This window comes from Mauremys mutica, chromosome 9 (assembly GCF_020497125.1).
Source record: "Mauremys mutica isolate MM-2020 ecotype Southern chromosome 9, ASM2049712v1, whole genome shotgun sequence".
NCBI classification, from domain to species: Eukaryota; Metazoa; Chordata; order Testudines; family Geoemydidae; genus Mauremys; species Mauremys mutica.
Genome location: NC_059080.1, coordinates 40,810,306 through 40,953,478, shown reverse-complemented (window position 1 = coordinate 40,953,478; position 143,173 = coordinate 40,810,306). Strand labels below are relative to the sequence as shown.

General features: G+C 52.9%; 1 protein-coding gene across 3 annotated transcripts; it reads right to left on the bottom strand.

The window, feature by feature from the left end:
* Positions 1-49,952: 49,952 nt before the first annotated feature.
* On the bottom strand, positions 49,953-138,125 carry KLF8 (Kruppel like factor 8). 3 transcript variants are annotated; one of them, XM_045029605.1, is made up of 5 exons: positions 137,287-138,125; positions 61,618-62,170; positions 58,531-58,633; positions 57,887-58,029; positions 49,953-50,965 (listed from the first exon to the last, which is right to left on the bottom strand). In XM_045029605.1, the coding sequence occupies exons 1-5, from the start codon at positions 137,311-137,313 to the stop codon at positions 50,784-50,786; spliced, it is 1,008 nt and encodes a 335-aa protein (XP_044885540.1). In that variant the 5' UTR covers positions 137,314-138,125; the 3' UTR covers positions 49,953-50,783. The 3 variants fall into 3 exon arrangements, with proteins under 3 accessions (XP_044885540.1, XP_044885539.1, XP_044885538.1); XM_045029604.1 differs by lacking the exon at positions 137,287-138,125 and adding an exon at positions 127,980-128,030; XM_045029603.1 differs by lacking the exon at positions 137,287-138,125 and adding an exon at positions 78,045-78,586.
* Between the last annotated feature and the right edge of the window lie 5,048 nt (positions 138,126-143,173).

Here is a 143,173-nt window from a genome sequence, read left to right as displayed (position 1 = left end):
TGGCTGCTAGCAGCAAATATCTACAGTAGACGGACACTTATTTGGGACTAAGAGTGCCCTTTTATCATGTAATTTAAGTTGTTCAGCAAAACAGTACATTTTTAGTCCAAAATAAGTGTATCCACACAGAGACCTGTACCAGACTAGCTAATGGTGTGACCTGCAAGTGATAGATCTTTTGGTTCCTGACAGCGTGTAGACCAGCCCTTGGTAGAGACCTCAAGTGCAGGGACTGAATTACTCTGACCTAAGGGTGGGGGCGACATTGGCAGGGAACATGCTGCTGCCCCACTTCTGTAGAGAAGCAGCGACCTTCAGACTCCAGCACTGTGAATCTGGAGCCTTGAGTGCCCATAACACTTCACTTTACAAAGAATCCCTGGGCTAGGTACAGAGGAGGGCGGGATGCTGCATTAGCCAGCTAATTACATCATTTTTCATACTATAGACCAGCAGTTCTCAAACTGTGGGTCGGGACCCCAAAGTGGGTCACACTAAACCCGACAGCTGAAATGAGACCAAAGTGTTCCAGCCCTCAGGAAGCTAGCCTGTTACATGCCACAGGCAGAGCAAAGGAGGGACCGAGGGGATCCATGCCTGAGGCCCCCCACAAGGGCAGGGAAATGATGAAGTGCAATATACCAGATAATCCCAGCAAGTGACCCGCACCCACACACTGCAGAGGAAGGCGAAAGACCCCCAAGGTCACTGCCAATCTGACCTGGGGATAAATTCCTTCCCAACCCCTCCTAAGGTGATCAGCTAACCAAGCCCCTGAGGGGGAGCATGCTCAGTGCCCACTCAGAGCCCTGGACCTCCCCACCCACTGTCCCATCTCCAGCCATGACCACCCCTCACTTCAGAGGAAAGGCATTAAAAAGCCTTCCCAGAATTCTTTGGAGCAGAGGAGGGAAATCCCTTCCTGACCCCTGCAGTTGGCCGACTGAAACCCTTATGCATGAGCTTTAGGAACGTAACCCATTGCTAGCAGAGCCCCAGGGAGCTGGCAGCTGTGATGCACTGAGCAGAAGGGACTGCCACTCCTGTGCTCCTCTAGCCCTGGTGTGTGAATGGGGTTTCCAATTCACAGCCTGCTGCCTGTGCCCATACCGGAGGCGCCATGTGACTTGCCTGAGAAGCTGTCAAACCTCTCCACTGGACGGGGTGAAAGGCCTGATCCTGAGAGGTGCTGAACACCCTCGACTCCTGCAACATTCAGGGGGAACAGTGGGTGCTCAGTACACAGCAGGATTGAACCTTAAGAACTCCAGCCTGCTCCCGCTGAAGTCGGGGGTGGGGGGAGGGGTGCCATTGATTTCTACAGCAGCAGGGCACACTTGGTGGCTATGGCACAAGAAGTGGGTTTTACTAATGCAACATGGCAACAAAAGCAAGGAAATCAGAATTTGGTATCACCTGGAAATTCCCCGGGGCTGTGGGATACCCCTCCTGGGGGCCAGGGGACACAGAGTACATCCAGAAAGAAGAGTGCTTCAGCCACCCACTCACCTTTCCTGCCCCTGGTCCCCACCGCCCTGGCACAAGTCCCACACCAGAGGCAGCGTACAGCTGATCCTGGAAGCATTTTCTGGGGGTTGGTTCCACGCGCGTTAGTGAAATCAAGGGACTTAGAAGACAGATAACCCAGCCTCTATGTTATAAATGCTTGGATTGCTATGAAATTTAAGTCCTATCCATCCTGCTGTATAAACATACACACCTTTGCACTTAACTGCCCAAATATACCATAATATTGCATTGGACTTATAGGAAAGGCTCCCATGTCTTTGCAGCAACTGAAAATCCAGGAAAATCTTGATTTTATGAAAGCCCAGAGAGCCAGCTAAATTTGTCCTAAAGTCAGGGTTGTGGCCTATCGGGGAAAATATAATAAGACTGAGGCAGGCCAGCATTACAGACAGAAGGGAAGTTCCATTACATCAGTGTCTGTAGAACTGGGGTTGCCCTGGACACGGAGAGTTAGATCCATGGGACTTTGTAATCGCTTTACTTCACACCACACAAAGCTCGCAGGGAGTAAATCAGCAGCTGACAGGGAACTGGCCAGTTCAAAGCAACCTGGTTTAACTCCTGCATCACCAGAGACAGCACCATGCTCCTTTGCCAGGGGAATGCTGTTCTAAAGTGTCATCTGAGCTCCATGGATTTAAAGATCAGCTCCTCGGCTGCTGTAGATCAGTGTTGAAGTCCATGGAGCTATGCTGAGAATCCAGCCCCTTCCTAGCACACTCCCTAGCTCAAGTCAAAACAGGGATCCAGGACACCCAATGGGGATCCCTTCTCAGTGACCAGGACGCAGGTGTTGTCTAGCATCTGGAGCAGGAGCCAATAGACATAAATAGGAGCCCAGGGTCAGGAGCAGGTGCCAGAGCCCAAGTCAGGAATTGGAGCTGAGGGTCAGAGCCTGGTTACCTGGAGCAGAGCGAAGCAAGGCTGGGTATAGGGCAGGGGCAATCATAGCCGTGGGCAAGTAGTTTGAAAGGCTGCCAAACTGCTGCTTCTCCTGGGCTTAAGAGTTGATCTGCAGACCCTTCCCGACAATCCGGCAGCGTACTGCAAGCCAACTGAGCGCCTTGGGTCACCCAGACTGGATCTGCTGAAACCCCTGATTCCTGACACCATCCATCAACATGGCCCCAATCTGCAGCCCATCAAACCTTTCCTTTGGGTGGGTGAAGACTTAATCCCACCAACAGCTGATTCCCCTCAGCCCATCCAGTTCTACATCTCAAAAACACCTGCTACCATCACATTGGCAAGGCAGTTCTTTCATATGTTCACCCTCAGCCCTCCTCCGTACAACCTTGCCCTTCTCCACTCCTCCCATCTACCCAACCCCTCCAATGTCTTAGTTCATTGACAGAGGCATTATTATTTACTTATTGTCATTGATATTTTTACTATGTATTAACTGATTATATTACCCAGTGCCCTGGCAGGCAATTGACATGATCAATCACTATGATCATCCTCATATAACTTATAAATAAATAAATAAAATGTTCTTTAATAAATAAATAAACCCTGTGCCTTTAATAAATGTTTCACCCAGAACTCTGGGTCCTCCCTTGACATGCTGAGCTGAAGGGCTGATGGCTATGCAGGACACTTGGCATACCAGGCATTTGAAGCAAAGGGGTGAAAAGGTGTTGTTGCCATTAGATTCATAAGAGATATGTGACCAGGTGTAACAGGGTCAAACTCACCCCTGTGGCGCCTCCTGCTGGTGACTCTGGGAATTAGCTCTGTTCCAGCCCGGAGCGCCTCTGCAGGCCGGTGATCCACCTGTTTACTATTGGCCCCGTGTCCCTCCCAGGACCCCGGTGCCCCTTTGACTGGGTCTCCCCCTCCCAGGGAAACCCCCACCCCACTATCCCCACTTTGCCTCAGTAGTGGCTACTGCCCAGTCATTATCTAGCCCCACACTCTGGGGCAGACTGCAGTATCAGCCTACTCATCACAGGCAAAGGGGTTTGGACCTGCTGCCTTAGCCTACCCCTGGGTTGCCCCTTGCAACCCCCAGTACCTGTTGGCCTGTGCCAGGCCGCAGCCTGGAGCTTTCCAGGCCAGAGCTCCCCAGCTCCTTAGCCTGTCCCCAGCCCTGCTTCCCTCAGGTACTCGGTCTAGCTCCCTGCAGCCAGGCCCATCTCTCTCTATAGCCAGAGAGAGACTGTCTGGCTTCCCTGGCCTTCTTATAAGGCTCTGCAGCTCTGTTTGGGGCATGGCCCCAGCTGCAGCCACTTCCCCAATCAGCCCAGCCAAAAGCCCCTTCCCAGGGCTGTTTTAAAGCCCCAAAGGGCAGGAGCGGGTAGCCACCCCGCTACACCAGGGTTAAAGGGATCTTGCATAGAAATGGTTCTCTGTCCCCACCAGGGGACCCCAGTTTTGGAAAGGACCTCGGGATTCACGGCTGCAAGGAATTTCCAAAGTGGGTTATGATGGGGGCGGTGAGCCTTCCAGGCTAGACATGCTGCCCTTGCAAAGAATTATATGCTCAGTGCAGCCTATGCCAGGGAAGAGTCCCATTGGCAGGGGAGCAGCTGTTTGCAGGGGCGGCTTTAGACATTTCGCCGCCCCAAGCACAGCGGCATGCCGCGGGGGGCGCTCTGCCGGTCGCTGGTCCCGCAGCTTCAGTGGACCTCCCGCAGGCATGCCTGCAGAGGGTCCGCTGGTCCCGCGGCTTCGGTGGACCTCCCACAGGCGTGCCTGCAGAGGGTCCACCGGAGCCGTGGGTCTGGCGGACCCTCCGCAGACATGCCACCGAAGGCTGCCTGCCTGCCGCCCTCCCGGCGACCAGCAGAGCGCCCCCCGCGGCATGCCGCCCCAAGTACGCGCTTGGCGTGCTGGGGCCTGGAGCCGCCCCTGGCTGTTTGTGAACCAACAGTGCCCCAGCTTCTGCACCAATTGCACGAAAGTGAAAGTCACCCGATTTTCCACTTCAACCCTCTAAAGGGGACTCTGCACCAGGGTGAAATCTGCTGGGTTGTATTTGAAGTGCAGTAAAGTCTAAGAGCCCTTCTTATCGCCTGGGACTCCCTGGCGCTAGGCGCTGTACAATCACAGAACAGAGACAGTCCCCGCCCCAAGAGCTCACGCTCAAAATATAAGACAAGAGACAATGGATGGATACAGACAGCTGGGAGAGTACAAGGAATCAATGTCTCTATCGTCTCCCCAGACAACACATTTCCACAGCTACCTGGAACCCTCTGTGCTCCACTCCAGCCGCCAATCCTGCTCTGAGACTTCAAATGGGCTCCTGCCCCTCCAACATGATTAGTAAACAAGTTTGTGGTGGCTAGTGTTATTGTGATTAGAGCAAAGGGTGCAAGAAAAATTAGCCTGTTATCTGAGAGGCTTCTGGTTAGCGTTGGACTGTGCAATGAGTGGACACTGCTACCGAATGAATGGCAAATGGATGAAGTAATGATGTGGCTTGGGTGAGATCTTATGCCAAGGAATAACAAACACCCTTTCCCTGCTTTTCATAGATAATTCTATTGTCTAGTTATTCCTGGTGAATCTGCCAGCACATGCCATTCAAATACAGCAAAGAGCTCTACAGACATTACCTAATTAAACCTCCCCAGATCCCAGTGAAGAAGGTAAGTATTATTTATACCCAGTTTACATAGGAGAAAACTGAGGCTTCAACTATCAAGTGACCTTCCCCAAGAACACACCAGGAAACAATTGGCAAACCTAGGAACAGAACCCAGGAGCCCTGGAGATGGTACCCCGTAGTGGTACAGCACGGAAATCACAGCTCAAGGGCAAGCATAGGATATGGTGACTTTAAGCCAGGCATTGTGCTTTCCCAAGCCTGAGCTGCTCTGTGATCGCTGGTGTAATTTACAGACCTGGGGGGCTGTCTTAGTTACCAGACCCACTGGGCTGCCCAATTGGCTGCAGGACTTCCCAGAATGTTTCCACCCTCTTCTAGGACCAACCTCACGCTGGCCAGCACAACCCCTCCATCTGGGCTCCATCCTCCCCCAGCTGGGTAAGGCCCCTTTGCATCACTCAAGCCCTTTTACCCAGCATAAAGGGGCCAGTGCAAGGGGAGGAGCTCACTCTTGATTCCCTGTTTGCTGCTCTAACCATTAGAGCATTTCCTCATACGGATAAATAAAGCCTGAAGGGTCAGACCATGGCCACAGAGCCAATGAGTCTGGGGGCCTGAGGGAAGGGGTCAGCTTTACAGTTTACATGGTAGCTGCAACCTCACAGGTGGAGTTGATAGGCCCTGATTCAGCAGGGTGCTTAAGCATATGCCTAGGTTTAAGCACCTATTGAGTTCTGGGAGGTGGGCGGTCACAAGTCCACCCACACCTTAAGGCCCCTCCCCCAGCCTAAGGGGAGGAGCTACTGAATCCAGGGCTTTAGCAATTATGGGGGACAACTAATCAGAAGACAGGGACAGGAGTGAGGGTCACAGGTTCAACACCAGGGAGCCGGAGGAGCCAGAGAACCCCAGGCGGTGCCCACTGCGTCTCAAAGGCGTCTAGGGAGCCTCTGACCCAGAGGAACTCTGCCCAGATGCGTGAACCAAGGGAGGAGCAGAGATAGGTCCTACAGTCGCAGAGGGTGTCCCCATCCAGCATCCTCCTCCTGGTGGAATGGATAGTCACGCTCTTGCTTCCACGTGAGCCACCACAATGACATGATGGGTACCAGAGCAATTCAATGAAGAGGCATCTTCATACCCTCCTCTGCCAATGGAAACTCCCAAATTCACAGAGAGAGAGAAGAATTAACCAACCACAGAGCAATGGTACTATTACAGATGTCAGCTATGGGGGTGATCAGTAGACAGAGAGAGCTGGCATCCTCTCTCAGATGATGCCCCGCATCAAGGGAGTCATCAGAAACATAAAACTACTAACGCGTATTCAGTTGTGTCATTGATAAGCCCTGTGTTTGAGAGGGTTTTGAGGGAAGTGCCTGAGGGGACTCGTTTATTGGCTGGCAGAGTTCATTCAGTACTTCTGCATGACTATGTTTTTCTATGGGGTGGTCATTGTTTTGTTTGCAAATTATTAATTGCTAGGGCACCTACAGGTGTTGATATGTGCATCTTTTATTGTTATTTAATTCTGGAGAAAAAAATAAGGCACTAGACCTGGCTGAAATTTTTCCACATTTTTTTTTTGACAAAATGGAAATTTTTGTGAGGAAAAAAAAATCTGTTGTTTTTTTAAACTTCATTTTACTTTTTTTTTTAAACAAAAACCCAGGAAATTTTAGGTTATAACTGCCAAAAACTGAACATTTTCAAAGACAAAAAAAATGGACAGAAACAAACCATTTTCATTTTCCTCTAAACGTTTCTGGGGGGAGGGGGGAGGAGGTCTTTCCTGACCGACTCTATAAATAACCTGTTTAAGTCCTGCCCTTGTTAGATAACTGCAGCTGCTATTCTTAGCCAGCACTGTCACTGTGTCACTGAAGCGATGATGTTATCGAACATAAACACCTTCAGGAACAAGCAGCAGGTGCCAGAGGCTTGGGCGTGAGAGTGCCTGCATCAGCCTGTTTAACTTCCCTGCTGGTCAAGAAGCAGAGATGATTTGGGAATTCGTGCACCCAGATCCTCAAAGGTATTAAGGTGTCTAACTCCTGTAGGCTCCTAAATACCTTTGAGGCTCTGGGCCTAACATACCCAACAGCCCGCCCTTCCAATGACCTTCAAAGAGGGGAAGATATGAGTTTATGCCTCTGTATTCTTTGTTTCTCTATGACGGAGAAAGGAGGAGCGTAGTTTTCCTTTTGTTCATGCAGTAGAGAAATGCTGGGTCTTGCCCATGCCGTTTGAGTTGGAGGCCTTTGTGTGATCGGGTTAGGACACCACAGTACCAAGGCATTGAAAGCTGAGCCAGGAAGTGATTTTTGGCATCAATTTAAAATTCTCTTTCTTTGTTAACACCAATGCCTGACAAACACGTGGGAGAAAATATTTCTCTGTGAAAGATTCAAACACACGCACACCGACCCATCCCTTCAACAGAGGGTTAGAAAAACTCCCACGCCAGAGGGAAGAGGAGACTGGATGTTCCCTAGCTTGCTAAGCAGCTAAAAATACACACAGAAAACAAAACATTGTCAGGCCTTCTTTACGCAGCATAAAGAAGCAACATCCACCGCCCTCCTCCTGTTTTTTGTCTTAGCATGGCACCTTTAAAGTGGTTGCTCTGAATTTTCCTTTAAGAGCCTTTCAGTTGTTAACCAAACCCAGCAGCTGCACACACTAGCTTAGCATTTTAGTAGAAACCATATAGCTGCAACCTCACTCATGGAGCAGTATCAGTGATTTTCAGGGAGCTTAGCACCCAGGGTTCTCACTGCTACTTCATCACCACTGAGCGCTTGCATGCTTTAAGGATCAGGCCATCAGATTGCCAGTTACACACCACATCAGCCCGGGCCACCCTGGTGTACACAACAGAGAGAGCTGATATTTGAAGGTTGTTTATTTTTTGCTTAATCATTGCTTGATCTCCTTGAGCAGTGGGAACTCTTCTTCTCTGGAGGACAATGGAGATCGATAGAAGCATCTCCTTGCTCACATTCTTATGATCTAAGTGATAGCCACATGTGGGATCGGGAAGCAATTCTCTCCCCCCCACCAGGGAAGATTGGCAGCAACCCTCGGAGTTTTCACCTTCCCTTGCAGTGGGGCGTGCAGGCCATCTGCCAGGATTATCTGGTATATCTCACTGCCTTGCAGGTGCCTGGGGCACCACTGCCCCTCGGTCCCTCCCAGTCTCAGCCAGTGGCAGGTAGTAGTCAAGTCTCCCTGTGGGCTGGAACACTTTGGTCTAATTTCAGCTGCGGAGCTTAGTGTGCGAGTGCTGGGATCTGTGAAATAGCGCAAGTCAGGCCTTAAACTCTCTGATGACTCAGCAGGCGTAATCAGTGCAGCAATGACTCTATGCTGAATCACACCAGTCCAGGATCAGGCCCTAGATCAGGCCCATGGAATGGATTTACCCCAAGCATGAGCTTGGCTCCCAGTGTAGTTTTCCTGGTAGAGGTGGTGTGTACATGTAGATTTCACCTCTCTGCCATAGCAATCTGAGAACACTATTGCTAGGGTGAAGCACAGCAGTCGACAACAACAGTCTGGGTTCTCAGAAACTCACGAGCGCCTGTTGTACATGCTGTTCCCCCGAGTCATGTGATGGGGAATTCAGAGTATGAAGCAAGCAGCATCCCACCCCAACCGGCCCTGGTGGCGGCACAGCCTCAGGGCTCCGTCGCTGTTCAGTCAGGTTGAGTGCAGGGCGGTGCACGTCATCTGTATGGGCTGATGGCATTGCACATTATAACCACCATTCCGCAGTTCAGTTCCCCATGAAGAACTAGATGAGGGCTATAAAGCCACCGCCCGACGGTAGAGGAGGCAGAGATGCACCATCCCAGCAGGAGCCACCAAAGGGCTTTGGCTCAGAGGGTGGACTGAGAACCTTGAAGCCAAGCCCCCTGAACATTTGGATCTTGATTCAGATCCAAATGCTGCTGTTCAGGCCCATCCCTGGTTTCCTCATTGCTTCTTCTCTTTGTTTTTCGTAAGTCCTGACCTGAGTTTTTGTGTCAGGCTGATTTTCACTCTGCACTGCATAGGACATGCCATGCATGCAAACCCGATCAGAGTGGCAGCCAAGGGTTGCAAAACATCATTATTTCCTTGTTCTCGGTAGCTCCTTGGCTGTGCTCCAGGTCTATTTTTGAACTGAAATATTGAAGTGATACAGATGTGGACGTGTGTGAATGAATGTGTGCGCATTTGCATGTATATGTGAGTACATGCATGTGTGTGCCTTTGCATGTGCACATAAATGTGAGTGTGTGTGTGCATTTCTGTTGATGTGGACAAGTGCAGTTGGGAGTATGTGTGTGGGCGTATGTGCATGCATGCATCTGGATGTATTTGTGAGATGTCTGCACAGGTGCGTGCGTGCGTGTGTGAGTGTGTGTGTGTGTTCAGGAGTGCATTTGTGGGTGTGAGTGCATTTGTGTGTGTGTGTAGATGTTTGAGTGAATTTGTGGGTATGTGAGTGCTTTTGTGGCTGCATGACTCTGCACGCACCAAGTCATTTTCCCAACACCCATTTATTTACTACCAGGTTTAATCTTTGCAAACAGTTTGCATCACTTTTGTTTCAGGAATTGTGCTTTCCCACAGCTCAATCAGTGGGCGCCGTGCACCTCACTAAGGCAAAGGGCTGGCAATATCATGCACAGAAACAACTTGGTTCATCAACATAGATTCCTGAAAGCTTTCTGGGTGGGCATCTTCCCCTCCCCCACTGCTCCACTATCGTAGGCTAATTCACTCCTGACCTACTTCCCCACACTCCTCCCAGCTTTGTGTAAATCTGTGAGTTGTGCATCCCTGGGAGTGTGGGATGGCACAGGCATGTTGAGTGAGCTTACTTGGGGATAGGCCATTAGCCCCTGAGCTTTGGGAACAGCAAGGATTTCAGCACTCTGGGCTGTCCAGCTGGCAGCAGGCACCAGCCCTCAAATGGAAGAAGAAATATTTTTATTTCTAATTAATGAATAGATAAATTAGTTACTTAATGTTACTTGGCCCTTCTCCAGACCCCACAGATCTCAGAGGACTTTGCAACCACTAACAGTAGCCTTGAGAGGCAGATCAAGTATCCTTAACCCCTTTACTGCCCCTTTCTTCAGATTCCCTTCTCAGTTCCATGTGGGAGGCGGTGGACTAACTGGGCCTCTCCCTTTTGCCTGGTTGTGCACTCACCTGTAAAAGTGAGTGAATGTTTATAAAGTGTGAATAACCTACTACGAGGGATGGCGAGGGGAAAAGGTGCAAAAATAAGACCGAAAGACTGGATTAGTCCAAACAAAGAGGCCTCCTGAGCAAAGATCGTGCCTGGGAATCAAGAAAAGTGTGGGACTGGAAATCAGCGAACCAAAATCAGTATGTTGGAAATGAGGCCTAATTAAGGGCTCATTCCCTTTTGGGGTCCTCACAAAGAGACTGGGGGTGGGGGCTGCCTCTTGTGACGCTGGCTCACTAAAAGACAAGAAAAGGAGAAGGAATGAGGTTCACCATCCTGGCTGCTACCCCCACCGTCTCTTGGGAGCCCAGACCATCTTCATCCTACTCCTGAAAAATGTCCTGACCAGGCCAGGCCAAAGAAAGGGATCCAAGCGACATCATCCTTTGGTAAATCCTGACCAGCAACAGGAGTATGAGACCGCCTCCCACTCCAGTGTGTCCTTTTCCTTCCACACTTTATTTCCTCTCTTTCCTATCCCTCACCTTTTGCTTTCTGTTTAATAAGAGTCTGGCTCAGCTGGCCAAGTCTGTATATTTTGCAACACTGCTGTAAACCTGTGACCAGAAAGAGGCAGCTCAGTGCAATAAGCTAAACAGCCCGATGCTGGTACAAGTTTGCCAGGTCTCAGAGCGGCTGATCAGAGTGTGGGCTGGGCCTGTGTTTTTCCAGTAGTGAGCTGGAAAGTGAGAGGCAATGTCAGAGACAGAAGCTGCACTTTCCATTCCCCTTTTCATCCTAGAGGGAACAAGGTTGGACTTCAACCAGGCCAGCTCTACCCCATCTCCACTAACTTTTTCTCTTTTCCCCAAAAAGGTCAGTTATTACCCCCTTTAATACCATCTAAAAAACTGTCAACCGGGGAGGTTTTTCCTTCTAAAAAACTCTCTCCAACTAAAAGGGAAAGGAAACAAGGAATGTTGTTAAAATTAAGGCCTTAACACTCCATATTGCATTTGCTTCACTTGTTTTTCAGTATCCTTAACAAAAGGTTAAAAGGGTGCTTAAGGTGTGTTTGCCATGGTAATAAGCAGGCTGAGGTTTCTGTATACCAAACCCCAAGTCTTGTTTAACAGTATTTAATGTTGACACTGATTCTTGGGCCCTTTATTCCACCTAAATTAATACAAACACACTGTTGCCACTGCGATTGAGTTGGGCTGTATTTTGCAATCACAGTCTTAGTCTGCCTTTCTCAGAATATCTCCGCCTCCCAGCCCCACCTTAAAAACAAACCAGCATTCTTGTATTTACCTGCTGCAAATATAGCTGTTGCGAAATCTATGCTGTAGTGTAATGGACTTCTCCAGACTGTAGTTTGATCCAGGGTCTCTGCAGACCTTCTACACCACAAAGTTAAAACATTCAGAAAGCAACTGGAGCTGCTTGTAGCTTCCCAACAGAGGGCATTCTGGCATGACCATGTATCATAGAATCATAGAATCTCAGGGTTGGAAGGGACCTCAGGAGGTCATCTAGTCCAACCCCCTGCTCAAAGCAGGACCAAACCCAACTAAATCATCCCAGCCAGGGCTTTGTCAAGCCTGACCTTAAAAACCTCTAAGGAAGGAGATTCCACCATCTCCCTAGGTAACCCATTCCAGTTCTTCACCACCCTACTAGTGAAAAAGTTTTTCCTAATATCCAGCCTAAACCTCCCCCTCTGCAACTTGAGACCATTACTCCTTGCTCTGTCATCTTCTACCACTGAGAACAGTCTAGATCCATCCTCTTTGGAACCCCCTTTCAGGTAGTTGAAAGCAGCTATCAAATCCCCCCTCATTCTTCTCTTCTGCAGACTAAACAATCCCAGTTCCCTCAGCCTCTCCTCATAAGTCATGTGCTCCAGCCCCCTAATCATTTTTGTTGCCCTCCGCTGGACTCTCTCCAATTTGTCCACATCCTTCTTGTAGTGTGGGGCCCAAAACTGGACACAGTACTCCAAATGAGGCCTCACCAGTGCTGAGTAGAGGGGAATGATCACATCCCTCGATCTGCTGGAAATGCCCCTACTTATACAACCCAAAATGCCATTAGCCTTCTTGGCAACAAGGGCACACTGTTGACTCATATTCAGCTTTTCGTCCACCGTAACCCCTAGGTCCTTTTCTGCAGAACTGCTGCCCAGCCATTCGGTCCCTAGTCTGTAGCAGTGCATGGGATTCTTCCGTCCTAAGTGCAGAACTCTGCACTTGTCCTTGTTGAACCTCATCGTATTTCTTTTGGCCCAAACCTCTAATTTGTCTAGGTCCCTCTGTATCCTAGCCCTACCCTCCAGCGTATCAACCACTCCTCCCAGTTTAGTGTCATCTGCAAACTTGCTAAGGGTGCAGTCCACACCATCCTCCAGATCGTTAATGAAGATATTTAATAAAACCGGCCCCAGCACCGACCCTTGGGGCACTCCACTTGATACCGGCTGCCAACTAGACATGGAACCATTGATCACTACCCGTTGAGCCCGACCATCTAGCCAGTTTTCTATCCACCTTACTGTCCATTCATCCAAGATCATGTCTAGGAACTCAGAACTGGACTTTCACAGGCAGTGCTTACTGCGAGAGGACTATATATGTAGAGGAAAGAAGAAAGCCCCTGAATGTTGCACTGTCTTGGCTTGCTCTCTTTTTATGCTTAAACACTGAATATGGTGTCAGAAGTGTGCGCACAAGCACCTTCATATGTGTGATGGCTGCATCACGTTTCAGTAACCATGTCCATACTGGAGCTGGGCGATTATTTTTCCCCCTGCATTTTTCAGGGCACCAAAACTACTAGCATATTTTCAAATTCTGGTCGAGTTTGGGAAATAGCTTTGCCTAGAAAAAAAGAGATGAACAAACAATGCAGATGTTTCTAAACATTTTGTTTTGACATTTTCTAAACAAACACTTTAGACATTTTGTTTTGAAAATGTCAATTTGAACTGACATTCAAAGTGTTTTGCTTGACCTAAATTAATTTTTTTTCCAGATTTTTGTTTTGGTGAGAAAACCCCAAAATTAGTTAGTTTCAGTTCTAAACTGATTTTTTCATTGAAGCAAAGAATTCAATTATTTGATCCACTCAAATCCACTTCATCCAGTAATCGCTTCAGGGGTTCTGAAACACTGCTGGACATGTTTCAAAGTTTGCAAAATTGTAATCAGAATTTCATTCTGACAATAACAAAAGCCACAGGGAAAAAAAATGTTTGCAGAAAATTTGTTTTCCCCTCCATTTTCAACCAGCTCTAGGAGGCAGAGCCTTGATTTTAGATGATAGACAGACAGGTAATTATAATAGAGTAATATAACAAAAATATTTTATATAAGTCACATAGTACATATATATTTCAGATACAAAATAATTTGCATGATATTGGAGTATTTTTTTTTCTCTTTCCAAACCTCACAGCTTCTTCTGTATCTTAAATCCCACCTCAGTCTGGTCACCTCATCTTAAAAAATAAAGAGGGGGGAAAAAAGAAATGACCAAGGAAGAAAGCTAATGATAATTGTTGCAGGCCTTGGCATTTCCCTTTCCCCCCAGGACTAGTGGTGTGTTAATGGGCCACTTCACCTTGAAATGTGTGTCAACTACTTATGCTAAACAATCTGTTTCACCTTGTATTTAGCTGTGACACCCTGCGTATCTTTCCAAGACCTAAAGAAGAGCTCTGTGTGGTTCAAAAGCTGGTCTTTCTCACCAACAGATGTTGGTCCAATAGAAGACATTACCTCACCCACCTTGTCTCTCTCATATCCTGTGGCCAACATGACTACAACAACACTGCAAACATGCTCCTAAGGCAGATCCATACAAAGACATCTGCTGGAAGGGACTTTTGTATGTTGAGGGATTTTAAAAGCTAGAATGCTTTAATATGGACAGGAAAAGTTCAAGACGAAATATACTAGAGGGGTCAGATCTTCAGCTACAGTAAATTGCCATCACTCCAGTGTGGACTAATGACAATTTACACCAGTTGAGGATCTTTCTCAAGGTATATAAAACAATGAATGTCACAGGAAAGGCCAACAAGGGTTTTACAATGCAATAATTGTAAATAAATATTTCTGTATGTAATGTATAAGTATCATATGGAACCCACTGCTGGAGGATATGGTTGAGACAAATAGTACGATTTTTTTAAAATCAAGGTTAAGCACTCAGAAATAAATATAGCAGCTGCAGTTATAGCCAGCGGAATAACAATTAGACAGACTTTTTTCAATCCTCATGCTTCAGGGTATAAATTGTTCACTAGCTGGGATCAGGAAGGATTTTGAATCTTGGGTGCTGGTTCACACCCATCTTTAATTTCTACCTTTATAAGCATGTCCCTAGTTTTCTCTCCAAATGTCTCTCTTTAAAATGCTGGCAGGTTTGACTAGTGAAAATTTTCCCTCCAAACTGTTTTGATGGAAAATTGGTTTACTGTCTACTTTCTTCAAAAAAATAGAATTTAAAAAAAAACAACCCAAAATGTTCATCTGAAAAAACCAAACATTTCTGGAGTTTTGGCTGGAAATTTTTTGGGTTTTGGACAATAGAATTATATCCCCCTCCTCCCCCAATAAATAAATAGATTTTCCAAAAAGTGTTTGTTTGGTTTTTAAAAGAATTTTGAGGCTTTTAATCTTTTAACAAAAAGTCAAAGTTTTCTGCAGAACCTCTCCCTCCCCCACCCCTCATTTTCCAACCAGTCTTCTGATAGGTCTACAGCAACTTTTCTGCTTGCAAGGTTTAACACTGCCTTTCTGATTAGGTTTGTGGTAACTCAGTATGGTTTTTTTAGGCACTTGGACCCATTTAAATTGCCCCTTGCAATTTAAATATAGCTTATACAGGAATTATAGCAAAGATTTTCAGATATAGAAATAAAATGTGCATGTGTAAGGAACTATTATACTTTAACTATAGATTAGATACTAGCAGAATCTGCTTGTGCCTATACTGAATACCTAGGCCCAAATCCTCAGAGCTATTGAGGCTAGGGTTTCCAATTTTCTAATTGCACAAAACTGAACACCCTAGCCCCGCCCCCTGCCCTGCCCCTTTCCAAGGCCCTGCCCCTACCCCACCCCTTTTCTGAGGCCATGCCCACAACTCACTCCTGCCCCCTTCCCTCCATTGCTCACTCTCCCCCACCCTCATTCACTTTCACTGGGCTAGAGCAGGGGGTTGGGGTGCTGGAGGGGGTGCGGGATCTGGGAGGGAGTTAGGGTGTGGGAGGGGGTTTCAAACTGGAGCAGAAGGGTCGGGGTGTGGGTGGGAGTGTGGGGTCTGGGAGGGACTTAGGGTTTGGGAGGGGGTTCCAACCTGGGGCAGGAGGGTCACGGTGCGGGCTCTAGCCAGGCAGTGCTTAACTCAGGTGGCTCCCTGCCTGCCCTGGCTCCACGCTGCTCATGGAAGCGGCCAGCATGTCCAGCCCCTAGGCGGTTCCCGGTCAATGGGAGCTGCAGAGCTGGCACTCGAGGCAGGGGGCAGTAGGAGGAGCTTCCTTGGCCGCCCCTGTGCCTAGGGGTCACAGGACCATGCTGGCCACCCCCGGGAGCCGCGTGGAACCAGGGCAGGCAGGGCACCTGCCTTGGCCACGCTGATCGGCCTTTTAACGGCCCAGTAAGCGGTGCTGACCGGAGCTCCTAGGGTCACTTTTCGACCAGGTGTTCCGGTCAAAGACCGGATGCCTAGCAACCCTAATTTAGGCTCCTAGCTAATAAAACACAAAAAGGTCCCACTCCTGCAAATTCTGCTGCACCTGTGAAGAGCACCACTGAAATCAACAGAGCTCTGCATGGGCAGAGTGTAATTAGGGTTTATGTTCAAAGCAGGAGACCCAGCTGCCATGCTGTGTGTTGCGATTATTTTATTTCTGTTGGACCACACAAGCAGCACGCTGTCGTCTCAAACTCTCTGCTGTCTTTCAAATCCCTCTGCTCCATCAGAGCCCTCAACCACAGATGTCTGGAGCAGGGGAGACTATCTTTTGGATCTCGGCAGCACCAGCTTACCCTCCCTGCGCCGTTAACCCCATCCCACCCTGACACCTGTTTGCATAGGACATGCATCCAAATGCTTAGAGAAATAAAAAACCAGGCTCAACTCAAACACCCTCTGGGTCCCTTTGCCAGCATTGGCTGGTTGCCAGGCCTTCCCACGTCAGCAGCGTTGATTAATGGGCAATTAAATACCTAGCTTTGTATTTTCTTCTTTTTTTAAAGCAACAAAAATGCCTCCTCGGAGCAGAAGAAACAGGTTTGGATGGTGTCTGGGGCCTGATCAGACTTGCAGACGTTGAGCGCTCTCCAGCCTGATGTGGCTTTGTTTCTCCTGGTTCCCGCCAATACATGTTGGCTGTATCTCCTGGGGGTTCTGCTGGGGACACGGCTACACCACCGTCAGCAGGTGTGATTACAGCTCATACAGACAGACCTGAGCTAGCTTTAATCCAGCTCGCTCAGGTACCGGAGCAGCGAAGCTGCAGTAGTATGGGCTTCAGAGCAGGCTGGCGATGCTGGTAATTCCCCAGAGTTCCAAGTGGGCTTGTACCTGCCCATTCCCCTACACACCTCCCTGGACCCAGTTTGGCGACAGAGATTAAAGCTAGCTCAGGTCTGTCTGTACAAGCTGCAACCAACCCCATGACTGCAGTGCAGACAAACCCTTCAAGACCCTGCTTCAGCAAACCAACCCAGCTGGGCTCAGACAGGGAGGGGAGATGCAGCCAGGGTGGGCAAGAATGGTGTCCCTGGCCTCTGTTTGCCAGAAGCTGGGAGTGGGTGACAGGGAATGGATCACTTGATGATAACCTGTCTGTTCATTCCCTCTGGGGCACCTGGCACTGGCCACTGCCGGAAGACAGGATACTGGGCTTGATGGACCTTTGGTCTGACCCAGTGTGGCCGCTCTTATGTTCTTATGTTCATCACAATCATCCATAGCTTTTAAGGCCAGATGGGACCATTATCATCATCTAGTCTCACCTCCTGCATTCCATGGGCCATAGAATGTCACTGACTGCTTTAACTCCATAACGCCTGGCTGAGCTCGGGCGTATCTAGAGTAGGTGGAGTCCTTACCATTTCTATATTATACCCACAGATTGGTAACAGCCTCCTACAACCTCCATATCTTTATTCCTGCAATTACTTGGTCCTTTTCCACTTGCCAACCTTTGATCTCATTCCCCTATTGCTAATCCTGGTTAGTTAAATGGAAGGTAACCCACTGACTGCCACCAGCAGAACAGAGTTTCATTCCCCAACTGCCCATTGGTTTTGCACTAGAGGCAGTGATGGAAGCCTCTTTGTTTAGGACTTTTAGCAGACCAAATGACATATAGTAAAATGGACAGGAGGTAACAATCCAGCACTAACAGAAAGCAAAGCCCTGTCCTGTCCTAACAACAGCTCCTATTGGAGATGCAGTGAGGGCCAGTGGCTGTGGTTTTGCTCCCGGCTCTGGCACTAAGCTGCTGTGTTCTCTGACCAGTGACGGCAAGTCACTTCCTGCTGTTTTTTTCCCTCCCACCCTGTGGCTGTCTTGTCTATTTAGACTCTAAGCTCTTTATCTCTTACTGGGTGTTTGTACAGCACCTAGCGTAACAGGGATCTCACAAAGGGCTTCTTGGGGCTGCAAGAACACACATTCCATCTGTTTGAAACAGTCCCTCAGCTTAACACAGCCTTCCTTTTTTACTTACTACTTTCTTGTTCTGGATCAGCATAATCACTCATGTCAGCGCAGCCCTAGGAACCATCTTTTACTGCAAAATAAAGACCAAGTGGAGACAGCAATATTTTTGTGTAGGACCTACACAAAACACTGATCACAGAACAAGAACAGTGGGTTTTTTCTTTTAATTAAAATAGTTCTACTACAGAGGACACAGCCCAACAAACTCTCAGCGTGTTATAGGAACTTTCATTCCGTATTGAGTCAAGGCACTTCCAGTTTTGTTTTGAGTACTGGCAATACAAAAATATGCCCATAAAATCTGCATCCCTTGCTCAAAAATAAACGTGCTTAAGTATTTTGTCATGGTCCCAATCAAATGTGCTATTGGGCACACGTAACTACAGTAGCTGAAGAACTGGCCCACCTTGTTTTCAATCCTTTATTGCTTCTAATCACCACATGTGGCTCAATACAATATTAGTCCTCTCTTTATATCTTGCCCTTTGCCAAATATGTTTCAGGTCATAAATAAGGCCTATTAGAATTTATGAACCAAAGAACAAGACAGATTCAGCTCATAACTAGATTGGGGAAAATATGATCTCTTCAAAATATGTTTTCTTAATCAGATTTGGTGTAGATAGCTGCAGTGGTTTCTTGGCACTGGTTCTTAAACCTGCAGTAGCCCATCTCGTCTATTTTGGGGGCCTTTATTGTGTTTAGGGCACAGCCTGCTTGTTAAAATGAGCCCTCCTAGGAAAGATCAAGCGATAATTTAATTGGGTGAAATTCTCTCTGGGTGGTGGGCCAAGCTGAGGCTTGTTCCTCTGGAAATAATGAACGTGGGAGGCGGACAGAGTTGAAGGCAATAGATTTTGACTGAGCAAGGTGAGAGGCCAGGAGTAAATGCTGAGGCTCTGTTTGACCGATAGCAGCAGAGCCCAGCTTCCACTCTTGAGCCTTTGGTGCCACACCACCGTAGGTCCCTCTGGAAAGCTGCCCTTCTTTCCCCAGTTCCACCCCCCATATTGCCGCCACAGATGAAAGCTTTGTGCTGTCTCTCTGCCCAGAGGTGAATTTCATGCTGTGCGATCAAGGCAATCCAGGACCATAGGCGGACCACAACATGAGGTCCCCGCCTTTGAAGTGGCCCATGATAGGCACAGGACATTTCCCACCTCTGAGAGTGGTCGTTGCAGGATGGCTGAAGACTCAGTCTCTGCACCAATTACACTTGGTTTTCCCTGTGCAGAATAACAACTTATTTTTACATGGGAGCTGAGGTCTCAAAATAACCAGCTGCCTGGGAGCCACCAGAAGTTCTTGTGTCCAATATTCCCCCAATTGGGGCCGGTTTATTGTGCCGCACAGTGCAAGACAGCCCTTCAAAGCCCACTGTCTATTTATCCCATAGTGGCATAGTGCCCATAGTTCATAACCGTTCCTAACACAGGCCAACGAGACAGCAAATTACCCCTGTGCTGGTCTCCTCCCCTCAGTCCTTGCCAGCCATCCAGCCCTGGCTCACCAGCCGATCCTGCTCAGGAAGGTCAACAGACGAGGACTCTTCCCCCAGGCTGGTCTCCTATCCTCAGCCCTCCCAGGGAGCTCCCTCCAGACAATTCCTCTCTGCACAACTCCCCACAGGTCCCCCTCCACCTGAGCCGGGCTCTTCCTTTTAAGCCCCTCCATGGCAACCTGCCTCATACTCCCCGTGTTTCAGTTTAGGCTAAGTCGCTCGTTTCCCCCCTTCCTAGTTCCCATGCCTGAGAATCTCCTGACCCCACCAGGTGCTACCCAGTCCCGCACCAGGCCTGTTCAGTCACAGGCAAACTGGGCCCTCTTTCTTAAAGGGGCTCAGTCACCCTTTGGCACGCTGGCGGGGCAGAAGGGCATGTCCCCACATCACAGAGTGGGGTCAGAAGCCATGCTGAATACCTGGCCCTAGATTCCTGTAGGCTGGGATGGAGGGGACACCATGTCCCATAGGGAACGGGGAAGGATTAGCAGCCCTTCACCCCCCAAGTCTGCGAGTGAGGCAGGATTTACAGGTCATGGTGGGTCACAAAATACAAGGAAGGTGAGTAGATTCTTCTGTGGTGGGCCAGCTCGGTGACAGGTGTTCAAATACAAGGGAGTGCCAGGTTTTAATGGAACAAAAATTGACATGACACAGATGAGCCCTGCAGCTGTTCTTGTTCCCGTTTGTGTGTGTGTGTGAGACACGCTGAACTTGCCTTCTCGTGGAGCGTGCTTGGCCGCCTCCCTGCATTGCCTCATCCCTGGCCTTGTATGCACATGCACTCCTCTACCATGCCAAGCTGCAGCCGGCTGTGCACAGAGCAGAGGGCGGCAGGCAAGTGGGGAGCTCTGGCAGGGTTTGGCTGTTGCCTGGCTAATTGGATTAGCATTCCTTCCCATTCGCCGCCGTTAACTGGCTGAGCAAGCGGTGCCAAAGACAGTCCGGGGAGGGCAGCACGAGGGCACAGGTGCCACCCGACTAATGAGCGCCCTGCGCCGCCCAGCTTCTGATGCACACCCCACTTAGTCATGTCAGCCATCTCCAGCCTGCTCTTAGTGCAGCAGGAATAAATTAACCCTTTGTTGCCCTAGGCCGAGACTAAAATCCTTGCTGTCGCCCCACCCACTCCATTTCAAATCAAGAGAGAAACCCTCCCTATCCCCTCCCTCATAATCTCCATCTCAGCTTCACTCCACAGCTCTTCCTCTTGCCATCTTACCTCCTGCTCCCTTGCCCCCTTTCTTTCTCAGGTAGCTGATCCCCTTCTAACTAACCCCCGCCTCAAAAAACAAACAAACAAACAAACAAAAAACAAACCACTCATCAGGGCACTAATATACCATTTGCAGTCATAACATTGGTGACTTTACTGCTGTGTTCTACCCCTTTCCCCTACCCCGTGTCTGTCTGGTTGTCACAGGGTTCATTCACGGCAGGTGGCGCCTCCTCCTTACTATCCTGGGAATTAGCTCTGGCTAGGTGTGGCCTCCGCTGGCAGCGTCCCTCCCATTGTCATCTCGCCCTGAGGCCCCTCTCGCTCCAAAAACCGCATCCTCCTCTTCATGACTCGGCCCCTCCAGCCAGGTCATTACATGGTTTCCCCTTCTGGGAGTTACCCAAAATCCTTCTGTTATATCCTTGGGGCAGCCGGTGTAGGAAGCAATCACTTGAGGCCAGAGAGCAGGCAGCTAACCAAAACCTCCATTTTATTTACAGATATACAGAGAGCTCACTCAGCCGGTTGAAACCGGTTGAGCTAACCCATAATAATCTAACTCAGTTGCCATAGCAACAAAAACCATGACAACCAAATACACAACATATTCCTCCCCCCTAATAAGAACATCCCCTAAATAAAACACACACTAGACTAGAGAAGGAGGGTAGACTGCCTCCATTCCCGGCTAAACCCTGGGGATTATTTTGCCCCATAACCGTGGGTTCGCCCTAGCTAAAGATCCAGCCGATGAGGAGGCCTTCTGTCTCTAGGTGGATTACGGCGAACTACTGGTGTTATTGCACCCGAAAGCACTAGGGGCTCAGGGTCCGCAGCACGAACAGGTGAGGAGGTGGTATCAGCTCGTGCTGGGCAAAGGGGTATCTCAGCCGCTGGCAGTAATGGAGGAGAACAGTCAGAAACAGGTGACTCGTGATTCGATCCCTCACCAGAAGAGGTGAAGTCAGACCCCTCAACTGCAGATGGGCCCTGAGGACTGGCATGACCTGGCAACAGCTGATCTACATGTCGCCGCCAGGTAAGATTCTCTGCAGTCCGGACTGTGTAGGAAACAGGTCCTGTTTGAGTGATGACTGTGGCCGGAACCCATTTAGCTCTGGAAGTATAATTCCGAGCCAAAACTGGCTGTCCCGGGCTAAAGGTTCGGTCTTTTGCTCTGGGTGCCCGTCTGATGACTTGATATTGCTGCTGATGTTGCACAATTTGTCGGGTTCAGAAGGTTTCAGCAGATCAAAGCAAGTGCGCAGCTGTCGTCCCATCATTAGAAAGGCCGGAGATGCGTGGGTCGTAGCATGAGGTGTGTTTCTGTAGGAAAGTAAAAAGGTATCCAGACGCTTTTGAATGGAGTGTTGTCCCCTTGCTGATTTCAAAGCGTTTTTCATTGTCTGCACAAATCTTTCAGCTAATCCGTTGGTGGACGGATGATATGGTGCTGACGTGATGTGGTGTATCCCATTTGCCTTCATAAAATTTTGAAACTCCTGAGAAACGAACTGCGGTCCGTTGTCGCTCACAAGTTGTTCTGGCAGACCAAAACGACTAAAGAGTCCTCGTAATTTTTGGATAGTACTCTCTGCAGAAGTGGACTGCATTATAGAGACTTCTGGCCATTTAGAATGGGCATCTATTGCCACCAAGAACATGCTTCCTTCAAGGGGGCCAGCAAAGTCAACGTGAATACGTTGCCACGGGTTTTCAGGCCAGTCCCATGGGTGTAGGGGTGCCCACTGGGGTGCATTCCTCACACCCTGACATGACATACAAGCTTTTGCCTTCTCTTCAATAGCGCTGTCCAGTCCAGGCCACCAAAAATAGCTTCGTGCAATTTCCTTCATGCGCACTATTCCACAGTGACCGGAATGTAGCTGTTCTAACATCTGTGATCTCAGTGGTGGTGGAATAATGACACGTCTCCCCCACAACAAACAACCAGATTGGACCGATAACTCCGTCCGCTTGGACATGTAGGGAACAAGGTCGGATGAGACCGGAGAGGTTTGTCGAGATGTTCCATGCATCACCAGGTCCATAACGTGGGACAATACTGGGTCAACGCGAGTTGCCTTCTTTATCTGAGTAGCAGTGATGGGTGTATTCTCTACCTGTTCAAAGTAGAAGATTTCCTTTTGGGCACTATCTTGGTGTTTGACCGGCAAAGGCAACCTTGAGAGGCCATCTGCATTGCCGTGCAGAGTGGATTTCCGATATTTGATTTCATATGTGTGTGCTGAAAGTAACAATGCCCAACGTTGCATACGACTAGCAGCTAATGGGGGAATGCCTGTGTAGGGTCCAAAAATTGATGTCAGAGGTCGATGGTCTGTGAGAAGAGTAAATTTTCGCCCAAACAGGTACTGATGAAACTTCCGAATTCCAAAAACAATTCCTAATGCCTCACGTTCGATTTGGGCGTAGTTAGTTTCTGCTTTGCTTAGAGTGCGTGAAGCAAAAGCAATAGGTCTCTCTTCTCCTGAAGGCATAATATGTGACACGACTGCTCCCACTCCATAAGGGGAGGCATCGCAGGCCAATTGCAGTGGTAAGGATGGATCAAAGTGCGTTAGAACTTCAGAATTTAGCAATGCATCCTTAGCTTTGTTAAACGCAACATCACAGGCTTCAGTCCACTTCCAGGCCTTGTTCTGCCCAAGGAGCTCATGAAGTGGTTTTAGCAGTGTGGCTAACTGTGAGATGAACTTTCCATAATAGTTCAGGAGTCCTAGAAACGAGCGCAGCTGGCTTACATTTCGAGGTGGGGGAGCCTCCACAATAGCTTTAACTTTTGCAGGGGCCTTATGAAGACCTGCAGAATCAATGATGTGTCCCAACTATTCAACAGAGGGCTTGAAGAATTCACACTTGTCTTTGCGAACTCGTAGGCCATACTCTTCCAGTCTTTGTAGGGTAGCCTCTAAATTCTTTAAGTGATCCTCTTCATTTCTTCCAGTGACCAGGATATCATCCAGATAGCACTGAACTCCTGACAAGCCACACAAGATCTGGTCCATAGCCCTCTGGAACAGGGCGGGAGCAGATGTTATTCCGAAGGGTAGGCGACAGTATCGATAAAGCCCCTTATGAGTCACAATAGTCAACAGATCTTGGGACTTTTCATCGACGTGCATCTGTAAATATGCTTGACTCAGATCAATCTTACTGAACTTTTGTCCCCCAGCCAGGCCTGCGAAGAGGTCATCGATGCGGGGAAGCGGGTATTGCTCTGCACACAACACTGGGTTGACAGTGACTTTAAAATCACCGCAAATCCGGAGAGAGCCATCTTTCTTCACGATTGGAACGATAGGAGTGGCCCATGAGCTATGGGTAACTGGTATTAGGACTCCATTGGTGACCAGGCGCTCCAGGTCTGCTTCAACTTTTGGCCTGATGGCATATGGCACAGTTCGGGCTTTCAGATATTTTGGTGGACTGTCAGGTTTAATGTTCAATGTCACAGTGATTCCCTTCATACTTCCCAAATCATCTCCAAAAACAGCAGCATGTTTCCTTAGAATAGGGGTTAGACTGGTTTCTTCTTTAGTCATCCGGTGCACTTCTGCCCAGTTCAGTTGAATCTTCCCAAGCCAAGACCTACCCATTAAGGCTGGGTAGTCACCTCTCACCACAAACAGTGGCAATTTAGCTGCCTGTCCATTGAGCTCCACCTTAACATCAATAGTGCCCAACATGGGCACAGCTTCACCTGTATACGTCTTCAGAACAGTTTTTGTTGCCTTAAGCGGAAGATGCTGTAGCTTTTCCTTATACACAGTCTCAGGAACCAGCGAGACAGCTGCACCGGTGTCTAGTTCCATGCGTATAGGTTTGCCCTCCAATAAAGGGGTTACCCAGTATTCATGTGAGCCCGCTGCCAAAGACAAAACATGCAGTGGCACTTCCTCTTGTGAGGAGGTGTCACCTTGATCATCCTGGGTCTGCTCTAGGGTATGCAAGGTTCCTCTTTTTGTCGGCCAGACCACAGGCCTCTTTTTCTTTTGTTTACAGGCATACTCAATGTGTCCCTTTTTGCCACAGTGTTGACACACCAGGTCCTTACACCAGCATTCTGATGCCTGGTGACCCAGCTTACCACAGCGGTAACATTCTTGACTCTGCACCGTTTTGTGGGTCAGTTCTTGTGACACTTTTTGCACCCTAGGGGATGCACCGATGTATTGTGCCTCCCTTGTAGCCAGTTCCATGGAGACAGCAATATCAACAGCCTTCTGTAATGTAAGCTGAGCCTCTGTCAGTAGGCGCTTCCGTATAGCTTCACTGCAGAGGCCACACACTAACCTGTCACGCAGGGCATCATTTAACATCTCTTTAAATTCACAGTGTTCTGCTAGCTTTTTTAAAATGGCTACAAATTGTACAACTGTTTCATCTTCCTTTTGGTCTCTTTTGTGGAACCTATATCTTTCAGCAATTACCAGTGGTTTTGGGGAGAAATGAGACCCCAGGATTTCCACAATGTCACTATAAGATTTAGTCTCAGGCTTAACAGGGTGCAGTAAGCTGTGTAGCAGAGAGTAGGTTTTAGCCCCTACAACAGTTAAGAATATTGGCACCTTCTTCGCTTCTGTAATGTCATTTGCAATACCAAAAAGCTCAAAACGCTCAGTATACACATGCCACTGCTCTGTATTCTCATCAAAAGGCTCCAGGGGCCTGGTCAGAGTAGCCATGATTTTTAGTTTCACTTTCACAGTCAGTGCAAACAAGCAGCTTTTTTTGTTTGTTTGTTCTTTACCTTGACTTCTACTTCCTTCTGTTACTGAAGCAGCACCAGGATCCCATCCTCGTCACCAGTGTTATATCCTTGGGGCAGCCGGTGTAGGAAGCAATCACTTGAGGCCAGAGAGCAGGCAGCTAACCAAAACCTCCATTTTATTTACAGATATACAGAGAGCTCACTCAGCCGGTTGAAACCGGTTGAGCTAACCCATAATAATCTAACTCAGTTGCCATAGCAACAAAAACCATGACAACCAAATACACAACACCTTCTGCACAAACCAGCTCAGGCCGTCTTCTCCAGCACTCCCCTGATGGTGCCACTTCCCCAGTGGCCAGTAGGGGAACCCGGACCTGCCCATGATGCCAGGTTCCAGTCCAGGGACCCTCAACTTAGCCATTCTGGGCTTTCCTCTCCCAGCCCTGAATGGTCCTTCCCAGAACAGCTTCCAACAACTCCTGGTTCCCCTCCTGGCTCTGGGAATACCAGCTCCAAGCCCTTCCCGGGGTGACTGCTGCCCCCTCTCTGGTGCCAGCTTCCTGGCTTATATAGACCCCACCTCTTCGTCCTCAGCAGTTAAGTTACAGCCCTCCTTGGCTTCTCCTTCAGGTGCAACCTGAGCTATTAATAGGCCTACCTGGGCACCTCCCCTTCCAGGCCTGTGTAGGATGGACACCCCATCACACTGGTCCATTTAAATTGTAAACCCTTTGTACAGCACCAAGCACAATAGGGCCCCCATTCTTGGTTGGCCCTTAAGTACAATCGTAATAAAGATGATTAATTATAATAAAAGATTCTTGCCTTTGCCCCATGGGAAGATGTGATGTTAGCAAATTATGCAAACCGACTAAGTCTCATGTAAGGATGTACTGCCCCAGTGTCCAAGAGATTAGGGTGGAACCACAGGGAAATATGCACCAGAGCTTAAAAAAGAAAAGGCAAATGTTATGAACAAATCTGATGTCACCCTTTGCTATCCAGCCAGCTGCCCATTAAGAGAGAAATCTTTGTTTATTGTTGCCTTGGGGCAGCCAGTTCTTAGGGTGACATATCCCTGTTACAGCTGGATGCAGGCTGCATTGAATCTTCTCTGAATATTCCCCTATCAAATCTCATCTATTCCCGGCATTGTAGAATCTTGAGCACTTCCCAAGCATTTAAAAATAACCATAATCATCTTTCTCTGTGTCTTTCTTCCTTCCCACCTTGTGGGAGAAATCACTTGATAGGATTCTTTTTTGCTAGCATGTATGGATTGCATATGTGTATGTGACTGGGGTGGTTATGTTACTTACCTGGGTGTGAGTGGGTGGGTGCACTGCATATCTCTGTGTGTTTGTGCATGTGAATGGGTGTGTTTATGTCTGGGAGCATGTGTGAGAAGAAATTGAGGGAAAGCTAAGTCAGAGACATGTGGTCTGTATTTAGTTCTTAACAGGAAGAGGTCCATGATCATTCTTCATCCTTGTGGTAGTGAGTTCCATAGTCTAAATCCAGCTCCCATTAAACTTCTGTCTCCTGCATTCATGAGCATCCCCTACTAGCCCAGGGTTTATTTGCTCTGGTGGAATATAGCTGTTATGAGAAGGGGCAGTCATGGAGCTGGGGAGACAGGGGTTTCTATCTCAAGTTACCAGAATTAAGAACCATCACCCCTATTCATTGCAGACAAGTCCTGTCTCTTCTCTCCAGGAGCATTACAACATCAGCAGCCAAAGAAATGTCATCATCCCTCAGGCCTTCAATGGCCAGGGACCATCCCTCCGTACAGGACTCCAGTGCTAATGAGTAAGTGGACAACCCTGCTCCCTTCACCTCTAGTGCTCACTGCCTGAAACCACTCTGCTGCTAGGGACTGTGTGAGAGGCACCATCTTGGCTGACACAGCAGGGACTGAAGCAGGAACTTCCAAAGTTGAGACCATGAGTCTCCATTGCTTGAGCTAAAGAGACTCAGTATCTTAGGTATTTACACGCCCTCACTCCCCCCGGTAACATCCAATCCCCTCACAGTCTTTACTGCATTTAGCCTCAACGCCCCCTGTGAAGTACGGCAGTGCTATTCCCAACTGAGGCACAGAGAAGCTCAGTGACTTGCCCACGGTCACACAGGAAGTCTGTGCAGAGCAAGGACTTAAACCAGGGGTGAGCTGCAGCGGGTTCGCACGGGTTCGCGAGAACCCGTTGTTAAATTTTAGCAGCCATTTTAGAACCGGTTGTTAAGGGCTGCTAAATTTAACAAAAGTTCCCGCCCACTCCTCTCCTGCTCCGCCCCCTTCTCCTCCCCCTCCCCTGCTTCCCGCGAATCAGATGTTCGCGGGAAGCCTGAACAAGCAGCATGGAGGCAGCCAGCAGGTAAGCTGGGGCGTGGAGGGGGAGGGGAGGTGCGGCTGGCTCAGCAGCTCCCGGTCCCAGACCGCGGCTCCCTCCAGCCCAGCGCCGGCCCGGGGAGTCGGGCCCCGCGGCTGCCGCCGAGCGGCCGGGCCCCGGTGCCGGCCCGGCCCGGGGAGTCTGGCCGAGCGGCCGGGCCCCGGTGCCGGCCCGGCCCGGGGCACCGGCCCGGCCCGGGGCGCCGGCCGTGGTCCTGGCAGAGTGGACCCGGTCCCCAGGCAGTGTGGTAAGGGGGCAGGGAGGGGGTGGGTTGTGGGGGGGTGGATAGGGGTCAGGGCAGTCAGAGGGCAGGGAACAGGGGGATTGAATGGGGGCAAGGGTCCCGGGGAGCAGTCAGGAAAGAGCAGGGTTGGATGAGGTGGTGGGGGCACTCAGGGACAGAGAGAAGGGGTAGTTGTATGGGGTAGGAGTTCTGGGGGGCCATTGAGAATGAGAGGAGGGGTTGGGTGGGGCGGCAAGGGGCAGTCAGGGGACAGGGAAGGGGGGGATGGGTCACGGGTCTTGGAGTGTGTGTGTTAAGGAACATGAGGGGTTGGATGGGGCACGACCCCCCCCCCCACGGAGGGGGGGGGAAGGAGGGAACCCGTTGTTAAAATTTTGGAGGGAGGAGGGAACCCGTTGTTAAAAATTTGGCAGCTCATCACTGACTTAAACCCAGGTCTCCCAACTGCTAAGCTACTGCCCTAACCATTGGCCCTTCCTTCCTCTCACCCTGAGAGTTGTCACAGGCCTGTATCCTCTATGGAGCAGGTACTGAGGGGAACATGCAATGTGCACTGACCAAGAGAGTAGCTACTTCATTCCAGCTCTGGGCCTGGGAGGCGGCCTGTCTCTGAATGACAAAGCAGAGCATGAGGTGGCTGCCTATGCTACACAACGGGTTGTGTTTTCTCTTTTCAGAGCAGCTGCCACAGTCCCAGGTGCGAAGCAGGTCTGGAATACATCGGTGAACTGAGGGGCTGAAGTGCTGGCTGAGCCAGCATACCAAGGAAAGCGGATGGAGAGCTCTCAGCAGCCAGCTGGAAGAAGCTTAGTGGGGTCTGGAAAGGGTCATGTATCTCGCCTTCCCAGCAGAAATCCCTGTTCTAAATCCTCCAGAACGATCACGTCACCCTTAGCCTTCTGATCTTCACTATTCCTCAGTTTATCATAGCAAGTCAATTAATCACAGTTAATTGGCATGATTAACTCAAAAAAATTAATGGAGATTAATCGCAGCTTTAATCGCACTGTTGAACAATAGAATACCAATTGAAATTTATTAAATAGTTTTGGATGTTTTTCTACATTTTCAAATATATTGATTTCAATTACAACACAGAATACAGTGTACAGTGCTCACTATATTATTTTTATTAGAAATGTTTGCACTGCAGAAATGATAAAAGAGAGTGTTTTTCAGTGCATTCTCTTATCATGGCTTTCTGACGGGGAAGCAAAGGGAAGCCACAAGACAAGAGCAGTCATGCGACCCTCCCCAGCAGTATGTTCCGGGTGCCCAGGGGGGCAGCCGGCAGAGAAGTAAATCACTGTAGGGCAGGGGGTGGGACTGGGGAAGACCCGACTCCCTACCCTGCACCGGACTCAGCTGCTAGTCCTGGCTGGGCAGGACGGGACATCCTCTTCCCTGCCCAGCATCAGGGGCTGGGTCAGACCCACCCCCTGCCCCGATTTCTCCCCCAGCTGCAGGAAGCTCTGCAAACTCCCCCCCAACCCCACTTATGCTTCCTGCACCCATCGCTCCTCAGCTGCAGGGGGAGGGATCCTTGTACAGGATCCTCATCGACCCAACCCCCATGCATCCAGACCCCCTCATACCCAGACCCACCCACCGATCCTCACCATCCTGCACCTGGACCACCCCGATGAGCCCCACTCCCTGTGTGCCTAGACCACCCCGATGAGCTACCCACACCCAGATCCCCAACGAGCCCCAATCAGCTCCACCTTGAGCCCCACCCCTCTGAACCCTACTCCCCCAGCATCTAGACCCCCTACCTGGACCCCCCTGCCAAGCTCTATCCCCCCACATCCAGACATCCCCCCCGGCTGAGCCCCATTACCATTGCACCCATAACCTCCCAACAAGCCCCTGAGCATCCAGATCCCACTCATTCCCAGATCCCCCCTGAGCTGCCCACACCCAGAGTGCCCCACACAGAACCCTCTCAGCCCACCCCTGGATCCCACCCTCCTACTAAGCCCCTCCACACTCAGATCCTGCCTTGCTGAGCCTGCCTGTCCAGACCTAGTGCACCTGGCATGGAGGGGCAGAGCCCTGGGTGTTTCTGGGGCAGGCCCAGTCCTTGCGCTGTGTCAGGGTTGGGTGCAGCCTCACCACTGAGTCTGTGTCCCGGAGGGGGAGCTGCACAGTGATCTCCCACCTCTGTGCTGCCATTGGCCTGTGCTCCCCAATGCCATGCTGGAGCCGCCACATTTATCTGACAAATAAAACGTGCAGAATTTTAAAATACTGTGCACAGAATTTTTAATTTTTGGTGCAGAATCCCCTCAGGAGTAAATTCCTGTCTGAAGAGCAGATCTGGACTTTTAAATTTTCAGTGCTGGAGAATCCACCACAACCCTTTGTGAATTTTCCTATGATCAGTTCCTCTTGCTGTTAAAAGTGTACACCTTATTCCAATCTCAATGTGTCTAGCTTCAACTTCCAACCATTGGATCTTATTATACCTTTGTCTGCTAGACTGAAGAGCCCATTATCCAATATTGGTTCCCATGGAGAACACAAGCGTCTAGTCAGAGCCATGTCTCCTCCCAGTCCATCCAGCAAGCTGTTTACCAGTTGTCCTGACAACCATGTATATAGTGTTAAGTTTCATCAGGGTAGGCAAGCAAAAGAGACTGGAAATGCTATTGAAGGGTGGGGACAGGGAAGGGGCTAGTGCAGCTGACAAAGGAAATGCTGCTCTGGAAGCAAAAACCCTATGACCTTGGGGAGAAAATTGCCCTGGGGGCCCCCCACTGCTGAAGCCAGTTCTCTTGCAGGCCAGGAGATGCCTCCTCTAGGGGCAGTTCTGACATGTCCTGAGCTGCTGCCATCTGACCAGCTTCCAGCACACAAAGCTCCCAGCCTTACCTTGTTTGACCCAAGCAGCTAGCTGATTTTCAGAGTCCTGTGGTTGGGAGGAGAAGCTGGTGACAGAACCAGGTATTTCTTTGACACCACCCTGTTTATTTACAAACAACATATAAAGGGCGGTGTTCAAGGAAACAGAACGAATTGACACATGACTCACAGCTCCAAGCCTATTTCCAGCCAACACTCTGCCCAAAAGTTCTCTTTAGTGGGACCCTGAGACAGTGCTACCAGTGTTTCTGTGGCTGTGTCCTTGGCTTTCTTCTGCTTTCCACATGATGCCCCAGCCTCCATGTCAGTCCCCAGGAAAACCCCTTGGGCTACTTAGTTTAGTTTCTACTCAAGCCTTGCGATCTACCTGTGCTTGGTGATGCTCCTATTGTTTCAGCTCTGTGGTTCTGTAAAGAAGATCAGCTGCATTTTATGCTTACCTTGGATGAATGGGTCTTCTACACACACCAGCTTGGGGCTCCTCTCCACTATAGGACCCTCCCCACCCCACAGGAACTAACCCTGCCACCGTCATTCCCAATTCCTGAACCTTTCTTCAGGCCCTTCCCAGGAAGAGGAAACTCCTCCAAACTCCTCTCTGCTAAGTCTGTCCCCTCAGCTGTGCTCCTTATACTGCTTAGTTCTGCCTCCTCTGGCTAGGCGGCCATTGCAGAAGGTTTTGCTTCACACAGAGCTGTGACCAGAGCCCTGTGCTTTTCGGAATGGCACCTCCACCGGTGGCCGAACTGAGATCCCACGGTGATACGTGAAGTATATAATGGGGTGGGACTTATGTATAAAAGAAATGTTTCCTCTGAACTTTTTTTTTTTTGACAGCGAATACTTTTTTGGACCAAAATATTTTCATAAAAAATTTCCTTCATTTTGGTAAAAATAATATATCTATATATATGGATTATCTAAAGGAAGAATTTTCAGGGAAAAAATTATTTTGTTTTGGTGGAAGGGAAAAAACAGCATCAATTTTTCAATAATTTTAATAAACATGCCTCTTTATCCCAGTGCAGGGGGGGGAAAGTTAACAGGCACAAGAAAGTTGGGGACCATTCATTTCAAACATTTCACCTCAAAAACAAAAAAAAATTTCAAATGAAACAGAAAAAAATATTGTAATTTTTGTCACAAGATATATTTCCCCTTTTACCAACCAGCTCTAGCCCAGACTGAGCTGCGATTGGGTGTGTGTTCTGATTTAATAGCTCTATCACATTGCCCCATGAGTGAGCATTGTGCTCAGTACGGCACAGCCAGAACAAAAGGACGATCCCTAACCCAAAGAGCTCAGGTCAGGGGTGGCCAGCCTGTGGCTCTAGAGCCACATGCAACTCTTCAGAAGTTAATATGCGGCTCCTTGTATAGGCACCGACTCTGGGGCTGGAGCTACAAGCGCCAACTTTCCAATGTGCCGGAGGGGTGCTCACTGCTCACCCCCTGCTCTGCCCAGGCCCTGCCCCCATTCCACCCCTTCCCGCCCCCTCCCCTGAGTCTGCTGTGCCCTCGCTCCTCCCCCTCTGCCCCCCCAGAGCCCCCTGCATGCCACAGCTGATCGGGAGATGAGGCACTGATTGAAGGGGCTGCCAGTGAGTGGGAGGCTCTGGGAGCAGGGTTGGGGGGAGCTGCTGGGAGGGGGGGGGCTGCTGACTATCACTGTGGCTCTTTGGCAATGTACATTAGTAAATTCTGGCTCCTTCTCAGGCTCAGGTTGGCTACCCCGGCTTAGTTAATGTAAAGAGCGCCATCTGCTGGTGCAGAGTGTTCAACATTATTCATAAATTTGTTGGCCCAATAAAGTTCTCTTAGTTTTGGAGCACTGCAAATGGTGTCCTGATCGCACTGCACTGAACAGATGGTAAAGTGCTTTGAGATACATGATGGGAACATTGGTCCAGGAGACACACGAAGGAACTAGTCATGGCCAGGGATGTGTCAGGAGATTCAGCATTTGTTAGGCCTGGGCTGCTAACAGTCAGTGATTCCTGCAGCGGTCCTGACTTCCTGGGATGAGAGCAGTTCTTGTGTCCCAGGTACAGCCAGGGCCAGTGCAAGGATGTTTCGCGCCCTAGGCGAAACTTCCACCTTGCGCCCTCCCCCCCGCGCCCCCGCCCTGAGGGGCCCCCTCCCCCATGGCAGCTCCCCACCCCCCACCCTCCACCCTGAGGCACCCCCCCGCCCCAGCTCACTCCTGCTCCATGCACAAGCACAAGCACCCTGAGCACGCCGTCGCCGCTTCACTTCTCCCGCCTCCCTGGCTTGCGGCACCTAAGTTGATTGGCGCCACAAGCCTGGGAGGCGGGAGAAGTGAAGCAGCCACGGCGTGCTCGGGGAGGAGGCGGAGCAGGGGTGAGCTGGGGCGGGGAGTTCCCCTGCGTGCCGCCCCCCCCCCTTACTTGCTGCAGGCGGCCCTCCCCGCACTCCCCTGCCCAGCTCCCTCCGCCTAAATGCCGGCGGCGACCAAGGCAGCCAAAGATCCGGCCTCCGCAGTCGCTGCCGAAGAAAATGGCGCCCCCCAAATCCTAGCACCCTAGGCAACCGCCTAGGTTGCCTAAATGGTTGCATCAGCCCTGGGTACAGCGATTCTGTTCCTTAACGTCAACAGGGAGCAATGCTGGACATGAAAAACCTGTTTCCAGAGGAAATGACCTAAAAAGGAGGTCATGGACTCTACCCACTGGGAGAGAAGTCGACACAGCCTATCTACTGGATCAACCCAATTGGGTCCCCTGCCAGTGTCTCTGAGGAAAGGGTCGCCATTGTCTTTGCCAACTGAAACTGGCCGCTCCAGCAGCTCAGCGACTGCCCCAAACTGCATTCCACTGCCTAACATCACGCTGGAGTGATTGTCCTGCCAGCATGCACGGACACACATGCACACACACCCCTCTAGTTCTGGGGCCAGAGCAGCTGAGCTGAAGAAAGAGGCTGGAGGAGTTACATTATGGCCTTAGAACAAACCAGGGGTCACCAAAGTGAAACAAATTGATTGTTACTCAAGGGAAGGGTGATGAGTTCAGAGTCTTCTTTGGAAATAATAATTTAGATGAGATATTTGCACCTTATCCCAGCATGCAGTCCGCAGACAGAGCCATATAGACTATAGAGAAACTGACCTTGTAGTTAGCAAAGTTACTGTTGCAGGCAGCTTCGTGCAGAGTGAAAAATGATGTAGGACATTTTTAGGACAATCGTTGTCCCTGTGTTTGGTTTGATCATTTACCCTTTGCAACTACCCATTTTGCGCACACTCTTGTGGTAATTGTGCATTTTGGATGCACTGATGCTCACCTAAAGTGTTTGAAAACCTGGTGCTCAAAGTGTCACTGTTAAGCTTAAGAATTAGCACCCTAATCAAGCTGGAAGAGGAAAGTGTGTATTTCTCTGAGCTCTTGTTTCAGGCTGTCGGCCCACATCACTGTATCGGTTACACTTGGCTTCCGTTTGCATTGAAATGTAGCTGGGGGGGGGTTAAGCGAAAGTGTGCATTCTGCAGAAGCTGGTTGCGTCTTGGGGCTAGATCAAGACCTTAAGCCAACCAGACCCAGTCCATGGGGAGGGGCCTCAACACCATGCCTCAAGCAAATGTGGTTCCTGGCTAGAGAGCTCGTGGAAACAGCTCATTTTGAAAAAACAACAACAAGGAGTCCTTGTGGCACCTTAGAGACTAACAAATTTATTTGGGCATAAGCTTTTGTGGGCTAGAACCCACTTCATCAGATGCACGGAGTAGAAAATACAGGAGCAGGTATAAATACATGAAAGGATGGGAGTTGCCTTACCAAGTGCGAGCTCAGTCTAATGAGATAATTCAATTAACAGCAGGATACAAAGGGAGTTAAAATAACTTCTGTACTGGTAATGAGAATGGCCCATTTCAAACAGTTGACAAGAAGGTGTGAGTAACAGTAGGGGGAAATTACTATTGGGGAAATTAGGTTTAGGGTTTGTAATGACCCAACCACTCCCAATCTTTATTCAGGCCTAATCTGATTGTGTCCAGTTTGCAAATTAATTCCAGGTCTGCAGTTTCACGTTGGAGTCTGTTTTTGAAGGTTTTTGTTGAAGAACTGCCACTTTTAGGTCTATTATTGAGTGACCAGGGAGGTTGAAGTGTTCTACTGGTTTTTGAATGTTATGATTCCTGATGTCAGATTTGTGTCCATTTATTCTTTTGCATAGAGACGGTCCGCTTTGGCCAATGAACATGGCAGAAGGGCCTGGCTGGTCCTGGGTTGCTGTATCAGCCTTTTGCAGCCACTGGTAGCTGGAGCACGGATCTGACACAGCCAGCCAGCCAGCTCAACAGCAAGGCCTCTTCTGCCACTTTGCATCCCCCTGCCAAGCTGTGCTAGGTCTCTTCTGGCTGCAGCCACAGCAATAGCCATGTGTGTCTGTGCTGCACTTGGCTGGCCGCTGGAACCACCCTTTTCTCCTATCTGTAAGGGCTTTCAAGGACTTCTTTGGAATCCTGAATATTTGGTTTGTTTCTGAGCCCCTCTCCTCGCCAGGCTGAAGCGGTTTCAAGGAGGGCCCATGGCAGTGTCCCCAGAGGGCACTGGACCCCTTGCTATGAAATACACACAAAATACCTCTTCTGTATAAACAAGCACAGACATTCCTAACCGAGCAGCATAGCACAAACACCCCCATCCTCCGGGGTGGAGGAACTTACTCCCCCGCTGCTACCACCATCAGTCACACCTTAGAGCCAGCACAGTTACCTGTGGCCAGAGGTTTGGGAGCAATGCTACAAGCCACCTTGAGCCGGATTTTAAAAAGCATGGAGAAATCCTGGATCCAGTTGTAGTAACTGAGCACGGGGATTGCATGGTACTTCTGAAAGTCGCACCCCCCCCCCAGAACTGATGCACCCACAAATCACTGGGCATGATTGAGACTGTGTGTGTAAACCTTTTGCCGCTGGAGCTAGGCCTGGCCTGCCCCCACTAGCCTCATTTCAGTTGGGTCTCAGGCTGGACAGTTTGCCTAGTGGTAAGAGCTCTGCCTTCAGTACCCCCACCTGGCCAAGGCAGCCGGCTCTGCCCTTGCAGCGATGGGGTCTTTCAAGTCTCTCTAGCATCAGCCACCAGCAGCTTCAGCCTCATAAGCACTCGACTGGCAGGTTCCTGGGGGAATCGCCCCCCAGCCCACCTCTGGGGTTGTTACGTGGCACTGAGGGGGGCTGGGAGGGGGATGCTGAAGCCAACCCAACACCTGCGTGGCCAGAGTGATGCACAGAAATGTTGTCTAGTGGGCTAGGGATAACAATGCATCCCAGGTAGCCAGTGCTGCATGTGAGGTTAAAGATCTGCCATAGTCCCCCATAGTGGACTACTGAATGTTGCAAGTTATTGTTTAATCTGTGATGTACTTTGAGATCCACTGATGAAAAGCCCTTAGAGAGGGGCAAAGAATGATCATTAATTAGCCCAGTGTTGGGCACAGGGATCAAAAGCATTTAAAAAAAGCTGCCCAATTCATAGGATATTTATGGCAAAAACTTCTGCAACATTCAGATTGTTTGGTCCCTTCTGTGCTGAGACAGAGCTGTGGGAGCAGGACTGGGGTTGTATTTCCCCTCCCATAGCCAGAGCACATGGGACTGAATTGTTTAGACTCTCAGACTGTCAGACGAGAACATCGTGATCATCTAATCTGACCTCTTGCACATTGCAGGCCACAGAACCTCCCACTCCTGAAATAGATCCCTAACCTCTGGCTGAGTTACCAAAGTCCTCAAATCACGGTTTAAAGACTTCAAGCTACAGAGAATCCACCATTCACTCTAGTTTAAACCTGCAAGTGACCCCTGCCCCATGCTGCAGAGGAAGGCGAACCCCTGCCCCCATTCCAGGTCTCTGCCAAGCTGACCTGAGGGACAATTCCAACTATGACGATCAGTTAGACCCTGAGCATGTGGGCAAGGCCCACCAGGCAGCCACCTGATAAAGAATTCTCTATAGTAACTCAGAGCCTTCCCCATAAAGTGTCCCATTCCCAGCTGTTGGAGATCTTTGCTGCTGGCAGTCACAGATGGGCTACATGCCATTGTAAGTAGTCTAGTCCTACCATCCCCTCCATAAACTTACCACACTCAGTCCTGAAGCAGTTAGGTTCCCGCCCCCCAGCTCCTTGGAAGGCTGTTCCAGACCTTCACGCCTCTGATGCTTTGTCTAGCCTGTGCTCGACAGGCACAGGCCAAAGCCTGGTTTGATGGGGCTTGGCCTAACCCACATCTAAATACGGGGGGGCTCTTGAATTCAAAGTTCACCACATTCAGATCCAGGCTTTGAGGGTTCAGGCCTATCTCAGCTTTTAAGCTAATTCTGCCAAACTGGGTTTCATCCCCAGGGCATATGGGATGGGACGTGCCTAGTGAAAACAGGTGCCCTGGACTCAGGGCTCAGCCGTAAGGAAGGGAGGGAGAAATGGATCTACAGAGAGTGGGACTAGACGTATTGATGATTTTTAGGCTGCATATTTCTCTCCATCTGGCTTGGTTCACGGGAGAGGAGATTGGAAAACAACTGGCTCCATCTCTGTTACAATCAGTGATATCCCCTGCCCCCTTTCATAGCATAGAGGGGATATTAATCATGTCCCCACACGATGGCCTGTCTGAAGTTCAAAGACACTTTGGCCTTGCCTACTTGTAGATTCCCCCCCACTCTCCAAGTTTACCAGTGTGGCTCCTGGCAGCTCAGCACCAGCCATAGCTGGAAGGGTGAAAAGTCCCTGCGCCTCCCAGGTACCACTGTACCATCAAAGCCTGCTCTGCATAGGATCAGACAGCCTGGTGTGCAAACAGCCCCAAGCTCCCTACACCACTCTCACTGGCAAGAGCGCTGGTGAAGCTGCCTCAGCAGTAGCAGCAGGGGGACCATTTTTCAAAATCTTGATGTAGGCCCAGCCTGTACACTCCAGCCTTGCTGGACGACGGGGCAGTGTTGGGATGGGGACAGCAGATAACTGTGCTGCGAGCCGGTCTCCAGCCCTGGCTGTAGCTGTGGTGCCGACAGACCCTCAGAGCAGAGGCTAGTGGTGTCCTGGAGTCCCCAACAGCTGCAAAGAGCCGGAAGGTGCTGTAAATGCTACTTTGTCTTGACTTCCTGCAGGAATGAAGACACTGCCAGAGTCAGTGCCCAGCCTGCCTGTGGAACAGCAAGCCCTGTGTTAGGCTGGATTGCCCTGCCATGGCGCAGCCTGCCTTACAGGGCCGGAGGAGACAGGGAAAGGCAGCGGGAGCACATGGGGCTCCTGACACTACAAGACAGGGAGGCCCAGTCTTCACCCCAGTACCACTAGAATGCCCCAGAGGGAGCAGGTGGGGGTCAGACAGCAGGTAGGTCTCAGTAAAGGGATGGAGGTTGGGCTTGGCCTAGATTGTCCCCAAAGGGGAAGCAGCCAAATCCCTGTGTCTCTGCTCAGGCTGCACTCTCATGGACATCCAGGGGAGTTGCAGGTGCTCAGTCCTGGGGGCTCCTCTGAATGAGCTGATATCCTAGTGTCGGTGTTGTGTATTTGGTTGTCATGGTTTTGTTGCTATGGCAACTGAGTTAGATTATTATGGGTTAGCTCAACCGGTTTCAACCGGCTGAGGAGCTCTCTGTATATATGTAAATAAAATGGAGGTTTTGGTTAGCTGCCTGCTCTCTGGCCTCAAGTGATTGCTTCTTACACTGGCTGCCCCAAGGATATAACACTGGCGACGAGGATGGGATTCCGGTGCTGCTCCAGTAACAGAAGGAAGTAGAAGTTAAGGTAAAGAACAAACAAACAAAAAAGCTGCTTGTCTGCACTGACTGTGAAAGTGAAACTAAAAATCATGGCTACTCTGACCAGGCCCCTGGAGCCTTTTGATGAGAATACAGAGCAGTGGCATGTGTATACTGAGCGTTTTGAGCTTTTTGGTATTGCAAATGACATTACAGAAGCGAAGAAGGTGCCAATATTCTTAACTGTTGTAGGGGCTAAAACCTACTCTCTGCTACGCAGCTTACTACACCCTGTTAAGCCTGAGACTAAATCTTATAGTGACATTGTGGAAATCCTGGGGTCTCATTTCTCCCCAAAACCACTGGTAATTGCTGAAAGATATAGGTTCCACAAAAGAGACCAAAAGGAAGATGAAACAGTTGTACAATTTGTAGCCATTTTAAAAAAGCTAGCAGAACACTGTGAATTTAAAGAAATGTTACATGATGCCCTGCGTGACAGGTTAGTGTGTGGCCTGTACAGTGAAGCTATACGGAAGCGCCTACTGACAGAGGCTCAGCTTACCTTACAGAAGGCTGTTGATATTGCTGTCTCCATGGAACTGGCTACAAGGGAGGCACAATACATCGGTGCACCCCCTAGGGTGCAAAAAGTGTCACAAGAACCGACCCACAAAACTGTGCAGAGTCAAGAATGTTACCGCTGTGGTAAGCCGGGTCACCAGGCATCAGAATGCTGGTGTAAGGACCTGGTGTGTCGACACTGTGGCAAAAAGGGACACATTGTGTGTGCCTGTAAACAAAAGAAAAAGAGGCCTGTGGTCTGGCCGACAAAAAGAGGAACCCTGCATACCCTAGAGCAGACCCAGGATGATCAAGGTGACACCTCATCGCAAGAGGAAGTGCCACTGCATGTTTTGTCTTTGGCAATGGGCTCACATGAATACTGGGTAACCCCGTTATTGGATGGCAAACGTATACGCATGGAACTGGACACCGGTGCAGCCGTCTCACTGATCTCCGAGACTGTGTATAAAGAAAAGCTACAGCATCTTCCGCTTAAGGCAACAAAAACTGTTCTGAAGACGTATACGGGAGAAGCTGTGCCTATGCTGGGCACTATTGATGTTAAGGTGGAGCTCAATGGACAGGTGGCTAAATTGCCACTGTTTGTGGTGAGAGGTAACTACCCAGCCTTAATGGGTAGGTCTTGGCTTGGGAAGATTCAACTGAACTGGGCAGAAGTGCACCGGATGACTAAAGAAGAAACCAGTCTAACCCCTATACTAAGGAAACATGCTGCTGTTTTTGGAGATGATTTGGGAAGTATGAAGGGAATCACTGTGACATTGAACATTAAACCTGGCAGTCCACCAAAATATCTGAAAGCCCGAACTGTGCCATATGCCATCAGGCCAAAAGTTGAAGCAGACCTGGAGCGCCTGGTCACCAATGGAGTCCTAATACCAGTTACCCATAGCTCATGGGCCACTCCTATCGTTCCAATCGTGAAGAAAGATGGCTCTCTCCGGATTTGCGGTGATTTTAAAGTCACTGTCAACCCAGTGTTGTGTGCAGAGCAATACCCGCTTCCCCGCATCGATGACCTCTTCGCAGGCCTGGCTGGGGGACAAAAGTTCAGTAAGATTGATCTGAGTCAAGCATATTTACAGATGCACGTCGATGAAAAGTCCCAAGAGCTGTTGACTATTGTGACTCATAAGGGGCTTTATCGATACTGTCGTCTACCCTTCGGAATAACATCTGCTCCCGCCCTGTTCCAGAGGGCTATGGACCAGTTCTTGTGTGGCTTGTCAGGAGTTCAGTGCTATCTGGATGATATCCTGGTCACTGGAAGAAATGAAGAGGATCACTTAAAGAATTTAGAGGCTACCCTACAAAGACTGGAAGAGTATGGCCTACGAGTTCGCAAAGACAAGTGTGAATTCTTCAAGCCCTCTGTTGAATAGTTGGGACACATCATTGATTCTGCAGGTCTTCATAAGGCCCCTGCAAAAGTTAAAGCTATTGTGGAGGCTCCCCCACCTCGAAATGTAAGCCAGCTGCGCTCGTTTCTAGGACTCCTGAACTATTATGGAAAGTTCATCTCACAGTTAGCCACACTGCTAAAACCACTTCATGAGCTCCTTGGGCAGAACAAGGCCTGGAAGTGGACTGAAGCCTGTGATGTTGCGTTTAACAAAGCTAAGGATGCATTGCTAAATTCTGAAGTTCTAACGCACTTTGATCCATCCTTACCACTGCAATTGGCCTGCGATGCCTCCCCTTATGGAGTGGGAGCAGTCGTGTCACATATTATGCCTTCAGGAAAAGAGAGACCTATTGCTTTTGCTTCACGCACTCTAAGCAAAGCAGAAACTAACTACGCCCAAATCGAACGTGAGGCATTAGGAATTGTTTTTGCAATTCGGAAGTTTCATCAGTACCTGTTTGGGCGAAAATTTACTCTTCTCACAGACCATCGACCTCTGACATCAATTTTTGGACCTTACACAGGCATTCCCCCATTAGCTGCTAGTCGTATGCAACGTTGGGCATTGTTACTTTCAGCACACACATATGAAATCAAATATCGGAAATCCACTCTACACGGCAATGCAGATGGCCTCTCAAGGTTGCCTTTGCCGGTCAAACACCAAGATAGTGCCCACAAGGAAATCTTCTACTTTGAACAGGTAGAGAATACACCCATCACTGCTACTCAGATAAAGAAGGCAACTCGCGTTGACCCAGTATTGTCCCACGTTATGGACCTGGTGATGCATGGAACATCTCGACAAACCTCTCCGGTCTCATCCGACCTTGTTCCCTACATGTCCAAGCGGACGGAGTTATCGGTCCAATCTGGTTGTTTGTTGTGGGGGAGACGTGTCATTATTCCACCACCACTGAGATCACAGATGTTAGAACAGCTGCATTCCGGTCACTGTGGAATAATGCGCATGAAGGAAATTGCACGAAGCTATTTTTGGTGGCCTGGACTGGACAGCGCTATTGAAGAGAAGGCAAAAGCTTGTATGTCATGTCAGGGTGTGAAGAATGCACCCCAGTGGGCACCCCTACACCCATGGGACTGGCCTGAAAACCCGTGGCAACGTATTCACGTTGACTTTGCTGGCCCCCTTGAAGGAAGCATGTTCTTGGTGGCAATAGATGCCCATTCTAAATGGCCAGAAGTCTCTATAATGCAGTCCACTTCTGCAGAGAGTACTATCCAAAAACTACGAGGACTCTTTAGTCGTTTTGGTCTGCCAGAACAACTTGTGAGCGACAACGGACCGCAGTTCGTTTCTCAGGAGTTTCAAAATTTTATGAAAGCAAATGGGATACACCACATCACGTCAGCACCATATCATCCGTCCACCAACGGATTAGCTGAAAGATTTGTGCAGACAATGAAAAACGCTTTGAAATCAGCAAGAGGACAACACTCCATTCAAAAGCGTCTGGATACCTTTTTACTTTCCTACAGAAACACACCTCATGCTACGACCCACGCATCTCCGGCCTTTCTAATGATGGGACGACAGCTGCGCACTTGCTTTGATCTGCTGAAACCTTCTGAACCCCGACAAATTGTGCAACATCAGCAGCAATATCAAGTCACCAGACGGGCACCCAGAGCAAAAGACCGAACCTTTAGCCCGGGACAGCCAGTTTTGGCTCGGAATTATACTTCCAGAGCTAAATGGGTTCCGGCCACAGTCATCACTCAAACAGGACCTGTTTCCTACACAGTCCGGACTGCAGAGAATCTTACCTGGCGGCGACATGTAGATCAGCTGTTGCCAGGTCATGCCAGTCCTCAGGACCCATCTGCAGTTGAGGGGTCTGACTTCACCTCTTCTGGTGAGGGATCGAATCACGAGTCACCTGTTTCTGACTGTTCTCCTCCATTACTGCCGGCGGCTGAGATACCCCTTTGCCCAGCACGAGCTGATACCACCTCCTCACCTGTTCGTGCTGCGGACCCTGAGCCCCTAGTGCTTTCGGGTGCAATAACACCAGTAGTTCGCCGTAATCCACCTAGAGACAGAAGGCCTCCTCATCGGCTGGATCTTTAGCTAGGGCGAACCCACGGTTATGGGGCAAAATAATCCCCAGGGTTTAGCCGGGAATGGAGGCAGTCTACCCTCCTTCTCTAGTCTAGTGTGTGTTTTATTTAGGGGATGTTCTTATTAGGGGGGGAGGAATATGTTGTGTATTTGGTTGTCATGGTTTTGTTGCTATGGCAACTGAGTTAGATTATTATGGGTTAGCTCAACCGGTTTCAACCGGCTGAGGAGCTCTCTGTATATATGTAAATAAAATGGAGGTTTTGGTTAGCTGCCTGCTCTCTGGCCTCAAGTGATTGCTTCCTACACCGGCTGCCCCAAGGATATAACAGTCGGCAACAGCGGGCCCAAGCCCTACCCGGCGTGGAGTGCCCTCAGCTTCCACTGACGTTACTGGGAGAAGCAGCATGAGCCACTTGGTAGAGTCCTGGCCTGGGACTCAGGAGAGCTCTGCCGCTGACCTACTGTGTGACCTTCCATGCTCTGTGCCTCAGTTTCCCTTCTTAGCCTCCACCTGTCTTGCCTAGTTAGCCTGTAAGCCCTTTGGAGCAGGGACTTGCTCACCATGTGTATGTTTAGCACCTACCACGACGGTCCTGAGGGGAGCTTCTAGAAAACTACTGTACAATAACTAACAGATGTTCAGTACGTCTCAGGATCAAGGCCTGAAGCCAGAAAGGCATTTGGAAATGAAATTCCTGCCCTCTGTGGAAAATGAAGCCATCGGCAGCCTGACTGGGGTGGGGCTATTCCCACATCCTTTGAAACTATCAAAGGGGCAGCCAGTTCCCAGGGCCTCTTTCCCAGGGTTTGGGCTGTGCCCAGGGCATGCTAGGACAGGACTTTGGGAGCTTAGTCCATGCTGGGAGGATACTCAGGCAGCGCAGGTGTGATCGATGTGCCCCTAACCTTGGAGTCCCAGTACTTCTATAGCTAAGATCCCATTGGAAGGAAAAATAAAACGATTTTCCCAAGTTTAAAATACCATTTTATTAATAAAAAAAAAACAGTACAACAATCAAACTGGATAAGATCACTCAATACATAGGGTCACAACAACCGTCCCATCCAAACCACTTCATCTTCTCTGGGCTGTAGGAGTGCAAGGCCCCAAAAGAGGGTTGGCAGCAGGGGAAAGAGCGATTGCTTGGTCATGCGAACCTACTGCAGGCTTTTGCTTTTCCAATCAGTCTTTCTGTAGGGCTAGGATCTGGCTCGGAGCCACTACTGAACTTACCGTTTGCAGGGTGGGGTTGCGTCCGTATGACACATCACTAAAATAATGGACCCAGGGAAAGATAAGGAGCAGCAGCAGAAAGGACGCAGAGCTAGAGATCAGCTAAAACAAATCCACAGTGAGCAGGGAAAGAACTAGCCATGAACAGAAAACTCAACTGGAGTCGTGACAACACAGAGCCAGCCAAATCTCCATTCCCAGCATGTTCCACTGGTGCCATTAACCCTCTGACCATCAGTTAGTAACACCACACCAGTAGGGCCAAGAGGATCTCCCAGGCAGGGCTGGGAACACAACCCAATTGGAGGTGGGGGAAGAGCAGTTTCGGTTTGATCCAAAAATAAGAGCAAAACCCGAGAATTTGGGGAGCTGATTTACATACCCCCCTCCCCAGATGCCAACAACTAGGGCAAAAGGGTCCTGGACAGAGAACAGCGAGGGGCCAGATTTACAGTAAGCACCCCCCAGCTGAAGGCAAGCTCAATGAGGTGCTTCTCTCAGGGCGGATGATGCCAGAAGCAGCTAGTGGGGCAGGGCTGGGGAAGCAGGTCTGAGCTGCTGAGGGTGGCAGTCCCATCACAGCGTCTCAGCTGTCTGGGAAGCACCAGACCCAGGAAGCCGGTATGATGCACAGCTGGAAAGGTGAGGGTTTCAAATGGCATCACACACCACTTGCACTAAGCGTCTGTCATTGCAGCCTTCACATCGCCTGCAGCCCACACAAGCCCACGGCACGCGCGCACTTCGCTATAAGTTATTTAATATTTTAAAATAAAATAATAATAATACTTTGCACTTCATAGCACCTTTCATCCAAGGATTTCAAAGCACTTTGCAAACATCGAAGGAAGCCTCACAACACCCCTGTGAGGTAGGTTAAGTATTATTATCCCCATTTGACAGATGGGGGAAACTGAGGCACAGAGAAAAAATGACTTGCCCAAGGTCACACCGCACATCTGTGGCAGAGCTGGGAATAGAACCCAGGACACCTGAGCCCTGCGTTTCTGCTCTAACCACTAGAGAGCACTGTCTTATCAAGTGAAAGATGGAGAAAGGCCCAGATCCTGACAGGTGTTTAGGCGCCTCCCATTGATCCTAAATGCCTGGGAGGATGTGGGCCCAAGGAGATCTGCCCCTGTTCAAGCCATTGTCCCATCACATGCAACTCACATTTGGACCATGACATGTGAAGAGTGTGATCCCCGAAAACTCCAGCCCTCACCCAGTTTTTGTGGTGGGACGGGGTAGGATGGGAGTAGTGAGGGTTGCTCAGCCTGCACCCACAACCCCATTGTGGCTGGATGTTCCTGCAGCTCAGGTAACCAGCACTGACATTGTTCACAGATGCTGACACTGAATGAGTCATCACTTCAGAGTTAACGACCCATGGATGGGCGAGGCAGTTCACACTTCTGTGAGCTCTAGTTTCCTGGTTGTGTATCCAATGAGTCAGAGACAATATTGGATCAGAAGATGCAGGAGACCTGCTCAACCCCAGCTCACTCAGCCACTGAGCAAGCGCCAGGTTTGCGTCATCCCTCTACATAGCATTTTCCCTTCTGAGCCATGTGCAAGCGGAAGCAGAAGTTAAGTACCCCAGTTGGGCTTCAAATTGAGAGAAAGCATGGTCTGATTGTTCAGGCGTGCCAACAGACAATGCCCTAAACTGCACCCATCTACACTGCCTTGGAGCAGACAGGCTCCTGAATATGCCCTATCTACAAACATAACCAAGTTTCAAAACACTGCTGGGAAGCCTGGTTTGGGCCAGTGTGTGTTGGAAACAGGGTGATTTGGGTGGGGCTCCAACTTGAGACAGCTTAAAGGGGTTTGGAAGTGCTCAAAACCTGCCCTCCAGAAACCAGGCCCCTTTAAAAGGAGTCTGAAGGTGGTCACCTAAAAATTGAGGCACCCAAAGTGACTGTTGAAAATCTTGACCCAGGTATTTTTGTCCCCACATGGCACAGAAAAAAACCCCAGTTATAATCAGGGCAAGGATCTCAATTCTAACCGTGGTAAATATCTATAGACAAGAACCTGGGGCCTTAACTTTTCCTCCCTCACCCAGGGGTAAAGAGGCAAAAAACCAATCTGCACTGAAACAAACCATATTTCGCAACAGTTTAAACACACCCCATCTCTCTACACTGCAGTAAAAGGCCCATGGCACGGCTGCAGCTGGCCTGGGTCAGCTGACTCGGGCTCAGGGAGTTCGGGCTGTGGAGCTATACAATTACAGTGTAGACATTAGGGCTGGAGCCTGGGCTCTGAGACCCCACGAGGGGGGTGGGCTCTGAGACTCGGTGCCGCAGGTTTTTAATCACAGTGTAGACATACCCAAAGGGTCAAATCCTCTGCCGGTGTAAAACTGTCAGCGGTCTATTGACTTCCATGGAACTACGACCATTGACACCAGCTGAGGATCTGGGCTCAGATTGTCCAGGGTATTTAGGGGCCTAACGCCCATTGATTTCAATAAGAGTAAAGCACCTAAAGACTTTGCAGGATCTGGGCCCTGGCCTGTAGGGCCCAATTGTCTGAGATTCTGAGCACCCACAACTCAACTGAAATCCATGGGAGCGGTGGGTGGGCTTGGGGACTACTTTGAAAAATCAGGCTTCTGGTTATTTTATTTTTCATAGTGTAGACAAGGCAGTGAAGTCTCCAGCAGTTTGTCTTTGCATGCTCCTAGCTACTGAATCCAGCAGGCAGCTGGTTAGTAGTGTAAGGAGAAGAGGGTGGAATAGAGCAACTGAGCAAGGCTAAGATCAATAACACTATCTTTGTGTATTTGAGCTGGTTGCAAGTTTTTTGCATCCCAAAAATTTGTGCATGTCCAAAAATTGTTCTGGAAACTTTTCATGAATGTTTTATTTGAAATGTATCGTTTTTCTACTTTTACTTTTCTCCTTCTTTTCTTCTGTCCCCCTTCTTTTCCTCACCCCCTGCCATTTTCAATAGGAATGGAAAGAAATGAGTTTGTTGAAAAAAGGCAAATTAAGGGGTGGGGGAGAGGAATAGTGAAAATAAATGGGTTCATTTTGAGCCTTGCAAAAAGGAAAACAATTTCAAAACTTCTTCACAAAACCAGCTCTATTAATAATATAGCCTTGGCCACTAACACCATCTCAGATCATGGTATCCAAACGCAATTTGAAGCATCCCATTCTTTCCCATATTGTTTGAGTCTGTAGGCAGTCTAGAGTTCTCTCTGTCTCAACATTGCCCCAGGAAGTCAGTTTCACTTCTGCTTGCAGCCTGTTTCACTTCTGGGTTCCCAGCCCTGCAATGTTTGGGCTGCAAACACTTCAAGGGAGGGTCTTATTTGTTTAAAGAAATTTTCAAATGGCTACTTCCAAATTCCAAATGTAAATGCTATTTTCTTTAGAATTATATTGTTAAAACTCCACAGAAATAGGTCTATTGCTCTTACGTTTTGTAAAAGCCTTTTTTTTTTAATTTGTTTGGGGGCGGGGGGGGGCTGAAATCTAAATTTTGGAACCTAAAACTGTGGTTGACAACTTCTTCCTTTTCATAGATTATTAGGGTTGGAAGGGACCTCAGAAGATCATCTAGTCCAACCCCCTACGCAAAGCAGGACCAATCCCCAATTAAATCCCTAAATGGCCCCCTCAAGGATTGAACTCACAACCCTGGGTTTACCAAGCCAATGCTCAAACCACTGAGCTATCCCTTGCCCCCCAACCATAGAGATCATACTGAGAACCAGGAAAGGGAGATTTGTTTTTATGTAGAATTGAAACTACAGCCTTTTCCCTCCCACCAACCAAAAGATAAAAAAACCCTCTTTTTAAAAGCAAGACACACACCAATAAAATGCATCTACTTTCCATATTATTCCCATGTAGAAAAACGTCAAACAGTTTTGTACAAATATCTCACAGCTCAAGATTTTAAAATTTCATGGTAAAAATCCCAAAGCAAAGCCTGCCCTGCTCAGACAGAGGGGAGCTAATGTTCCGTTTGACATCTCTTGCCCTCCTCGCTTTCTTGTTGTGCTCTGTTGCGTGTGTGCATGTGTGTGTTTTGCACTGATGCTCGGGAAACAGCAGATTGAAGAAATTAAATCAAAACACACGGCCTGTCAGCTTCCCAGATCTCATCTCAGTATTGTCAACCCTGAGCGTTCGAAAATCATGAGTCAAATCTCCTTTCCCATAAAAATTCATGAGATTGATTTAAAAATCATGAGATTTTTATAAAACAGGTTTTTGTGGGGGAGGGTTTTTTCTCTCTGAGCCTTTAGAGGTCACATGTTCAAAGTTTGCTCCACAACCGGGAAGATAGGAAAAACTTTGCTTTTCAATGAAAGCCGAGATTGTCACTTGAGTCCAGGACCTGCAGCTTTAAGAAAAACACCAAAAACAGCCAGAGTTGGCAACACTGAGGCCACCCAGGTAACAAGAGTGTGGGGGATGGGAAAAGTCCAGGCAGATCTGTGTTCCTGGTAGGCTGAGGATTGAAGTTTGGATAAAATAAATTTACTTCCCCATGGAGCTGCCAGCTGCGAAGTGACCCAAATGGAATTTCAAATACCAGCCCATCTGGAACCTCACCCAAAACAATCGTCCTGCAGCTTCAAGCTCTGGAAAGCGCAGCAGGCCCTGTGGGATTTGCCCTCATGCAGGAGGACTTGTTCACGCCCTTGGAGGAAGGGGCAATGCCTAGGGAGATCATTTCATAGGGGGCCTGGCCTGCGTCAGAGGCAGGGCTTGGGATCTCGCTGCACAACCCACAGGCAGATAGCAGCCACATGCCTCTTTCTCCCCTGCTATGGACTGGCTCCAGGTTCCACTGAGGTGTGAAGGAGCTGCAGTGGGTGGCGAGTTGATCAAAACACAGGCATTGACTTTTGTTTTTGTGAGTGGGTGCTCCTCTCCGCCCCCTCCCTCCCATGCGAGTGGCAGGCAGGGCTTCGGGGGGAGGGGGGGGGAGAGGCCAAGCGAGGGCGGGGCCTCAGGGTGGAGCAGGGGTGGAGCACAGGCAGGGCCATGGTCCAGGCGCCAGGGCCCATAAAAGATTAATCAGGACCTGCAGCTACTGGGCACCCCCTATTTTTTTCAGTGGGTGCTTGAGCCCTGGAGCACCCACAGAGTCAGCATCTATGGATCAAGAGCCTTCTTAAATGAAAGGGACGCAAGGAAGAAAGAGAATCTGCTCAGTGAAATGCAGTTGGGGGGGGGGGCCTACATGAACTCAGTGCTGAGCTGGACTGGGGAGCAAAGGGGAAACAATGTGATAAGCCGAGCCAGGGGCAGCAAACATTTAACAGGACTCCCCAATCTCTCCCCTTCAGCATATACATTGTGTCAATACCAGGATTGCTGGCAGCCTCTTGGCTTTAGCTGGAACACCACAGCCCAAGCCCAGGCTGGTGGCAGAACGAGGATCCAGTTTGCCTCATCTTGACGATCTTCTCCTTCCCGGCTCCCTCCCCTCACCAATTCCAGCCACTGCACTCGCCCGCTCTCCCGAGGGCAACACAGATGCTGTCTGGCAGGCGCACTCCATCCCTGCATTTGCCAAACTCAAATCCATCAGAGAGAAAGATGCAGACACAAAAAGGAGCATCTGGAAAGGCATCAGGTTCTTAGCTCCGCCCCTGCAGAAGGGAAGGGGAAAAGCAATTCTTAAAAAAAAAAAAAAAAAAAAAATCAACTGTGCATGGACGTATTGCCAGCCCCGCAGCCCCGCAGCCCCCCAAGATCAAGTCCAAAAACGATCCAGTACAGAGCCCCATGAGTCCACCAAGAGCACAGGGCGGCGCCGGCTCAGCCTCTGCAGGCCAGACGAGCAATAGAAAAATGCAACAGTCCGTGTCCAGGCTGCTAGGTTTAAAGTTAGAAACGCATCTACTGTCCTATTCCTTGGCCCTGCAGCATGGGCAGAATTCAGGGTCCCCAACCCACCCACCCCTAAAATCAGATAAAATCATCACAGTTCCGTGTTCCGCAAAGTTTTCCCTTTTCTTTGTTCCTCGGGCCCCCCCTCCTCAGGTAACACCACGAACCCCTTGTCCTCACGCAATGAGGCCTCTTCGTTAACGGCCAGTTACCCAAGTGTTCATAAAAGAGAGAGATCAAGCCAAGGCCAGGCGGGTTCTCCAATGCCAGCAGTGCCTCGGGAGCTCGGGGAGTCCAACAGACCAGCTAGGACAAGCCATGTTTGACGTGTCGTGGAACAGGAGAGGCGGCAGTGCCAGCTTCACCGGAACGGAGTCCTATTGCATCAGCCCGTTGGTAGGAGACAGCCAGCCCCTAGCCGTGAGCCAAACCCCCAATCCAACCCCCAGCAGCAGCCTTCTGCCAGCAGCGACGCCGTCTGGCCAGTCTGATTCGCTTGCCAAGGCCAGGGTTGCGCTGGGACAAGCTGGCGCTGTGCTCACACGAGCCGGACGTCCACTGTGTTTCCTGACCCAGGAGGGAGAGGCAATGTGCAAAAAAATCGAAGCCAGATGAGGAGCTGGGTGCCATTTCAAGGAATCCTGGGGCTTTCCAGCCACTGAAGGAAGGGGAGGAGAACAGAAGAGAGGGAGCAGGCTTCTCTCCAGAGCCTCATTCTAGCCCTCATGTGCATGGTAGGAGGTCTGCTTTCTCAGGTGTGGGCAGCCACAGGTGCCAAGCTGGCATCCAGCCTGCTGCCAGGCTGAATCAAGCTGGGGACGGTGCCTCCCGTCTCGCAGTCTCTTCGCCATGGCCGGTGAGGCGGGGGTGGGCGGGGCGGTGGAGGAGCCAGAGCTCCCCCCTCACATCATGATGTGCCGCCGGCGGTGCAGAGCCAGGTGGTCCGAGCGTGAGAAGCTGCGGTCACAGTCCGAGCAGCGGAAGGGCTTGATGCCCGTGTGCTTGCGGAAATGCCGGGTGAGCTCGTCGGAGCGGGCAAACTTCCAGGTGCAGCCTTCCCAGGTGCATTTGTACGGCTTCTCTCCTGCACAGGAAGCAGAGGGGACAGCTCAGTGCTTGGGCACACATCAAACTTCTACCTATTATTGCAGCACCCTCCGGCCTCAGTCCAAATCAGGCAGTATCTATTAGGTGCATTATGGTATCACCTATGGCCCTCAGCTGAGATGAGGCATTATTACTTACTAGGGGCATCACAGCAGCACATACAAGCCTTAACCAAGATCAGATATTAAGGCCCATAGGATCTTAATTACTAATAATTTCTGATCTCAGTTATTTATTAGGTGCGTTACAGTAGCACCCACAGGCATTTACCCAGATCAGGGACTCATCCTTGCTGCACAGTCACATGGTAAGGACACAGGCCCTGCCTCTTTTTCTCCGGAGAAGCACCAGGAATGTCTGCTCTCTCCTGGCTCTGTTGGAAGACCTCAGGGAGGTACAAGCAATCAGAGCACACTGTGGCTTGGTGGAAGGGAGGAGGCTTTTGAACCTTTAACAGAAACTTCCCTTCTCCAAAATGTTATTTAGTCATTGACATTAATCAGTTGTAATAATAACAAAAACCAATCCACAACAAAAACTGCTATAACCATCTTGGAATGCCTCTGGGCTGGCATTTCTGTCACCTCATGCTGAAGGTTTGCCAGCTGCAGTCTAAACCTAAAGAGGAATCTGAGACACCAAGAGGCTCTGTTAAGATCTAGGCTTGGCTTGAAGGAGCCATGTACCCCTGCAGACGGTTGTTATTACTGCTGGCGTTAAGAGAGAGGAGGATGAACTTCCGTGAGACAGGGGGCTGGAGGAGTTGCTAGGATACCGGAGGGGCTGCTAGGATACTGGCCTGGGTTGCTAGGATACCTGTGTGGGTGGGTAAGAGGATGAGTTGCTAGGATGCTGTTATGAGTGTTGTTAGACTATCAGGGCAGAGGTGGGAGCAATAGGACATCGGAGTTAAATGCCCCTCAGCTGCAGGGGTTATATACATACCATGCAAGCATTTCAGAGCATCCGAGTGCTGTTCATAGAATCATAGAATCTCAGGGTTGGAAGGGACCTCAGGAGGTCATCTAGTCCAACCCCCTGCTCAAAGCAGGACCAAACCCAACTAAATCATCCCAGCCAGGGCTTTGTCAAGCCTGACCTTAAAAACCTCTAAGGAAGGAGATTCCACTACCTCCCTAGGTAACCCATTCCAGTTCTTCACCACCCTACTAGTGAAAAAGCCCCTCTCCCATGGTACGAAACAGGGGTGGGCTGGAGAGCAGAGCGACGTCCTTTTGTATAGAAATGGGTATTTTCCATTATTTAGAAGGTTTAGAACTATATTTGTTTTCTCTCTCTCCAGCTGGGCTCATGATACTGAGACAAAGCAGCTTTCAGGCAGGGGGATATGAAAAAGAAACAACGCTAAGGAACACTTTCAGAATTCCCCATGAAGTTCAAAATACACTGTTTGCTAAAACACATGGCTTGATCAATAGATGTAATCGCTCCCAAGGGGCTATGGCGATATGGACAGAGACTTAGAACTGGACTCAGTTCACTAGGAACATAATGCATGGAGCAGAGCAACTGGGATGGCAGGTTTTGCTCGTTAGGGCCAGAGAAACCCAGGACAGAAGAGGCCTGTTGATTAGCCATCCCTTGGCCAGTGCAGGAAGGTTCTCTACTCCACGCCCCCCATGGCGCTGTCTATTCAGGTTAGACTCCGTCCCTTCCCTCTATCCCACAGCTCTCCCTGTTGGTTTTAAGAGCTACACTCGCATTCTGCCTGCCTTCGCTGAAGTGGGTTCAGTCGAAGAGCAGCTAGTTCTGGATGATTGCAGAGTCTCATTAGAAGTTGGAGAGGAAGGCTGGCACTAGCCTGGGCTGTGGCCCAGCTCGCTTTAATTCCCTGCTCTGCCACTGATTTCCTGTGTGATCGTGGGCAAGTCACTTAGCCACTCTGTGCCTCAATTTCCCCCTCTGTACAATGGGGATAACAGCACTGCCCTACAGCACTCGGGTGCTGTAAAGACTGTGATCTGGTCAGGTGCTGCAGTGATGTGGACCAGAGAAACACCTAAGACAGACAGGATCAAGCAGTGCAATCCCTGCCTCAGTCTGACTGGGAGCAGGCAGGCTTTCTAAGGGTACGTCTACACTACGGGACTATTCCAAATTTGCATAAACCGGTTTTGTAAAACAGATTTTATAAAATCGAGTGCGCGCGGCCACACTAAACACATTTAATCGGTGGTGTGCGTCCACAGTTCAAGGCTAGTGTCGATTTCTGGAGCGTTGCACTGTGGGTAGCTATTCTGTAGCTATCCCATAGTTCCTGCAGCCTCCCCCGCCCCTTGGAACTTCCGGGTTGAGATCCCAGTATCTGATGGGGCAAAAATCATTGTCGCGGGTGGTTCTGGGTAAATGTCGTCAGTCACTCCTTCCTCTGGGAAAGCAACGGCAGACAAGCATTTCGCGGCTTTTTTCCCTGGATTGCCCTGGCAGATGCCATAGCATGGCAATCATTGAGCCTGTTTTGCCTTTTGTGACTGTCACCGTATGTGTAATAGATGCCGCTCACAGAGGCGATTCAGCAGCGCTACACAGAAGCATGCTTTTGCTTTTGCATGATAGCAGAGATGGTTACTAGCCATACTGCACCATCTACCATACCATAAATTGGTAATAAGATGGTCATGGTTACCAGTCCTTTTGCACTGTGCCATTTGCTGCTGTCATAAGTGCCCCTGGCCGATCAGCCAGGGGCGCAAAAGCCAAAATTGGGAATGACTCCCTGAGTCAATCCCTCCTTTTTGGTATCTAAAAATAGAATCAGTCCTGCCTAGAATATGGGCAAGTGCACTAGAGAACCACTGTATCATAGAGCCAGAGAGCACAAGCTGCTCTGTGTCAGATCCCACAGAAATTATGAGCTGTATGCTATTCACAGGGGGTGCTCCTGCAACAACCCCACCTGTTGATTCCGTTCTTCCCCCAGCTTTCCTGGGCTACCATAGCATTGCACCCCCACTTGTGTGATGAATTAATAAAGAATGCAGGAATAAGACACAGTGACTTGTTAGTGAGAAATGAGTGGAAGGCAGCTTCCAGCTGCTATGATAGTCCAGACAGGACAGTAAGGAGTGTGGAGAAGAGGAGCCCAGCATCCCTCTGCTAGTCCAGGGGCAATTGAATCTTTTCTTTACACATGAAGGGTGGGGGCTGATGGAGCTCAGCCCCCTGTTGCTATTATGACTTTGGTTACCAGCCATACTGCACCATCTACAAGGAAAAATTAGGGCCAGGCGCCCTTGATTGACCTCACTGATGCTAGTCGGCATGGTTACCAGCCCTTTTGCACTGCCCCATGTGCCAATAGACTGATGACGAGGACAGGTATCAGTCGTATTGCACCATCAGCCACCCATGGCGGGGGGGGGGGAGTGAGGATGTTAGTGTTGACGGCTGCAGCATCGCGTCTATCTGCAGCATTCAGTAAAGATAGGGTGACATGTAAAAGAGTCAAGAGAGGATTGTTTTCCCTTTCACTTCTGGGGGTGGGGGGGGGGTGCGTAAATTGCTGAGCTATGCCCTGACCCACCGCAGACACGGTGTTTGACCCTAGAAGCATTTGGAGCTCAGCCAAGAATGCAAATGCTTTTCGGAGACTGCAGGAACTGTGGGATAGCTTGAGACCTCCAGTCCATGAGCGTCCATTTGATTCTTTGGCTTTCCGTTACGCTTGTCACGCAGCAGTGCGCTGAGTCCCTGCTATGGCCTCTGTCTGGAGATTTAAAAAAAATGATTTTGAATTTCGTCTTCTGTAACGGAGCGCTGATAGAACAGATTTGCCTGCCCTTACAGCGATCACGTCCGCATGGTCCATGCGGGAGCTCTTTCTTTATTTTGATTTTTAACTGCATCGCCACACGTGCTGATCGGAGCTCCATGCTGGGCAAACAGGAAATATTCAAAACTTCGCGGGACTTTTCCTGTCTACCTGGCCACTGCATCCGAGTTCAGATTGCTGTCCAGAGCGGTCAGTGGTGCACTGTGGGATACCGCCCGGAGGCCAATACCGTCGATCAGCGGCCACACTAACCCTAATCCGATATGGTAATACCGATACTAGCGCTACTCCTCTCGTTAGGGAGGAGTACAGAAACCGGTTTAAAGAGCCATTAAAATCGATATAAGGTGCCTCCTAGTGTGGACGGTTGTGGCGTTAAATCGGTTTTACGCTCCTAAAACCGATTTAAACGCCTAGTGTAGACCAGGCTTAAGTCTTGGCACAAATGGCCTTGTCAGCTTCAGCTGGCTTTGCGTGGAGTAATGGCGCCATCTTGTGGTCAGATGGATTATTATAATGCAAAATCAGCAAAGAATCCTGTGGCACCTTATAGACTAACAGACGTTTTGGAGCATGAGCTTTCGTGGGTGAATACCCACTTCGTCGGATGCATCCAACGAAGTGGGTATTCACCCACGAAAGCTCATGCTCCAAAACGTCTGTTAGTCTATAAGGTGCCACAGGATTCTTTGCTGATTTTACAGATCCAGACTAACACGGCTACCCCTCTGATATATTATAATGCAGTGTTCCTGATGGCCCTCTAAAGGAATGGATCTTTCATCCGTGCGCCTCAGGGATTACAGGATAGTGGTCCCAATCCTGCCTTCAGTTACACCCATAAAACCCCATTCAGAGTCTGGGGACCCCTTGATCCTACTGAACGACTAATTCGGAGTGGGGGGAATCCATCCCCCCTTCAGAGAGTATACAGGCTTTCCAGTATGCAGGGATCAACTGCTGGACTGTGGGGGGTGCTGCCCTGAGATCGGGGCAAGGCGAGGAGAAGGATGGATGGATGAACATCCCCCTGATTTCTGCAGCCCAGGGAGAAGTGTATTTAACACCCCCCATCCCGAGCTGATCTATCAAGGGGAGGGGATGGAGAGGGCGTGACTCCTCTTGCTGCACGGTATGCAGCCCTATACATTACGGCCTCGCCGGGCAGGACCAGACGCAGCAGCCGGGAGGGACAGCACTGCATTCTCAGTCATACGTGTGTGTGTGTGTGTGTGTGTGTGTGTGTGTGCGCGCGTGTGCACAGGGGCAGCTGTAGCTTTTTTGCCGCCCCAAGCATGGCAGGCTGGCTGCCTTCAGCAGCGCGCCCGCAGGAGGTCCGCCCGTCCCACTGCTTTGGCGTACCCGTCGCCAAATTGCTGCCAAAACTGCGGGACTGGCAGACCTCCCGCAGGCGCACCGCCGAAGACAGCCTGACTGCTGCCCGCATGGCAACCGGCAGGGAGCTCCCCGTGGCGCCATGCCCCAGGAATGCGCTTGGTGCGCTGCCTGGAAGTAAGTGTGTGTGTGTGTGTGTGTGTGTGTGTGTGTGTGTGTGTGTGTGTGTGTGTGTGTGTGTGTGTGTGTGTGTGTGTGTGTGTGTGTGTGTGTGTGTGTGTGTTAGAGGAGGACAAAAAGCCCTCCCCCATGAAGCAGAGCAGGGATCAGCCTAGGGGGATCATGATCAGCAAAAATAAATCCTCTTCTGAGTGCCAAAGGGCTAATGGCCATGATCCTCAAAGACATTGATTCCGATAGGAGTTAGGTGCCTCAATGCCTAGAGGATCCAGGACAATATCCCTTCAGCAGCAAAGAATCCTGTGGCACTTTATAGACTAACAGACGTTTTGGAGCATGAGCTTTCGTGGGTGAATACCCACTTCATCGGATGCAAGCAATATCCCTTCAGTATGACATGCCATATGTCCCAGTTAGCCTGCTCCAGCAGCTCATCTGGAAGCCCAGGGCACTCAGTCACAAAGCTCCTCTAGCCCCCAGGGCATATGAATCTCCTCCCCCTCACCCCTCAGCTTTCAAGGCCATGCATTCAAATCTAATTGTAAAGGCTTTCACAGAGGACCCAGCACCTGAAAGCTGTGTCCAGAAGGGAGACGTCTGCCCCCTGGTGGTCATCTGAGAACTACACACCCATGCAAGCAGAGCAAGGACAGAACCATACGCAGATTGCGGGCGGGTTGTGAGCCCGGTGCAGCATGGCTCCCTTAGCAATTAACCGTGAGGGCTGGCAGCTGGAATTTCCCTCTAATTAAAAAGCCCTCCCCCCCCAATGCAGCCTGGAGAAGGTTGCACATGGCTCACTGCTTCCCAAACTGAAAACCCTGGACTGGAGTCACTGGGCATTCGGGCTCTCCCGGCTACAGGGCATGGCCCTGAACCCACTGGGCTGGGCACACAGAGAGGCATGAAGCCAAGGTGGAGATGAAGAGCATGATCACAGAGGAGTCCCACGCACGCTGAATTAGGGCATATCTGGTTTCGTAGGAGGACTTGGTGGGGGTCTCAGCCGTGCTGTCTCTGAGGCTGGAGAGCTCACAGAAGGAGCAGGGCTGCTGGCCTTTTAAGAGAAGTCCTTTCTCCAAACAGTGCACTAGCCATTGGAGTTAAGCCAAGGTGAACAAAAATAAGCCAAACTGGGTGGTGAGTTCCCTGTTACCCCACAGCACTGCCCGCCCTCTGCCTCCTCTGGGGATCCCAGCCCAAGTGCACTGTGTAGGAAGGCTCCCAGTGCAGCTACCTTCGTGCTGGTACCCAACTACCCCTGCCCTGGTGGGGCAGGGAATCTTAATCCATCAGACACTGCCATTCAAGGATTGTACTGGAGCCAATTCAGCGCTGGCACAAGGTCAGCCCTGCAGCAGCCCCTCCACAGAGCAGGGTCAGCACGGGCCCTGCTGCCCTCATCCTGTCTCTAGCAGTAAGGGGACCTCAGAGGGCCCAGCCACACCTTGGTCTCTGCTATGGTGAGCAGAAAGGCCATGGGGGGCGATGGGCCCGTGTGGGAGTCCCCCCCGCCACAGCACCGAGGTCACCCGGCTGGGCGGTGGGATGACTCTGGGGTGTGCCACAGGCTGCCTCGCCCAGCCCTACCTGTATGTATCCTCCTGTGTGCTTTGAGGTGGGAGCTTTTCGTGTACACCTTGTTGCAGCCCTCGAAGTCACACTGGTGAATCCGCCTCTTCTTCAAGTCGGGGGACTCGGCCCGCTGCATCCGGGCCACAGGCGACCGCGACCTGGCCAAGGGGAGACAGCAGTGTCACCGAGCACTGGGTTCCTGGGGTCCCCACCCTCTTCCTCTGGGCTGGCACAGCCCCTGGCAGCAGACTAGGCCTCACTCGCAGCAACCAGGGAACCATCCCCCCACCCCAGGGCTGGCCTTACCTACCATAGCCAGATTCCACCCTCACAATGGGTATCACCATGCCAGTGCCCTGGGCAATCATTTATGAAGCAGTTTTGTGCAGCCTCATCAACATGGGGGAGGGGAAGCTGATATTCCCTCCCCTGCTGGGAGGTGCCCAACGTCATCACGGGCGATGTGGCATTGGAATGCTGAGACCCAAGGGCAGTGATGCTGCCAGGGCACCCCCATCATTGCTGCTGCAGGGTCCTGGCAGAGGAAGGACAGACCCAATAGGCAAGCTCTGCTTCCTCCGCCCCGCAGCCCCGTGCTACACAGGCGCCAATCCCAGCGCTAGCACCATAGTCCAGGGCAATGTGTGGCTGCCACTCACTCTCTTTGCAGGTCCTGGAAGGGGGCTGAGCTGCTCTCTGTGACGCTGTCCTCGCTGTCGCTGTTCATCTCCAGAGGGTACATGGAGCTGGGGTCAATTTTCACTGGAGAGGAAAGAGACCCACTGAAACCAGAGACAGACCCAGAGCCACGTCCCTTTGCTCTGTCCCCAGCTCTGCCCAGGGACCAAAGCCACTGCACCATGGGATAACGCTCCCTTCCCTGACCCAGAACCCACAAGGTCCTTCCCCTGGGCTGCAGGGATTGGTCGCCTCACCCCTGCCCAGCGCTGTCAGTGACATTGGCCCCCCCCAGCACCAGAGCCCTGAGCCCCCTCTGAACCCACGTCTCCTGCCCCTTGCCCAGTCACAGGGACATGAGCCAGCAGCACAAGGGAGCTGCCTGGCATGGCAGGGGGATGGCACTGGTTGGGGGGCGGGAGACTGGACGGACAGGGCAATTGGGGCAGTGGGGAAGGTTCCCAGCCTGAGCCCAGCTCACCCCAGCTCCGGGGAAAAACCTGATCAGTCCAGTGGGAGGCAGCACCCCAAGCCAGCAGTGGGTTGGCAGCATCTCAGCCCCCACCAGACACTCGTAGTGGGCTGAGACAGGCCTACTCTTGCTCTGAGGGGACAGTGGGGCCTTTGACATGCCCAGCACAGGAGGCGGTCAAAGAGCTGGACAGGGACTGGCTTGCACCCCAGAGCAGGATACCTGGCACAGCTGATGGGGTTGGCAGCCTGGGCAGGGATGGGGCCCAACAGTTCCCCCACCATCCCTGAGATCCAGATCCAAACCCCATGACCCAGGCCCAGCCCCACCAACTTGTCCCCTCCCCAACCCCTGGGCAAAGCACTGGAGCATCGGTGCAGCCATCATAAAGAGCTCCCCCTCCCCCTGCTCCTGGTTCATTTCAGCTACTCCCGCCCCCCAACTTCAACACGTGTCCCTGGCCAGAGGGGAACCAGCCAGGGCCTCCGACAGGAAGCGCCTGGGAGTTCTTTGCTTGCCGGATGGGAGGCAGGAAGTGCTAGGAGTGGGGGGAGCCAGTCTAACTGGAACCAGAGCAGCCTTGGAGCCAGCGGGGGGGGGGGGGAGGGCCTGGGAGGGGAGGTCAAGACCCCACCCTGCGGCGCGGCAGAAGACAGCCTGCCAAACCGCCCCCCTTCCCCCACTCCTCAGGATGGAGGGCAGACAGACAGCCTCCTCCCATGGCTGACTGACTCATGGTCACACGACCGCGGAGCCAGGCGGCTCCCTGGCACTGTGGGGCCTGCCCCCACACAGTCCCCCCGGGCAGAAATCCCAGCTCTGCCATGCAGCTCCGGGCAGTGTGGGAAAGAGCCAGGCGCTGAGCCCAAGGTGATGGGTGCAGCATGAGAACTGCAACAGATGGGGGGGAGTGGGGCCTGCCAGGCAGTTGTGAGGGGTGGCTGATCCCCTCCCCGCAGCTGGGAACCACCCAACGCCTACCAGTGCTGATCAGCCAGCTGGGAATCAAACCCACCCCAACATACATAGAGCTGGGACCCATCCCAATCCCACCCCCTCCCCAGCCTCTGACAGGAATCACACCCATCCCCCAAACACAGGGCTGGGATCTCGCCCAACCTCTGTGTGTGTGTGTGTGTGTGTGTGTGTGTGTGCGCAGAGACCAGGGAAACTCCCTTCCTCCAGTAGGAATCATGTTCATCTCCCAACTGGGAAAACTCCCCTCCCTCCCCCAAACATGAACACTGACCTGCCCCCACCACACTTAGCCAGGAAATAGCCCATTCAGCACCTCCCTTCCATCCTCCCCAGGTGGTCCTGAATTCTGGGTATCCGGTTTCATAGGGCCCTGTTGGACGGCTAAGGGGCCTCAAGCCAGGCTCCCAAGCACTGAGGCAACTGGAGTCAGGGACCACCTGTTAAAGTGTGGCTGCAAACCCACCCCTCTCCTGCAACTGGGGAGCACCCCCTGCCCCTCCCGACCAGTCCCTGGCACACTGAAGTGCTCCCGCCAGGAGCTGAGTGCCACCCCATATCCCCAGAGAGCAGCTCCAGAGCAGCCAGGGATCTCAAAAAACAGGGAAGAAGTCAGCTGAGCCAGGCTTTTAGGGAGAACCTCCCCTGCACACTCCCCCCTCACCCCCATCAGCTGGCAGGGGGGGCCAGAGATGGGACTCACACAGACACCCAGGGCTCTGGCCAGAGAGGGGCCAGCGGAGCAGATCCCGACTACACTAGTGCAGCTGGGACACCCAACAGCCTCTCTGATCGCCAGGCTGGGCTGCACCTTCCCAAGCACACGCTACATTTCCTGGGAAGTGACTGAGCACCCGGCATGGCTGACACAAGCCCGGCTGGAACATGGAGTGAGACACCCAGCCCTGCTCCCAGGGAGTGGCTCCCTCTTGCCTGGTTTGAACTCAGAGTCCGTGGAGAAGGGACAGCCCACCTGCCACTACCACAACTGGCCACTTGGGGTCAGGGGAGCATCATGCAGCGTCATGCACCTACAGGCGAAGCAAGGAGGCAAGGTGTTTGCCCGCTGGGCACCACATGATGCCTGCCCATTGCAGCAGTGCTGGCACGCCAGGCTTCCTCCCACACCCAGCCAGATGGGCTCCATCACGCTCTGGGAGCGGAGCCAACAGGACCTTATGAAGCCCTGGCTTGGCTGCTAGCCCTTGTGAAAGGTACCAGATAGACAGCTCTGCCATGGAACTGGGTCAGCGGCAGGGCAATCTTCCGCCACGGTGCCTCCAGCTGACGTGCTTCAGCCCTGCCCAAGAAGGATCCCACCTCCAGGGGTCCAGTCTCCATGGTCCAATCTGTTCATGGCTGGGCCAGTTCTGGGATCCCTCCACAGCTCTGCCAATACCCCTCAAATCCCAAACTGCTGCTTCACCCTGATAGTCCGGCCCTGGGGCTCCCCAAGCCTGACCCAAAACCCCCATCTCTCGGTGGTTCCTGCTTTGGGCTCCCCTACTCACTGATCTCTGCTGATGCTCCTCAAATCCTGACCCACAGCCCCGCGCACACAGCTCTGCCTACACTCCTCAATCCCAACCCACAGCCCCGAGGAGGGGAAGTGAGCCCTTACCGGATCCGGCATTCTTGCCATCGCCGCCGATGAGGGGCACGGTGATGGCGGCGGTGACCCCGTCTGTGGGCATCGTGGTGTAGACCACGGGCAGGGACTGCACCACCACTGGGATGGTCTGCAAGTTGCCCATCTTGCTGGGCAGGTTGACCGAGGGGATTGTGTGGATGACGTGCAGGATCTGCTGGCCCCCGCTGCCCTGTGTGGAGGCCAGGATGGAGCCAGGGGACAGCACAGCAGGGATGGCGGACGAAGAGCCCAGCCCCGTAGGTGACATGGAGACCACGGGGGCCTGGATGGGCGGCGCCACCAGCATGGGTGAGGACCTGATGGAGGAGGTCAGCAGGGTGGAGGACTGCAGCGACACCTTGGGCTTGTTGAGTGACAGGTCCACTGGCTCGGCCTGGGGCTGGTTGCAGTCACTGGCCAGCAGCTCTTCGGGGGGCTCTGTCTTGATGTCAGTCAGCAGCACCGGGGGCTCTATGGAGCTATCCTCCAGCAGCGACGAGGAGCTCATCTTGGGCAGCACCTTACTCTGGACTGAGCCTGCAGCCTGGGAGAGACAAGAGATCAACAATGAGGGCACTGGGGCGTGGACTGAGTGAGGCCAGCACATGGCACTTCCCAAGCCCTCCACTGGGAGGCACTGCAGCAACCGGGAAGGGGGAAACTGAACCCAAGTCTCCAGATTCCCAAGCTAGTTCCCCACCCACTTGGCCGCACTGCCCAGCATGACATGAGCTCCACCCAGCAGGGCCAAGGGGCTCTCGGGAAATGCATCCCAGCACTATAGCTAGTCATGGACAGAGAGACACAGGGCGCGGGCTCTGCGCGGGGGAGGGGATGGTGAGGTAGCTGCAGCCAACTACTTCTTCCAGGTCATTTTGCTGGTAGATCGCTAGCGTCTCCCTCTGGTGCTGACTCACTGCACAGGGGACAGGAGGAAGCTGGACCGCAGCCATCAGACACACAGCAGAGCTCAGCATCTCAACACCCATCTGTCCAGGTACTGCCATGGCCCTCTCTGCAGCATCGGAGCACCTGGGGAGGCAGAGGCCATCACCCCCGTCTTAGAGATAGGGAAATTGAGGCACAAAGGGGCAGTGAAGGTTTCCTGTTGGTCACAATGAATCACTGGCAAAGCTGGGAGGGAGCACCAGAGTCCTGGCTCCCAGTCCTGTGCTCAGACCACACTGTGGGCATGGGCATCACACTGCCAAGCGCCACGCTGGATTAGAAGGGGGAGCAGATGCCGGAGACATTCACCCTGCTGTGTTACGACGCAGTCCCAGACATGCCTTGGCGTGGGCGGAAGAACCTTTGCATTAACCCTTGCGTTTCCGGAAGGCTAGTATTACCCCCATGCCCACCAACATACTCGACCTCCCTCAGGAACGTGGCATGGGAAACAGCAGCGTTCAAGGGGTAAACTTGAGAAATTCCTATTCTGGCTTTTTCTGCATTTCGTTTTTAAAAGGAAAGAACCCCCACCCCGCCAGTTCCAATGGAACGATCCTTCCAATGCACCCAGCCGGTCTGGCGTCCCCTCAGCCAGGGGATGGGACGCAACCGCAAGAGTCATTCCCTGCATGTGTGCCCATGTGCATGCAGGGAAGGGATCCCAGATTGAGGGGGAGGGGGGACAAGGAGTGAATCTGGGTCATGGGATGAGCCATTTGGAACTTGAACATTGGGACCCGGAGCCAGCCGGGTGGAGCAGCCACACAGAGCTGGCGGAGGGCCAATAGGCTTTAGGCTCCCGGTGTGAGTCAATGATTCTCTGTTGCTCTCACTGCTTCAAAGTGGGGCACTTGCTAAAACACTGGACAAACACTCCACGGATGCTGCTCCAGGTGCCACTTTACTGAGCTTCCTGGTGTGGGGAGAAAAGGGGGGGGGAGAGGGATGACTTCAATCTGCAGCCAGACCCTCCCTCCCCTGCCACTCTAGAGCAGATGAGGGGGCGGGGGGAGGAAGCACAGCACCAGGCAGCTCCAAAGCCCTGGCCTTTGAGATCAATGTGCTGGACACGCTGACCAAAGTCAATCAGAAAACGAGACTCCTTGCCCACCCGCCGGTGCAGCCTGGTTCCCCGGCTAGGCCTGCTGCAGGGCGTGGGGATGGCTCCACAACTATCTCCAGTAGGGAGACTGCCACATGCTGCAACATGCAACCAGCTCATCTTACACAAAGCCTCTGTCACAATCCAGGACAACTGCACCTGTAGCCAGGCCCCCCACCTGTTGGGTGCAGACCCGCATCTCGCTCCCTCCTGGCCAAGGTTTTCCAGGCTGCACAGCTCCCTGCCTGCACTGGGATATTTTGAGCAAGCCAGACTGCCTGAAGAAGGCCAGCATCTGCTCTTTGCTTGCTCTCCAAAGAGCTGGAATTGCCAGCAATCACAAGCTACCAGGCAGCTCTAAGCAAGCACATTTATTCTTAAGGTGGAAGCATCACAGAGACCACGTCTTAAAAACAGTACAAGAACCTATACACACACTTACCAGAGCTCACCCCCAACTCCAAGGAGGGCTCTGGTAGGAATTAGCCCTTCAAACCCCACCACAAGGTTTTTCCTGTGGTTACGAAGTGTACAATAGTCCTCAGTCAGAACCTGAACAGTTCAGTCTGTCCTTTGATCTTAGCCTCATGTAACAGGTGATCAGCAGACAGAGGTCCACCCACTGCAAAAGACGGGGCTGTGCATAACTGGGACTAGGGAATTTGCATTCATCTCCCCCTAGAAATTTCCCAGCAAAACCACTTCATTCGTGTCTGCCACATTGTTCAGTATAGTCCTTGGACCACCCAGGCCCATAATAATACTTAACCTTTGCAACTACTAGAAGAGACTCCAACGGTACTTGAACTTAATCCAATAAGGTTTTTCCAAGGATACTACAGGAAATTGCCATGTATGTCACAGCCTCTCATCCCAAAGGGCCCCACTATACACAGGCAGCAAATGCAGCTACTTCTGGGGTTCAGAGTCGTGGCCAATGAAAATGCAGCACAAAGAGATGGGAAGAGAGAACAGAAGCATGTTACCGAGGATATAGAGGCAACCACAGAGGGCCAAGGAATTCTGAATATCATGCAGAGCAGAAAGGACCCAGGTGACGAAGGTCTCATCTGAAAAAATTCCACCCAACCCAGCAAAACATGGTGGAACGCCACTGATGCACCTGGGAAGTTTAGTTTGGCTGACTTGACTCTGCCAGGATCTGAGCTAACCACTGAAGGGAAACAAAGCAGTTCACACTTGATGCTTCAATCAGTAAGTCATCCCTTCAGTGCTGAGTTAGCCCCTGAAGTGACTGACACTGACGAGCTATATTTGGGATGGGTGCTGCACTGCACACTTCTACATAGCGGCATCTTATACCGTAAGCATCCAGGAGAGGCTGCCTAGGCTAGTGCTTAGCTATTTGATGAGTAGGACAAGAAAAGGGTGATTTTTCAAATTTCCCCACAAGTTGCTCTCTGGAACGCTCTAGGTGTGATTGCCGAGCGCTGTTGGACACCTTCCACTCCCAGTGACCTTCAGCCATCAGCCTGTGGGTTATGTAACGCTGCAGGAGTAAGGCTAGCACGAGTGTGGATTTTGTTTAAAGGGCAGCTAGCGTCAGAGAGTCATTCGCTCCTTGAGTCAGATCTGCTTCTGACACAAACAAGTTGCTATTCCTGTTCGCTCGGCAAAGCCAAGACAGTGGCCTGCATTCTAGTCAATCTCATGTATCATCAACACCATTGCAGCCGACTGCAGCTCCTGGCTCACCGTACGGCAGAGAAGCTGAATGGATTTTCTGGTCCCAGGCCTGGTGGTTAGAAATGTCATCTCCTGCCATGCCAAGCTGATGGGGAACCCCTTGGGAGGCCAGGGAGCGACAGAGAGACCCGGGAGCAGAGACAATGAGTAACAACATGTCGCTTCTGACTGGAGCATTCATTCACACCAGCTTGGGACCAATGTGCATGCCAACATGCCATGTGTGGGCTAAGCATCGCACCTGGTCATCACAGTGCTGGCTGCGCATGGGTGAGGGTGGCCTGGGAACTGGACTCCAGATACCCTCTTCATTGGTGGGGGTGGAGGATCTTGTGCTATAGGGCTCTCCTGAGCCCCACTGGCACGGCGCCCAGGTCTGCCTGCTTCTGCCCAAGACAGAAAACAGGGTGCAAAATTGTAGGCACCTCGTTACTGGTCTCTCAAGGGCTGAGCACACTCATCTCCCACTGACTTGAATGGCAGCTGTTCAGGACCAGGCCGCAGAGCCCTATGGCTCCAGGGAAGCCTGTAAAGAATGCAGGAACATACTGAGAGCGTCCAGGAACGAGCTGTAACACCATAGATGAGGGCTCCCAGGCCCAGCCACCACATCCATGGAGTCACACTCCCAGTTCAAGCCAGCAGGGGAGAGGGCGGTGGTGTTACTTTCTGGTTGGTGCAATTGGGCTTGGAGTCAGGACTCCTGGGTTCTATCCCTGCCTCAGTCAGTCACTGTGTGACTCACTCTGTGCCTCAGTTTCCCCACCTGTAAAATGGGTCAGGTGATACTCAGCTGCCTATCAGGAGGTGGCGTGAGGTTTAATTAACATTTGAGAAATGCTTTGAGGCCCTCGCTGGAAATGCAGGTATGTCTGTTTCCATAGAGCAATCTAATCCCATGATTCCCTCTGCAGTGACACAGAAATACCTGGCACTTCTATTGGAGGAGAGCCCTCTTCATAAACACTCATTGACCCGCCCCTCTCCACACCCCTGGCATATACTGACACGCCCCGTCCGCCTTTTACACACATGGTAACCAAGGCACAGAGAGGTGACAAGCCAAGGTCACACAGCAACTCTAGGGCAGATCTGGGAATACAGCCCAGTTCCCGCTCCCAGTCTGGGCCCTAACCACAGCCATGCCCCGCCACACCCAAAACAGCAGACATCCCAGAAGCACAGTCCTCAGGACACTTGCCCCTTGATTTCTGATGTGCCGTCTGGTACTGTTCAGCGAGAGTGGGTCGGCGGAGGGGAAGCTTGGCAGAGGGATTATGCTCAGTAAATCCTCTGTATGGACGGACGCACTCCCTCCTAAAGCATGGACCGATTCGGGACAGCAGGAGTAACGTGGGGCACAGATCAAGGCTCCTCCATCCTGCTTGCTGGCTTTTCCAGCAGCAGCAACTCACTCCCAGCCCTTTGGCAGAGGCTGAACTGCAGAGGAAGAACCAGAGGGAGGTGGGAAAGGGAAACGCTGGGAGAGGGAAGGAGATGGAGACAACCCCTGCTCAGCTGGGAGGTGGCACAGAATGGCTTGACACTAGGGAGGAGGGAGTCCTGGGGGCTTGGAGGAGGTGACTCAAGAAGGGGGCGCTGGGATTTTATGCCAGAGGGAACATTAAATAATGGGCACAAACCTGCCTCCCCCTGAACACCACAAGCTATTGGCAGCCTCAGCAGAGGCATGCTGATGCCCTGGAGATGGAGCTCCCCTCTAGATCAGGGTGGGCAGGGAGGAGCCAGCATCGCCCAGCCTGTCCCCATTCTGGGGATACAGAGGCCTCCAGCGCTGGCACCCGAGGGCCCTTTCACCAGCACTGCTGCATTTGCTTTTGAAAGAACAGCCCCCCCACTCCCTTTGCCCAGCAATGCCCCTCAGCCAAGTGCAGTCTGGACCCAGCCCTGACAGTAGCCAGGGGAATGTATTCTCTGCCTGACCCAGGAGTCCAAGTGCTGAGAGCTTACCAGAAGAGCTGGGTGCCCTGGCTCCGAGCCAGAGAACCCAGCTGCCCCCCACTTGAGGCAGGGCCAGGCTACTGAAGTCCAAGGCCTGCTAGTAGATCTCCATGGCTAACATGGCATGATGCTAGCAGGGCCCCAGAAGGGCATTTCTGTGCCATGATTGCGGCTGGCGTGGTTCATCTCATGGCAGGCTGGTACCTGCATTGCTGGGCTTTAGGAATGTGAAAGATCTCCTAATGAACCTCAGTCCTAACCTGCATCACCCCTTACTATTCCAGTCCTGCGCTTCTTTGCCTCACACTGCTGTCCGCTGCCCCTCAATCCCAACCCACAGCCCCCACTCCCCACACATAGCTCTCTGCTGCCCATCAACCAACCCACAGCCCCCCTCCTAGGGGTCCTGGGCTCCCCACACCTCGCTCTTTGCCACCACTTGATCGAGACTAGCTGGTTGTGAGTGCAGGTCCAGTCCTGACTCCTACGCAGCTCACTCCAGACGAGACCCCCCTGCCATTCCACACCTGAGCCTCTGGATCAGAACTGGGGAACCGGGCCAGCCTGCAGAGTGGCTTTGCAGGGACTGTGACGAGGCTGCCACGGTGGATTTCATGCAGGACCTCAGCTAGGATGTGAGCCTTGATCTCTGAAGGCAGAAAGCCAGGGCACTGACCCACCACCTCAGACTGTAGTGCAGGCCCCGAGCAAGGGGCAGATGGCTGTGTGCGCACCTTCGGAGCAATGGGGGAAGGGGGGGGTCTGCATCATACAAACACCAGCCCCACTCCTATGCAGCCAGACTCCTGCCCCACTGGCTCTGGATGCCAGCCCACCCTGGGCATTGTGCTCCACTGCAGGGCCTGGGCTGGAGAGAGGCAGCAGATGGAGCTCACGCACACTGAGCCTCCACTGGGGGATGGGGGGGGAGTGGGAGGGAGAGAAGGAACAAAAAGCCCCCCCAGCATACCCCCAAGGCATGGAATAGGCCTTCAGGTTGCCATGAGAACTAGATCACGGCTGAGCCCAGGGAGCAGCTCACATGTCCACACTCCACCCCCCTGCAGAATGGCCAGAGGTCACTGGGACAGATCCAATCCCTCCCTTCCAGCCCCGCCAAGCCACCCACCTTGTCAGCCCTGTAGTTACACCTTAGGGCTGCAGGGGGATCCCGTCCCCAGCCCGAAGGCCAATCACAGCCCAGAGCAGCAAGGGTGAGCTAGTGGGGTGCTCAGCTGCCCCCTGGCAGCAATCAGGTGGTCCCTGGGTGGACCAAGGTGGAGCTGGGCTCAGAACCCTGCGCTCTGTTCTGAGGCTCCCATAAACATTTACTTGGCTGCTTCCAAAGTAACCTCAGCTGTGTGGCGTTGGGGCCCCCCCGACCGACCAGGGTTGCCACCCACTTCTGATAATCAGCGAGGCAGCCACAGCATCCCAAGGCTGGGCACACTGGCTTCGAGTACAAGACGAACCAGCTGGGGCCTGCAGCCTGCGCGTGGGCCAAGCCCCAGAGAGGCGGAAGGGGGGAGCGCTGGGTCGGTTTATCGTCCCTGCAGGCCCAAGAGATGGGCCAGTGGGGTTGACCCGCAAGGAGACACCTCTCATGGAGCTTGCAGGATGTTTGCCGGTCACTGGCTGGGAGGGGGTGCTGCGATGAGAGAGGACGAGGGCTCCCGCCCAGACCCATTCGACTCCTAGGAGAGGGGCACCCAGCTGCCCCTCCCACAAGAGATACAAGAGCAGGGGGTGAGCAGTGATATCCCCTCCCTGCTCACTGGGGGTGCCCATACGTCTCCCCCACAAGATTCAGAGGGGCAGTCAGCGCTGTGAGCCTCTGGAGCTGCCGGGAGCCCCACAGCCCGGCTATGTGACACAGAGATGCCCTCCGCAGTGGGTGGGTCTGGCTGGCAAGAAGGGAGTGGGGAGAGGTGGGAGTTCACTATCTAGCCCAGGGGTAGGCAACCTATGGCACGCGTGCTGAAGTCGGCACGCGAGCTGATTTTCAGTGGCACTCGCACTACGCGGATCCTGCCCATTGGTCCGGGGGGCTCTGCATTTTAATTTAATTTTAAATGAAGCTTCTTAAACATTTTAAAAACTTTATTTATTTTACATACAACAATAGTTTAGTTATATATTATAGACTTATAGAAAGAGACCTTCTAAAAACATTAAAATGTATTACTGGCACGCGAAACCTTAAGTTAGAGTGAATAAACGAAGACTCGGCACGGCACTTCTGAAAGGTTGCCGACCCCTGATCTAGGCAAAGCTGTGCTGAGCATCGCCCGGGGGGCGCATCCCGGATCGCTTACCAGTCTGCTGAGGAACACAAGAGAGCCACACCCAGGCCCTGGCCAGCAGGATGGGGACTGCCCACGGGATGTCAGGGATCTCGGGGGATTAACCTCAGGCACAACATTAACCCTTCAGGCACAGGGGTGAGTTGCACCAGAAGGTGGCTGGGTTGTGAGGGGAGGTCACCGTCCCAGGGAAGAAGGGGTCTGTGGCCAGGAGGCTGGACTGGGAGCCTGGGGTGGAACTGGTTTTACCCCCGGCTTGGCTGAGAATCAGGAAGCAGCAGGGACTCAGTGGCGGCAGAAGTTGTCACCACCTAGCATAGAGCCCAGGAGCACTGGCAGCTGATGCCCAGGTGGGGGGAGGAGCAGGATGCGTGCCAGCTGCCCAAACATTTGCAAGGGCTGTGGGTGTGGCTGGGAGGGGAGGCATGGCCGAGGGAGCCAGAGGCTCAGATGCAACCCTCTCTTCAGATCCCAAATGGGGGGGAGGGAGGGAGGGGGAACGCTAGGATGAGACTGTCAGACTCGCACCCTAGCCCAGCCCTGAACCACCCTCCCCCAGTCCCTGTCACTGTCACCTCCACACGCCCGGGACCCTGGCCATCCAGGCCACTGCTCTGGATAGGTGCAGTGTCCTGGCCAGTTCTGATGCGCTGCCTGGCTGCGGCCCAAGCCCTTGCAGCCGGCCTGGTGACAAAACAAATCCTTCCTTTGGCAGGCAAGCTGAGGCGGGCCCAACTCACGGCTGTCACTCCCTGAGCGGAGCCACCCACACAGAGATCCTGTTGAGAGCCCGCCTGGCTGCTTGCCTCTCCCCTCCCCTTCCCTCTGGCAGCCACGTTAGCCTCACCGGCTATGTGCAGCCCCAGGCTCCACTCAGGGCGTCAGCCAGGCTAGGGATTAGCTGCACTCTGCAGGCCGTGCCTCCCCCCAGCAGTTACAGACAGAGCTGGGCTTGAATCCCAGGGGGGTTAGAAGCCTCCCGGTTCAAGCCACCCACCCCCATAGTCTACAGACTGGCTGATCCACCCCACAGAGCCCTTCCCCACCACAGCCCATCCGACACCCCTTGAGATTTATGGCCTCATTCAGCCATCCCTCTGTTTCCCTTCCCATCTGCTTTCCACACCCAGGCTCCTCCAGCCAGGCGGAGCACAGATTTCCCTTTGATCCAGGCCCCCCAGCTCCCCCCAAGCCTTTTATCTCCCAGCCAGCCCTGCCTCTCCTGTCAGTCCCACTCTGTGCGGTGCAGGTGTCTCTGACAAAACCATCCACAACAGTTGCTGTCAGGCCTTTCGCTTCACATCCTTCTCCAAAACCAGACACTAGGATGGGATTCCACAGAGCACCCCCCATCCCCTCCCTGTTAACGCCTTCCTGCACACGCCACTCTGCACATCACTGAGCAAGCTGCCCCATGCTGCTCTCCGCCCCCTCTACCGCCAGGGGCTCAGTGCATCATCCCCACCAGCCTCCAAGCTGGAGAGAACAGAGGCTGGGTCCAAGAGTGGAAGCAAGCTGTTGTAGTCAATCAGGCATTACCGCTCTGGGCCACCAGGGACAGCACACGGCCAATGCAGGCCAACTCTCATTGGAACAGCAAGGGGCCACCATTGAAAGGATCCAGAGATGCCCCCGATGATATACCAGTCTGAACTCACAGAGTCATTTGGGCCTGCAGAGCCAGGCTGGAAGTCTATCTCACAAACTCAGCCTCTCTTTGGGTATTTCTGCATATTCAGGAGCTGGGAGGAAGCAGCATGAAATATACAAAGAGCAGTGGGGACAAGGGGTGTGTGTGTGAGGAGTTACAGATTGAGTCTGGGGCGAAGGGGCTGTCAGGCTGGTTCTGTTCGACCCAGGCAGAATCCAAACACAGAGCAGACCTACCTACGCAAAGGGAAATTGGCAGGAGCAGAGCCTTTCAAGGCCCAGTGGTACGAGCTGTTAACGCTTAGGAAGCTTACTTAACACAAACATATGTGGATAGGATTTTGTGAGTTTAAGTTCTAAGGGTATTTCTTTCCCCTTGAGCAGTGAGTGAATTTAAAAATTCCCTGGCTGGGATTCCAAATACTGAAGCTTTGGGCTACGGTCAGAGGAAAACAGACTGGAGACGGAACGTGAAATTGACCAGCCCTGTTCCAAAGTGCCTGATGGATTGAAATTGAAGCCAGCTGCCTCAGCCATTAAAAGGAAATCCATGGTTAAAGCTATTTTGTTGCAAATCATCTAACCTGCTAGCAGGAATACCAGGAGCATAGGAAGTGCCAGACTGGATCAGACCAATGAGTCCACCCAGCCCGGTATCCTGTCTCTTCAGAGAGATGTGCAAGATACCCCGCAAGAGACAGTTATGAGAGAACGTGCCCCTACACGATATTTCCTCCCAGCCCCTGTGGTTATGCGCTGAAGCAGGAGGGTTTAGACCCCACTCTGCAGTTTATTGAAGGAAGATTTTTTTTTTAAACCACGTCCCTTAAGGAAAAAAAGGAGTGATGGCCCCAACTGGCTACCACTGGAGTCAATGGGAGATTGGGCACGGATGTCAAAGGAAGCTGAATTGAGCCCCCAAAAGCGCATGAGCTCTCCAGTTAAGGCAGAGCTGTTCGCTGCCTCGTGGTGCACAGATCCCTGTGGGGGTTAAGTGATGTGCGAGAACCAAGATATGCTGGTTTGACATTTCCTTGCAATCACCTGGAAATCTCGCCAGAATGGTTGTGCATGCTGGGGAACAGCAGCCTAGGTCAGCTAGCTCTGAAATCATCAGCCACGAGCACCATCTCCCACCCCACCTGCGGCTCAGTGCAGCAGGAGAGGGGTTAGACAGGAAGTTCCCATGGGCTACAAGGAGCTGTAGCTTTCAACCAGCAAGTGAGATGCATGTGCCAGAGACCATCAGTCGTTAACCACTAGGGGACTCCAAAGCAGCATAGGAATCCTGTAGCCCTCCCCTGAGGGCCTCTGATTTAGGGGTACCATTCCCTGGTTATTGACCCAAATGGCCAGGCTGTGTTTGAGCACCACTACCGGATGTAGTCAGAACTGCCCAAGTGTGTGTCATAGTCCCTAGACATTATCAGCAAAAGGAGATTCTCCTTGAGCTCACCTGGTAGTGGTCTGTGTTGTTGGAGTATCACAGTCGCTACTAATTAGTCACAGCATATGGCCCTGGGAGACTGTAGAATGGAACTATGAATTCCAAGACAACACAGGCTTATAACAGTCCTCAGCCTGCCACTGAGCAAGCTGTGTCCCCACAGCCCCAGAAATGGAGGACTGGGGTCCTCGAGCCCCAGGTCAGGAACCCAGCAGGTTCCTTTGAAGGAGGTGACCTCCAGGAGCACCTACAAACCTGCCTCAACCTCCCTGGGAAAGTTTGAATGGGGAGCCCAATGCCCCTCAAACGAGCGAGAGGGCGAGCTGCTTTAACGTTCAATCAGTCGCAAATGAACAGCAACAGACTCCAGACCCGACCCCTGACGCAGAGGCTGGGAGGCATGGAGGCGGGCAATGCAAAAGGCTGCCAGTCAGGCTTCTATCCAGCAAGCAGGAGCTCACCTGGCATGAAGAGGGTCTAGAAATCCCTGTGCGGTCAACACCATGTTATCCTGCTGGTGTGCTGCCTCACTGCATTGCCATGTGGCCCTGTGACTTCACAGGACCGGGGTGACTGGGGTCCAGCTGTCCCCTTTGGCAGTGAGCCACAGTGCACTATGCACTATGCCAGCAAACAGCTCAAGGGCTCTGTCTGGACTAGCAGCCAGGAAGATGCAAGTGCCTAAGCTATACTAGGGCTCCTATCATTGCTACATCTGGAGGATCTGAACCGGGTGTTAGCAACAGTGGGGAATTCGGAGCACAGATGCTTAGCATGGACAAAACCAACAGAGCACATTGATCCCACAGGCAAGATACAGAGACCCCATAGAAAACCCATCTAGAAGGACCCCCACAAGGTGTCCTACAACAGCTGGTAGCAAACTAGCAGCCCAGTCCAGCCTTCCAACCAGCACCAGCTTCAATGATCTTACCATGGGGCTAATGGTCGCCCCAGGTTCCAAGAAGGGCAAGGAGGCCTCACAACAGGGAGATCCCAGGCTCCCAGCACCAAGGGTCAAAGGTCACGGGAACCAAGGTAAGGGTTGCATTCAGAAGTGGCTCCAAAGCAGGAAACATCGCGAGCATCTCAGATCCCAGGGATCAGCAGACAGAGATGCCAGGAAACTACAAGCCAAGATGCAGCAAAGCCCTTTATACTGGAGGCTAATAGCACTGGGAAACCAGCAATTTCCACCAAAGCATTCCACAGGCCCGGCACAAACACACCACAGGTCCTGAGCATCAACATGGGGCTTGAAATCCAGTCTGCAGAATCCTAGCAGTGTATTTATAACACCCTCATTGCTGGGGTATCCAAGCTCAGCTGAGATGAGAGTTTCCTAGCTCACTCTCGCTATTTCCTTGGGGACGCAGGAGGCAGATCCATGCACAGCAGAGAAGAGCACACCAGACCTGACACAGAGCCAAACCTACTGTCCCACACCCATGCACTTCAAAGCCCTGGCTCCTTCCTAAAGCAAGAGATGAGGCCCATGGAATGGAATTGCCTCTCCAGTCTGCTTCAGCGGCACCTTTCTCCTTCCCCCACACACAAACAGCACCAAGGGGGAAAAAACAAACATAGGAGCTGTATTAACATACTGCACCCCAAAACTCCCTATCAGACATAGGATTCGCATCACTTGCAACAATAGCCTCATTCCCCATGTTCCCTCTCACTGGCATCCAGCAGAGATTCAGGCATCATGCTCAAAGCCACAGAAGCTTACATTTCTATAGTGCTCATCCCCAAGGGCCATTCCACACGCACAATGCAGCCACCTCTGGAGTGAAACGTGGCCACTGTTCAACAGCAACATTCCACAAGAGTTCAGGACAGGAAGTGCCGGAACAGAGAGTGTCAGAGCATCCAGTCTGACTTGCTGTATATCACATCAAGCCCAAAACCCAGAATTCAACCGAAGTACTGCAGCCTATGGGCAGAAAACAGGAGGGACCAATGTGCACCAATGCCGAGGCCCCTGCAATGGCAGGGAGTTAAGTAAGACCTACCCAGATGATCCTAGCAATTGCCCAACAATCCCATATCCAGCTGAAACTGCTGGGGAAATGTAGGGAGACACTATATAGTTGTGGTTAGCAAAACTGGAATAAACCCCCGAGTTATGGTTAGTATGATGGGATTTGTAAGTCTGGGGTTGGACTGACAATCCCAGTATCTCTGCCAAGTTTTCATCTGACACTCCAGAATTTCAGTTTGCACTAAAGTAAGGCTATGTGCAGACAGCAAAGGCTGCACTGATTAATCAATTGTAGCCTAACCACTGCATCCACCTAATGTGCGCACACTTCAATCAGTTTACGCCTGGTTTGAGTCGAGTTAGCACAGGCCTGGTCTACACTAGAAAATTGGGTTGGCATAACTACATCGATCAGGAATGTGTAAAATCCACACCATAGTTACCCCAGTGTAGACAGCACTAGGCTACTGCCATCTCTCCTGATGGGAGTGTCTACAGCAGCGCAGTGGTTTAAGTGTGGACATGCCCTATGTCTGCAGAGAGCCTGAGACAATAGCTCTGAGAGCTGTGAACTGCCCCATTCCCCTCAATGGCCTTGGAACTCTGATGGCCCAGGAATGATTATTTAAAGGGCAGCACTGTTAGCTACAGAGAAAGCTTCCTGCTAGTTGTTAGTAGCACAGCCAAAGACACTTGGGGAGTCCTGAATCAGTAGAACTCGGGGCCCCGAGATCCCTATGGATTTCTTTGTCTGGTTTTCCTTGACTCAGCAGTAACCAGATTTGCAGAGGACACCAAAGTGGAGGGGGAAGTGCATATGGGAACCTGAAGAGATTGGAGCAGCAGGGGTTGCAGGCAACATGGGGAGATTTGGTTACTAATGAATGCAAAGCTCCTGGCCCCCAGAGAAGAGATAAACACAAGGGGGGGGGAGGGGGGAATGTATCCAAACAGCTGCACCCACTGCTTTAAGGGAGTTTATTTTCATCCTGTCCTCTTAGCACTGTCCTGACATTGCCTTTCCATGTAATCAGGTGCTGGTCGAGTTCTGGTGGAGAAGCCGTGGAGGCCACAATGGGATGACATTCAGCATTAGGAGTAGCTCATAAAACACAAAGGGCTCAGGATTCTGCCTTGGGAAACAGCTTTGCACAGACCCAGCATTCGGCTCCACAGCAGGCTCAGGCGATACCACGGGGGAGAGGGCATGGGAAAGGCCTAGCAGGCTTTCAGTGACAACGCTGGTGCCTCAAGTCCTCCGTGTCTCCAAGGCACAGGGACAGCTCAGGCTTCTCATATATCAGTCCCGGCTGAAGTTCTGACCTAGAGAGACAGCACTGTCCCAGGGGCGGGCAGAGTTCCACCTGGGGCCCACCACTGCTGCCAGCTGGGAACACCTGGCCCCATTTCCCACCGGGCTCAGCAGAGATCCACCAGCTGCTGATGGATCTCTGTCCCTCCTAACCAGGACAGGACAAACTCCAGTGACCATGGGGAGAGAGGCCCCAGTCCCATCCCTGACCAAACCATAGCCAAGGACACACTTTCTTTGGGACTCAAAGCAGCTGGGAATGGCTTCTGGTGGAGCTGGGGAGCTCAGTGTGGAGCTCAGAAGGGCTCTGGTGGAGAGGGGAGATCTGAAGTTGGGAGACTTCACACATGGCCAGTCCCACAGGGGCACCACAGATCCTCCCACTAGCCCCGTCCTCATCCTCACCGATCTCACAAGTGAGAACAGACACAGGACATAACAGCCCAGCATTACTTGTGTATCCTCCAGGAGGGCCTTTCCCAGGGCTCCCCAGACTGGCCTGTCCGGCTGGGGAGCAGCACAGAGAAGGGCTTCTTGGGAGCAGTTAGGGCCTCACTCAGGAGAAAGAAACATTCTTTTATCCCCTCCTTTCCAAGGGCTTTAGCAGCAGGGAGGTCCCTGACTCTTTCTATACCAGGGGCATCCAACATGGAGCCCGCAGGTCAGATCCAGCCCTCGTGCAGTATTGGTGTGGCCCACATGACACATGTTCACACTGTGCAGAATTGTGGGGTTAATTTAAAGTATGTTTCTAGCCCTCCTGGCTGCAGAAATAAAATGGGGCCCGAGTGCACAGAGAAGGCACAAGGTCTGCCTGAGTCTGCAGACAGCCTGAAACAATAACTCCAAGGGGTGAACAGCCCTGCCCCCTACTAATCTAACTGGGGTGTCAGCTTTAAAGACTAATGACAACACTTCTGCATCAATATTCACTATTCCACAGCTGGATGGAATGGGAAATGGGGAGGGGGGGAGTGGTGCTCTCCAGAGGTGGGAACTGGGAGCTGCTGCAGGGGAGGAAATGGGGAGGGGAAAACAGAGAAGAGGGTGAGGGAAAGGAAAAGAGACAAAGGGGCAGTGGCAGGGCTCTGATGGGGAGCAGATCCCCCACTGCATGATGCACAATGCAACAATAACCACGTTAGGCCGCGAGTCCCCCTTGGTCTCTGTGCAAACCTCCCATCCACACTGCGGGACCCCTGCGGACGGAGGTGTGTACATATCCTGGACCATAACGAAACCTGGAATCCAGCCCAAACACCCCTTTCTCCCTGCCAGGCCTCCCTCCTGCTGCCGCCACCCAGTGTCGGCTGAGGGCATCAGACTCTTAAAGAGCAGGGGAGGCGAGTGGGTGCGGCACACCTTCCTCCTCCTCCCCTCCTTAAAGGAGCAGTGCGCAAGCCACAAATTGTTCTCCCATCTGTTCCTTAAAGTTCCCCCATGTCCCAGCCCTCTCTTAAAGGGGCAGTGCACCCTGCTGCCTCTGGCCTTGCAGCCCCCTGGAGGTCTTTCTGCTTTGGCTTCCCATGCACTGGCTTTGGGGGAGGAGACAGGCTCACACCCATCCCCCTCTCTGCACACACCCGCCCGCCCTCAGAGTCCAAAGGAGACTGAAACTCAGAGCCCTCCAGGGCTGAGCAAGGCAAAGCTGCCCCACCCCCACCCCATGGCTTTAAGGCCCAGTGGGCGCCCCCCTTCCTCTCCAGGGCTGCTATGGCAGAGTTGGGGGAGGGATAACTGGGGCCATGCCCAGGACTGGTGCATGTGTGAATGGTGGGGAGATAAAGGCTGTTAAAAAGGAGAAGGGTGGGACTGAGGATGTACCCGGCGAGGGCTTGGATGAAATGGGGGGCTTGGGGAGATATCCTGACCCCCCAGGAAGTAGCTTGCCTACACCATGCAGCCCTGGAGCACAAGAGTGGAAAATGTCACCCCAGCATTGCCGCCTGCCCGGAGGGGAGCATCCCGGCCCCCTGCCAGAGAACCAGCCAGCCACTTACCGCCCAGCCGGCGCGCGGTGGGCTCCTCCGGTACTGCACGGCGCTCATGCTGTCTGCGGGGAGGATCATGCTCCTGAGCCAGGCTCCAGACGGCTGCCCCTCACCACGCGCGAGGTCCGCACGACGCTCCCGTTCCTGGCGGCTGGGAGCAGGCAAAGGAGGCGGGATACCAGCCCGTGTGGGTGCAGTCAGGGTCCCCCTGCAAAACCCAAGGCTCTGCCGACTGGTGGTCAGGGTGGGTCCCCTGTTCTCCCTCACCTCCTCCGGCCTGTATGCCTGGCAACTTGGCACACTGTTGAGGTGCCTAGATCCTCGGCCAAGTCTCTGCCCCACACACCTCTCCGGTGAATGGAAGAATGAGGAAGGGGAATTTAAAAAAAAAAAAAAAAAAGGGAGAGATGTGGCCGACAACGGCTCCTTATTATCGATACACGTTCACATCGGGGTCTGCACAGGCCCACGCCTTCAGCCTTCCACAGAGACGCACAACCGGGAAGCAGACAGAGCTCTGCTCCTCCACAGAGGAGTCTCTCTCTGAATAAAGAGCTGCCTGCTGCTGGCGTGTCTAGCCTGCCAGTCCTGAGCTGTGAGGTGTGAATAGTCTGACAGCTCCACCCTGGCCTGACCCTGGGTGGAGCTCCTTAAAAGGGACGGGCTGCAGAGAGGGGAGGGAAGGGAGGGGCTGAGTGCCAAGCCAAGCCTGCGGCTGCCGGCTCCTCCCCTGCCGCCAAAGCATGCCAGTTCGCCCGTCCCCAGGTGGGGAGGCCTCGCGGGGCAGCGTTCGGCTCCTTCCCCCAGCCTCCATCCCTTGGCACCCACGCAGGAGCTGCAGCAAAATGGGTCGTTCCGCCAGCGAGCACCCGGCGCTTCGGAAGCCAGGAAGGGGCAGGCAGGGAAAGGCAGCCTGACAACTGGTTGCAATATTTAGACACAATGCTCGCCATAGCAACGGCGAGTGCGCGAGATCCAGCAAGGACGGGGAGGTCATGGTGTGCTCCCCGCAAGGGGACAGACAGGGGAGAGGATTGACAGGGGGAGTAATCAAAGGTTCCCCTTAAAAGAGAGAGATCTGCTGCACACTGTCCCCCAGGGAAGGGAGGGAACCTGTAGTCTGCAGCCTCCCCTCCCAGCAGAAAGGCAGTCCAATGCACGTCTGGCTAGGAGACTCCCCTCAGGGCTTGTGCTAAGGGGGGATGGCCCTGTGACACCCCCAACCTTCCCTTCAAGCCACGTGCGGGCCACGCAAACCGGGCCAGAGCGGGGCAACAGAGAGATTCACACATGCAAACCCTCCCCTTTAACCGCGCCCTGGGTTAAGACCCCAAAAGATAGGACCCTTCAGGGCTCCCTGTGAGATGGGGTGACGAGGGAACTCCCCCCAGTCCACCCTTCCCTGAAGCCTGGGGCAGGGGAGAGGGCCCAAGAGCAGACAGCATTGAGCCAGCACCATTTCTAATTGACTTACACCAAGGCAGGTTCTTAAGAGGCAGGACTGCAGTGTCTTAAAATCAAACAGCTGGGGCTGCCTGCTTCAGGGGAGCAGACAGCCTATGCCAACCCGTTGGGCATGCAGCCCGCCTCCCAGCCGAGAGTCGGCTACCAAAGGCTACTGCCCAGCCTACCAAAATCAGCCGGATATTTGGGCCTGTCTGTGCTACAAGCACAACAGCATTTCAGCAGCCAGCTGGCAACGCTCCTTCGACCCGACCGCGACACGCACAGCTTGAGAGAGTTGCTTCTGCCTGACACCCATGGCTGAGCCGTGCTGGCAGCAGGGCATGCTGGGAAAGTCTGGGCAGTTCTCCCCCTGTGCCCGCAAAGCGTCCCTGGGCTGCCTAGTGCACACAGCAGGGAGGGAGGAAGAGCCGAGCTGGTGGCACAGGTACCGTTGGGAGGTCTGTTTCCAGCACAAATGGACAGTGGGCCAAGCTGGAAGCCAAGGATGCGCCAAGCTGAGGCAGCTGGCAAGGGGGACACGGGGTGGAAACTGGGACAGCAAATACGTGTGTGGACACAAGCTATATCTGGAGGTGATCACACCCCAAACAGATGCAGGCTCAGAAGCTGTAGGGAAGACAATACCTTCCCCCACACACACACCCCTAGGCTGAATGCTCCTGAGACACCCCACTGCACCTAACTACAACTCCCCCCCCCCACACACACACACTGCACTGACACCCCCCCTACAACACCACACTGAACCCTCGACACCCCATTCCACCTACTTGCAATGCCCTCTTTGCACTGACACACCCCCAACAACAGCACCCCACTGAAACCCCCAACATCCCACTGCACCTCCCTACAAACACCCCCTCACTGCACTGGCACACCCCCTACCACAGCACCACACTGAATCCGACACCCCATTGCACCTCCCTACAACACCCCTGCTGCAGACACACCCTACAACAGCACCACGTTGAACCCCTCCATACCTCACTGAACCTCCTTACACCTCCCCACATTGCACTGACACCCACCACCACCACCTACCCTCACACTGATGTTCCCCTAGCACCTCACTGCACCTCTATTCCACACAATCTCACTGCACCTGCATACACTGGCCTCTCTCCAAAGCACATACCCTCATAACCCCTCCCCATTACACCCACACCCTCCCCACTCTCCAGCGCCCCTGCTGCTACCTAGTTTTAACCTCCCACCATGCCACCCTAGCCTGAGGCTGGCTCAGCGACTTGGTTCCAAAGGCAGCATCTGCCCCTCCCGATGGGCTGAAAGAGGCAGATGGGGGTGGTAGGCAAGGGTTAAACCAAGCGTGGCCTAACGCAGAGCAGCTGAGAGGTGTGGAGCCAGACACTGCGCTGGGGGGCCCTGGCTGCTGCTGCTGACAGGGCTATTTCTCCAGCCCAGGCTGGCTCCAGCAGAGCCCTGCCCTGGCTCTGGGGTGGGCGAGGCAGGGGAACGAAAGGCCTCCCTGACTCCACCCTCCCAGCTCCCAAGCTGAACAAACAAAACCCTCTGGAGCTCCAGCTGGGCAGGAGGCTTGGGGTGGGGGAAGGCAGAATAGAGAGGAGCCTGTGTTCCCCCGGCACCGCTATTCACCCACATCACCAGGGCTGGCGCAGTGGCTCTGGCCTGGAACGCCAGCGCAGCTCCAGCAGCCGCCTCCCGCAGAACCAGGCACCGCTGGGTTGGGTCAGGGCCGGGCCAGGCCCACAAAGGGCACAGTATGGGGCTGGAGCTGTGCGAGTGGCAACAGCTGGAGCAGCACCCAAACCGGCCCTACATCCTGGCTTCCCCGATCCAGGGCCAGGCTGCTGGAGGGCGAAGGGCCAGCTGAGAAGCCTGGGCTCTTTGGAAGCAGCAGATTTGGTTGGGGGCCCATCTCTAGTGACAAGGAGAAATAAATCCCACAGCTGCTGACATGAGAGGTCGGGGTGGGTGGGGAAGAGTGGGGGACGGGGGGCTGGAGCTCCATTCCTTGCTTATTCTGCCAGCTGGGCAACTAGGTCTCCAATAGAGAGGCCACACACCACACCTCTGTCTGCTTCTCTTGGCAGACAGCCAGGGCCAGCCATATGGGGAGTAGAAGCTGGTGGTCTCAGGAGGCATTGAGCTACGAGGGATAAAATCAGATCCAAAGATGCAGTGGCATTACCTCCCACTGACAGGTCACTCTGTTCCCTTGTGATCCCTTTAACTAGAAAATGCCTGGCCCATGTGGCGATGCCCATTCCCAAACCAACGACCCCTCCACGTCCCCAGCCCACTGCCATACGCTTCCGGAGACGATGCTTAGCAATGGCTCCGCCCTGGAGGTGAAACTTTCTAGAGCAGGCAACCTGAACAGGCAAAGACAGCGCCACCATGCAGACAGTGCCACCCCAGGTTACTGGGCAACCAATGACATCATCCCACCAATGCCAAGAGCACCAATTGCCACCGAGGCCAGCACAGTGACTACATTCTGTCCTCAGAGGTATTTCGGATCTATTTCAATGTCTCGCCAGAAAATCCCCACTCCAAATCCTACTTCTGGCACCCTGCACTCGAGACTCAGTGGGTGCGCCCATCCACCAGCTCTGATGGCCATGGCAGCTGAGCAGATCAGTGGTCATCATGGACCAGGGCTCTCATCGGTCTGCCACAGGGGAGCTCTGAAAAGGGCAAGGAGACCTTGGCCACTTCAGGCTTTAGACACATGATCATCTCCATGATTTTGGGGGGCATTAGGAACCCAACCCAAAGGCTGGGAGCTACCTCAATACGCAAGGAAAGCAGATTTGCTCTGGTTTATGTAGGATCAGGCTATCATGGATGCCTCCTTTCCCCTAGCCAGCCACAGGTAAGTGGACTGATCCTAGATTTAAAATTATTCAGTTTCCTAAAGACAAAAGGCCTTGGCTTGGCTGAGTTTAGGTCAGGGACAACTACCACGAGCCATCTATGCCCCAGCACTTTCCCATGATTGGGCCCACTTCATTCCTGTGAGAGCCCATCAGAGTCCTTGGAGAGACACGGGGGAGGGAATTCACCCGTACCCAAATGGAGCCCTTCTGAGTGTCTCCAGACTAATCATGAGGGAACTCATAGCATGCCCACGGCCCCATCCTCTTCCCCAGCAAATGGGTATAGTCAGCTTCTCTGCTCCGCAGCGCTCCTATCCCCACTAGAATGGGCACTCTCTGACCCCACCCCACTCGTAAATGGGTGTGGGCACATTGAAAGCTCTAGGCATGTCCTCATCCATACCCATGACTGGGCATATTCCCCTCCCCGCCCTGCCACACCCTCCCAGGAGTGGATATGGGCACATCTCGCACACAACCCCAAGTGGGGCTCATTTCCTACACACCCTCTCTCTCCCCGCCCCCAACCGCACGCAATGGGTGCAAGACAAGACCATGCTGAGATGAAGAGTCACTGACACCAGCTGCTGTGGACCTTAAACAGCCCACACCCAGGGAAGGGCTCGGGGCCAAATCCCTGTCCTGCATTATAGTCTTGACCCATGAAGTGCTGAGATGTGTGCAGCCGGGGTTCCCTGCCAGGTTGAGGCTGCTTCATCTACGTCTGCTGCAGGAGCCCCAAATCCATCCAAGAGGGTCCTAAGGCTACAGAGAGGGATCCCCAGCAAACCCTCCTGCCATCTGAGCCCTAACCCACTGCTGAAGTGGGGCCATCAGCCAAGTAATTGGCATCCTGCAGCCCCTGCTATCCCAGCACTGAGCCCTTACACAGCTCTGCCCAGGCCCTCTATCCCGACCTGCACCCTCCCTGCTATCCCAGCTCTGGGGAGCCACTGCTCGAATCACGAGCTGCAACACATCCCACTCGGGCTGGGGAATATGCTTGGACATGCAGCGAGAGCCACGGAGCGGCACGTTTTAAAACAATCGGAATAAGTAAATACTCCTGTGCAGAGACTAAAATCACATTAATCAGTCGGAAACACCCCCAGGGAGTCTGATCTATAACAGCTGGCCCATTAAGACATCTTCTTGATGGGCTCCATATCCCTCTTAGTAAAGAAGCAGAATAACTGGGGTTCTAACCCCAAGCACTCCCCCTCCCCATGTCTCAGTTTCCTCCATCTCTAAAATGGAACAGTGACACTGTGACCCTTCCGTGGCAACATGCTTTGAGACCCTCACATGTCTGGGACCCTCGGAGCAAATCATCAGAGTAACTTCCCCTCCAACATGTGTTCTCAGGCTGTAGTGAAGCCTCCCAGGACTGCAGCTCGCCCAGCAGGAAGCTCTAGCAGAGACAGGGCATCGGTGCCTTTACCACCATGCCACCCCAGTTTCTGGCAGTGGATCTAAGGGTAAAGATGCCTGGGCCCCGTCTGTGCTGGGCCAAGGACTCTGGCATGGAGTAGGGTTGTGTGAACATTCAAATATCTGCTCTGCCCAAGCAGAGATCCTCCCACCCCCTCTGCAGAGCATCTCTCACTCAGAGCTGGGCACATTCCAGTTGCTCTCTTGCCCCTCCAGACAGCAGGGGAGGGGCCCTGACAGCACAAGCTCCCCACCTAGGGTGACCAGACAGCAAATGTGGAAAATCGGGACAGGGGTGGGGGGTAATAGGAGCCTATATAAGAAAAAGATCCAAAAATTGGGACTGCCCCTATAAAATCAGGACATCTGGTCACCCTACCACACCCTCACCTTTGCTTGAGGTCAGTGGCCAATTCCCATCCTGCTCCCGCTGAGCCGTGGGCACACCCACTTCCTGCACCCCCCAGCCCCAGCCAATCCGGTCCTTGCCGAGCCTCATCCCTCCTGGTCTTCTGTCCCCTGAGCGGGGCAGGAGTGGGGAGAGCGCTGAAAGGGATGAAAGCACATTCCTCTTTTGGGGGAGGTTCATTAGCTTCATGCTGGGCTTACTATGTATGCCCATCTATGGGGACTATAGGGAGGGGGCCTGTCCACTTAATGAGGGGAGCCTATAGCATCCATACATCCCACTGGCCAGGCAAAGGGCCTTTGTGAGGCATCATCCCTGAGGCTGTGTTCATTAGTTTTACAAACAGCTTTCCAAGGCAGTCACGCCTGCGTGCACTCCCCATCTACGTGGCATCAGGGATCCCCTACTCACACAGATCCCCGGCTCACCTGCCGCTAGCCCAGGAGCCCAAATGGCATCAAACCCACGCAAAGGGCCTAAGCTAGAGAAGTGGTTTTAGATCGGGGTAGTCAATTATTTTTTGTCAAGGTCCAGACTCCAGAGAAAAAAATAATAATTTAAAAAATAAGTAAAAAAAGGATTTCAGTGTACATTCAAAGGCATCGACAGTCTGGATTTGACTGGCAGTCTGCTTATTGATGACTCCAGTTTTAGATCCAGGTTAGCCCCCTACTTCACGATGCGTGCCGCATCCTTAGCTGATGGCGCCATGTTTAAAACACAGCTAGCTCCCCAACTCTCGTTCTAGGCCAGGGCGCATGCTCCTAATCCATCCCATCACCCCCCACCCCATGCAGGGCTGCACTGGTGAAAATGTCCCCTTTCACATGCCTTTTGCTCTGGGCCATTAGCGCTTTCCAGCCAACTAGGCCCAATAAGGCTAGTTAGAGAGGAGCCTGTTGCTGCATAGGCCGCGTAAGACTGGCAGTGCCACAGGGAGCATCCCTGGCAGTGTGCAAACCAGCCGGACACACTCAACCACATCCTGCCACCCCAGGGACACTGGCCTGCACCTCCAGCACCCATGCCCCTCCTTTGGGTGGCCTGCCTTTGTTTCCTTTTGTTGCCTCTGTTTTCCACCACCACCACCCACAGCACTGCTCAGCCTCCTGAGCAATTTTCAGCCAACAAGCCAGGGACATCACTGTCCACCCTTCTGCCAGCCACTCCCCACTGCCTCAGAGCAGCATCCTGTACCCAACGGAAAAAACCAGCCCACAGGAAAAACACTGCCAACCCCACCCTCTGGGATAACCTTACACAAGGGCACAGGCCACAGAGGTTGTATCTGTCCTCAGGACCATGTTGGCTGTAGCATTACAGGGGTGACACCTGCTTTAACTCAGCATGGGCCAGCCCTACATGCTGCCTGACACAGATCCCGACCCTCTGGACCCAATCAGAGTGGATTTCTTTGCCATTGTTTTCCTCAATTGTCAAACCTCCATTGTTTTCCTCAATTGCCACCTAATCAATAGCTCAAAGATTATGGATCAATTAAAGGAAAGAACAAGGCAAAACAACTTGCAGTCATGTGATCCTGCCTCAGCAAATCAGAACACTTAGAATGCTAAGGGTGTGACAAACAACCTACCTATCTAGAAGTTAATCCAAGGGCTTTTCTGTCTGCCCAGGTGGCTGCTGTCCAACAGAAAAGGCCCTTCTGAATGGGATGGGGTTATCATCCCTCAGTGCTGAAGACCAGTACCATGTGGGTGCTATTACTGAGCACTGAGTCACAGCTCTGGTCATTACAGTGACCTTAGACCTCACTCATAACTCCAGAGCACTGGGAGATGACTGAAACTTGGTTCTGCCCTATATTTCAGGATATGTCTACACTACGGAGATTATACCAGCATAGCTATGTCGGCATACCTACAACAGCATAACCCCATAGTGTGTAGACGCTTCCAACACCAGAGAGTGTGTTTCCACTGCTGTAGGAACACCACCTCCCTGAATAATGGTAGCATTCTTCCATTGATGGGGGGTTTTAAGCGTAGGCCAGGCCTTAAGGTTGTGTGTGGGAATACTCCTCAACATCTACTGCCCCACCCCAAGAGGGTTCTCAGCTCCTTGAGTGCACTGTACCCCAGGATAGTTAAAGCTATATAACTTGCTAGTATAAGGGTTTGTCTGCAGAGGAGTTATACCAGTCTAACTAGACCATACTAATTTACACCAGCATGATACCCCCCACCCCCTTGTGGATACCGCGTGGTATCAGAGGGGCCTTTTTCTAGGTTAGCCACTGTTGCTTTGGAAGGGTTTAGGGGGGGACGGATAGTTCAGTGGTTTGAGCATTGGCCTGCTAAACCCAGGGTTGTGAGCTCAATCCTTGAGGGGGCCATTTGGGGAACTGGGGTAAAAATCTGGGGATTGGTCCTGCTTTGAGCAGGGGGTTGGACCAGATGACCTCCTGAGGTCCCTTCCAACCCTAATATTCTATGATTCTATGAAACCAGAAAAAGAAAACCCTGATAATGAGAGTGTCCACCCGGGGGTTAGACTGGTGTGACCACAGGAGTTGAAATTCACACCTTACCTTACACCACTATAACATCCCATGTGGACAAGCCCTAAGGGACAGCCTACATTCCGCTCCTGTTTCCAGGGCAAACTTCAGAGGGGAGAGTGAAACGCTCCTGTCACCTTAAACTGGCCTTGCAGGAAGAGGCTTTAGAGCCCGATTCCAAGACACCATGAGATGCCTTAACATGTGAACTATAAAACCAAAAGCCAGGGGGAGCACACTGCCATGGGAGCAGCAGTGCCCCACCAAGGCATCACTTCTTAAGTGGCAGCCCCTCTCATCCCCCCTTTGCTTATTCCCAGGAGGCCAGGCCATTCTTCATCTCCTCCACAGCACAGTCTTTTCCCATGATCTCAGACTCCCTACCCCTCCCTTTTCAGCACCTGTGGGCTCTTCCTCCAGAAGGGGAGGGTCTCAGCACAGCCTCCTTCCCCCCATGCCCAATCCAGCCTTGTCCTCATTGACAGCCACCCGTTGAGGTGCTTTATCTCTGATCTAGGATCCCTCCCCCTGCTGCTGGATTTCCAGCTGGGCCCCACCTGGCAGCATTTTTGTCAGGCCTGGGGGGAGGGGTTGCTCAGGCTTTTACCCAGGGGGCTGTAAGGGGGGTCTGGCAGCTAAGGAACTGAATGGCTGTGGGGGATGGTCTGGTTAGGGGCAGTGGGAGAGAACCTACAATTGCGAGGAGGGGCGGGGCTGGGCTGGGGCTATTGTCCTGAGAGAAGAGAAAGGGTTAAACAGCAGGAGGCAGGATGGGTGTAGGGGGAGGGGACCAGCAGTTGGGAGCAGGGAGGGAGGGAAGACTAGGGTTAATGTGCAGCACAGCCTCGGCCTGATATTGATCTCCTGGGGGGGTTACACCTGTAGAACTGCACTGGCAAACAGTGGAGTCACTCCTGATTTACACCAGGGCCCAGGGAGGAGAGCCAGGCCCTCCCACTGCATGGAAAGAGCTGGAGAGATGGAGGCTGAGGCATGGCAGCGGGCAAGGGTCGGGGAACAGCTGCCTTCATGGCTGCCCTCTCCCTGACCGGAGGGAGAAAGGGCAGCTCCCACTGATCCCCTCCCCAGCTGATCCAGACAGAGGCCCCAAGCGGGTTTCCCCCATGGAGCCAGAGGGCAGGCATTAGACCCCCTTTATTTGCTCAGCCTACGTCACAGAGATGCTGCTCTGTAACTTCTTACACTGAGGAGCCAAGCTGAGCTCCCTGCACCTCCCAAGGCAGCATTACCCTGGAGGGCCTCCAGCCACTGGGGTTGGGTGCCAGTCCCTGCTGCCCCACATCCCTGCCCCTGAAGCGCAGACCTTACAAACACCGTGGCACTAGGGCCACCACGCAGGGCTCTGGGCGCCTCGCCGGCTGCGTTTCCGCTCGGGGATGAAATCCGGTTGAACTTCCTCTGACTCCTGCTCTAAGGCTGCGGAGTTGCTCTTGTGACTCCAGCAGAGTGGGGATATGGTAAGCACTCAGTGGTTACAGCAACAGCAAACAAAAGACTCATTTTCTCCAGGTTCAGTGGCAGTCGAAACCAACCCCTTCCTCCCCATCTTTGCTGGGCATCTGCGCTGCCTCTCAAAAGGCTCGGTTTCCATCAGCAACCCCCCACTGCCACCACCCACCCCTTCAGCGGGGAACCTCTCCTGCAGCCAAACGCCCACCCCCACCCCATTATGCCCGGCTGAGCCAGCTCAGGCCCAGCCTGACTTGCTGCTACCTGAAAGGTCTGTGGAGGCTGGACCCCTGGCAGTTTCCACTGGCAGGTCCAGGAGGAGAGTGGGCTGGAGGGAGAGAATATAGCTGAGCAGTCACTGGCTAACTTAGTCTGCATCCAGATCCTTTATCCCGTGGCTAGTGTAGCCAGCTCCCTCACGCTCAGCTCGGCCAGGGCTGCTCAGCTGTTAGCTACCCAGGTGGCAGTGGGGCAAAGATGGTTCTTTCCATCAAGCTTCTCAAAAAGGGCATGGACTTTTTTTTTTTTTTATGGCTCCAGGTGGTACTGCAAACCCACCAATGGCATCCAAAAGACACAGGGCAACACTGGAGACCAACCCCCTTCATCTTTTGCTGCTTGACGATGAAGGAGGCCTGGAAGGTTTTTGCAATGAAAAACTCTTGCTTTCCAACATCCCCATTTTCACCAGAGGATCGGTGAAATCTTCCCCACTCCCACCTCCAGCTCTTATCCCTCTGCACTGCTGGTGACAGCGTCCCTGGCTGGAAGGAGTAATCCAGACACAGAGGTGTGGGCAGGAAATAATCCCACTTCACAGCAACTAAGCCAAGCGCTAGGCTCTGCCCGCCTTGCTGATGCCAATCTGCCACGGTCTCCCACAGTGTTTGCATGCCTCACGAGCACAAAGAGTCTGTTCAAGGAAGCCAAAAGGCCACTTTTCATCATCAAGGACCATTTCAGCATAGGTGGATTTCAGGTAAGCCATCCTCTGCCAGGACTCCCCAGGCCACGACCACTTTACAGCCAAAACCAAGCTCATTATAGCTGGGCACTGGGATCCAGGACACCTGGGTCCTACTTCCTGCTCTGCAAACAACTCTCAGTGTGACCTCAGGCAAGTCACTTCCACCCTCAGTCCCAGCGTCTCCCCCACCCTCTAGAACATCAGGACAAAAAAATAACACTAACCTGCCTCGCTAAACACTAACCTGCCTCGTGAAAACCTAGGAGGAAAGGACCGAGATCGGCGCAGGAAGGAGCCTCCTTCGCACCAGAAGGCTTCGAACGTGATCTCCTCCAGCACGGGCTGGGAGAGTCGCGTCTGAGCTGCCAGACTCTATTCTACAGTGGCCTCCGAGCACAGACTGGGCTTGCCCATGCTGGTGCTCCTAGAACCCTGGCAGGAACTGATGCTTCCATGGCCGTAGCCAGCAGCCATCTCCCTTGTAGCGCAGCCTGGTGGGGCTCCATCAGAGAAGACAAACGCAGCTTCTCCTCAGAAAGAGTAACCACCCCAGTCAGGTGGTGAGACCTAGGGCCTAGGTCTAGTCACAGGCTGCCTTACCTCCCATAGCGTAGCTAGCGGGGTGCAGGGGAAGCAGCCACTTCCCCTCAGCACATTTTCAAAAAGCGGAGCCTGCCGGGCCGGCGCTGGTGGCAGCACAGTCAGAGGAGCCATTGGGGGGGTGGCGGTAGGTGTGGCCGGAGGAGCCATGGGGGGAGGGAGGAGCAGGCACGGCCAGAGGAGAGAGGCGGCCGGCTCCTCGGCCATCGCACCCCATGCTCAGCATGGCCCCAACATCGCTGCAGCCACCTCCTGCGGTAGCTCAGGGCTCGGCGGCCAAGCGCTCCCCGCCCCTTGCTAATGCGGCGGGCGGGGGGAGGCGAAAGGGCCCCTGCACCTTTAAGGCCACCTGGCTGGCAAGCCCCGCGTGGAGCACACTGAGCAACGGGAGCAGGCCAGGGACAGGCAACAATGCAGGACGGAAGGTGAGCAGCGGGGGTCTGGTGCCTTGCACTAGGGGGTCCGGGCGAGGGGCTCCCCAGGACCAGGCCCACAGGACAGGGGCGCAGGCCTGAGGTGGGGGGACAGGACCCCGCAGGTGGGGCCGGGCAGCGCAGCCCAGCGGGGGACACCCAGAGAGCGCGCTGGACAGGAGAGATTCTCCCGGGACTGCGGGGGGACAGGGGTATCCACACCCCCAGGAAGCCTGCAGGAGTCCTGAGTCGGGCCCAGGGTTAAACTTGGGGGTAAACGGGAGGAAACGGGGGCGTGGCCAGAGGAGGAGCCAAGGGGGCATGACCAGAGGGGGAGCCAAGGGGGGGCGCCTTTTTTATGTTTGCTCCCCCTACACTTAGAACCTGGCTATGCCACTGCTTACTTCCATTGCCAGGGAGGTTCCTGCCCCTTGCTGCGGTGCTGGAGGGGATCAGGATTGAGCCTGGAGCATTGGGGCACTGTATTTATTAGAGGTAAAAGGGAGCCACCCAATCGGAAGATGCCCACCCACTCTCCATTACTGGCTGTCTTTAGTACAGCAAATGAATGCTTTTCCCTTCATCCTGGCTGTAGTTTCAGCTCTGCATCCCCAAACTGAATACTTCTTTGGCGAGGCCCCTGGGTCGCCCCCCACAACACCATCCGCACGGCCCCGGGCGTGGGTAGGTCGCGCTGCTCACGAGCTGGATCCGGCCTATTGCCCTGTGCCTCCCACCCCAACGCACACCCTGCTGCAGGGCCCCTGCAACCTAGGAACGCAGCAGAACGTGGCTGTTCTCCCCTGGCTCCCTGCCTGGGGCAGGCCCCCCTCATCCTGTGGAGGCCAGAAACTGGCGTGACTTAAATGAAATGAGATAAGAGTTGAGAAGGTAAGAAATTCACTCCCTGGAGAACAAGAAGCCCCCGGCCTTCAGAAACAGAGCGGAGACATCGCATGGGAATGGAGTGGGGTCAGGCCTCCCGGGCAAAGGGGGAGCCGGGGGGAATGAGTAGCTGAGTCACAGGGACATGGAACAAGGGCTAGAGATGCAGGGAAAAATGGAACAGGGACCAGAGATGCCAGTGGCAACCGGGACCCAGTGCAGTTGGGTCACAGGGCAGGGCCAGTCAAAGGGACATGAGCAACTGTAGCAGGACCCCCATCTAACTGCAGCCCTTGGGAGCCAGGCCCAGATCCTCAGGTATTTAGGCACCGAACTTCTGAGTCAGATGCCCGGGCTGAGGACCTGGGCCCCTGAGGCTCAGCCCCAGCACCCCTCCATTCGCCTTTACATTAGAGGGAGGCTCTTGATTTCCTCCAGACCAAACACCTCCAGTAATTGGCGAAATCTAACTGGATTAGAGGGGGGCGCTGGGTAAAAATGTCTGTAAATAGCTAGGAATTAATTGGATACAGTCTAGTAATCGGATTGTTGGGCTGTAACCGCCCCGCCTGCTCTGCAGAGCCGCTCCCTGGCTTCCTCCCTGCCCATCCCCGCCCATCCCCTCCCTGGGGGGAGGGGGGGAAATCGACGAAGCTGCTGCAATGCCTGCGGCGAGGGCCCCTCCCTCTCCCCCTAAAGACTCAAAGGCTCCCTGTGTGGAAGGGAGGGCGCCAGCCTCACGCCATTCCGGCACAGGGGACCGAGGCGTGGGAAAGCAGCCATCCGACTCCCCTCCTGGCTCCATTGGGGCCTCGCCTCTATTCCCGGGCACAGCTGGGAGCTGCAGATATCTGGGCAGCCCTCACGGATTTCATGAGAGCCGGGCTGTGCTCTGCAGAAAGGAGACACACCCTGCCTCTTAAACGTCCACACCTTCTGCAGGAATTTCCTCCCAGCTCAGCCTCTCCCTCCCTCCTCCCCAAGCAAAACCCCTTTCGCACACCACCCAGCGATGCCCTTTACATCTTCAATTTTAGTTAGTGCCAGGGAGGGCAGAAGATGGGTGCAAGAGGCAACCTTGGCATAGCTACCTCCCGCCAGCACACCCCAATGCAGCCTCCGTTGGGCCAGATCCTCAGCTGGGGTAAAGGAGCATTGCTCCCTTGAAGTCAGCCAGCACCAATTTACAGCAGCTGAGCAGCTGGGTCACAATAACAAAAACAACATCATCATCCAACAAAACAAAGAGAGACTGTCCTTGATCCTGCCAGAACCAGGCCGCTAAAAAGTAAGAGGGCAGAATTTGGTGACATATTTTATGAAGACATCTCCTTATGTGTGGAATTAATGCCACTTTAGATTTAAGGCTATGGCTACACTTGCACTTCAAAGCGCTGCCGCAGCAGCGCTTTGAAGCACTAAGTGTAGTCAAAGCGCCAGCGCTGGGAGAGAGCTCTCCCAGCGCTGTCCGTACTCCACCTCCCTGTGGGGAATAACGTACAGTGCTGGGAGCCGTGCTCCCAGCGCTGGGGCTTTGACCACACTGGCGCTTTGCAGCGCCGCAATTTGCAGCGCTGGAGAGGGTGTGTTTTCACACCCTGCTGCAGCGCTGCAAATTTGCAAGTGTAGCCATGGCCTAAGGAGTCTACTCTGTAGCACTGGTGTAGCCATGTTGGTCCCAGGATATTAGCAAGACAAGTGGGGAGAGGTAATATCCTATCTTTGACTGGACCAACGTCTGTCTCTCTCACCAACAGAAATTGGTCCATTCAAAGATATTGCCTTCCCCACCTTGTGGCTCCAATATTCAGGGCCGGCGCTTCCATTAGGCGACCCTAGGCGGTCGCCTAGGACACCAGGATTCGGGGGGCGGCATTTTGCATGCTCCCCACGGGGCACACAGGAGCTTCCGGTTCCGCTCCCGTTGCGCTGCCGAAGAAGGACCTTCTGCTGACGTGCCGCAGAAAACAGCAGCAGGCAATTGAGCAGCTCAATGACTGCTGCTGTCGCCTGCGGCATTTCGGCGGAGGGTCCTTCTTCGGCGGCGCGATGGGAGTGGAACCGGAAGCTCCCGTGCGCCCCGTGGGGAGCGCACAAAATGCCGCCCCCCGAATTCTGCCTAGGGTGCCAGAAACCCTGGCACCGCTCCTGCCAATATTTAGACAGTTTGTTTACATCTTGCAGTTCAGGCAGCCCAGGCAATGAAAATAAGCTTGGCAGTTTCATGTTGCTACACACTAGATTGCTGCAAGACCCCCATTTTTATTGTTTTCAATAAGTGGCCATTTGAATGTTGAGAAACTAAGTCACAGAGACATTTTTAGTGATGGTCAGTATTGAAACAACTTGTTTTTACAAGACCTAACTTTGGGGTTACATTTGGGCTGTTAACATGTGCTGGCTAACCCCCCTTCCAAATCCTGCCCCAGACACCTGAGGGCTTGTCTACATGGGGGAATTGACCTGAAGAGTTATTGTGGAATAGTTCTCAAGGGAGTCACTTTATTCCAGAATATAGTTAGTACACTTCCAAAGCAGAGTAATTATTCTGGATACAGTCATTTATTCCAGAACAGACTGTCCCCATGTGGAGCTATTCTAGAAGAGGTATTCTGGTCAATTTCCTCCTGTAGATAAACCCTTAGAAATCACTGATGTCTGGGGGAGGTTTGCTCAAAGATCAAGAGTAGAATACGCCTCCATGTAGTAACCAAACCCTGAGTTCCTTTTCTTCCCCTCATTCCCATACTCCTTTCTCTGTTTCTCTCCCTCTTCCCCATCTTTTGATCACCTTGGTTCTTCCCTCTTCATTTCCCTCCCTGCAGCAACTCCCAATTTCATCTCCACCCCTACGCCATTCCAGGCTTCACGCCCACTCCTGTCCATTGCTAAAATGATCAGCAATTAATGCTTGTGTCAGATTGACATAATTAGGTTCCAGAGTTAACATTCCAACTACAATTACTGGAGGCAGGGGAATTCTCCCCTCTGGGTCACTGCTTCAGGCTGTCTGCAGATTCAGGCAGACATCACTGCCATCAGTTTACACTTGGTTTCATGTTTAGAAGATTCTGTTTGTACCCTCAATGACTCAATGTCTAGAAACCTACTTTAAAAAAAAAAAGAGGGCTTAGATTTCAAGAAGCTGAATGTGCCATGTGGGCCACATAAATACATCAAGCAAGACAGGTGGTCACCCCGCTATAAAGAAATCAGTTAACCCAGAAGTGGGCAAACTACAGCCCGCGGGCCTGTCCTGCCTGGCCCTTGAGCTCCCGGGACAGGGAGGCTAGCCCCCGGACTCTCCCCTGCTGTCCCCCTTCCCCCGCAGCCACGCCACCGTGCGGGCAATGCTCTGGGCAGCGGGGCTGCACGCTCCTGTGGCGGGGCTGCCAGACATGCTGCTCTGTCCCGGGGGGCAGTCAGGGGACAGGGAGCAGGGAGGTTGGATGGGGCAGAGGTTCTCGGGGCAGGGGGGGGCAGTCAGGGGAAGGGGAATGGGGTGGGGGGGGGGGGTTGGATAAGCGTGGGAGTTCCGAGGGGCCTGTCAGGGGACAAGTGTGTGGATAGGGGTTGGGGCAGTCAGGGGACAGGGAGCAGGGGGAGGGGGAAAATGCAGCCACCTCTAGGGTAGGGGAATACAGCAGCTGTTTAACAGCCACAGAAACTCTGCACAACAGGTTAGAACAGGAAGTGAACAATGCTCCTGCAATGTTGATTGAATAGGACCAAGCAGAACATAGTTCAACCAGTGGAACACAGCTAACCCCTCTGAGATTATGTGTATGCACCCCCACCCACTAGTCATCACACAGAGTTTATCATTCATGGCTATGGAGTAACTCAGAGCACAAGCAAAGCTTAGGGCTCACAGCTGTGCTGGACAGAGAATCCAAGCATCACTTTGGGCCACTCATTCCTTTGGTCCAGTGGTGCACAAACAAGGGCCACACTGGGAGCTTGCCAGGAGCCTCTGGGAGGTGCCTAATTTGCATTGTCATTTACACAGACTTAATCATGGCGGCAGAGGGCAAACCCACTTTGGGGGCTGCTGGAGAAGGGACGTCCATGGGCAGAATGCCAACGGCACTCTGAAACCAGTAGATATATGAAGGGGAAAGGAGTGTGGGCCAGCAACTAGGACACTGGATAGATGTGCCGTACCCAGCACAGTGGGGCCTCTAGGCCCTACTAGAATACAAACAATAATCATAAAGCATGTTAATTAGTGAGATTTAGTAATACTCTTCTCCCCGTTCCCCCCACTCCCCGGGGTTGGCCACAACCAGCTACCACTTTTATTTCCTGTGACTTGTCCTGTCTGCACCAAGTCCCATGTAAAATCACATTGGTTAAAACACATTAGTGAAAACACAATGGTTTTCCCTAGCCCATACATGCCCTTGAACTGTGTGTCTGTGCTGTGCACTCAGTCATCTGAGAATGTAAGGCCAAATCTCAGACAATGGCAGGCACCCACTGGCAGCCCCCCGACCAGGTCCTCCCCCAGTGCCTCCCACCCACCGTGATCAGCTGTTCCACGGCATGCAGGAGGCACTGGGGGGGGAAGGGGAGGAGCAAGGGTTGGGCGTGCTTGGGGGAAGGGCGGAATGGGGCAGGGTGGGGAGAGGCAGGGCTGGGGTGGGGGGTAGAGGGAAGAGGTGGAGCAGGGGGAGGGGCTGGGGTGGTGCGGGGGTCAAGCACCCCCTGGCAACTTAGAAAGATGGCGCTCTGATGGCAGGGGCCCAGCCTGCTCAGGGGGCCAGATGTCTTCCCTGGTTCTAGTGACTGCTCTCCACCTTCTGTTGGAGACTGTCTGCAGGCTCAGGCAGAGATCACTGCATCAGTTGGACTCTTCCCCCCTCAAGAGTAATTGTGCCAGGCTCTCCTCAGATTCAGGCAGACATCACTATGTCAATTACACCAGGGTCAGGTTTTAAAGATCCACTTTGCAAATTGGAGAGCTAGAAAACAATTTTTTTTAAAAAAAGAAAGCCGGGATTCTGACTGGACTGTCTGATAGACCTGTTCCCAGGTCTCTAGAGTCTCAATCTGGCCCCAAGGTTTCCCTTCCCAAGGTTCAGATCAGAGCAGCATTAAGTCAGTCAATTCCAGCTGAACTTTGGCCTTAGCTACTTTGGATCCAGCTGGGAAGGAGGGCTGCAGCCAATCTGAACAGGCATGCTTTGTCCTTTTGGACTGCCGACCAAGTGCATCTGGTGCTCAGACAAAATCCTGCAGGGCGCTGGGAAAGCCTGATACTCAGTACAAAGGGTTAACAGAGGCTGCAAGGAGCCAGGAAACGGAGACAAATAATGTGCCCGAATAAAGGGGGGAGCTCAATACCCAGATGGCAAACCAGAGTGAGAAAGAGCGTGCCGCCTGCCCCGCCATGCCAGTGCAGTGCAGTGCCACTAGATGCGGTTGTTGGCAGCCAAGACCAGACCTGACACCTCTGCATCTTACAGCACGAGCCTCAGCTGCCTGAGGTAAGAGACCCTGCTCTGCTACCTACACTGTAGTTGGCTCATCACCCTCTGTATGTGGCCCAGCCACCACTGGAAAGGGACAGAGGGCCACAGTGAGCGGGCAGGGGCTGTGCCTCATCAAACCCTGCCCAGCCTCTCCTCCCTCCACCTGCCCCGGCACCACACCATGCTGCAACGCACCCCCCAGCATCCCGCTATAAGGCACCACACTACCCAGCCACCTGGCTGACCCCGCTATTAGGAACCCCCCTCTTCAGGGGGCCCAGGCCCACCCCATCCATGCCTCACTCCCCCATGGGGGGGTTTTCATAACTGCCTCTGCTGAGATGGCAACTCTGGAAGGGGGCTAGGAATCCCTCAGGAGCGAGCACCTTCTGCGCCCGGGTTGGGAGCTGGAGCCGGGCCAGGCCTCGGGGGCAGGCAGGGAAAGAGGGAGGTGTTTTACCCCCTTGTGGTTGGAAGCTGCCATGGCTCATGTTGCCCTGCCCCGCTCTAGTCCCAGGGACAGCAGCATGGGGTGTTCCAGAGAGAGAGACTGGGGCCAAACACAGCCTAGCCCTGGGAGGACGGAAATCCCAAACAGGGGAGGGGGACCTGTATGCAGTAGGACAGTGCTCCCACTAGTCCCACAGTGACTATCCCCAGACTCCCTGGCTTTCTGGGACACCGAGAAAGCCCCACAGCCATGAGAATTCAAGCTGGAAGGGGGTGGGGGAAAATATACGTCCTTTGGGGAAATGGGGGAGAAACCCCTACAGTGCTGGCAACCTACATACAACCAAATCACCTACAGACCAGGGAGCAGAGAGTGAAACTGACCAGCCTGGCTTCTGAGTCCCACCCCAGCACAGAGCAAGCTGGGGACCCGCACACAAGCCGGCCAGCCTGCCCTGTGCTCCTGCAGATGGAGGGAAACAGCATGGTGGAGGTTTTAAAATCCCTCTCTCCAATTTTTATCACGATGGTGTCTCTTTAAATATGTTCTTTTTATAGCTTTTTCCGCAGGCGGTGGGGGGAGGGAGGCAGGGAAGGGCGTTGGTGTCATGGCAGCAGAGCTTAACCCATCTACATACAGGCCACTCCACCCAGCCACCACCCACCCCCACCAGCCGCGCCTGCCCTTCCCATTAGATTAGAGGAGGGATGGGTAATTTGGTTTGAAACTCCTGTCATTTTCCCCTACAGTTTAGGGCTTGATAAGCGCCTGCACCTCACCCACACCCACACTCCTTTCTGGATGAGCCTGGGGCCTACACAGTACCATGTAGGCAGCTCAGGGGTCAATCCCCAAGCCCTGAGAGGCGCTATCTCCACTCCTAGGGCAGCTACCCCCAAGGAGATAAAGGAGCCCTGGCCCCGAAGATCCCCCCACCAGGCAATGCATGTTAGGTGGGCTGAGAGGGCCCGAGGGAGGGGAATAAAGGGGGGGGGAGCAGTGTGAATTAAAGTGGGGAGGGTTCCTGAAGCAGGGCTGAGAACCCATCGCCACACACACCCCTCCCCCCCCCCACGCTGTGGGAGGCAAACAGCAGCCACAATCCTAGCCCAGCTGGGCAGCTCAGCTACTGTCACAAGAGCCCCTCCAATCCCTGGGGCACAAGAGACTTCAAGGGCAAGGTAATGATTCACACAGCAAGGTCCCCAAGAGCATGCTGGGAGAGGAGAGTCAGAGAATGGGACACAGCCACCAGAGACAGTCTATGCCCCGTTCCCCCCCAACCTGCTCTCCAACACAGCCCACGCCAGGCGTGGAGTCCACACTGCCCCCTACTGGGCTTGGCTTTGTCAAAGCAACACGAAGATACCAGCATGTGGCTCTAGCCTGCTCCCCAGACACAGCTGCAAGGCTTCCTCTCTCAGGGCTGCTCAGCCCACCCCTAAATCTTCTCTCCCCTAGTAACCCAGAGTGGGAGGGGAGTTCATGAGGTACCTCCCTCAGAATTCGCACCTGCTAACAAAGTGGGGGGATGTCAGCCTGCTACTACCAGCTGGATAGCAAAGGAAGTGTTGGGATTTCAGATTACCCTCCCCTGGAAGGTACAAGACTGGCCAGCCCCCAGCCCCCCAAATTAGCACAAGTGCCTGTTTAAAAACTGCCCTCCAGGATCCAGTCAGCATCATGATGCTGCATCAGCACATGGAAACCCGAACATCAGGACGCTCACCAGCTCTGGAGCATCTCGCCAGGACAGTTTCCCACTCCCCCGGGTCCGGCTGCAGTAACACCCCGCCTTTCCCTCAGCCACTCCTATCCAAGCACCTCAAGATGCTGCACAAACCCCTGCACTGTAGGCAAGCACCACTGTCCCAGTTCCCCTGAGGGGGAAACTGAGGCACAGAGAGGAGACGCTCACACACCGGAGCCAGAAATTGAACCCAGACACACAGACTCCCAACCCTGCCCTCAGACATTCAGACCACCCTTCTCCCTCCAAAAGTCCCACCCATCCAGCAGCTGCCCGGCCCAGGGGGGTGTCAGCAATGCAAGCAGAGGCAGATTAAGCTAAATCGGGCAAGAGGTAAGTGTGGGGTGTGGAGCCACCCCGCCTTACGGACACACCCGCCTCACAACCTCTCCATAACCCTGAACACAACGCTGCCAGCAGTGGAAAAACAAACCGAGTTGCTGCTTCCCAACCCAACCCGGCCGCTCCAGGCTGCAAGCACTACCCAGGGCTGCCTCTGCATGCCAGACCTTGCAAAGGAGTCGTGCCTGCACACGGGTGCCTGCAGGGGCAGAGCCTTCCAGCTGGTGCTTGCAATCAACAGGGGAAGAGGCAGGGGAAACGGGAACAGAGATGGGGGTCCTGGGGGAGCGGGGAGGAAAGAGATCTCTGAACTATAAGAGGCATTCCAGTCTCTGGATCAGTCATCTTAAAGAGGACCTGCCCTTTTCTGCTCCTTTTTGATGGGCGGCGGGGGAAGGGCATTAAAAAAGTTCCCATTTGAAATTCTGGTTCCGCCTACCCTCAGAGACTCTGTGGAGTCTGGAGATCTAGTGAAGCGATGACATCACAAGAACCATCACCAATTGAGGAGATGAGATTGTTGGCCGGACTTTTTCTAAAGCCATGCATTGGCTTCTATTTAATTCCAATGCCTAATAAACATTGTGGAGAAAGGAAGTCTTTGTTAAAGATCTAATGTCTCTGCCCCTTCAAAGGGAAAGGTGGGGGGAAGCGATCTAACAATAAACATCCCTGAGGCCACTCCAACACATCACCCAAGACCATAACTGATATTCTGAATTGTTCTGAAGGGGGGGGGGAGGAGCAAGAAAGAAAAAAAACTGACACCCCAAATTGTGAGGCCTTCTTTCAACACTGTAAGGAAAAGGAAAAGCTGGGCTTGTGCTCCCTGCCCCACAAAACGCTTTGCAGGTTCCCTTTAAGTTTCCCTCTTCCCTCCCCCATCCAATGATCCACTATTATGTGGCCTGCACACGGACACTGGACAACTGGGGGAGATCAGAGCCCCTGCCACAACAGGTCTGTTCAAGATAAAGCCGCTCAGGCACAAAACAAGTGATATTAAGAAGCACAAAGAGTGGATGCTGCATGCTTTACTCCCCCCAAAACAATGGGCTCATCAAAGCAAGCCCACGTCTTACCTTCCTCCGCCATTGGGCAGGGGGGGTACCCTGGGTGGGTCAAGTGATCCTCTCCAGCCAAGTAAGGAGGGGCACCAGAGTTGGCTTAGTGTATATAGCATCACAGTGTACCTGGTGCCTACAGCCCAGGGAGAGGGGTTACAGCTTCCCCTGCTACATGACATGCCACCTCTAGTGTTTCTGGTGCCGCACTCTTTGCAAACAGACCCCCATGCACTCTCTAGATCTCCCACAGCATGGCTGCTTCTCTGTCTCCCCAAAACCCTCAACAGTAGATATGTCAGTGGGAGAGCATCAGGGGGGTGTTTTTTCACATCCCTGACTGACAAAAGTTTTATCGACAAAAGTGCTAGCCACAAACACTTTCTGTTCCAGCGTCCCCAATATGAGACAGCAATTGCCTCAAACTACCAGGGATCAGCCAGAGACAGCTCAGCAGAGCGCAGCGAGCAAAAAGCCATGCTGAGAGACAGACGTGGCATCGGGCTAGAGCCACCTGCCAGTAGGTCAGGAATGCCAGAGGGGCATGGGCTCAAGCCCAAACTCAGCATAACCCCCTCTCAGGAAGGGGGTGGGGGGCGCTTGTACCTGCCAAAGACAGATACCCACTGTCTTTTTCCTGCACTACTGTCCATTCTTCCCCAGAGGTCCTAGTTGTGCTGCATCTCATTCCATTACCAGCCCCATGGCCTGATCCAGAGGTGCTGGGCACCCGTGTCCCTGGGCTTAAGAAGCTGAGGGCACTCGAATGGAGCAGCACCCTACACAGGTTCTCCTTTGTGGGCAACCTCTAATGACCAGCTGGTGCATTATCCACAGGTGGCATCACAGGGCGGTGATGGGGTGTCGCCAGGCAGCAGGATGAGGGGCACCTCTTTGGGGCTTCACCATAACACAGTGGCATTTGTCACCATGGCATTGGGGCGGTGGTCGCACAATAGGCAGCTGTAAGTGCCTGAGCAGGAGTGGGGATCGAGGGATCAGCCAGCGGGCGTGCCTGTTTCAGGTTGCCAGCTGCACCCTGGCTCCCTCACAGCCCAGGCCTGGCTGAGCCGAGCGGCAGTGCAAGCTCCCAGCCACACAGAGCAGCTGGCATGGGGCTCCTTTTATCCCATCCTCTTGGTGCTTTGCAAACAAACAGCTGGTAACCCAGATCAAATTATATCCCATGGATACAGAGGGGGCAACTGAGGCACGGGTTGGGGCGGTGTTTTGCCTAAGGTCACCTAGCAGGTCAGTAGCAGAGCTGGGAATAGAATGCAGGGGTCCCAACTCCTAGTCCTCTCCTCCAGCTAACACACATGCTCCCTCCCAGGAAAGCAAACCGATGCCAGGTCTCCTGGCTCTAACCACTAGCCGATATTCCCTCCCAGAGCCAATTACAGAACCCAGGGCTCTGAATCCTTGCTCTACGCTGCTAGCTAACATTCTCCCCCCAGAACTAATGCACAGGATCTCCCCACGAGACCCCACCGCTTCCACTGGGCTCTCACTCTGAAATATCCCGGGAAAAGGGGGCAGGGGGGCTACCTGCCATTCATTTTACAGCCCCCCTCCCCCCTTTTAAAAAAAATGTTGGATGACTATGACTGGACTCAACATAACAGCAGCCAGGGGGAAGAGATTGGACAGTGTGAGGGAAGCACGTCTGTCTGTCCGGAAGGGAAGAGATGGGGCCCCCTGTGTGCATGACTATGGGCACAGATGGGGGGGGGAGTGTGTGACGTGGGGGAGGGGGACGTCACCAGGACAACAGGAGTGGAAGGAAAGCCAGAGTCACATGGCTCAGGCCTTATCACTTTGGGGTCAGCAAGAGGTGCAGGCTGGAGACAAAGTGCCCAAGGTGCCTTGGAGGGGGCGGGGAGGAGGGGAAGGGGCTGAGGCTGAGGAAGGGGTTTCCCGACAGCCACACTGGCGGTGCAGGACTCCCACATTCCAGCTGCCCCTGGGGACAGACCAGTACCAGGGCTGAGATCCTCAGGACCCACCGTGCCCCTGTACCCCTTGAACCAGCAGCCACCTGCAGCCTGGGCTGGCCTCCCTCCAGCTCTCCATGGGGGAGGCTGCTCTGGTGCCTCATTCACCTCCCACCACACAGGCTCCTGGGTAAAAGCTCAGCTCCCAGAGGCCAGGACCCCTGGGACCCACACCCACAGTGGGATCTGGGCAGGCGCCAGGACAGCTCAGGTGACTGCAGCTGCCTCTTTGATTTGAAAACTGGGGGAGCTGGATGCACATGGAGCCGAGGGGCTGAGCAGAGGCCAGCAGAAAGGGCTAGCTTCCCCCTTGCACTGCTCTGCCAGTGCCCCTCACCCCCAACCCACAGCCCCCTTGCATCCCACCCAGAGGTACCCCAGGGTTATTTTGTGATGCAATCTGCTAAAAGAAATAAAAATGCAGCCAACAAAACTTGCACCATCTGCGATCTGATCTGAATTTAAACCCAGGGTCTCTAAAGGCCCCCCCCCCTTGTACCACCCCGCCCCCTAGGGTCCCCGGAGACCAGGGCACAGGCAGTGCAGTCGGCAGGAGGACGAGGGGATATGTCCTGTGGTGGATTTCAACCATGCATTTCTACAGCCCTGCACAGACCTCTGAGGCCCCCTCTCTCCCCCTCCTCATCCTCCTCCTCCTCCCTGTAGCCAGGGCCAACTCCAAGCCCTGGGGCTCCAGCTTCCAGGAGCACTCATGGCAGATGGCCCCTTCCCCCCAGTTTTATTTCTGGGAGGCCCTGATTACTCCAGCATCCCTTCCTTCCCTGCAGCCTGACATCTGTGCTGGGCTGCCGCCTTAGCCCCCAGATGCCCGGACTGCCCGAGGCTAGAACCATGCAGTGCGACCATGCACAAGGTGGCAGGAGAATCTACCCAGGCCAGGCCTGGGGCTGGCTCCCTGGGCCAGCTGGGGACGGGTTCTCTGGAATGCTCAGCGAGGGGGCGGGGAAAGGGGGAAAGCTCAGCCTTGCTTGATTGTAACCACATGGCAGCCTGTTTCTGGAGAAGCACTCAGTGGACTGGTCCTGGGCTCCGAGAGGCTGGCAAAGGGGAGGATGTGAAGGTGAGGCCTAGAGACCTCTGCATCCCTGGGGCTGCACTCAGGGCAGGGGGAGCAACTTATACTACTCAACAGCAGGCCCTTGAATCCTGGCCCCAGAGGGAAATCCCAGCTGCCCTTGACCAAGGTGCCAGCTGAGGCGTAACAGCAATGAATAGGGGCCCCAGGGATGCACGTGACCCCAGAACTCAAAGAGGGAGGAGCCAAGAGATCATCTGCTCCCCACGGGGCAATCCCCCAGTTGCCCCTTGTGGCTCCCATGCCTGATGCCAAGTGTCCTTCCAGCTTGATCTCAGCCACTAATGCACCAGCCCAGAAAGGGTTAAGGGAAGTCGCAGGGGGGACTGTGGGAAGCAGAAGCGTGCGCACATTGCCCAGCGCTGCTCCCTCCATGCCAACACCGCCTGGAGCGAAGTTCAAGGATCCCCCATCCTTCGGGTGGCTCCAGGGCTGAGTAGGGCAGATGGTGCCCAATCCAGGGCAGGGGGCATGGTCCCCAAAGTTGGCAACTTGGCATGGTGACGACTCTTGGCCCCAAGGCGTCTGCCAGCCCCTCTGGATGGCACAACCATAGCCGATGGGAGGCCTGGTTTGGGCCCTGGACTGCAGAAGCCAGCTCAGTCCTGCACCAATGACCCATCTATATCCCCGCAGCACCCTTCACCGCGAGCTCCTCCCCTAGGGCTGGCTCCAGGCACCAGCATCCCAAACAGGTGCTTGGGGCAGCAATCTGCGAGGGGCGGCAGTCAGTGTGTTTTTGCCCCCAAGCAGTGTGCCAAATTGCCACCGCAGACAGTGGGGGCAGTCCATGTGCTGTTAGGGCGGCACACACGTTTCGGCGGCGGCGGCAATTCGGCGGCAGCTTCTATGTTCAGCTGTCCGCGGTGGCGCAGCTTCTGTCTTCCAGCTGAAGACAGAAGCTGCCTCCGAACTGCCGCCACCGCGGAAACGCGCGTGCCGCCCTAACGGCACACAGACTGCCCCCGCCGTCCGCGGCAGCAATTCGGCGCACTGCTTGGGGAGGCAAAAACAGTAGAGCCGGCCCTGTCCTCCCCACAGAGCACAAGTGAGGAGATGCCTCCAACATGGAGCAGCTCCAGGCACCACATCAGCCTGCCAGGGCTCAGGGAGGGGGAGAGGACAAGGGTCAGTTTGGATGGAAGGACAGAGTTCCCTCACAGGGCGTGACAGCCTCCCACGGGAGGGGCTCCCTTGAGTTGCTGACGCTGGCCAGGAGAACAGGCTGTAGGGCACAACCCTTCCCAGCTCTGCTCTCCATGGTGTCTACACCAGGGTTCAGTACCATCTCAGAGCGCCACGTTCTCCCACTGCAGCCCGCAGGGCAGGTGTGCTGCTGAAACCCCCCAGCAAAGACAGGCAAAGGCCTGATTGACTCTTCCAGCGCAGGTCTTAGCCCACTTTCAAGCAGGGGTACGGAGAACAGACACACAACAACAGGACGCTCAGGAGTGTAGGCTCCAAGAATGATCACTCGACACATCAGCTTATGGAGAGGTTGGGGGTCTGTCCGAGGAATCCAGGAACACAGATCTCTGGCTCAAAGCGGGGTCTACACCGTCGGCCCCAGTCCCTGCACGGAGGGGTTAAGGACACAGCACTCCACACAACAGCACCATCTCCAAGTTCACCCATGGGACATCTCAGCCAGGAAGGCTCCACTGAATGGAGCAGGGGGGTGAACATGGGGGATGGGAGAAGCACCCCTGAGAATTTGCCCACACGCCACCCGTGGTATTTCAGATCCAAGTGTTGGGGGCCAAGAACCCCTGATTTAGGGGGTGAGGGAGATGCATGCACCCTGACAGTCCATCTGATTGAGGAGATGAGAAGCAGTTCAGAAAGCCATACCTCTCCCTGGGGCCTGGCACCACCACCAAGTTTCAGTGACTCGGGGGATGCTCCCCATCTGGGGGGTGGGAAGAGGCAAGTGCCCTCCAGATGGAATTTTCCAGGTGGGCTCTAGACAGAAAGGGACAAGCCACCCTTTCCCTCCATCCTCCTGCCACTGGCAGCTCCCAGCCCCAGCAGCTCAATCTGCCAGGGCCTGAGGCTCCAGGCAGCACCTGCTTCTCCTCATTACATGCAGAGGAGAGTCCCCTGGGAGCGTCAGGCCTGCCCAGACCTGGGGCTTTCAGACGTCAGGCTGGGTGGGGCAGAATAACAACTCCACTGACCCGAACCCAGGGACACCTGCTCCTCCCTCGGCATCTCTGGGTCAGGACTCCTGTATCTGTCTGTCCAGCCATCCCACAAGAACTCCCACGTATGGGAATATTCCCTCCCCTGCCTCTGTGGCAAAACAACGTTGTCATCTCCCTCCACGTACATGGCGGGAGGGCTGATTCCCAGTGACATTCAGGCCCCTCTGTATCACTCTGGCAAAAGAAGGGGGTGGAAACAGCCTGCTAAGACACCCCTCCCCATTCAGTGTGTGTGGCCTCCCCAAATAGTGTGGTTCTGGCAAAAGGGCCCAGCTCCCAGGCCCTGGTGTGGCTAGAATACACTGCACTGCAGCTGTTCTCTGCTTCCCATGGACCATAGGGAGCAGAGCAGGAATTAGAACAGCCTTGAGGCTGCTCTACATTGCGGGCCATAAAGTCAGGTTAGCAATTCAGCCCCCAATACAGGAAGCAGCAAGGTGGCTTACAGCCACTGTAACTCCTCACTGTTACTGCCCCATTCACAAGAATGGGAAGCAGAGAATCAGGCCCAGCAGTATCTCTCTTCCCCTCCCCTCGTTCATTTCGCCCCGTGACTGAGGAGCACTGGGGTCGCCCTCTGACCCGCACTGACCCTCAAAGGTGACCTGATCTAGGGCCGTAGCAGCCAAGGCAGGTTCATGCAGCCCCTCTGGCATTGGGGCTGGGGGTGGATGTGTGGCTAGATGGCAGCGTGACCAGAACTACCCCAGGATTCAAGTCCTGACTCACTGGCTCGGACCCCATCCCTGATTAGAGGGGGGAGTGAGGCCTGACTGGCTGGATTTCCTTTCCCAGCACCACAAGAACTGCTGGATTGAGCCACCCCCGTGCTGGCTGACATGCCAGGAAGATGGTGCCATAGAGGCCACGTGATAGTCCCTTGAAGACTGCGCTAGGACACTGCACAGGGAAAGGACTGAGCCAAGTACCTGGGGTTCAGGCAGAAAGGTTCCTCCTGGGGGCAAACCTGGTGCTACTGCAGGATGGCCCTTGACACGGGGCGCCACAGCTGCAGGGTCTTCAAAAAGACCCTATAGCAGGCAGACGGGGGCTAAAACACCCAGTTCAGGGCAGTTATACAGAACAGGAGGCGCTTGGCCCTGCCAGGGTGCCAGGATCCACGGCTAATGGGCGCAGGGGCTAAAGCATGGGGGAGCCGGTCACTCCAATGCAGTGACCAACAGGCCAAGGGGCCCGACCGGTGATGGAGGGAGGTTTTGGGGAAATCGGTGTTTCAGCATGTGCTCATAGAAGGTCCCTTCTAAAGTGCCATGTCTGCTTCCCCGCCAGGCTCTGCTGATGCCTCTTAATCCCAACCCGAAACCCTCCCGTAATCCCAGCCCTGGGCTCTCCCAACACCCACAGCTCTGCTGATGCCCCTCCCTCCTGACCTACAGCCCCCCCAATCCTTCACTATTCCAGCTCCCCCCAGGCCCACGGACACTTTATTTTCTACTCTGGTTGGCTCAGCCCTTGCATATTTGATACCAGATGTCACTGCAGAATGCAAGTCAGGAAACATTAGACCTCATTAAAACTCAACCTGCCCTGCTGCTGGGTGTGGTGCGAGTTCTGTAGGGCATTCTGCCCATGTACCTCCATCCTGACCTGCAACCTCCTCCGCTACTCCAGTCCTGGGCTCCCCCGCAGGGCTACCGATGCCTCTCAATCCTGACCCACATCTCCTCTGCTGTTCTACTCCTGGGCTCCTTTCCTCCCCAGACACACAGCTCTGCCAACACCCCACTGCAGCCGGGCCTGCTAGCCCAGCCTTGGGCTCCCCGCAGCTCTGCCGATGCTCCTCAATCCTGGCCTGCAGCCATTCCTGCTATTTCAGCCCTGGCGCTTCTCAAGCCTGCCAACTATGCCCAACTCTCCGCCTGCCCAAACATGCCCCTCCAGCACTACGCCGAGCACAGCAGACGCCCTGCACGTGACACTCCCAGCACCCTGACGCCCGAGGCCCCAGAGCACAAGCTGGAGAGGAGCATGTCACGGAGTCCCCAGGCGATGCTCTGGAACTGCGCCCCACCAAGCCAGTCAGGACTTTGGGGAGCCTCCTCTCCCTTGGAGCAGACTGTCTCCAGGGCAAGAAGCTCACACGGCTTCACCTCCTGGGTCTCTCCTTGGAGTATTCAGCATCCTCTGCCCCTCTGTGCGCTTCCCACAGCGAGTCTGCCCAGGCTGGGTCCTGGGGAAGCCACAGGGTCCTGCACCCCCACTTCGCAGTCAGACGTGACTCTTAGCCAGCCAGTAAAGCAGCAGATTTATTTAGATGACAGGAACACAGTCCAAGACAGATCTTGCAGGTACAGACAACAGGACCCCCCACAGTTAGGTCCATCTTGGGGTCCCAGGGGCACCACAGCCCCATTGGGGGATCAGAGCCCCGTCTGGGCTCCCCTCCATTACACCACCCAGTTCCTGAAACTCTAACTCCCTCCAGCATCTCTCCCCCCCCCGCCCCACCCTGCCTCTCCCCGGCTCCTCCCCCAGCCTTTGTCCAGTTTCCCGGGCAGAGGTGTCACCTGGCCTCCAACCCCCTTCCTGGGTTCTCCTGTTACATGCTCAGGTATCCTCCCTCAAGGCCAATCTCCCATCCCCCAATGCAGACAGTCCCAGCCAAACTCCCCTGCAACCTTCCCAAGCCAACACTCCCCACTCAGCATTCAAAGACCACATTAAGAACAGTCCCAGTTCATCATAGAGCACAACTCAGGAGATGCCAGCTTTGCCAATGTCTTGCTCCCAGAGCACTGCCCTGCCTTTCCCACCAGGCCCACCTTCCCCTGCCCCAGAGCATGGGAGGCAAGGCCCAGCTGGAGTACTTGGTGCCAAATCATCCCTACTACCACAGTGCCGGCAGGGAAACTGAGGCACCGAGAGGCTACGGGACTCTACCCAAGGTCACAGTGCAAGTCAGTGGCAGCAACAAACCCAGCTCTCCCAACTTGTAATCCACTGATCCAACAGGGCCAGACCGGGGTCCCCAGAGCCCTGGTCTCCTGCTTGGCTCACTAGCCCATGCTCATTGGGAGTGCCACCTCACAGAAGTACCCTGCACTTCACCCCATAGTCAGTCCCTCTCCACTCCCAGCTCCATCAGCATGTGGCACTTCCCAGCTATACCACAAATGACCAATTGGGTAATTACAGGGCTTAGAGACACACAGCTATTTAATGGGGTTTCCATCTGCCAGCAGTGGTGCACGCAGAAATGGCCACAGAACACCTGGAGCAAGTGCCGGCTGCATGCAGCAGGAGGCCAGCAGGTACCCGAGCTCCCTGCTGCTCCCTGCAGGGACAAGCCCAGGAACAGATCAGCTTTAGAAACATAGGACTTCACGCACATAGCTAGAACAGCCACTCATCCTACTGCAACACATGTCCCTACCCCCCCCCATGAACAGGCAGGGCCCTGAACGCAGCACCCCGCCCTCCTGAAATATTCATGGCTGAAAGGGATCTGTTGGCTATTATATACCAGCTGTGGGGGGACAGAGGTCCTGCAGGCCACAGTGGTGGAGTAGAATAGTGGGGCTCTGGAAGCACTGTGCTGTGCAGGGTGTCAGGCCTAGGATAGAAGGGGGGCTACAGATCAGAGGCGCACAGGCCAAGTTCCCTGCCCAGCAGCATGCGTTCAAGGGCTGATATTGCTGCAGGCTGCTCTGCATTCTGCAATAACACCAGGTATCAAATATGCAAGAGCTGAGCCAAGTGTCCCGCATGTCTGAGGGAGCCGGCACTGCCCATCCTGCCAAAACCCCTCACAGGTTTCTCCATCCCCAATCCACGTGCCCGAAGAGCCCAAATGCTCCTAGAGGTCAAAGCAAATGGCTCTAGGGAGGATGGGGGGGGGAGGCTCTGCCCTCGCCAAGCACAGAACCTGCATCCCTCCCTAAAACAAGCCCCAACTGCAAGGCAGCAACAGAACCGCAGGGACTTCAGCTCAGATCCAGAGATGGGTACTGTTCAGCTGGTCATAAACCATGTGCTAGATCCTCAGCTGGTGTAAGCTAGTGTAGCTCCATCAACTGCCAATGGAGCGCTGCTGACTGGCACTGGCCCATAGGTCTACAGGCACCGCGGGCGACCCTGGAAGTCTTACCCATTTTAAGGCAGAGGAAGGAAATTTACCAAAAAGCAAACCCTGCTGGGTGATCTGCCCTTCAAATTAACCTAATGCTGTGCCCCACTCTCTAGCCCCCCAAAGCGCTTTACGCACATGAATTAAGTCCTTACCACACCTTCCCTGCCCTGTATATAGTGTCAGCAATTTTTGTTATTGAGATGGGGGAACTGAGGCATGGAGGTCAAGGTCGACATTTTTGTGCCTACTCATTCAGTGTCCCCGTTCTTTGGGGGAAGGCACCAGGGATCAATTTTCAGGGGTACTCAGCCGCTGAACGTCCATCCAACATCAGGTGCTCAGCACTGCAGAAGAATCAGGCTGCTGGGAGCTTAGGGTGGGGTACCCCAAGCCAGTGTCTGCTCAGAATTAGCAGCCACTTTTGAAAGTTTTGGCCTAAGTGATCCAGCGGCAGAGCTAGGAACAGAATCCAAGTGCCCTATCTCAGACACCTGCTCCAAGCAAGGAATAGAACTCAGGCGTCCTATTAGCTTCCCCTCCCCTACAGCTGCCCCCGCCCTATACTGTAAGACTGGCCCTGGGATTCCAACCGCCCCTGCTGCAGCCCTACACACAAGAGGGAAACTCCCCCCATTTCCTGCATGTCTCACATAAACAAACCCATGGGCCTGGGTTGAGATGCGAGCAGTAAAGTACGGTGTCCGGCTGTTCACAATGGACACACAGCCCTTTAGAAGGGAAGAGAGGGGCACTGCACTTCCGATTTAAATCTGCAAAGCGATGGCTGGCATAGAGAACAGAATAATGGTCCCCAGGAAAACAAAAACAAGCATTTGCCAAAAGCCTCCACGCTCAGATACCCTCTAACCCGAGGCTCAGAGGGATGACACTGTGGTGTGAGCAAAGGGTATCTCTTCAAGGCCAGACTTTAAAGGTATGGGGGGGGGGGAACGGGGAGGGGAATCTGGTGATTGGAACTGGGGGTGGGGTCAGGATTCCTGGCTTTGATTCCCAGCTCTGGCACTGACTCTCTGGGCAGCCTTGGGCAAGTCATGGCACGGCTCTGTGCCTCAGTTTCCCCTGTACAGCGGAGACAATGAGCTGGCCAGCCAATAGGTAGGAATCTATTTTTAGCAAGGTGTTTGGGAGGGGATGCTGGGCTGGAGGCTGCCTGGGAAGTGCCCATTATCTCCTGTCCATTTTCAGGCAAATGAGCTTGACAGCATCTTTTCGGTAAGCAGCATCACCAGGACATGCAGCTCCCCCTTGCTGCACTCTCCTGCACCAAAAAGAACAGGAGTACTTGTGGCATCTTAAAGACTAACAAATTTATTTTAGCATGAGCTTTCGTGAGCTACAGCTCACTTCTTCGGATGCACAGAATGGAACACACAGACAGGAGATATTTATACATACAGAGAACATGAAAAGGTGGAAGTATGCATAACAACAGGAAAAGTCTAATCAACTGAGATGAGCTATCATCAGCAGGAGGAAAAAAAACTTTTTGAAGCACCAGGTCCTGGATGGGTCTGGCTATGGAGAGTGTCTCTCTCCCCTTCCACCCCACCCCACCCCTGCTTAGACAGAGGCTCTATAGAAACTCAAGGCATGAGCTTCCAAGTGACAGAGCTGTTCACCAGCAGGAGGAGGGTTTTAAAGGGCCAGCAGCAACTGTCGCCTCCGCAGGCCTGGCCCCTGTGAATCTGCCTCCCACTGCCACGCCTGGTGCTTTAAGAGCTGGATTTGTGCCCACCCTGAGAATGTGTCAGGGAGGAGAGTTCCCAGCCCTGCACTGGGCAGGACGGGCTGGTGGGTCTCAGGCAGAAGCACAGCGACACTGCAGTCGGGATCCCCCCTAGCTCCCCCCCATCCACCCAGCTCACAGCTGTGACCTTCCCAGCCTGTCACAAGAGCCCGCCTCCTGCTCCATGGGAAACTAACCCTATTCTTAAAGGCGCAGGGACACCATTTCCTTAACCCAGGTTAGCCGGCCGGGTGGGGAGGGAGCTGGAGGGCCACAGGAGGCGGTCACCGAGCAAAAGGTGGCTGTCACCACGTTTGCAATGCACCTGCATGCTGTGATGTGCTGCAATGAATCAGGAACGTGCTATCTGTGCCGATGATGTGTCTGTACAGCGCCTAGCACAATGGGGTCTTGGTCCATGCACTGGGGCTCCTACGCAGGATGGCAATACAAATAAGTATGGGCGAGTTCCTGTGTCCAACTCACTAGCAGCAGGATAATGGGGTTTGGGGTGGGACTGGTTAAAGCCAGAACAGATGAGAGGGAGGGATCAGAAGGCTCAGAGCTCTTCACCAGCAGGTCATGCTTTGAAGGCAGCCCAAGCCAAGAACTGTCACCATCTGTGACTTATTGAGGGCCTGAAACCCAGAGAGAGGTGTGGGAGGGATCTCAGTCCAGTTCTTAGTGGGCAGGTATCTATAACCCACTGTCCCCTCCTATGGCAGCCTGGGTGTGAACGCCCCAGGGAGACCGAGCACCCCCAGAGAAGGGCTGAGGCACGTCAGCAAGTGCCTTTGGGCGTCTGGCAGCTCACGTCAGATCACCGCCATGGAAAGAAGCCGAGTGATGGGCTAAGAAGCTCAGCCTTCATGCCCACCAGCCCCATGTGGGCTGGGATGAGAGTGCCAGGCCTGGCTGCTCCTTGCTGGTGCATGGCCCATCCCAGACTCCAGAGCCAGCAAGAATTTCTGCAGAGCCAGGGTGCAAGGTGGCCCCTGGCAGAAGTGGCTGACGGGGACATGTTCCCCAGAGCAGCAGTCACAGGGCTAACCCTGGGCTGGGGATGTAAACAGTTGCATACAAACAGATCTTTCAAGCAGGAAAAGACCAGGGCGCTCAGTCTCAATACCAGAGAGGAACCGGCCAGACGGCCTGCGGGGAGTGGGAAGGAGAAGAATGGGATTTCTCACCATTGGAACAGAATGGCCCTTTGCCCCAGCAGCTGGTGGGTGCTGGGATTCACCAGGAGAGGCCTGCCCATGACCCATGTTAACATCCCACGGCCCCAGGGCAAGGACGGTGCAGCTCAGCAACCCAATGAGCACCCAGTGGCTGTGCTGCCCCGGGCAGGAATCCCACAGAGGACAGTGTCCTTCCGCAGCACAAGCTGGGAGGGCCAGAGGGAGACGCACATGGGGAGAGTCGCTCCCTTGTCATCGCTAGGGAAACACCCTATGCCAGGGGGGTGATCACCTTCAGGGCAGGGGGAGGGCAAAGCAAAGGCAGATCAGGTGGGCCAGCAGGGACCATTTGGCACTTAGCCACTCTAGAGAACAGCGAAGGAGCAGCTACTATGGAAGAAAACAGCCCAGCCCATGTTTGGGACTCCAGAGAGGAGGCAGGGAAGGAGAAAGAGAGCTGCTGAGATGCCCAAAGCAGGTGGGCAGTGGGGGACAGACCCAGCCCAAGAGGAATTTCAGGGAGAGAAGAGACAGGGGTGGCTGAAATACCACCCCACCCTGGCATTACACTCCCCTCCCGGAGTTAGAATCATAGAATCTCAGGGTTGGAAGGGACCTCAGGAGGTCATCTAGTCCAACCCCCTGCTCAAAGCAGGACCAAACCCAACTAAATCATCCCAGCCAGGGCTTTGTCAAGCCTGACCTTAAAAACCTCTAAGGAAGGAGATTCCACCACCTCCCTAGGTAACCCATTCCAGTGCTTCACCACCCTACTAGTGAAAAAGTTTTTCCTAATATCCAACCTAAACCTCCCCCTCTGCAACTTGAGACCATTACTCCTTGTTCTGTCATCTTCTATCACTGAGAACAGTCTAGATCCATCCTCTTTGGAACCCCCTTTCAGGTAGTTGAAAGCAGCTATCAAATCCCCCCTCACTCTTCTCCTCTGCAGACTAAACAATCCCAGTTGACAGCAGGTGCTTTGTGCATGGGCGGGGCAAAGAGAAAATTCCTGGGTAGACAGTTTCTTGGAACTGCCAGGGCTGTAGGTAGATTCCTCCTCCATGAGCTAGGAACGCCCCGACCAACACGACACCTGCAGAGGAGCAGGCAGCTGGCAGCCTCTAGAGCAAGAGACAGGGTAACTTTCTATTCCTAGCATACACAGCCAGGCTCTGGAGGCTGAGTGGCAGCTCCCCTCGGCTGCCAACTCAACGCCGGAGTTCAGATGCAAGAGGGAAATGATTGGGCAGATCTCTGCCTCTCTCTCCAACCCCCAGCTGGGGCACGTGGGAGGGAACTGTCCAAAGGACCAAGCATAGCCACGGGAGCCAGAACCCCTGGGTACTAGTTCCAGCCTTGCTACTGACCCCTGCAGCCTTGGACAAGTCACTTAATCCCGGTCACTTGCCCCATCTGTAAAGTGGGCACAACAATCTTCATCTTCCTGACAACGGGGGGCTAGCAGGCTGGATGTGTTCCTAATTTTGGCTGGGAATGCCATGGCCACGGCCAATGGGAGCTGCAGAGCCTGCCTGGCTGCCCCTCCGCCTAGGAGCGGAGCGACATGCCACCGCATCCTGGGAGTCACGTGGACTTCCGTCCCCAGGAAATGCTGGGGCCATTGGAGGTCAGCACCGCCCGAAGCCCACACCCGTTTCCGTGCCCCAATCCCCTGCCCCTGCCTCCCTCTCTCCCAGAGCCTGCATCCCACACCTGCTCCCACACCACAACCCCTTGCCCCAGCCCTGAGCCCCTCCTGCATCCCAAACCCCTCATCCTCAGACCCACCCCAGAGCCCACACCCCCAGCCGGAGCCTCACCCCCTCCTGCACCCCAACCCCCCTGCCCCAGCCCAGAGCCCCCTCCCACACTCCAAACCCCTTGGCCCCAGCCCCCTGCTGCACCCCAAGCCCCTCATTTCTGGCCCCACCCTGGAGCCTGCACTCCCAGCCAGAGCTCTCACCCTTCCCGTACTCCAACCCCCTGCCCCAGCCCAGTGAAAATGAGTGAGGGTGGGGGAGAGCGAGCAATGGAGGGAGGGGGGATGGAGTGAGCAGGAGGAGGCCTTGGAGAAAGGGGCGGAGCATGGGGTGCAGCAAGGTGTTGGGTTTTCTTCAGTTAGAAAGTTGGCAGCCCTAGCACAGCGAGAGCATGCTGCCCTGCCGTTATAGGAGTGAGATGGGCAAGATGGAGGGAGCCCTTATGTGCCCCAAAATAATACTTGGGGAACAAATGTCTGGCTGATGGTTCCCAAAAGTGACTTGTAATTTTGGGGGTCTCAGTGTTAGGAGACACCTAAAAGAGGCCAGATTTCCAGAGGGCAGGTGCTCAGCACGGTCTGAAAATCAACTCCCCCACCCCCGGTATCTCAAGCTGGGCCCCCAAAATCATCAGCCAGCCACACCAATCTCAACCTTTCGGTGTCCAGGCTGATGTGGAGAGACCCAGTGTGGAATCCTCTCTGCAAGCAGCACTGAGTGGTCGCAATAGCAACAGCATCAGCACAGCTTCCCAGCTCAGGTCCCTCTTGGGCAGGTGTTCATCGGGGGGGGGAGGGGGCTCTTTTTTTCTGGGCGCCGGGGGGGCGGGGCGGAGAGAGAGGCTGAAACAAGAGTCGGCAATGACAAGGTACCAGAGGAAAGAGACCAAAGATTATGATGAGGGGAGCAGCAAAAGCTTCTAGAGCAGATATCCCTTCTAGGGCTCCCTAAACGGGGTCATTAATAGCTTAGGGATGAGTGCCTCCCAAATACCCCTCAGGATGGATGGCTAGAATAGAAGCATCATTGAGACAGATGTTCTCCTCAAGTCTTGGGGTAGGGCCATTGACTGACACTGGGCAATTGGTTAACTGTTATTTTGTTAGTGAACCACCATGGATTAATCTTAGTCTATGGATACATGGTGCACACTTTAGAAACTGAAAGCAGCTCTGTTCATTTACTGCCCTCCCCCCCATCACCTAATATAACACAATCCAGACACCAGCAGATGTCCCATGGCACAAAATCACAGAGCTTCTGCCCAGTGAGCTCCCCTGGCACCCTCAAGAGCTACATCAGCCCATGTCCCACCAGCCATCTCTGCAGGAGAACCCAGGAATGTCCTTGGGGCTGACAGCCCAGCGCCTGCCCAAAGGCCGGCTCCAGGGCCATGGAGCATTGTGTCAGTCACACCACTACAGGACCTGCTGTCCTACAGGCTCTAGGGAGCAGTGATGCACTCACTAGACACAAGCCATTGCAGGGAGACTGCACTGGACTCATTATAAAGCTTAAAGGCTCAGATGAAACTGGATTGATCTGGACCAAGGCTCCAGCAGATGTGCCATATGTATCGCCCAGCAGCAGGCCCCGCTACCCTGATTTAATGCACCCTGGGCTTTTCAGACTGGCTCATCATGGCACCTTCTCTAGCTGTCTAGACTCCTGGTCAGCATCCCCAATTTATATCCTTGCACAGGGTCTGAGAAATGAGCAGCTGCCAGGAGGAATGGGGGCACTGGTTTATTACACTCCATGCTCCATTAGTACATCAGGAAGGGCAGTGTTCAGAGCAACTGTTCCATTGGTCGACAGGAACTAGTTTGGGGTTAGAGCCAATGTGCAGACTGTACCTACGGCCCCTGCTGCTCCCGTGATGCAAGACCGTTTAACCTGTGTCCTCTCTAGTCTTTTGGGGCAGGGAAGAGAATGAAGGTGGGCATCTCAGGACCCAAGAGGTGAAACAGCGGGTGTGTCGGTGTCCCAGTAACCCCAAACACCATGTGGCAATAATGGTTCCATTTATACATGCCAAAGCCCTCAGCTCACTTCCCAACTATACACAATGGCACTAGTGAAATACAGCCACCTCTGCAGTAAGAGGTCACACAGCACCTATGGGGATGGGGAGGGGAGCTTTGGAGAAAGACCCCCAGGGCAAACCTTCTTAGGCCTAGTCGACTCACAGCGCCAAACCAGTTTAACTAATCGGTCTGATTCTAAACTGGCGCAGATCCTTGTATGGACACCTATATTGCTTTAAATCTGGCTTCTAAACTAAATTGATCTGAAAGCTAAATTGCATAAGAGACAAGAAGGGTGAGGTAATATCTTTTATTGGACCAACTTTGGCTGGTGAGAGAGACAAGCTTTTGAGTTTCCACAGAGCTCTTCTTTAGGACGGGGTTTATTGACATAAGCAAAGAGTGTCCACAGAAAGGTTTGCAGCATGGGAATTAAAAAGGTTTTTGAACCAGTTTCTGATTCTCTTATGTATGCAGACGTGGCCCTTGGAAGTGTGTCCCGAGAGCTTAAATATCCACCCAGGGACTTCTGTTTATCAGGAATCACTAAAGACTCAGAGTCAGCCACATGGGGTCCAGTTTATCAGCCCGAAAAGGAAGAGGCAGCCTGGCTGGGCTCACAACCTGAGACACCAGCCAATTCCAAACCCGCTGCTTAGACCCCTACACCGTCCCCCAGGGCCAGGAATGGAGAAGGGTCTGCCAGAGCTGAGTCGCTGTGTTTGCAGAACACACAGCCTGGAACCTCCCTATCCTCACACCCCGTAAAGATGTGTACATGGTGTTACACATGCCCCACACATCATCATCCATCCAATGTGGGGCAGGAATGCCCAACATCCCCCTCCCAGCAGGGCTGGCCAGGCCTTGGCTGACACCCGCAGGAAGTTTGTGGAAACAGGCCACATACTGTATGTGTACACTGCAAAGAACACCCACAGCAATGAGGCTCCGAGCCCGAGTTAACTGACTCGGGCTCATGCTACAGGGCTAAAAATAGCAGTGTAGATGTTCCGGCTCAGGCTGGAGCCCAGGCCCTGAGACCCTCCCCATTGCCAGGTTTCAGAGCCCAGGCTCCAACTGGAGTGGGAACACCTACGCTGGTGTTTTTAGCCCCATCGCGTCAGCCCAATGAACCAAAGTGAGTCGACCTGGACTCAGACTCGCTGCCACAGGGCTTTTTTTTTTTTTTTGCAGTGTAGACATGCCTAGAGAGTCATCTCAGGGACTTCCATGACACCAACAGGGGCAAGGTCTAGTAAGGACACTGCGCCCTGCTATAGCCCCTCCCATCAGAGCAGATACAGGTGTGACACTGGCACAGCAGGTCATGCTGGAGAGTATGCAGGTCAGTTCACGTGTGTATTAGTATAGATCCAAATGAGTGTAAATGTAAAAGTGTATTCAGATGTTTAAACTTCAGGAAAACTAGTGGAATATTACTTGTATTGTTTTCATTCATCTGTTCCTGTTATAATATAGTAGCAAACATTTACACTGTGTCAAGTATCAGAGGGGTAGCCGTGTTAGTCTGGATCTGTAAAAGCAGCAAAAGTCCTGTGGCACCTTATAGACTAACAGACGTATTGGAGCACGAGCTTTCGTGGGTGCATCCGACGAAGTGGGTATTCACCCACGGAAGCTCATGCTCCAATACGTCTGTTCGTCTATAAGGTGCCACAGGACTCTTTGCTGCATTTACATTGTATATACCCCCATAACTAAATAACCCATCACAGAAATCTAGAGAAATGCTAATGAAGGACTTAAGGGCTTTAACAGAAAATGCTAATTTCAAAGCAAGGGGCCATTATGTATGATGGTTGGAGGTCAAAAGAGTAAATGCATTCCTCACTCACCGTCATCAAAGGAAAAGCCCAGGTGAGCAGAGATACTGTCACCTTGCTTTGTGTGTGAAGAAACTCTAAATATGGATTCAAGGAAAGACCCTTTATCTCTGAACTGCTTGGACTCTTACAGGGAAGGGTACCAGATGCACAGCGGAGATCCTCAGAGACAATCTGGGTACCCTGAAAGATTTTGGGGAAACTGGCAGTTTATTACATCACTGCCATCATTTGGAGTTACAAACTGTGACTTACCTGTGCATATATTTTACCTGCTTTAATGTCTCAATAACTCACCTCCTTTTCTTAGCTAATGAATCTTTAGTTAGTTTACTACAGAATTGGCTGCCAGCACTGTCTTTGGTGTAAGATCCAGAGTACTGACTGATCTGGGGTAAACGACTGGTCTCTTGGAACTGGGAGCAACCTGATGCGGTGTGATTTTTGGTTTAAATGACCATTATCACAAAGTTCAGTTTGTCTGGGTGGCCAGACAGACTGGAGAGTCTGAGGAGTCTGTTTGTGACTCCATAGTATGACTGATCCAGGAGTTCCCATTTGTGACTGGCTTGGCGAAATCTAATTATAGAACATACCATCAGTTTGAGGTGTTTGCCCCATTTCTGACAGTCTGCCGCGAGGCAGGCACTCACAGTCGTGAGCCACTCCAGACAGTGTGACAACAGGCACCCACAAATCCTCACAACTCCCCTGTGGCATGGGTATCACCTCTTTGTAAATGGGGAAACCGAGGCACAGAGCTTAAATGACTTGCCCAAGATCACACTGAGCCCGTGACAAGAGCTGGGAACAGGTCTCGTGACCCTCCTCTCTGATTTACACATACAGTCCCCACACCCAAGCTCAAGTCGGAATTTCCCTAGAGGAAATGTATCCTGTTTGCACTAAACCATTAGCCCATCTAAAAGCTGTCCCCCTGCTGTGATGCATCCTTTCCCCAAACAAAGCTCCAGCTGGGATCCAATGCTATTTCACCATAACAGATTCCTTCACTGGATTTCCCCCCCCCCCTCCCCCCACTGCTACCAAAAAAACATGAGGCGCTATCATAAACTCACCTGTGCTGGCAGAGAGGGCTTAGGGCTGCTGGAGAGGGGAGGAAGAGAGTTTAGGCTCAGAAGGAGGTTGTTTGCTTCACAGTCATACCCAAGATCCACTCTTAATATTTCCCACAACTGCAGAGAAAGTTTCCTAGCTAGGCGGCTACGACCAGCGATGCAAAGGCACCAACAGGGTCTCCGGCTGCACTGTACTGAGGGATGCAATTCACGGCAAAAACTGGGGCAGACTCTACTGGAGTAAAACCAGATGCCCTAGGACTTGAATCTGAAGGCCTCTGAATGTCTCAGCACCTCTGTTCTCTACTCTATGGCCATGTGATCTAAGGGCTCGTCCTGCGAAGGGGGCAAAGTGATCAGGAACAAGCCACGGCTTGCAGCTGCTCCATGCGAGTCTCTTCCTACATTCCAGTAGCCAGGCTGCGTGGTGTTTTCATGCTTTAATTCCACCTCTTTGGGCCCCAGGAGAGTCGTTATTCCTCACTCCTGTGTACTGGTGGTGAGAAAGACGGGATGGGGGGCAGCAGAGAACACCACTCCATCCACAGGATCTGCCACCATCGATGGCTGTGCTAAGGAAAGGTGGGCCCAGGTGAGTTGTGTGAAATAAACTCACTGCCGGCCCAGTCAGAAACCCACATGACCTCTCCTCTCACTCATGGCAACAGGTCATCAATTGTAAGACAGGGAAAACCAAAGCCTTTATGAACAGATCATGAGCGTGCAACTGGTGTCTGTCAGGTCCAGATATAGGCCATAAGGATTTCTGATGGGCAACCCGGGGGGCTGGAGTTTTTTGAGGGGGATATATCACCCAGTGACTGAGACAGAATTTGTACAAGAGATGCTATAAAACATAAAAGTTCTATTGTAACAGTCCTGTGCATTCACACAGAGCTTTTCACTCGAGGATCTCAAAGCACTTCGTAACACAGGGATGACCTTTCGTAGATGGGGAAACTGAGGCACAGAGAAGGGAAATGACTTGCCCAAGATCACATGCATTGAATCAGCAGCAAAGGTGGTTTAGATTAGAACCCAGGTCGCCTGACGTCGCTCTAACCACTATGTATCACTGCCTTTTCTGTAGCAGGGAAGTTCAAATTCCAGTGTCTCTTTAATCCCCCTTCCTATTAGTTACCTTGAAAGATCACCTGTGTCTAGACCAGGGCTGTGAAAAAACACCAGGGATGTTTGGTTACTTCTCTGTAGACCTACAGCCTGACTGGATGCACTCAACAGATGCTGGTTCTTTCCCCCAGTGCCGAGCAAGGTCCTGAGATACATGATCCCCAAGTGCATCAGGTTCCAAATATCTCAGCTCCTGGGACCCACAGGTTCAGATTTGGATGGGGAGACTCCATCCTTGCTCCTCCCCAGACAGAAGTCCCCCTAGATCCAGGCTATTTGCATGGGGCTGGGGTGGGGTGAGATTGGGGAGGTGAGAGCTTTTAAACCAAAGTTCTCACTACTGCAAGGGCATTAGCAACCTGAGAGCCTTTTCACAGCAGGGTGGATTTGCCCTGGTTTCCTTAACCAAAATGTGGGCATGGCTGAAGAGTCACCCCAGCAGCAGGTGCCGGGGGGGGGGGTGCGGGCGTCTTGGAGATGAGAGGCACGATATACACCAGAACAGCTGATTATCCAAAACAGAAAGCAAGACCACCCTCCCACACAAGCACATATGTGTTACATAGCCGTACACGCCTGCCAACCGCAGGACGCTGTCTCTCACCCCATGCGCTCCCACCCCCACCTCACACACTCAAGGAAGGATGCGTTTGCGGGGACTTCCTCACCCCATGCAGGAAGTGAAACCTGAACACCGGGGAGCAGCGTCAAAAACCACCTCCGGACCCGGAGGGAGGCAGACTTAGAGGCGCTTGGATCTCTACAGCCTTAGGACAACTGCTCCGCATGACCTCAGCAGCGAGGACGAGGGACCCGTCCACTGCGTGGAATGGCTCAGAACAGTGCATGCTGGGTCTGGAGAACCAAACCCCCTCAGCATCAACGTAGTGGGAGACCTGGGAGGTGAGGAACACCCCAGCCCCACCAGGAATCAGAGGTGAAGCTGGAGAATACCTGCCCCACTGGCAATGGAGGAGCAGGCATCTCTGCTCCTCTGGCAATGGGAGAGGCCAGTGGGGAAGCTGCCTGGCTCACCTGGCAGTAGTTTGCTGTGAGGGACGGCTCTTTCCTGATCCAGATTCAGGGCGGTGGTGGTGCTGAAGTTTAATCAAGGGCCAGGCACTGAAGAGGCCTGAGCCCTGGATCCTGGAGGAGAAGATCAAATCCCAGGCACAGCAGTGTCTGTAGGTGGGGAAGTTACAGACTGGGAGAAACTAGAGGTGAAATGCATGGAGTGCCCGGCAGGGCTGGCACCAGTGTGGTTAGTACAAGGCGGGACCTGCTGCAGTTGATGTGTCTGGTCACATCATAAGAGCGGCCACACTGGGTCAGACCAGAGGTCCCTCTGGCCCAGTGTCCTGTCTTCCGACAGTGGCCAATGCCTGCTGCCCCAGAGGAAATGAACAGAACAGGTAATCATCAGGTGATCCATCCCCTGTTGCCCACTCCCAGCCCCCAGCAAACAGAGGCTAAGGACACCATCCCTACCCATCCTGGCTAATAGCCATTGATGGACCTATCCTCCATGAATTTATCTAGTTCTTTTTTAACCCTGTTACAGTCTTGGCCTTCACAACATCCTCTGGCAAAGAGTTCCACAGGTTGACAGTGCGTTGTGTGAAAAAATACTTCCTTTGGTTTGTTTTAAACCTACTGCCTGTTAATTTCATGTGGTGACCCCTAGTTCGTGTGTTATGAGAAGTCAATAACACTTCCTTATTTACTTTCTCCACACCTGTCATGATTTTATAGACCTCTACCATATCCCCCCCTTAGTCATCTCTTTTCTAAGGTGAAAAAGTCCCAGTCTTATTAATCTCTCCTCATATGGCAGCCATTCCATACCCCTAATCATTTTGGTTGCCCTTTTCCCAACCTTTTCCAATTCCAATATACTTTTTTAGAGATGGGGTGACCACATCTGCACACAGCATTCAAGATATGGGTGTACTTAGGAGGATATGGATTTAAATAGGAGGCAATATGATATTTTCTGTCTTATTATCTATGACTTTCTTAATGATTCCCAACATTCTGTTCGCTTTTTTGACTGTCGCTGCACATTGAGTGGATGTTTGTAGAGAACTATCTGCAATGACTCCAAGATCTCTCTCTTGAGAGAGAACAGCTAATTTAGACCCCATCATTTTGTATGCGTAGCTGGGATTATGTTTTCCAATGTGCATTACTTTGCATTTATCAACACTGAATTTTGTCTGCCATCTTTGATGCCCAGTCACGCAGTTTTGTGAGATCCTTTTGTAGCGCTTCACAGCCTGCTTTGGATTTAACTATCTTGAGTAGTTTTGTATCATCAGCAAATTTTGCCACCTCACTGTTTACTCATTTTTCCAGATCATTTATGACTACATTGAACATCATAGGCCTAGAACCCTGGAAGACACCACTATTTACCTCTCTCCATTCTGAAAACTGAGTATTTATTCCTACCCTTTTATTTCCTATCTTTAAACCAGTTACTGATCCATGAGAGAACCTTTCCTCTTATCCCATGACAGTTTATTTTGCTTAAGAGCCTTTGGTGAGGGACCTTGTCAAAGGCTTTTTGAAAGTCTAAGTTCACTCTATCCACTGGATCACCCTTGTCCACATGCTTGTTGACCCCCTCAAAGAATTCTAGTAGATTGGTGAGGCATGATTTCCTTTTACAAAAGCCATGCTGACTTCTCCAAGAAATAGTGTTCATCTATGTATCTGATAATTTTGTTCTTTACTTTAGTTTCAACCAATCTGCCTGGTACTGGAGTTAGGTTTACCAGCCTCTAATTCTTGGAATCTCTCTGGAGCCTTTTTAAAAAATTGGCATCCCATTAGCTATCCTCCGGTCATAGTCACTGAAGAGCGGGGCCTGGGGTTCAAACTTCCAGTTGACACCCTCTGGTCTCTGGAAGGGGGGTGGCAGATGTCAGAAGGACAGGAGCAGAGAGAAGGCGGGAAAGGTTTGGGATGTGGTTTGCAGAGGCGGCTGCTGCCCAACAGAAGCGCTAGAGATAGTGTCAGATGCAAAGCAGCAAGGGAGGATCCTGGGGAGAAGCCTCAGACACGAGAACCAGATTTCCTCGCAGGCAGAGCTATGAAGGCCAAAGTGCAGGCTGTACTGGGGATAGCGAGCAGCAGCAGAGGCTCAGGGATGGCAGAGCAAGTGGCAGAGGGGGCCAGCTGGAAGGAGCAGCAGGTGTGGATGGGGAGACAGCACACAGATGGTTTGGGCCAGTGATGGGGACAGACACATACAATATGGCCAAAGCAGAAGAGAGAGTGGGGGCACTGGAGTAAGGAGGAGTGGACATGATGGGGGTGGCTAAGGGAACTGAAGGAGGAGGGGGATCAGCAAGGACTACCATGGGCTCAGCACTTGTAGTTTGGTGCCAGGATTCCTTTCCAAGGGAAGCTGCAGCGGCACTGAAAGGAGGGAGGGGACAGGCAGGTTCCAAGGAGACAAAGAGGTCACAGAATATTGGCTCACGGCCCAGGGTGGCAAAGCAGAAGGGAAGGTTACAGGCTCTGCAGAAGGAGGAGACCTCAGTAATTCAGCTCCCAGGATAGGACCCAATATTCATGTGCTCAGAGTGTATGGTCCACACAGGCCAAAGGTGAGGGATAGTTGCTGTGACTGGAGGGCTATGCACTCAAGAGAGGTTACACTCTAGGATCAGCAATTAAAAGCACGATAAACTGAGCAGAGAGGCATTAAGGACAAGGGAGTGCTAAAGAGGTCGGATTAATATAGGGATGAGGGCTGATCTGGGGCAGAGATAAGGGGAGATGGAGGCGTGTCCTGGTAAGACCACATGCGGAACAAAGGCAAGGCTGGGAGGTGATCCCAGGGAATGCGCTCCTGGAGGGAGTTAAAATCGGAGTTAAGATTATGGGCTACTGAGGTATGGACGATTTTAGTGTAATCGATTATGTGATTATACTACACCACAACATGGCTAATGCCGGGCTCTGAAGAACTGCTTATAGAAAACAAATTAGCAACATATTGAACCTTTCTTTCCCTAAAATCTGACTAGACTAATTTAACATGTTAATGTCACATCTGCAAATCCTAGTCTAGACACTGCTTATATTACCCTGGTAAAAAGGCTTAGGTTACAAATTAAATCATTCATTGCATCACAGAAGTCCCCAGTTCAGATCAGGGCCCCATTGTATGAGAGAGTCCCCACCCCAGAGAGTTTACAATCTAAATAGACAAGCCAAAGGAAGTATTATCCCCATTTTACAGATGGGTAGACTGAGGCACAGATATTAAGTGACTTGTCCTGGGTCACTCAAGGAATCTGAAATTAGGACTTGCATGTGCCAGTCCAGTGGTTAAACCATCACACAACCCTTCCTTCTTCCACTGTTGGTTTTCTATTAGCGCTCTACTTGGGACCAGACCAGTCGGTTGTATTCTCAGGTAGTCACGCACTCTATGGTATCTCTCGTCCAGCACTTTGCAATTCTGGGCCAGCATCACCATCCCCATTTTACTGGTAGGTAAACTGAGGTGCAGGGAGGGAAAGTGACTCACACAGTAAGCTTTCAGCAGAACCCAGCTGGCAAGCACTTTGGCAAAGTGTGGGGCATGGAGAGGCCAGCAGGAGTTACGTCTCAGCGGAGCAGATCTGATCAGGATTTGTACAGTGCCAGTAAACACAGTCTCACCACTGCCAGGTGACTTTGTAGAAGGAAACCACACAGTAAGAACGCTCCAAGTCAGCTGGCTGGGGGGCACTGGCCCAGCAATGGTGGTACCAGGAAGGGACAATTTTAGCTATGAAACAGCGTTAGGTACCTTGACGCAAGGCCACACACAGGAGGAAAGCACAGCCGCCCCACAGCCCTGCATGACTTCTGAGACCGTGGCTTGGGGCGGGGGGAGGGGGAGAGAGAACAAGGCCACGAATTGCTCCCCCGTTCCCAGAATTTGGGCGGAGCAGGGAGGAGGGGGAGGGGAGGAAGCCAGGCTGCCAGTTGCGGAAGCTGAGTGGTTGTTGTGCCCAGAGCCGGGCCCACAGGCAAGAGGAAGATAAACATGCTGCAGGGCTGTGCAATGAGCAGCTGCTGTTTGGGGGGTGTGCATAGAGGGGGGGGGCGGGGGTTGGATTTTGTATTTGTTTGGCCTAATCCTCTGACCCGTCGGCTGCTCCACCTCCTGAACCTGGGACCGTTGTGCAATGCTGCCTGGGGGGACTGCGCTGGGCTGCGGCAGAGAGACGCAGCTGGGTGTGGTTAGCAGGTTACCACACCCCTGCCCAGCGGCAGGGCCCCTCAGCAACCCAGCCCTGCTAATCCCTGGCTGCGAGGAGAGGGCGGGAGCACGGGGCCCAGGCAGGTCCTCTCCTGGGGACGGTTTCTTTTGGCTCCAGAGCCTCAGAAAATCTGCCCTTTTTTTGGTCCCAAAAAGACAGCTGGGGAGGAGGTGGAGGGGAGAGAGCAGCCCGGGCTCAGCACTGACAGCTGTGGAGGGGGTGGGGAGGATGGCACAGCGGACACAGACCCAGGGCTGGCAGGATAAGCAGCGGCTCACTAGCGTCTGCCTGACAGACCCCAAGGCCTAACCTAGAGTGGCTGCAGAAGCAGGGCCTGGGGTTGAGTGGGAAACAACCACAGCACAAGGGAGAGGGGAAGCCCCCAGTTCATACCCATCTCTGGGGCGGTAAGGAGCAGGAGGCTCAGCCCACTTGGCCCAATCAGATCAGAGCAACTGCCCCCCCCCCCCGCCTCTGACCACAGGAAGGGGCAGCCTCCAGCCCACCATGTGTCAAATCCCTCTCTGAGCCAGCAGCATGTGCCCTAAAGCACAAGGGCTGGGAAGAGGCCAGGTTGAAGTGGGCGGAGCCCTAGCGAGAGGTCCTCAGTGAAGAGCCCAGGAGACTGTACATCAGGGGTTCTCTAACTGGGGGTTGGGACCCCTCAGGGGATCGCGAGGTGATTACATGGGGGTCACGAGCTGTCAACCTCCACCTCAAACCCTGCTTTGCCTCCAGCATTTATAATGGTGTTAAATATATTAAAAAGTGTTTTTAATTTATAAGGGGGGGGTCACACTCAGAGGCTTGCTATGTGAAAAGGGTCACCAGTAAAAAAGTTTGAGCGCCCCTGCCGTACACCATCATACAGCACGGCTGGCAGGATACACGTCCCCAGGCGAGACCCAGCTCCTTGGCCCTTCTGCCAAGACAGCCAGCAAGGGGTTAACCACAAGGCAGACACCTCTTCACAGCAGACTGGGCAGAGGCCACCAAATCCATCCCCATGTCCCCAGTCACAGCAACTTGATGGGCTCAGGCTGGCACAACCTAAACTTGGACAACCCTCTGTCCCTTTTCTAATCCCCTGTGTCCTTCGCTTCTAGGTTGAACAACCCCAGAAACCCTGCTGAGGCCACTACGTTTGGCTGGGATCTCACGCCAACATGGGTGGATTTTGGTGATGGCCCGAACTACAAGGCTGGGATCTAGGGGACACACACACACACACCCCTCTGCTCAAAGGGTCAGATCCTCTGAGATTCTGGCCCCAATATTCCACAGAGGCAACGAACCCAGCTGGATTGGTACACCCAGCCCTGCCCCAGAGTGGCACTGGGAGCTCTAGCACCCCCTGCTGGCCAGCAGGAAGCACCTCTTCACCCCATGCCAAAGCTCCTGCAGCACGAAGTGCTTTGTTTTAAAGGGGCGGGCAGGGTGGCAAGAGCCAGAGCACAGTGAAGCAGCCTCCCCACTGGGGTTCCCCTTTGCCAAGGACATCTGCAAGCCCCATGGGGGCCTGCTGCAAGTTCTCAATGTCAAACAGGCTGCGTACGCCTATAAACAGCTCAGGCAGAGGCTGGCAAAGGCCCTGGAGTAGCCCGCTGCAGACAGGCCCACAGACAGTCATGGGTGTGCAGCATAGGAATCATGTACACTTGGTACCGGGGACAGAGTTTGGCCTCCTTTCAGGGAGGCGTCACAGGGTTGGGACATTAATCACTGTTATTTACTCGTGTCTCAGACACACCTAGATGCTCCCAGCTAAGATCAGGGCCCCATTGTGCAGAACACTGTACCTGCTCACAGCGTAAGACATCCCCATCCCATAGAGCTTACAGTCCATACAGACAGGACATGGGAGGAGAAACCGAGGCACAGAGAGGTGACGTTACTTGCCTAAAGTCACCCAGCAGGCAGAGCTGGGATAAGAACCCATGTCTCCCGAATCTCCGCCATATCCTCTAGTCCAGGGGGTCTCAAGCTGGGGGTCAGGATCTCTGAGGCGGTTGCGAGGTTATTACATGGGGGGGTCATGAGCTGTCAGCCTCCACCCCAAACCCCACTTTGCCTCCAGCATTTATAAGTGTCAAATATATTAAAAAGTGCTTTTAATTCATAAGGGGCAGGGGGGTCGCACTCAGAGGCTTCCTGTGTGAAAGGGGTCACCAGTACAAAAGTTTGAGAACCATTGCCCTAGCCACTGGGCCACACCAGCTCTTGATTCAGGGAGGAAAATTTGCTTAGGAAAGCAAATATTTCATGCTACTTCCATTGCTTCCTGCATCTGACCTGGCTGCAAGAGCTGCTGTCTTGAGAGCAGAAGCATTTCCAAGCCCAGCAGCACTGACGAACTCTGTGGGACCCTCTCACCTAGTGGGTTTGGCAGTTAGCAGGCCTGGTTCTGCCAAGTACTCACTCTGCAGCCTGGGAGAAGTTTCTTCCCCTCGTTGTGCCTCGGTTTCCTCATCTGTAACACAGGGATAGTTATGTTTTGGAACGTGCTTTGTGATCCCGAAATGAAGGTGGGTAAAGTTCATGAACAGAGAAGTTCATGGAGTTTATTTATCCCCCCCTCCTAGGTTTGAACTGGGTTCAGTCTGGGTGTGAAGCGATGAGGCAGAGGGGCGGGGGGGGGGGGAAGGGATATTTGGAATCCAACCAATCCACCCCACCTTTCCCCATTCTGGAGCCAGGTGGCCTTTGCGCAGTGCCTCAGTACAGAGGGCATGGACACAGTCATGCTGTCCAGTGCTGGACAGTTACCAAGTCCTGTGGGTTTCATTTGATGGCAGGAGGAAAAATACGCCAGGCCAAGCCTGGGGTTAACGCTCACCTCTCTGCAAAGCACCTTCCCATGAGCATTCCCGCTTCCAGCCACTCAGGGGGAAGAGACCGTTCTGCCCAGGAACATCCACCTATGCCTCAGGCACAGACAGAGCAGAGGTTACCCAGTCATCTTTGAATGTGACAGCTTGTCCATGTCCTGCACAGCAAGGCCTTGCTGAGACTAAGGTTTGGGAGGCATTATATGTGTTTACCTGACCAACACATGTGTTAAAAGGCACACTGCCTTGTCTACACATGTTGGCTAACACCTTCCCAATCCTAGCCTAAAGCAGGTTTTCGCTGCACATGTAATCCAGCTGATCCACAGCCAGGTTAGCCCAGTGTGGTGCAAGCCCCTCCACAGCAAAGGCTCACCCACCTACCACGTCCTCCCTGTTCCTGCACTCGCCCACGTGAGTCATGGCCCATGGTGCTCTGTGCTGAGACACTCCAGGATTCTTTCCCAGGCAATTGTGGGAGACTTTGTCCATCCTCCGGGGAGAACTGTACCAGCACCCAAGTGATTTTTGCCTGTGTCCTCACTGCAAAGAGGGCAGAGTCCAGCCCAAGTTAAACTGAAGCCAGGTTCTATCCCCCAGCTGGGTCAGCAAACTGGGGCTTAAAGCACCGCCACACTCAGGTCAGAGGTTTTCTATGTGGACTGTAGTGGAGGGAAAGGGTTTGAACTAAAATCCAGGTAAGAGTCCAGGTTAACTATGTAATGAAGACATCCCTAAGAGACCAACCAGCACCTTTGCTGAAGCTTGAGCTCAACCTAATTGTTTTGTGGAGTGCCAGCCCATTGGAGAGTGGGGATGGTGGGCTGAGACCAACTGTCCTGCAGAGCGATGTCCTACAGCCACAGCTCAGGGACAGAGCAGCAGCGGCAAGGCAGGCTACCGGCCAACGCGCCTTGATTAGAGCTGGGGCCGGCTTTGCCACGGAACATTGACAAAGAAATGGGAAGGTTTTCATTTCATTCAGGGGATTTTCCAACTAATCAAAATGTTCACAACATGTCTAAGTTTCCCTTTCAGTTTGGGGCCTGTCTTCCCCTCCCCCAGAGGAAAACCCCCCATGCTGCTAAGAATGAATAAGAGGGCAATCCAGCAGTAACATCCCCAAAAGCCACTCTGCTCTCCAGGACCCCAAGAGCTTCTTCTCACATCTAAGGAGACAGAATATCTCCAGCAGGACCCGCCAACTCCTTCATCTGATTTGCCTTCAAATGGTTTCGCCTCCCTAACCTGAGCATTCTGCATTACAGTGTTGGTACTACCTAGTTTTTTGGGGGAAGGGACTGTCTTTTGTTCCATGTCCATGACTGGGGCTCCTAGGCACTACAGAAAACCAAAATAAATAATATTAGTCTAGTAAACCCAACCAACATCAGTGCCTCATTGTGCTAAGTGTTGTACAAACCTAGTGACAGGCAGTCCCTGCCTCAAAAAGCCGACACTCCAGATGCTCAGATGCTACAGTGATGAACGCAGTATAAGAACCTATACAGAACAGAATCTAAGACGACAAGGCAGAACGGGAGAAAGGGATACAACCACAAGCAGAAGATGGGGACCCGAGGCACAACAAGATTAAGTGATTTACCCAAGGTCACACCGGATCTGTGTATTTATATACCAGCCTGTCTCCAAAACAGAAGATTTTTAAAAAGGAGGCACCATTTTGAGGTGACAGAGCAAAAAAGCATATGCAACCACTGCTGGGTTCCAGCAAACTAACGGCCAGGACTCAGGTCCTGCAGACACGACTGACGCAAAGGGATTGTGGAGTTCAGCTACATTTGACTCCATTTAAAATAAAATGGGAGCATGAACCAGCTAGGAATGGCTGAAAGGGGCAGGGAATCCCCAAGAATGAGACAGGGCAGCACAGAGAGAAAAGCCAGCCACAGAGCACCATTCCCCTCTGGATACCTCTGGCAAAGCCAAGGTGCTCGCTTCACTCCAACCCCAGTCAGCACACACTGGGCCCTACGGACACACACTGGTATGTCTCAACAAGAGCCCTTTTGTTGAGGGGCAGAGGCTAATTCCATTCAGCTCCCTTTAAAAAAAAAAAAAAAGACCCAGAGCAAACAGGGCAGCAGGCTTAGAGCAGAGATCGGATTTCCCAGGACGGCATGTTCTGTGTTACTCTGCATGCCAGCAAGGGATCCCGGGGTCGTGAACTCCAGCCCACTCCGAGGGACACACTGCGGGGAGCCAGAGGGCAGGGTCCAAGGTGGGCTGCTCCAGCCGGTGACGAGCAATGCTGCAAAGAGAATCGGGGCTCATGTGGGGAGCCCGATGGGTAGAGGGGAGGGAAGGAGCAACAAGCTTAGAAGAAACAGCTGGAAATCTCTGTGTCTCCCATGGAGGCTGCACTGGCCAAGATCAGCCGTCATTGGCCAATGACAGTCACGTAAAACATAGCATCACATGGGTCAGACCCAGCTTCCTGTTTGTTCACTTTGGCCATGGCCTGGGACCCATGCCAGATTGTTCCCTCCAGGAGGAGGTAGTTTGGATTTGGCCTGCACCAGGGAGTTTCACACCTGTTTTAAACCTGCATAAGCCACACCAGAGCAAGACCTATATATCACCAATGCAGTGTTTCCACTAAGGGTTTGACCTGCAACAAAAATCCATAGCACAGGCAAGCCTTAAGTGACCCAAGCTTAAGGCATGGCATGCAGAGACTCCCAGGAGCCACAGGTTCTAGTCCCCACAAGGTCAGTTCAGCTCTTAGTCCTTCTGAAACCTGTATGCACATTACACAAGTGAGACCTCAAAAAGCTTGGGATGCCCTGAACAGGAGGCCAGCACATTCAAGATCAACAGCTGTGTAAGTGTATTTGCCCCCAGGCCTTTGGCCACACATTTTCCGCTGCCAAAATATTTACACATTTCCAGTGTGCCCATCCCCATGGCGCTTGGGCACCAGACTCCATCCCAGAAGTGGCTGCACTACAGTGAGGTACAAAGCAATTCTCAGACATAATGAGCATGAAATGCTTTAGGAGGAAGTGGCTACATTTCTAGTGCCATGGTACGTAGCAGGTATAGCTCAACATCCACAGACTGCAAAGGAGCCATGCAGAGAAGAGGTTAAAAAAAATGCAAGCTCAGGATCTCAGTTCCTAAAGCCTACAGAGGCTGGGCGTGTCCCAGAAGGCATACCTCAGAGGAAGAATTATAGCCCAGATGTTGTAGCAAACATTAGCTCCAGTTCATGCAGCCACAGATCCAGATGGCTAGGAGGTACCTGCCTTGGGAGTAGCAGCCAGCAGTTCAGCAAAGGTTCTCATACCAGCTTCCCTCTCCTGCCTACAGGAGGCTAGGCAAGACTGCATCTAGCAATCTAATTCTTAAACAAGTAGCTCAGCCTTGAGAGTGGTCCCATTTGGGACGATCTCCTTCATTTAAATCCATTCAAGCCAGTGACGACTTCCACGTGCATTTACACTCACCAGGAATGAATCCATAGATATGGTGCTACGGGCACAAGGTTTTTCAAAAGGTTTATCTGTTGCAAACCTGTGCCAGTTTTACAATGCAGCCCCTGGCAGCACAGATCAAGATGGAGCATTGCTTGTTGGAACGTGTAGTCTCCAGGGCTTGCAACGCTATTGAAGAGACCCGGGAAAATTGGGCTTATGCCCTTGTTTTGCTTCTTTAGAACGGAGAAGGGTAGATATTAGACAGTCAGGTCTTGTCTAACCCAGAAAGCCTCTGTGATAGAGGAGTACAAAACCAGTCCCATCACATGAATCCACAAAGTGAAAGTTGAGCAACAGAGAGGAAGAGACAGCAATGTTTAAATCTCTGGATTATTTTTTTTTTAAACTACCTGTTTAACTCCAATGCCTAACGCACATGTGGAAGAAAAGATTCAGCTGCTCTGAACTCAAAATAGATATCTCCAAGCAACCCACGAGTCCTCCAGAAAAACTAAGAATCTAGATTTGACAGTCTCAATATTCCAAACATTTTAAAAACACACACACACACACACAATTCAGAGTGACTGCACCTGTGTCCCCCCTCCACGGTACCTTGAGGGCACCCACTCTAGCTTCCTGGCCCCTCAGGCATCACCTCTCTTAGGCAGAGAAGTATGTCTCTCCCCTCCTGACTGGGGTTTTTCCAGGTTGCACAGTTCCCTGCCTAAACTGTGTTATTCCCAGCAAGCCAAACTGCCTAATCAGGCCAGTGTCCGCACTTTGCTTTCTCTGCAGAGGCTATGAACAGTGTAATTGCCCTCGGTTATGTGCTACTCCACAGCTCTTTCTAACCGAGCATGTTTATTCTTAAGGTGAAAGCATTACAGAGACAATGTATTAAAAACAGTAAAAACCTACACGCATGTTAATCATCCCCAACTCTAACACGGGTCCTTCAAACCCCACCAAGGAGTTTTCCCTGTGGTTACAAGATCAGAATGGTTTTAGCCCAGAACTAGCACCCCCATGAATCTTTCCTTCATACAGTTTTGGCCTCCGATCTTCAGATTCCAGGGCCAGGCAGTGGACCCCTCCTCAGGAAGTAGCTTCAAAAGGTTGGGCATTTGCCTAACAAGAGGTGAAAATTCACATTCGCTTCCCCTCCCACTAGAGATTCCCAGGCAAACCACTTGACACTGTCCAAAAGTCCATTCTTGTCTGGCCCATAGCTCAGTATAGTCCCTTGAAGTTCCAAACAATTCCCAGGGCTCACATCCCATCTGCCGCCTCAAGAGGTTACATACAATCCCAGTCCACATTCATACATCAACTTTGTATTTAATATACTGGACTTCACAGATACTTTAATTTAATTCAGTAAGGTTTTTCAAGGACATTTCGCTCTCTGTCACAGTACCTTTTAGGACTTCTTCAGAGAGATTAAAAAAAGGCACCCAATCGATCTTTGAAGAAAACCTCTGAAAAACCAAGGGAGCTGGAATTGGCTCTATTTCTATTAACTGAGAGGCTTTCCTTGGGTTTCTGTCACTGGGGGAAATGACTGGGCAGCCCTGCTAAATGAGACCCATTACTTGTATCTGAGCAGCACCCAACTGCCCCCCAGCCACTGTACAGACAGAGTGAGTGACAGTTTTGCCCCAAAAGCACAGAGAGGGAAGGTGACTTGCCCAAGGTCACACCGCAGGTCAGTGGCTGATCTGGGAATAGAACCCAGGTCAAGTTCTAGTCCACTGTCCCAACCACTAGACCATACTATCTCCCGAATGAGCGCTTTCACAGAGAGAAACATTGGCCAGGTAAATAAAATCTGGCACTCATTTGAAGCCTAACCTAGCTCCTCAAAACACCAACTGAAAAGCCTCAGCTCTGCCCTGTTTGCCAATGGCATTCCGGGAATTAGAATCAAATTCCTATGGAGGGGATTTCATTAAGCAAGCCACATCCTCTTGCAACCACGCTTCACAACGCTTAGAAGTCAGAGAGCAAGACTGAGTCTCTGCAGCTGACAGTGAAGACTAACAAATGCATATTTAGAGAGTGGGATTCAGAATGCAGGAGGCCAGTACCAACCAACCAGACTAGGGGAAACACGTCCACCGCAGCATAGCAGCTGGAAGGATGCTTGACAGTCACGGTGGGGGAAACAGACAAGTTAAAACATGGAAGGCTTAGAGTAGAAAAAGAATGGATAAGACACCTGACCAGATTGGCATGACCAAGGAAAGGAGGACGGTTAAAACCAACAGAGGTTACAGGAGACTGTGCCACTGGGAAACGTCCAGGCAGATAACACAACTGGAGAGCAGTTCATCTGTGACCATCCTAGCACAGCTCCACTGACAGTAGCAACTGTGGGAAACTAGTATAGACCAGCCACCTCCTTGCTACCACCACAGCACCTATCACTGCCTAGAGCAGATTTGTCAAGGATTGGAGAAAACCAGGGCAATGACAACCTCACATGAGTGTGAAAGGCAAGTAACTGAGGGGAGGGGATCAGCAGAGGTTTCACAACCTTGTTTTTTGTTGACTCCCATTACACTTCTATGCCCAATTAACATTCTAGAGAAAGAAAGTATTTGTGAAAGATTAAACATCCACTATCTGTTCAATGAAGATGGAATAGAGCCCATCTCTGAGATCTCCCAACAAGTCCTCCAGCAAACCCAGGGAAGCTGTACGGGCAAAAATAAAATGAACAGGATTTAAAAACACATACAGCTTGCTGACCTCCTCCTTCCATCAAAAAAGCTGCAAACAAAAAAAGGCACGAGCCCAATATTTTCTTTCATAATCTTTTACAAGTCACCTTTTAATTAACCCAACAAATACAGCGCTATACACCAAGAGCCAACTATGCACAGAAATGTACCTGTTCCAGTCAAACCAGGGAATCTGGGTCACTGAAACCAACTCTGGTAACGCCCATTCTAAACCCTAGTAGCAAGTCCCTCATTCAGATCCCAGGATGCTACAGTGGAATGTATTCAGAGGTGTATATGTGAATTACAAAGGGTGGGATGACAGGTGTGACTGGGCTAGGACGACTGGTGCAAGCAAGACACACGTCCATAATTATCACAAAAGACGTCATCAAGTATCCGACATGCTGGCAAGCAGGCTCAGCAGTCCAGATTCCAGTTTTGTGCTCTCCAGCAATTAAGACTGCTCTGGATATAGATTTCTTTGGTTCCTGTTTACACTAGTTCCACCTGTCCCTAACTGGGAGTTGAAGCACTGTGGACCAAAAGGACTGCAGAAGTCGGAGTCCCTGTGCAACCCGAGGCAAATCACAATCTCTCTGTGCCTACTTATACAGTTGTGGTGAAGCACCCAGACCCAAATAGTACCAAGAGGTGATCCTCAGCACCCCCTGAAGTGTTACCATCCACAGGGACCTGAGGCACATGGAGACTGACTTGCTCAAGGTCAAACAGAGAGTCTGAGGCAGAGCTGAGAATGGACCTGAGATCTCCTGAATCCCAGTGCAGGGCTCTACTCCTCTGTGAAATGGAGATAATGATACTTGCCCATGAGATCATAAAGGCTGCATCAGGAGTTTAGACTTCTCTTTCAACACGCTGTTGATCACTGGTGTTCCATCCCAGTTCTATCTTCAGATGCAAGAGTCGAGAACAGGCACCATGCTCTTCTTCTAAGGAGGAAGGCTTCCCACCTCTGATCCCATTCAAATCTTCTGTGTACAAACTCCCTCTCCCCACCCAGGTGATGGAAGAATTCCAAGAAGTTAACCCTAAAACTAAAGTTTCAGCACTGTCTATAATGTGCTTACACATCACCTTCATCATCTAATACTCTAATTAAATTAAGTTGCCCAATCAGCCCCCTGGCAATGAGGTAAAGATTATCCCTATTTTATGGATAGAGAAATTGTGGTACAGAGAGGATATGTGACTTGCTCCTAGCTCTCAGTCCAGCCACTGGACCACACTTCTAATTAAAAAGGTCTGAACTCATGTTGACTCCCAACTTTAGAACTATACAACATTGCAAGTCCTGGCACACACACAGCTGTATGAGTCTCCAGTTTTCTGAACACATTCCAGGATTTGGAACAAAGACTGTAAACCAATGGTTTCCAAAAGTGACCAGTGATTTTGGAAGCCCAGCTGAAAGGGGACTGATTTTCAGAGGGCAGGTGGCTCAGCATTTTTCAAGAGTCAAGTTGGTGACACAAAAACCACTAGTCACTTTTGAAAATCTGGACCTAAGCTCTTCAGAACATGGACCAGCCACTGATTGGCAGAATGTAGACATAAAAGGTTCTCTACGAATATGTCTCAGTAGTTTTCCCACCAGTGTTTAGCCAAGAGAGACGTGCCTAGAGTCCACATTTATTCACATATGTACGTCAGTTTTTCCCCCCTCCATCTTTCAACTGACATCCTTTAAATTGCTATCCCCAGGGCAGGCCTCAATTCAGAGGATGCAGAGATCCGGCTCTCTGAAAGATATACCATTGAGATGCACCTGTTCCATATGCACCACTCTCCCTCACCTCAGCTTGGCTCCATCTCCAAGACCAGGGCACCTGGCTTTGCCAGCATCACTGCCACACTCTGCAACGACTCAGCCTGAATGCTAACTCGTGCAATAGCCATCTACACCAAGAGGGCACGTGGCAGCCACCCTGTGCTCCTGAAATTCTGTGCCCAGACACCCTAGCCTGCCTGACTCATGCCCCCAGGGTGCCAGGCCAGGCCACTGCCCAGATCAATAAGCAACCCACACACGCTTTACTGCACTGCACTCCAAAAGCAAACAAGAGACAGACACATAGGTGCCTAGCTGTCACTGCTGCACACTCAGGAAGCAGTTAAACCACGCGACGCACGGTTAATCTGTCTCCTAAATCTGCAGCTCAGACGGTGGGAGGGCAGGGAACGTGGCAGGGCGCACTCCCCACTTCACAGTGAACCTCAGCTCACCCCTGGGGCAGAGGGAGACTCTGCCGTGCAGGGCAGGCACAGCAATGTCACTGACTGCAAGGCAAGATCTCACTCCGCACCAGCGGAGCTTCCACTCCCTCTCCCCTGCTTCTGGAATGACTTTCCAACCAGCGCAACCTACGGTACTTCTCCCTCCTTTCCTTCCAAGCGGTGCACTGCCCCTTTAAGAGGCCAGGCAAGATGGAGCCCTTGACTTGTCCACTGCATTAAAAAAAAATCCCCAAAGCAAACCCCCTTCGCAGCGCCCCGATCTGCAGGGCTGAGAGCGCGGGACAGTAGAGGCTCCCGTGCCCTGGCTGGGTGTGCACAGCCCTCCCCCGCTCCCCAGGGGACACTGAGGCTTGCAAGCAGCCCCCGCTCCCGCTGATCTGCAAGAAAGAGGCTGTTTCCTAAGGTGGATCCTCCCCCTCCACCCTGTGACCACATGGGGGGGGGGGACCACAGACAAAATGAAAGGGACTTACTTTCTCTTTCTGCTCCTCGGAGTGCATCTCCTCCTGCTCCCCCTGGGCGTGCTCCGGGGGGGTCCTCCCTCTGCCTCCCCCTGGGCTCGGGCAGGCACGGGGCGAGCTCTGGGTGCTTAGCTGTGCTGGAGGGAGGGGAGGGTGGAGTAGGTGGGTGGGGGAGGGCTCTGGGCTTCTTGGAAAGGCTCTGCTCCCACTCAACCTTCCTCCTCTTCCCCCTCTCCTCTTCCTCGCCTTGTGTTTGCTGATGGCAGGGGCGGGGGTGGGGGGGCAATGTTGTTTTTTTCCCCCTCTCTCTCTTTTCGTTTTCACCAGCTGCCTGTCCCTGACCCCACCCAGCGGCTCCACCCCATCCACTGCTACATGCCCTGTCAATCACCAGCCCCTTTAAAGCTGCAATGCACAACTTGGGCTCCCCCCTGGGTTTATTTGGCCGCCCCCACGGCCAGTGCCCAGCGCTGTCCGCATAGGCTGCAGGACCCTCCCGAGGCGGGTGGAAGGAGCCCCCCACCCCTTCCCCTGATCGCCTCTGTAGGGGGTGATTCCTTGGGGTGGGGGAGCTGCATAGATGGAGCTGCTACTCCCTCCCTGACTCCACCTACCTCCTGTGCACAAGTCGGACTGAGCGGCTCGGCAACACCCTAGCAGCTAGTTCTCCTTGCTCGGCCCCTTTCAGTTTCATCGGGCTGGTGAACGCGGCTCCCACTGAATTTGGGGGGCGAGTGGGTCCCCAAGGCTACACCGTCCTGCTCCCCCCACGCCCACTTCTGAGCCCAGAGACTTTCCACCGCTGAGCCTAGATCAGGACAATGAACTCTGCTCCCACGCCCTTTGGGGAACTGGGTGTCCAAGGACAGCCCCCCCCTCCCCCGGGGTCGTTAACAGAGCGCACTTCTCGGGGGGGGGGGGGCATGTGCGACAGAGCAGAAGCCAGGGCTGGGTGTGGGAGGAGCAGGAAGCTGGTCTGTGCCCAGCTCAGGGGTGGTGTCTGCGAACTCCGGGGGGTGGGGGCGTTGTTTTCCAGCCCTTTAGCTCCATCTGCTTCTCCTGCGTTCGAACAGCCCGGCTGCTCGCTCACACCTTGCTAGCTTGGGAGCTGCTCTCTGCAGAGCGGCTGGATGGCAGCGATTCCCCATGGCTCCCCCCAGCCCGGTGGGTTGGTGCGGTATGGCCCATGCAACCTTGTGCCCTCACGCTAGCTAAATTGCCTAGATCAGATGGGTTTTTACCCCCCCTGCAAAAATTGCTTTGCCTCCCCTGAGTGCTCTTGTGCCCTTATATATGCTACTGTTCTTGACCAAGCTAGACATATATGGTCTTTTATTAGTCTTTCCGCTGGAGCAGACAGTTCAACCGAGACATCCTGGCAGATGATTCACTTGCCATCAGATCTGCAGAGGAATGATAGGGACAGTTGCTCCAAGCACTTCTATCTATCTCCCATATGAAGGACAGAGGGAATTAATGCCCGGTGGGCTAAAAGCTGGGCTTCTAGTTAAAGCTGTACTAAGACTGAGGCTTCTCGTGCAGCTCTTTGATTTCCATGGTAGCCCCTTTCAGCAGAGGGCACTTTGCAGGTGTTCCAGAAGGGGTATCTCTTTCACCTGCCTCGGGGGTGCATCCTGGTGGCTATTTAAAAGCAAGCTCCATGCAAAACCATGCTGTCAGGCAGGAGACAACCGAGCCCCTGAAACGGCAGGTGGCACTTGACTCAAGTGGCATGTAACTGCCAAAACTGGAATCCATCCAGCACACAATGGAGGATCTGGGTGCTAATTGCCCAGGGATCATTATTAGCCACTGAGGACACCTCAATTCTATATCTCAGAAAGATGGCAGCAGCACCACCCCCGTGACATCATTAGCCAGATATTGGCATCATCCTCATAGTATCTGAGCCATGCACAGTCAATGGATTTGATCCTCCCAAGCCCCCTTGGAGGTGGATTACCTCCTTTCACAGATGGGAGCTGAACCACAGAAAGGGGAAGGCCAGCACCCTTGAGACTCCTAACTTCTAGGATCTGGGCTGGAATGACTTAGTCATAGTGAGATGATGGCAGAGCCAGGACTAGAGCCCAGGATTCCTGGATCCCAGTCTAGGGCTCTGGCCAGGAGACTAGTGCACACTGTCTCCTCCTGAGGGACAGTGGTTTAGGGAACTGCCTGGTAAGGGGTAATAGACCAGGGGAGTTTCCCTCAGAAGTCTCCCATCTAGCCGAGAGGAGGGCTTACCCCAGCCCAGCAGGTATGACAACATGCCTTTGAGGCAGGGCCGGTGCAACCATTTAGGCAACCTAGGCGGTCGCCTAGGGCGCTGGGATTTGGGGGGTGCCATTTTCTTCGGCAGCAATCGCGGCGGCCGAATCTTCGGCCACCTCGGTCGCTGCCGGCATTTAGGCAGAGGGAGCTGGGGCAGGGGAGCGCGTGGAGGGCCGCCTGCAGCAAGTAAGGGGGGGCGGGGTGGCACACAAGGGAATTCCCTGCCCCAGCTCACCCCTGCCCCGCCTCCTCCCCGAGCACGCTGTGGCTGCTTCACTTCTCCTGCCTCCCAGGCTTGCGGCACCTAAGCTGATTGGCGCCGCAAGCCTGGGAGGTGGGAGAAGTGAAGCAGCGATGGGGTGCTCGTGCACGGAGAAGGGGTGAGCTGGGGTGGGGATGCCTCAGGGCGGAGGGTGTGGGGTGGGGAGCTGCCGCAAGAGGGACGCCTCAGGGCACAGAGGGGGAGCTGTCGCAGGGGGGCACCTCAGGGCGGGGGCGCAGGGGTGAGAGGGCGCAAGGTGGAAGTTTCGCCTAGGGCACGAAACATCCTTGCACTGGCCCTGCTTTGAGGTAGAACATACAGCAGTGGTTCTTAAACTTTTGTACTGGTGACCCCTTTAACATAGCAATCCTCTGCGTGTGACCCCCCCTTATAAATTCAAAACACTTTTTTATATATTTTATCTATTTTTATATATTAATACCATTATAAATGCTAGAAGCAAAGCAGGGTTTGGGGTGGAGGCTGACAGCTCGTGACCCCCCATGTAATAACCTTGCGACCCTCAGTTTGAGAACCCCTGACATACAGGGAAGCCCACCCAGATCAGATGAGACAGGTCCTCTTGGGGCATGGCATTGCCTTTCGACAAAGGGTAAGTGGGGAGCACTTATTTCTATCTTGGATGGGATAGTCCTTCCTCCGCATGGCCACCCCTGCAAGTTATCCGGTGACCTCTCCACACCTCCCTTTGGATCTGGCCCCTCCATCATCCATCACTCCTAATGTCACAGGTTCCCAGGGCTCTGAAGGCTGCTCTCCTTCCCCAGCCAGCTGGCTTGTCTGCATGGACAGATAGCTGGCAATAGCTCTGAGGAGGAGGCTGCCCACAGGAAGTGGTAGGAGAGGGGACCCATCTGTCCCTATTGCTCTGTGACCACCTCTGTCCTTTTGAGGAGGTGTCCAGGGATGAAACTGCAGGGCTCAGGAATGTCCGACTGGTCCACAGCCCCTGCTTCCTGCCCACCTCCCCTGACCCATGGGTGTCTGGATACTAGGTGGAAAGGTGGAGTGTTCTCTCTCTGTCTCATTGGTGTCTGGATCCTGGGTAAACAGGTACAGGCTCAGCTGGGTTGCTTCCCCTGTCCTCCTGGCATCTGGCTCCTGAGTAGAGGGGGGAAGGTGTTCTCACCCTGTCCCACTGGGGCAACAGATGTGGCTGCTGACAGTGCAGTATCTGGCTCCTGGGGCTGGGAGGGGAAGCTGGCCTCACCCCTGGGAACAGTTCTTTCTCATGGCTGGGAGGGGACGCAGCTGGGGCCCTTAAGCCCCTGGGTGGGGTGGGGGGGCTCATTGTTGCCATGGATACATTTCTCAAGTCACATTTCATTACAAAGGGTGTTTCCAGCATCTGAAACTCGCACTAAGAGAAGCCGGGAGAGCTCGGGGAACCGGCCAGGCGAGCAAACACCCTGGGCCTTTGGAGATGTGCTTGTTCAGTTGCTTTTCTAAGGAAGTTTGCAAGAGTGGTGAGGGCTTAAAGGGGCCCTGTCAGGCTGAACAGCATATAGATCTGTCCATGCTCTGCACTGCTGTCAATCATGGTGCTGTGTGCAAAGCACTCAGAAGTAGGAGCGGGCTATGTCAGGACCAGCCACTGTTAGTAATTAAGCCTAACACACTTTAAACTCCTCTAGCTCGCTCTCCTCGCTCCTGCCACGAGTTTACTCTTTGTAGCTGCTCGGCTGGGATGCGGAAGCCAGACAGGGCTGTATGGTCAGTTTCACTTCCAGTTTCACCCTCTGGTGAACTCAGAACATGTTACAGACCTGTGGGAACTCAGCTCCCCCTTTCTCTTGGTGTGGTCAGTGGGAAAACTGAGGCTCAGAGGAGCAGGCAAGCGATTCTCCCCAGGTCACGCCGGGAGCTCATCTCACTTTATGGTGACCAAGCTCTAACAGGCTGTGTTGTCTGGGTTTATGACACAGCAGGAGAAAATGTTTTTAACCCTGCAAACTGTTGTAATTTTCCTTTTAATTTCATAGACTCAGAGAATTTCAGATGGGAAGGAACCATGCTGATCATCTAATCTGACCTCCTGCATAACACAGGCCAGAGAACTTGACACAGTCATTGCTCTATCAAGCCTTTCATATAAAGATTTGCATTCAGTGGCTGTGTACTATGGAGTCAGTCATTGGCTATAGGACATGGAACCTTTCACCTCCAGATCACTGGTTCAGCTGCTGCCCTGGGCAATAGAGAGTGGAGACCTAAAAATGTGACTGTCTAGCAGGGGCTTGGAGTTTACATGAAATGATCTGAGACAGGTGACTCCATAACAAAACTACTGGCATTAAGGAGTTCTCTTGGTACAGTAGAGAGGCCAAGGAGTGAATGGGCCATGGAGACTGGGTGGAATCATTGGCACCAACACTGCACTATTGTTAAGGGGACCGGATGCTTAATGCAGCATATTGCCCTTAGACTCCATTGAAACTTTGGTTGCATTTAACATCCAAATCCTGCTGCCTGGGGTAATTAACAGGCCATTCCTTCACCCAGATCTCCACTGATGCGGACTTCCTCTCCCAGGACAAGAAGGTAGAGCGCTAACTGGCCAGAAGACCTCCCCTTCAGCATGCAAAAGGGAGTCATTTGATGCATGAACAACAGAACTGCAGCCACTTGGGGATGGGGCGCACAGCAATGACACTCCATGATTTTCAGCAGGGAAAGTAAATAAAAACTCCTCCAGGTAAAACTGAAGGGGGAATCTCAGCTCAACAGAAGTGTAACAGGGTCCCCTGCCCGCACCTCTTCCTGGGGCCCTCTGCTGCCCTGGTAAAGCACAGAGGCTTCTCTTTCTGCAGCACCCATGGCTTTATTTACACAACTTCTCCCACCACCAGTGATACTATTTACAAAGCTTGCAGGCCTGACAATCTCCTCTCCCACCCAGAGTCCACCTGGAGACTGACCTTCCCCCTGGCCATCTCCCTCTCTTCTAGCTGCCAGCCAGCCAGCCTTTATAGCCCTTGAAGCCTCATGCCCACAGGTGCAGCCAGTTCTAAAGGCCAGGCACCAGACTTCTCTCCAGCCTCAATCTATGTCCCTTGATTGGGGCTGGCTGAGCAGGGGATAATTAGGTGCCTTGCACCAGCACCTTGCTACAAGAAGTAATAATCACACAGAGAATCCAGGCAGGTTTAGCTACACCACAGGTTTATGAAAAGTGCCCTGGGGTCTATTGATATCACAGTCACAGGAAGCATGGTTGAAGGCCTTAGTTGGGAGGTTCCATTTAGCACACTCCCTGATTGTGGGGTACCCTGTGTTCATCTGTTGCCTGCTCATCTGATGGCTCCCCCCTTTCAGCATGTGTGTCAGACAAAGGCAGGCCAG

Coding starts and splice junctions, on each gene's coding strand:
- KLF8 (XM_045029603.1), bottom strand. CDS start 78,113: ATGATCCTCCCCGCAGACAGCATGAGCGCCGTGCAGTACCGGAGGAGC. Junction 58,634..61,617: donor TGGCAAGAATGCCGGATCCG/GTAAGGGCTCAC, acceptor TTTCCTCTCCAG/TGAAAATTGACCCCAGCTCC. Junction 58,030..58,530: donor TTCCAGGACCTGCAAAGAGA/GTGAGTGGCAGC, acceptor CCCCTTGGCCAG/GTCGCGGTCGCCTGTGGCCC.